The sequence below is a fragment of the Trifolium pratense genome, linkage group LG3 (assembly GCF_020283565.1).
Source record: "Trifolium pratense cultivar HEN17-A07 linkage group LG3, ARS_RC_1.1, whole genome shotgun sequence".
NCBI lineage: Eukaryota > Viridiplantae > Streptophyta > Magnoliopsida > Fabales > Fabaceae > Trifolium > Trifolium pratense.
In genome coordinates this window covers 22,143,225-22,253,173 of record NC_060061.1, presented here as the reverse complement: position 1 = coordinate 22,253,173, position 109,949 = coordinate 22,143,225, and the positions used below count along the sequence as shown (strand labels likewise).

The window sequence follows — 109,949 nt, the reverse complement described above, 5'->3', positions numbered from 1 at the left end:
ATAGGGTGGGAATTTAACATTCCCATGGGAATAAAACTCAACTTCCTATAACTTCTCATAACTTCCCACTACCACTCACATTTATTTGCATTTTTATTTTTTTAATTTTTTATTTTATATAAATTTTAAAAACATTCCCAGGAAATCTAAATTTTAACCAAACACATGAGTAGGAATGTTATTCCTGGAAATAATATTCCTAAGAATATCATTCCAAGGAATGCAATTTCATACCTTGAAACAAACACACCCTAATTTGTTTTCCCTGGTTTCCCCTCCATTTTATCTTGCAATTTTTATTAAAAAATAATATAATTTTGTCTTGACTAGGATTCGAACTCGCAACCCTTCAATGCAAGACAATATTTCCAACCATTATGGCAAGTATACCAATTGTGATTAAAATTATGTGCAATAATTGATAAGCACCATCAATTTTAAAAATATATCATATCAAAATTATTGTAACTATATTATTCATCACGAAATATTTTTATGTCTTTCCTGATCAATGATTTTTTTCCTACCGGATCATAAATTTAGAGAATAATTATCATGTGGGATTTGGAAAGTTATTATCACGTGTAATTTGGAAAGTTATTATCAAACTCAATTCTACTAAATCAATTTTTTTTGCAATACAACCAAACACAACCATAGTCATGTCACTAATCACATTCATTATTTTGTTTTTAATATTGCAGATTTAATATTAACCGATGATCAATTGATATAATATGCACTAGCAGACCAATTGTGATTTAAATTATGTTCACAAAGTGTTAAGCTCCATCAACTTTCATAGGAAAGATTTCATACGACAATTAAGCACCATCAATTTTCATTGCACAATTTAAACAATTAAAAACCGATAATCTCTTATATTATAAGCTTGCTAACATAAGCTAACCCTAAACCAAATTTTTTTCCCCTCATTTTCTCTTTCTTTTTATTGCAGCTTTATATTAAAAATATACAGATTTGTCATCGAACCTGCATCTCTTACTTACAATAAAACCTTTCAACCACTAAAATATGTGCTTCAATTATGAAAGAATTTAGGAATCCTAATACGTTAATCCTGTTTTCAATAAATTTGAACGGCGGAATTAATCACAATTTTTATTTATTTATGGATGTCTACTTAAGTTTATGTTCTTGATTACGTCTTTAATTTTTTTTTTAACCTTTAATTATCATCAATTTTTTAACCTTTAGTTATCAGCAATTTTTTTTAATAAGTAAACAAAACGATGGGGTTCAAAAATTATTTAAAAAATATATAAAATATAAAATAAGCACATAAACAAATATAGAATAATTAGTCCATGAAATTCCCTATACTACTCTTATTGAAAATGCTCTTAGAATTTTTGTATTTTATTTTTTATTGTTACATATTACACCTAATTAGACCCATGCACCACATGGGTCAAAGTTCTAGTATATATATATATATATATATATATAATATCTTTTTATTTTTTTTACATGTGAATTTGTTCTTAATTCATCAGAGCAAAAACAGTTTTATAAAAAAAATACAAATATCAAATAAAATAAAATAAAATTAGATAAAGATCATTATGGGCTTATGTAAGTTATGTTATGAGGTAGCAATCGAGTATATATATATATATATATATATGCTTAGACGTAGGCAAAACATAGTGAATAAATAAAATAAAAAAAATCATCAAATTGGCATTTAGGAGGAGTCGAAGAGAGCACTGCTGTGTTGTTTCTATGAGATAGGTTTAGCTAATTCTATCATGTTGCTAATTCAACTTAAGATAAGGATTAAAATAACAAAGAAGTAATGGGATATGATAAGGAATTGGTTTATTTTATTATTTTTTATTGGTGCACCAAATAAGAAATTTAAGTATGATAGGATAATATTATCATATCATGTCTCTTTATCATGTGCATCAAACGAACCTTATAATTTATTTGCGTTGTTTCGACACTCGGATGTGAATTTTGTATATGTACTTTTTGTTAATCCAAATCGTTAACACTCCTTATGCTAAAATGGAATTATTTACTGTATTATTGTCTTCTATTAATTTAAAATGTTAGAGATAATTCTATTAATTTATCTTATTTAGTGTGGTCAAAAGGAAGAATATACAGAGATCAAGGGATAGTAGAGTTGACCAAATTATTTGGCGCTTCCTAATTGGCTGCTTACTTTTCCTTTTTCCAAAGAAGAAGAAAGAACCAATCTCCCGTCAGTCAACGACCCGTAGGCTGTAGCAGTCCAAATTTTTTTATCAAGGACTTTGTTGACTAAAAATTTCACATTAAAAGTAAATAAGTGAAGTATATATAATTCGAACTCCGACTTCTGCATATATATAATGCGATGTTCCTATCAATTGAGTTAAGCTCACGAGAACTGTAACAGTCCAACTTTGATTGACGATTATTTTTTCCCGATAGGCTATAAGTATCATACTACTTACTCCCTCTCTACTAGTATTATTCATTTTTTACTATATTATACAAATTAAAAAATATCATTAATGTTGTATAGAAAATAGAAATTATAAATTATAGATCGTTTATAAACACCCGATAAAAAGATTTGTCATTAAACAAGTCATTTTCAAATTATGAAATATATTTATTACTTCTTTTGTAAATAAGAGAAATGCTAAATTATTAAAAAAATTAAATAATGTTGCTGAGATATTTATTGATTAAAAAAATAAAAATAAAAGAAATGCTAAACAATACTCTTAAGACACTAGTTCAAGGAAAAGTAAAATAAAAATAGTGTATTTAATATCTCAAAATTTGATAAAGTGATATTCTTAATATAAAATTTACAGTTTTTTTTTCTTAACTAATAGTATCTCATAATCACGAGTTAACAAGTTCACAAATACTGTTGGGTTTTTGTATATTGGCTACATTTTGCAAAAACATATTTTAGCCAAGTGTTGAGACAAATGTGCTGACCCCAAGTGTTGTGACAAATGTTGGGACACTTTGGAACAACACCTGACTCTGTATCGTGCGCGCCAGCTAGCGGGTTTAAATTTCTACTCAATCTTTTGAAGATCTGTTTGAAGAATTGTTTCAAGGTTTCTTACAGAGGAAGGCGCACGTGTTTAATGTGTTTCATGAGGCAGCCAAACCCTAGTTTTATTTTCCAAAGGAATTATATTTTTGGAAAATATATTTTTGCGTTTCAAAAATATAACTATTATTTTCAGAAATATATCACTGCTGCCGCAATTCTAGAAGCCCTAATTTTGTCTTGAAGCCCAAGTCGTTCTACTACTATAAATACGAAGGCAAGTATATGGTTTCAAGCATCTAAAATCGAGTCTTACAAAGCGTGAGTTTTAGGGATTTTAGAGTGTTAATTGTGAGCCTTTCTTGTGTCTCATTGATGCAAGCTTAGGACCTGAGTTTATTGAGTTGTAAGTGTGAACTTCTCCTAAGCTTTGAAGTACGGAGATTGTTCTATTGTGTTGTGTGGTTTACTCGCAAGCTTTTAAGCAAGAGTGAATCCTAGTTTCTTAGGAGTGTGTCTCCACCTGTTGTGATTGTGGAATTGAATAGCAGCGCTGTCTGTGTTGCTAAGGTGGGAATTGGGACGGGGTCTCATATCTAGGAGTTCCTAGGTAGAATGGTCATTGGGTAGTGATTAAGTGAGAAGTTGTAAACGGGTGAGTTTAGCTTCGAAGTAATACTGCTGATAGTGGACTTCATTCCTGGATTGGTATCCCCCAGAGTAGGCTTTAGGCTGAACTGGGTTAACAACTCTCGTGTGTTATTTACTTTACTGTTTGTATTGTTTTATGTTATTTGCTCTGTTTATAGACAAGTGTTGGCGCACCAGTAACAACATCTGTCTACAACAGACAAGTGTTGGTACACCTTGAGCAACACCTGTCCACTGTGTGCCAGGAATTTCAATTGGCATCAGAGCAGGCACCCTGTTCTGAATTTTAGGGTGAGCTCCAGGGAAATCGTTTCTGGCAAGGATGGACAAAGAAGGAGGTTTTGTTACCAGACCACCTCTTTTGGTTGGCGCTTCAAACTATGACTATTGGAAGTCCCGCATGATGGCCTTCCTAAAACAAATTGATAGCAAGACATGGAAGGCAATTCTGAGAGGATGGACTCCACCTGTGAAGATGGATAAAGATGGTAAACCAACTCCTGAGTTGAAATCTGCTGAAGAATGGTCCAAAGAAGAAGATGAGCTTGCTCTTGCGAACTCAAAAGCATTATATGCACTTTATAATGGTGTTGACAAGCACATATTCAGACTCATCAAAAAGTGTGTCTGTGCTAAGGAAGCTTGGACAATTCTTGAGACTGTTCATGAAGGTACCTCTAAAGTGAAGCTGTCTAAGCTACAACTCCTAACAACTAAGTTTGAGAATCTTAGAATGAATGATGATGAAACCATTCAGGATTTTCACATGACCATACTTGATTTTGACAATCAATTTGATGCCTTGGGTGAAAAGATACCTGAAGAAAAACTGGTAAGAAAAATGCTCAGGTCTCTACCTAAGAAGTTTGACATGAAAGTCACAGCTATAGAAGAAGCAAAGGATATCACAGATATGAAGCTAGATGAACTGGTTGGTTCACTACAAACCTATGAGGTAGCTACAAATGAAAAGATGGATAAGAAAAACAAAAGTATTGCGTTTGTTTCAAATGCTGAGGAAGAAGATCAACTGAGTGACACAGAGTCTGAACAAAGCATCTCTGATGCAATGGTTCTTTTGGGAAAACAATTTAATAAGGTGCTAAAGAGAATGGACAAACGCTCTAAGACAGGTGCAGCTGACATTGGTCGCAACACTTATAGGAATTTCAGAAAACCTGTAACAGATGAGAAATCAGCTCCAAATAAAGGTGTTCAATGCCATGAATGTGAGGGGTTTGGTCACATTAGAAGTGAATGTGGAACCTTTCTGAAGAAACAAAAGAAGGGGTTAACTGTAACTTGGTCAGATGAAGATTCTGAAGGAGAAGCCGATACTGCAAAAGCTATACATGTATTGACAAGTGTTTGCACATCTGACACTGAATCATGTGAAGAAGAACTAACCTTTGATGAACTTGCTGAATCATATAAAAAGCTGTGTCTAAAGAGTGCAGAAGTCTGCAGAGTCTCTGAAGAGCAAAAAGAAACAATCACTAAGTTGCAAACTGAGAGAGCTGCTAATCTGTCAAGAATCTCTGAATTTAGTACTAAATGGGAAGATAGTTTAAAGATCATTGAGGAACAGAAGGCAACTATCATCAACTTAGAAGCTGACAAGATCAAACAACTGACTGAGATAGCCCATCTGAATGAAGAGGTAACTGAATTAAACTCTCATCTTGAGAATTTAAAGAAACATGTTCTTAGGCTATTCAAAGGAAGTGATCTAGATGAAATCCTGGAAACTTTGCCTGCTCCTAGTAGATCCAAAACAGGCATTAGGTATGAATACAAAAATGTTAATAGGATTATGGATTACAACAAAGAAGGGAAATATATGCCTGAGATAAGTAAACAACCGTCTCCAAAAATGCATGACAGGATGTCGTCACACCTGTCTCCTAGACAGCAGAGACAAGTGTTGCCACATGTGGCACCACATCAGCAAAGATGGCAGAGACCTAGGTTTATACCTAGACCAAGAAGCAGGTACCACTCATGGAGATGTCATCACTGTGGAAGAAAGGGGCACATAAGGCCTTACTGCTACAAATTGTATAGGTATCCAAGTGAAATTCCACAAGAGTCTGAACCATCCATTACTAAAACAAGGATGGAATGGAAGCAAAAAGATGATACAATCAATACCAAGGAGTATACAGCTGAAAGCAGTGGGAAAAGTCTGATTGCCCATACGTCACTCAGAGCTTCATCAAAAGAAGACTGGTACTTTGATAGTGGTTGTTCCAGACACATGACTGGTGTTGAAAAGTATTTGAAAGAGGTAAAATCCTATGCCACAAGTTTTGTGACATTTGGAGATGGAGCAAAGGGGGAAATCAAAGGTATTGGAAGACTGATTGACCATGGTCTACCAAAACTTGAAAATGTTCTCCTTGTAAAAGGACTAACTGCCAATCTAATCAGTATAAGCCAACTATGTGATCAAGGCATGAAAGTCAACTTTACAAAAAATGAATGTCTGGTCAGCAATAATGAAGGAGACATCCTTATGAGGGGTGTTAGATCAAAAGACAACTGCTACTTGTGGATCCCTCTTGAAGAAGCTAATGTATCTACATGTCTCTTAACTAAAAATGAAGAGGTTAAGCTGTGGCATCAAAAATTAGGACACCTTAACCTGAAGAGCATGAAGAGAGTCATATCAGAAGAAGCTGTCAGAGGACTACCAAGCTTACAGATACAGGAAGGCAATATCTGTGGTGAATGTCAGATTGGGAAGCAAACCAAAGTGTTGCACCAAAAGTTGCAACACTTGTCCACCTCTAGAGTTCTTGAGTTACTACACATGGATCTGATGGGGCCCATACAAGTTGAGAGTCTTGGAGGTAAGAAATATGTTCTTGTTATTGTTGATGACTTCTCTAGATATACTTGGGTAAATTTCATTAGGGAAAAATCTGAGACTTTTGAAGAATTCAAAAACCTTTGTGTACAACTTCAAAAAGAGAAAGACTGTGGTATTGTAAGAATCAGAAGTGACCATGGTAAGGAGTTTGAAAACTCTAAATTTGCTGATTTTTGTGCTGCTGAAGGAATAATTCATGAATTTTCTTCACCAATTACACCTCAACAAAATGGTGTGGTTGAAAGAAAGAATAGAACCTTACAGGAATCTGCTAGAGTAATGTTGCATGCCAAAAATGTTCCTTACAAGTTCTGGGCTGAAGCCATGAATACAGCATGTTACATTCACAATAGAGTAACATTAAGAAAAGGTACTGCTACAACACTGTATGAACTATGGAAGAATAGGAAGCCTACTGTGAAGTATTTCCATGTGTTTGGGTCAAAATGTTATATTTTGGCAGATAGAGAACCTAGGAGAAAATTGGACCCCAAAAGTGATGAGGGGATATTTTTAGGTTACTCAACCAACAGCAGAGCCTACAGGGTTTTTAACTCCAGAACAAGAACTATGATGGAATCAATTAATGTTGTTGTTGATGATAGTGATACAACAAGTGCAGATCCAGCTGAAGAGACAGATGTCATAACACCTGTCCCAACACCTGATGATGATCAAACTGAACCTGAACCTGATCAACATTCTGAATCTACTACAGAGGTTCCTAGACCAAACAAGGGACCATCTACCAGAACACAGAAGAATCATCCTCTGGAACTTGTCATTGGAAATCCAAATCAAGGAATTGCAACAAGAAGATCAAAAGAAGCAATCTCCAATTCATGTTTCATATCAAAGATTGAACCAAAGAATGTTAAAGAAGCTTTGACTGATGAATACTGGATCAATGCTATGCAGGATGAACTAACTCAGTTCAAAAGAAGTGAGGTATGAGATCTAGTACCTAGACCAGATGGTATAAATGTTATTGGTACAAAGTGGGTGTACAAGAACAAAACTGATGAAAATGGTGACATTACTAGAAATAAAGCCAGACTTGTAGCACAAGGATACACCCAGATAGAAGGAGTAGACTTTGATGAAACTTTTGCTCCAGTTGCTCGCTTGGAGTCCATAAGATTACTCTTGGCGGTGGCATGCATTTTAAAATTCAAGCTATATCAAATGGATGTAAAAAGTGCATTCCTAAATGGCTATCTAAATGAAGAGGTATATGTTGAACAACCAAAAGGGTTTGTAGATCCAAGCTTTCCTAACCATGTTTACAAACTAAAGAAAGCACTCTATGGATTGAAACAAGCCCCTAGAGCATGGTATGAAAGACTGACTGAATTCCTTGTCAGCCATGGATACAAGAAGGGTGGTAATGATAAAACCCTGTTTGTAAGAGAAGAGAAAGGGAAGCTAATGATAGCTCAGATATATGTGGATGATATTGTATTTGGTGGAATGTCGCGACAAATGGTGGAACATTTTGTGCATCAAATGCAATCTGAATTTGAAATGAGTCTTGTAGGTGAGCTAACTTATTTTTTAGGTCTTCAGGTCAAACAAATGGAAGACACCATATTTATCTCTCAGGAAAAATATGCAAGAAACATTGTGAAGAAATTTGGAATGGAAGGTGGTAGTCACAAAAGGACACCTGCACCTACACACTTGAAGCTTACCAAAGATGAGAAAGGGATTGATGTGGATCAAAGTCTCTACAGAAGTATGATTGGGAGCTTGCTATATCTCACAGCCAGCAGGCCTGATATCATGTTTGCAGTAGGTGTTTGTGCTAGATACCAATCTGAACCCAAGATGAGTCATCTGACTCAAGTAAAGAGGATCTTCAAATATGTCAATGGAACATGTGGCTATGGAATTTTATACTCTCATGGTAATGATTCTACCTTAATTGGATATTGTGATGCAGATTGGGCTGGAAGTGCTGATGATAGAAAGAGCACCTCTGGTGCATGTTTCTTCCTGGGAAACAATCTAGTATCTTGGTTTAGTAAGAAGCAGAATAGTGTGTCTCTATCAACAGTTGAGGCGGAATATATAGCAGCTGGGAGTAGTTGCTCTCAATTGTTATGGATGAGACAAATGTTGAAGGAGTATAGTGTTGAGCAAGATGTCATGACACTTTACTGTGACAATCTGAGTGCTATAAACATTTCTAAAAATCCTATTCAACATGGTAGGACTAAGCATATTGATATACGCCATCATTTTATAAGGGAGCTTGTAGAAGAAAAAATTGTTACACTTGAGCACATTGCATCTGAAGAACAGTTAGCAGACATTTTTACAAAGGCGTTGGACGCAAGCCAATTTGAAAATTTAAGAGGCAAACTTGGAATTTGCCTTTTTGAAGACAAATAGCAGTTACAGTATGTAATGCGTGTAACTACCTCTCATCACTTAAAGTTACACGCTAATCAAGGAAGTTTTCATTCAACTTCCCACAACCTCCATCAACCACAATCATTACTCTTTCATTCTCTCTCTCACGTTCAAAAACTGTCCATCTTCCGCATCAACATTTCTCTAATCCTTACATTTCTCAGAAAATCTTACTCAATAATCATGTCTGATTCTGGAAAATCCTCACCAACGAAGAATGAAGATGTTCCCTCACCACAAGTGGCTATAAATGCTATTCCTCTCAACACAATACCTGCCACAAGTCCAACGATGAGGAGAAAATCAGTTGCAAAGAAGGATAAAACATCCCAAACAAGTACAAATCCTTCATCTCCCTCCGCTTCAATTAAAGCTTCAAAGCGTAAGAGCAAGAAATCAAAATCTGAATCAAGGAGAAGTTTTACAAGGTCTGAACTGCATGTTGATCCACTTCCATCGAGTGGTGTTGCTACTCCTATCGTAAAAGCTGCAGAGGTTAATGTCGACGCATCTGGTAAGACTTCTGTTAATTTAGGTCTTAAAGATCCAAATCTTGCTGAAACCCTAGGTTTAAAGGACCCTGCTGTGTCTGAAAAATTGGGGAAAACTGCTCCTAACCCCCCTACTGTTGTTGATACTAATATTGGTGCTTCCACTGAGACCAATGAGGCTGTTGCTGCTGAGTCTCTCAAGAAAACTACTCCTGAGACTCATGTTGCGCCAAATGTTGCAACACATGGCGCTGCGCCAAATGTTGTGCCAGATGTTACCACATCTTTGGCACAGGAAAATATTGTTGACTATTCTGAGTCTGATGAGAGTCCCCCACCTAAGGCTACTGATAAAGAAACTGTTCCTGATAAAGTTGTGAATGAAACTCCTGAGGTTATAATTGTTAATGAAAATGAAACTACTGTTAGTGATAAGGCTGCTCCTACAAATTCTGAGGCTAGTGTGGCTAGAAGGACTAGAAGTAGGGCTGGAAAAGGGGTAGAAACTGCTAACACACCTGCCCAAACACCCAAACCTTCTAGGGCTGGAAAAGATACTGGTAAAAAGCCTCTTTATGGACCTCCAAAACCTGTAAGTAAGGTAATACCTAGAACAGAAACTAGGAAAAGGAAAGCTCCACCAACTAATGATTCTGATTTTGAGCCAGAGACATATGTTGCTGCATCTGGCAGCACATCTAGGAAGAGTATAGGAAGGAAGAAGGTTCCTCAAACTGTTCCCTATGCTCCTTTGGATAATATCTCATTTCATCTGGAGAATGGGTCTGCAAGATGGAAGTTTGTGTATCATAGAAGGCTGGCCCTGGAAAGGAATTTGAAAGATGATATTCTTGAATGTCCAAGTGTTGTTGAAGCTCTTGAGTATGCAGGATTAATGAAAACTGTGGTTGGGTTGGACAAGTGCTATGACAGGCTTGTCAAAGAATTTTTGATTAATGTGGCTGCAAACTGTAATGATCCAGCAAGTCCTGAATACAGGCAGGTTTTTGTTCGAGGAAAGTGTGTTCAATTCTCTCCAACTGTGATCAACCAATATTTGCAAAGTAAATAGTGCATATAGTAAAAATGACTCACTCATTTTGGGACGGAGGGAGTAATACAAGATAAGATAAAATTTACTTTTTTAAATTGGGTCATGTTAACTACCTAAAAATAGTAGTATATCATTTAATGATATAAAATATTTAATGTTTAGAGGGTTAAATACACAAATTCCAATAAAATTTTACCTCATTTCTCCTTTTTAAATTTATTGAAATTTTTTGTAAAAAACAATTTATTGAAAATTTAATACATTTTTTTTACTAAATTTAATACAATTTATCAAAAAAAAAAAAAACTAATTGAAAATTTAATACATGTATTCTATCAAAATACATTAAATTTTCAATAAATAAAGACTAGAGAGTATAACTACATTGGTTGACTATGGGGCGAAAATCATAAAACCGATAAAAACCGCAATAATTTAATTTGAACCCAATTCTGACTGTATACATCTTTTGTTTGTTCGGGTGTCGAGTCATTCGGGTGGCGAGTAGAACAAGTCGATTATTACGGGTTAGATTGAAACTTTATTTACATTTAAAACTCCATTATCTAAAAATTTCTAATTTTCAAATAGTTCAATATATTTACATCGGGAATATATTATAATATATTTCACACCTCCTTCATCAACATATTAAAAACAACAAAGTGAATAATATATGAAATTGAAAGAGGGAGAGAAGAAAAAAAATTACTTTGCATCTTTATGGTTGTTCGGTCCATTTCGGTTACGAGAGATAGAATTTTAGAGACCCGCCCCCGTTCGTATGCACCATTCATGTCAAATTTTTCGAAATTGTTGACCCGAGACTCGACTACACCCAACCGAATGCTTCAATGTATTGTCTATTATAAATGCGAGAATATTTACTTCCATAATCTCTATATTTTCTTTCTCTTTAATTTCTAATAAATACTTGGGAATTTAATTCCATAAAATGAGAAATTATATCAGTTTCGAATTGAATCACGGATCTGCTAATACCAAGAGTACATTACATATAACAAGAAGATTAATTACAAATTTATTGCAACGATTAGACGTTACGATGTAAAAAGTGAAGAGTAGTAACAGGTTATAGCAGAGCTTAACAGAGATCAGTGTCGGAATATCAAAACATCCATCCTTTTCTCGTGATTACCCCAACATTCTCTTCTTTTTATTCATTCCTTTCCACCACACGCGCCATTTCTCACGCTCCTTCTTTCCTCCTAGGGTTCTTCCATTTCTCCACAACATTCATCATCATCATCCTCACAATGTCCGCCTCCACCGATCGTTTCGCTCTTCCATGTCAGTTCCCTCTCTCTCTATTTCTATTTCTTCTCTCATTATATTTTGTTATTTTCTTCATCTTTATTTCAATGTCTTGTTGTTTTGGTAGGTTTTGAGGGTTTTTCTGGTAGTAGTGATGAGAAAAGAGAAAGAAGATCTTTGAAAAACAAAGCTATCAATGCATCTTCTAAGATTAAACATTCTCTTAAGAAAAAGAGTGGTAGAACAAGAAAGAGTGATGTCAGAGTTAGTTCTGTTTCAATTGAAGATATTCGTGATGTTGAAGAGCTTCAAGCTGTTGATCAGTTTCGTCAATCGTTAATCGTCGATGAATTGCTTCCTCAAAAGCATGATGATTATCATATCATGTTAAGGTGCCTTAGATTCATTCATTCATATCATGTTAAGGTGCCTTAGTTGGGGTTCGAACCTCGGCTCCTACACTTATAGTGCGATATCCCTACCATCTGAGCCAAGCTCACCGGACGTTAATGTTAATGTCATATTATCGACTTTCATGAACTAATTATAGATGCATTGTTTTAATTTAATTGTTATATATATTTTTGCAGATTTCTTAAAGCAAGAAAGTTTGATATTGAAAAAGCAAAGCATATGTGGGCTGATATGCTACAATGGAGGAAGGAATTTGGTGCTGATACCATTATGGAGGTAAATTATGTAACCAGCGAGATTAACATTTCCGATGATCAATTGATTAATAGATGTCCTTACTCCTTACTTACCATTGTTTTGTTTTCGTTAGGATTTTGAGTTTAATGAATTAGATGAAGTTGTAAAGTATTATCCACAAGGTAATCATGGTGTTGATAAGGAGGGGAGGCCTGTTTACATTGAAAGGCTTGGAAAAGTGGATACAAACAAACTTATGCAAGTTACAACTATGGATAGATATGTGAAGTATCACGTACGGGAGTTTGAGAAATTGTTTGCGATAAAGTTTCCGGCTTGTACAATTGCTTCCAAGAAGCATATAGATTCTAGCACGGCGATCTTAGATGTTCAAGGCGTGGTATGTTGCCATGAATTGTTCCTCATTGCATTGCTTGTGAATTTCTGTAACATGCAAAAATATTTATGTTATAGTTGTGTCTTTAGGGCCTTAAGAACTTTACAAAATCTGCCCGTGAACTCATATTGCGATTACAAAAGATTGACGGTGAAAATTACCCTGAGGTGAGCAATCTCGGTCATGTTCATTGTTCTTCTTTTACTGGTTTAGTTATAGGAAATTTTGAAGATGAACATGTACTAAAGCCTCAATGATTAATGATTTTTGTTAATACAGACTCTTTGCCAAATGTTTATCATAAATGCTGGCCCTGGGTTTAGGATGCTGTGGAACACTATCAAATCTTTTCTGGATCCCAAAACAACTTCAAAGATTCATGTATGTAAAAATGTTATATGTTTTAGCTGTCATTTGTGATTTTTTTTATGGTTTAAGGCTGGTCATTTGGCTTGATGTCTCTTTTCAAATCATTATTTAGGTTCTTGGAAACAAGTACCATAGCAAATTGCTTGAAGTAATCAATGCCAGGTACATAATGAATTTCTTAACACATTTCTATTTCTCGGTATGTTTTAGAATTTGTCTGTGGATGAATAGAAGGAAATCAGATTTGGTTCACTTTGATTTTATTTTATTTCTTTATTCTGTTTTTTTTAGTCATTATGAGACGTTATTTCTATCATTGTAATTCCTTAGTACATTACTTTCTCTTTGATTTCAATGTGGTGTATTGTAATTTCAAAGCATCACTATCAAATACCAATTCTAATTATCCTTTAAAAGGCCTAATATTTTGTTAACTTGATAAAGCGAGTTGCCAGATTTCTTGGGAGGTACCTGCACATGTTTAGATCAGGGAGGTTGCCTCAGATCCGATAAAGGGCCCTGGAATAACCCTGAAATTATGAAGGTTAGGCTATGTGCTGTACTTACTTGCCTTCTAATTGTTCATCTGGAGATCTACTATATCAAACTCGTTACATGCTAACTGTTAATTGTATGTGTTCGGACATTTTGCAGATCATTCTCAGTGGGGAAGCAAGGCGGCCAAGGCAGGTCGTAAAAGTTCTAAACAGTGAAGGAAAGGTTATTGCATATGCCAAGCCACGATGCCCAATGGTAAATTATTGTCTGATTTTCATTATTTGCTTGAATTGAGCGGAGCCTGTTTCGATCCTCGTGCCTCTTCAATGTCCTTTTCATCTTATGTCCTGATAGATTTTGTCACTTCTTTCTTGCAGGTAAAAGGCAGTGATACATCCACAGCTGAATCAGGGTCTGAAGCTGAAGATATAGCTTCTCCAAAAACGGTGAAGAGTTACTCACACCTGAGGTTGACCCCTGTTCGTGAGGAAGTAAGTGTTGACCTTGTCTTTTGTTAACTCGGTGTTTAATTGATTGATTGTAGGTTTTCGCACATTCCTCCCCTTCATAATTTAATGCACAATTTTATCAAATCATTCTGGACCGATTATTCTGTGAGTTTAACGTATATTTAACAGTACAATATTTAAAGGTATCACAAGGATTATCGAAATTTAATTTAATGCGTGAGAAGGAGCTCAGGTCTATCCAAAAATTTATTTACATTCTGTGTTCTCTTTCAGGCAAAGGTAGTTGGAAAGTCAAGCTATGCTGTTAGTGGTAACTTAGCTGGGTATCACGAATACATTCCAATGGTAGACAAAGCTGTTGATGCTGTCTTGAAGAAACAAGCATCACTCCAGAGGTCTCCTAGTACAAAAGGTTAACAACTTTAACTTATTATTTATGTTATACACGCTTTCTAGTGCTCAGTAACCAAAAGTATCAAAATTTTGAGTGCTGTTTGTTGGTTTGTCCTAAATCTCTATAGAAAGCATTACATTTTGAGCTCCTAATCTTTGGACATTTGCTGGGTGTAAATGTATGAATGTCACTATCACAAGATTCAGCCTACTATGACATGTCATAATAGAAGAATCTGTTTGATTAAATAATGAATTCATGACTAATCAATGTTGGATCAAACATAAACTTGTTTGTCTTTAATTCTCATTCTATTGCCAGTACATTGTGTAGCATTCACTATTGCCATGAATATGAATCCACTGCCTTGTCTAATAGACTGATACTTGATTATTATTTTTTTAATTTGAGTTTTATTTTTACCATTTTAAAAAACAAGATATTTGCTATACCGAATTCCTTGTTAAAAACAAGCCATTTCAAGTTCTTAGAACAGTTGATCCTTGACATGAGTTTTGTGCTTTTCAATGCTTTAAGCACAAAATGCTTCTGTCTGAGCTCATAGCTTATTTGGAATATAAACAAGTCCACCTTCTCCTAAAAACTTAAGCTGTTGAGAGAATTGTTGCCTTGCTTGGTTTCATTATTTTAATTATTGAATTTGCACTGGAAATATTTCCGTTACAGGAACACCTCCCCTTTTTGATACTATAAAATCACCAGAAGGTATTCGAGCTCGGATTTGGGTTGCCCTGACTGTTTTCCTTTTAACCATGTTTACTCTCCTCCGTTTACTTGCATATCGTGTGACCAAGAAACTTCCTGTTGTATCTTCTAAAAATTATCATAGTACTTTAGAGCTAACTCTTGATACAACAAACAAGGAAAACTATTGTTCTTCTTCACCAACTCCAGCATATACAGAGACACAAGCCTTTTCATCCATCATGAAAAGGTTAGGTGAACTTGAAGAGAAGGTTAACACACTAAAATCTAAGCCATCTGAGTTGCCTAGACAGAAAACAGAATTACTAAATGCTGCTGTCTACCGTGTGGATGCTTTGGAAGCAGAGCTAATTGCAGCTAAAAAGGTAGGATGCTATAATTTTGCTCTCCGTTATTATTTTATAAGAAACTGCAATCATGATGAATCACTTTCGATTCGATGTGCAAATCTATTACATTAGCTATTCTCATTTTGTATTCAATTTTTGGTGAGAGGTTTGGATAGTATGATGCATGAGGTCTTAGGTTTCAACCTCACTGCCTCCATTGTACACTAAAAAAATTATAAGCTTAGACATGCCTTGCACCAAGTAACAAACTGCTCTATGAGTATAAGCACACATTTGAAATCAATCAATGCTATATATAATTTTTTTTAAATGTCTGATTTATGTTACCGTTAATGTTAAGATAATATTTCAGAAAGCATAGAACTAAGGTGCGATTTTGTTTTGTTTGTGCAAGGTGCAATATTTGTTAGTAAAGTTAAAAGATTAAATCAATGAAGAGAAAAAGAAAAAAAAAATAAATGTTATGCTTGCTTCACTATTTTCAGCACCAAAGCCGGTGCAACTCACGTGTTGGTTAATAGATGAATGTATTTATTTGTGATCATATGCTGATACTCAACTAGTGCTTATTCTGTTCAAGAAATTTTAAATTGTTATATTCATTTCTGATCAGCCATTCGCTTCATGGTGAATTGTTCAAATTGATTGTTGCAGTCGTGCTTATATTCTTTATGTGTGCATAGCTTCTCATTGGTTCATTACCTGAGTGATTCTCTTACATTTACACTTTCTGGATTGTGCAATAGGCTCTCTATGAAGCGTTAATCAGGCAAGAAGAGCTGTTTGCTTACATCAATAGTCAAGAGGAAGCTAAGTTACGGGTATGGTACATTTATTTCAAACACAATTAAAAACCTTATGGACTTTTTTCCTTGTTCAAAATTCTGATATTTCCATTCCTTTATTTTTCTGCATGTTCATTAGAAGAAGTTTTGCTGGTGACTTTTGTTGATCCTTATAGAGAGACTCTGGAGGAGGGTGTTTTTCAATCATACTGTTTCTGTGGTGTGTTGGCCTTCCCTGTGATGTAAACTCTGAAAATTTATTTTAAATTTTGAGTTAACTTAAGGAAGAACTGTTTCAAACTTGTGTATAGTTTGAATGGTTAAAAACAAACCATCTGATGTATACTTGACTTAAAGACAAGCTTATGTTAACAGTGCCCTTAGAGCATTATTTAAGAAATCCACAAAAAGAAATTTTGTTTCGAAAATACAAGTTAAACACTTGTCAAAGTAACAGACACATGAAAGTCTACATATTTATAAGGATATAAAAAAATATTTAACATGGTTTATTTTATGAGACTGTGTATAGTAATGCATTTAGTTATATTCTTTTATACAGTTATGACAATGTATACAATAATTAATGATAAAAACAATATATTAATGCCAAAGTTTTGGAATGGAGTAGTAAGTATCATCTATTCTTTATAGAAGTATATATACCAAAGGACAGTCTCATTAATGTTTGGCATGGAACATACTTTTTATTTTTTTAATAAAAAAACCTGATTTTTAAGATTAAATCTTGGCAATTAAAAACTTTAATTTGTTCCTTAAAAAAAAAAAAACTTTCATTGCCACATGGCAAACATCTAGAAAAGAACCGAGTAAATAGAACACTAGGAAATAGAATTGATCAGAACTCCTAAATGCCACCCTCAGGAGTCAATGAAACCAAACACCCACCTGACTGACCAAACTTGCATCCAGGAAAAGGTGAGCAACTACATGCCTGATGAAATTTCTTACTCAATTCTATCAAAGTTGCCTCTTAAATCTTTGAAGCGATTTGAATGTGTTCAAAAATCATGGTCTATCTTATTTGAAAATCATCACTTCATGAACATGTTCCGTGATAATTTATTATCTTATTCTGACCCAGCGTCTCTCATCCTAAGGGTTTTTAAAAACCGTAAACAACTTTTCTATTCTTTCTCTGGTGAGAGGTTTGAGAATAATAAGGTTAAATTAGATTGGTCAAATCCATGTGAAAACTATATTTTTGGATCTCGTAGTATTAATGGCACATTTTGTCTCCATGGATCTGTGCATTATTCCGAAATTGTATTGTGGACACCAGCTACCCAAACACGCAAGCTTCTTCCAGACAGTGTGGCTGAGTCGTTTAAAATGTTTATCCCAGATGAGGCTGATGTTTCTTTTTTATATCATGTTCAAGGATTTGGTTATGACCGTCTTATAAATGACTATAAGGTCATTCGGTATGTGGGTATTTACGTAGATTCATACCCTGGGGATGAAGACTGGTTGGAAGACCTTGATTCTGATCACTTATGGGAGATATATAGCCTAAGAAGTAACTCGTGGAGGAAACTTCATGTTGACATGCCGTATACATTGCAATGTTATGGCGACACCCAAATCTACATGGATGGAGTGTGTCATTGGTTGTGTGAACATTATAACTTTGAACCGTGTTTGGTATCATTTTACTTGAGCAATGAGGAGTTCTTCGTAACACCAATACCCTCAGATGTAGATGATTGTTTTGATGTTAAAGTATCGTGGATAAACTTGGCCGTGTTAAATGAGTCCATTGCATTGATCTCATATCATACAGAAACGACTACTTTTCACATATCAATTTTGAGTGAATTTGGTATGAAGGAATCATGGACTAAACTCTTTATTGCTGGACCATTGCCTTGCGTTGAGCGTCCTATCATAGTTGGGACAAAAGGAGAAATATTCTTCATAAGAAAAGATGAAGAATTAGTTTGGCTTGATTTAAGTACCCAAATGATTAGGGAGCTTGGTTACAAACGAGAGCCTTATACTATGCTGTGGATAATAATATACAAGGATGGCATTCTTTCAATTGAAGGAGTAAGTATTTAATTGTTTTTCTTGTTTTACTCCATTACAATAATTATTGGGAGATTACCTTGTTTACTTTATTTCTATATGCAAACTAATTTGTTATCTGTATCAATGAAATGATTGACATTTTACCCTTATTGAATGGCCTCTAGTTTTATGTAGAAATAACTTCTACGTGAAGAACTTCATTATCTAATGAGCAACAAATCTCTATTTGAGAACTTTTATTACATTCTGCCAGCAATATGGATTCACTATGTTTAACTTTTTGCTTTATGTTTTCTCCAGCAGTAACCCAAGTAGGGACATCCTGGCGTTCCGAATTGAGGGAGCAGAGATATGTAAGACAGTGATTTATAATCTTGTTGTGATACTGTAAAGTTGGTAGAATGTTATTTGAATCTAAGACGCCATTACTTTAATTTACATGTCATTTATTTCTGATTTGTTCTAACTGCTCTAGATTGTTGTTCACGAAGATAGTCCAAGCACGAGTGCATTTTTGGGGTCTTGGCCCAGATCAGAAGGAATGTTTCTTGGCTCTTCTGTGTGTATAGGGTTATGGAAAATGTAAAAGGGTGAATGTAAAGGAAATAAGAACATACTGATTGTGGAAATATACGGTGGATACGCGTTATATGGTTTTGTTTCTGGAACATATTTGATACTGATACTGAGACGATCAATCAAATATGTTCTTTCATGATTGTGAATTTGTGCTCAAATCTGTAAAAAACATAGGATCTGTTAAAATGTGCTGTGTTTGAATCTATGAATTGTGCTCAAATCTTTAAAAGTAAATAGGATCTTTAAAAATTAAAATGATATCACCAATTCATCATGAAGAATGCGATTGAGCCTGCTATGAAGTATTCCTTTATGACATGCCTGTTTTGCTGCTATACGAGTTCATTTTAAAATCATTGTTATCATGTACAATGCCTTTTTTAATGATTCCAGTCATGTCTTGATAAGAACCTCGTCATCGATCCTATTTTGGAAGAGGAAAACTTTCTTGAAGACTTGGTTTTAAATTTGTGTTGGTTAAGATAAAATTGATCTTGTCAATAAGTTAGAGACCATATATATATTATAAGCTCTATGTATTAATAATCATTAGTTTGGATGCAGATAGAAATATATAATAATACAATGTTTTATTTATAGCTTGTGGAACAAACATATCTCTGAAAAGATTTATTACTACATAATCACACAAACACACTTTCAATTCAAGTAGCCAAAATAGTACAATACCAAAGTCATGGAACTTGATTAATCAAGTTCATGGAATGGGATGTATAACTATTTTCCCAACAGCTCTATTAGTATTAAGATATGAATATGCTTCCACAGTCTCAGAAAATGGAAAAGGACTCTTAGGGTCCAATATTGGCTTCACTTTTCCACTCTCCAAGTAAGGTTTCAATTTCTCTAACACATCTCCATCTGAAGTCAGTAAGAAAGGGATAGCCGGCGGTGTTCCGGGTGGCAGTATTGTCACAACTTTCCCCCCTTCTTTAACAGCCTTCACTGCCCTCTCACTATCACCTGTTTTTCAAATAAAAAAAATATTCAATGAGTTTTCAATTATATTGTATTTATACATGAAAAATTTACATACAATAAAGCATAATAATATATAGATTCATATTGTCGGTAAGACCTAGTTCAATTTGTAATGTCGATATTACTAGGTTGAACACCTTCACTCGAGTTTAAATTCAAAATTTCGCAATTATATGTGAGTTTTCATGTGGTGCATGTTTATCACTTAGTCTATAGACAAAACATATAGATTCAAATTAAGTACAAATGTCTTACCTACTGCATCATACACTACATCAAATTTTTCTGAAAGTTGTTCATAATTCTCCTTAGTATAATCAATTGCCAAATCTGCTCCCAACTTCTTCAAAAATTCAAGTTTTGTAGTACTGGCAGTAGCTGCAATTCTTGATGCCTCAAAAACATGCTTGGCTAGCTATAGTCACAAAAAATAATTTCAGTTCATTAGAGGATAAAATACTGCATTATATGTGCCCAAAACATTGTGGCCTGAGAAATATATAGAGAATTCAACTAGTGATTAATACAAAAGTTCGTGTTCGGTGTCTGATATGTGTTGATGTCTGACTTTGATAAGACACCAACACATTTTGACTACATTCAATTAATTCATATTTAGAAAGAAGAATTCAAACCTGAATAACAAGAGATCCAACTCCGCCGGCACCTCCAAGAACAAGTATAGATTTACCGGAAGAAAACTCAATTCTTTCAAGTCCTTGATAAGCCGTAATTATTGCTAAAGGGAGGCTAGCAGCTTGAACAAAGCTGAAATTTGATGGTTTGTGAGCAAGTACTTTTTCTTCAGCAACAGTATACTCTGCCACAGAACCAACAATTTTTGGATGGTCTAAAGTGATCTCATTGATATCACCATAAACTTCATCTCCAACCTTAAATTTCTTCACTTGATCTCCCACACTAACCACCACTCCAGAAACATCATATCCTGGTACAGTCTTCACAACACCACCACACAAAATATTGAATCAAAATCAAAGTAATCTAACATATGATATAATTCTTGAGGTGAAAATGATATTTAATATTATTGACACCAATGTTTTAAAAATTGAATCGGAAGTCGAATTAGTGAAATTTTCTAGTGGTTTAACCGGTTAAATTGGTTCAATCACGGTTGAATCATATCATATGACAAATAAATAATAAAAAACTGAAAATGATTTGAAGATTAATATAAATAAAAAATCAATTGAACAAATGATGGTTCAACTCCAGTTAAATTGGATTGAACCATACTGCAATGTAATCAGAATTAAATCAATTGGCGAACTAACTGGCTCCCAATTCAACCAGGTGATTCTGTCAGTTCGGCCCAGTTTTTAAAACAAATTATTGAAACTATATAAGTATAAAATCTTACTGGCAAAGGAGAGTCAATGTCCTTGAAATGACCAAGAGCCCTTTTAATATCAACAGGATTAAGGGCAGCAGCCACAACCTTTATAAGAACTTGATCTTCCTTAGGGTGTGGTATAGGTACATTAGTATCAAACTTTAGATTTTCTTCTATGTTACCATATTGAGAATAAACCCAAGCTTTTGTATGAGATGGAATACTAGGTGTGTTTGCCATGATGATCACTTCACTATGATATGATACTTTGAATTTGAAAGTTGAACTTTGTATTGATGATTGTTTGTGTGATGATGCATAAATTGGCTACTATTTTTATAGATAGGAGTTGTACGTTACATGCATGAATCATTCTAATTTATGTTCATTTCGGAATAATGATTAATAATATTGATTCCCTTTTACCACTTGGGTTGGGTTGAACTAGTGGTGTTGGCTTGGGTCCTTGAAGTATGATACCAAACCACTTGACTTCTGACTTATTCTATTTTGGCTTAATTACTTTTTTGGTCCCTTAAAGATATTTTAGGTTTCACAATGGTCCCTTAAAGAAAAAAAAAGGCTCGGATTGGTCCCTTAAAGAAAAAAAGGTCCAGATTGGTCCCTTAAAGACATATATGTTTGTCATATTGGTCCTTTCCGTTAAATTTTAACTCCAAATATAACAAAAAATTCCAATGGTTAAACTTTTAAAAATTAATAAGGTTTTTGGTGGACCACTTACACTTAATGGCATCCACAATCCAGTCAACTAAAACTAACGTTTTTTGTAAAAAATTGACGGAAAGGACCAATTGAGAAACAAATGTGTCTTTAAGGGACCAATCCGGACCTTTTTTTCTTTAAGAGACCATTGTGAAACTTAAAATATCTTTAAGGGACCAAAAGACTAATTAAGCCTTCTATTTTGCACGTGCTTCACGCACTTACACATAGTACATAATCTTATTTTTTGATTTAACAATTTAACATAGTTTTCGAACTCATTCATTCATTCATTTTTCATTGGGTAGTCTACATTCTACAACAACAAGCAACTCATTGACGCAACATAAAGTGTGAAATTCGGGCCATGCATGTCTATGGTGGGACACTGTATAATAGGTGATCCACAAAAGACTATAACTTTAATTGACTCTTAAATTTTAGCGTGTGTTTGGTTCTGCGGCGGAGAGAATTGATTTTGGCAGAATTGATTCTATAAAATTGATTCTGGCCAAAATTGATTTTAAGCTGAAGTGGTTTATGTTTGGATATATTCATGAAAAAGTGAGTTGAACAAAAAATTTGAGTGTAAAAATCAATTCTAGAATCAGAAGCTACGATTTCTAGCTTCAAGTAGAATCAATTCTGGAGGCAGAATCAATTCTACTTTTGAGAAACCAAACAAGTCAGAATCAATTCTAAACGTCCAGAATCAATTCTGGATGCTCCAGAATTGAAACCAAACATACACTTAGTGTACTATCATATCTTATATGGAAAATGCTAAACGGTGCCTCCAGGGCACTAGTTAAGGATATAAATATGAAAATTTCATCTCGTAAATTGTGCATTCAATACTTTAATATGTAAAAAGTTATTCTCTCTCATCATTAACTTTTTCATTTGTTTTCTTTTTTAGTATGCTTAACTAGTGCTCGGGGCACTGTTTAGCATGACCCATCTTATATTATGCCCTACAAGTTTTTGATAATGAACAGCTTAATTAGTTTGAATTATTAAAGATTAAAGAAGTTAAAAGTCTTGTGTTTAAACTCGAGCAAATAAAAAAATACTAACATAAAAAATAGTCACTAACCTGTTTTAAAAAATAAAAACGTTTTGGGTGTGACTTTGAAAACATCCCGGGATATTGAGCCTATTTGTTATAGATTTTTTTAAAATAGATTCTTGTAGTGTTATATAATTTTGGGTAAAAAAATTTACAAAGAAACTTTTTATAAAAATTCAAATGAAAATTTGGTTTGAATAGTTATTCTTAAAATGTGATTTTAAGTATTTGATCATTTTATTGAAACTTTTTTTGGATATCAAAATTTTGAAAAATCACTTAATTTTGAAGCTATTTCAAATAGATTTTCATAAAAATCATTTTTGAAGTACAACTTTTTGAAAAATTGTGATTTTGACTATGTTTTGATCTTCAATAATGTGTGTTTATGTTATATGATGTCAAAATTGGTGTTTCAATTTAGAAAAAACGTATATAAAAAAACTTGTAATATTTTGAAAATCGATTTTAGAAAATTTATTTTAAAAAATACAAAGAAAAAATCCATTTTTTTAAAGCTGAAATAAACAGTCACAATATAATAACATCATGGCAATCTATGCCAGATCTATATTTCTCCCCACAATTGACTTTGTTATATAAGCCTTCCACGACACCACATATAAAAATGGAAGAACAAATAACTTATAATTAAATTACAATGAAATGAACCTATGTTATAATATGTCCATTGACAATAGTAAAAGGTGTGGGATTATTATAGTCTATTTTATTTTATGTAAAATCCGAATTGCAACAATGTTTTGACGCTAATCTAGCTCTACAGAGAGGGTTTTTATACATTTTATTTTTGAGGTAATCAGATATATCCTATGTGCATAATTGTAGAAACTACTCTGTCAAATCATATGGAATTCATACGGGTGAAAAATTCTCCCTAAGTTTCTTTCTCATCCGCTAAAAAGAAAGGTTCTTGCTCCGAGAAAACTTACCAAAAAGAGCCAAAATGTATCCGAAAAACACAAACTGAAGCGGGGATCACAAAAAAATGCAACACAAAGGGGGCGAACCAAGCGCTTGTTATTCAAATGATAAGATAAACAGGTTTAGGGCACGGACAAAATGAATAGCCCGACAGAAGCATCAATGCATTATTAGTTAGAATCAGAAAACAAAGAATATGATGTTAAAATCTTTACCAATAAGAAAAAGAGACTACATTTCCAAGAAGTCAGTTTATTCTTAATTTTTTTTTGAAGTTCAGTTTATTCTTAATCTTGTCAATAATAATAGGTTCTAAATAAATAAATAAAAAAAGGTTCTAAATGGATAAATTTAAGAATTTTGTATAAACCAAAGATTGTAAAAAAAAAAATTATTCATACTAGCGGCTAGATAGGGCGCATTCCGCATTCCGCACCTGTTAATAAAATATTTTTTATACTAAAAAAAATCAAGCTTAGCAAACATATAAAAGTGACACACCTTGGACCATCGCAATTATTTATTTATTTTTTTTGGTGAGTAGACCATCGCAATTATTTAATCCTGACTTACCAATGAAAATTGACATATTTAGTACTATGTTTGATTCTAAAATTTGGAGGGTCAATGAAACATACAAAAACACATATCCTTGTCCCATTGAACCAAGATATAATTTTTTGTTCTCCGCACAAGTAGTCTAAAATACCAAAATAATCCTTTGTGAACCAAACATAGACAAAATTTATTTAATACCTTGTGTGTTTGTCCCTGTTTTGTCTTGTACTGTTATGTTGTTCCTTAGTAAATTTATAGATATCCTTTTGTTACTCGATTGTGTCATTTGAACCGAGACTGCCAACATAATTTTTGCTATAACTTTTTTAGTGCTATCAGGTGTCGAAACTCGTTAACCATCAAAATTATATCATTAACCACAATTTTCAGATGTTCAAATTTATGTGTAGTTGAACACGGCTAATTGTTGTTTAACAACATTTAAACTTGTCGTTAATGAAGTTACGTTGGACTTGTTTAAAAAATATGAAGTTACCAGTTGGAGGTTAATGAGTTCTGTATATGATAAATCCATTAACCATTAAACTAAATGTGATTTACAATTATTTGAATTGTGTTAACTGTTGTGGCAAGTGTGAGGTGAGTTAAGTCTTACATTGCTTACAAAAGTAGAGGTTGAACACTTTATAAGTGAGAGGACCCATAAACTTAATGCCTTTAGAGTGTGTTTGGATGGAGAATTTTTTTGAGGTAAAGTAATGTTTTGAGGGAATTGAAATGATTTGAGGTGAATTTCATTATTTGGATGAAAATTTGAAGAATTTTCAAAATGATGGAAATTTATGAAGTATTTTGTTCAAGTTAAATTTAGAGAATTTCAAAATCACACCTAAAACCAAAGAATTTGAAATTCCTTATTCTCTATAAACTTTAAAAAATTACTAATTGATCGTAAAACCTAAAATTAGCCGAAAAACCTATAATCGACGATAAACGCTAAATCGAACGAAAATCCAAAAAATCGGCAGAAAAACTTAAAATTGGTCAAAAGCCCAAAAGTCGACTATAAACCCTACAATCGGCTGAAAACCCAAAAAATCGGCCGAAAAACCAAAAATCGACCGAAAACCCAAAAAATTGGCCGAAAACCTAAAATCGGCCAAAATCCAAAAAATCGACTATAAATCCTAAAATCGGCCGGCAACCCGAAAAATTGGCAGAAAAACCTAAAATCGGCCAAAATTCCAAAAATCGACTATAAACCCTAAAATCGGCTGAAAACCCAAAAAATCGGCCGATGGCTTTTGGTTTAAGGTCGATTTTTTTTGGGTTTAGGGTCGATTTTTGGGTTTTCGATTAATTTTTTGGGTTTTCAGCCGATTTTAGAGTTTATAGTCGATTTTAGGGCTTTTGGTCGATTTTAGGTTTTTCAGCCGATTTATGGTTTTTGACCGATTTTAGGTTTTTCCGCCGATTTTTTCGGTTTTTCGGCCAATTTTTGGGTTTAGGGTTGATTTTATTAAAATAAATAAAATTAAAGGAATGAAATTCAATTACATTATCCAAACAAAAATTTTTACAATTGATGGAATTTCAACACTTTATCCAAACACAGGAATTTGAAAATCAAGGGAATTCAATTGAATCAATTGAATTGCCTAGTATTTAAAATCCCTTGAATTTCTAGAATCCCTCGTGCAAACACACTTTAGTATGTTCCAAGAATTGACTCAGACTCATCATGGCTTGAACCCATTGGTGACGAGACTTGGCATTAAAGCCAATAACATTAAACATTAAACAACTTAAAACTATCAACTACAACCAGAGCAATAATCAAAGTTTCATTTCTAAAAGTTGTAATTTCAAATCCCTTGTTTTAGGCAAAAATTCTCAACAAACATAGTAATTTAGGAGGCACCACTTCAAATAGGCAAATATATATATATATCAAGTACATAATTGATTTGTTACACATTTCTACTTCCAAAGCATCACTATCAAGTACCTATTTTTTGTATTATCCTTTAAAAGGCCTTATTTTTTGTGAACTTAATAAAGCGAGTTGCCAACATATTTGGGAGGTACCTGCACATGTGCAGATCAGGGAGGTTGCCTTAGATCTGGTAAAGGACCCTGGAATAACCCTGAAATTTTGAAGGTTAGGTTATCTGATGTGCTGTACTTTCCTTCTGATTGTCAAACTTATTACGTGCTAACTGTTAATTGTATGCGGTCGAACATTTTGCAGATGATTCGCAGTGGTGAAGCAAGGCGAATAAGTCAACCGGTAAAAGTTCTAAACAGCGAAGGGAAGGTTGTTGCTCATACTAAGCCACAATGCCAGATGATAATTTGTCGTTTGGTTTTCATTATTTGTTTGAACTGAGTGGAGCCTGTTTTGAATCATGTGCCTCTTCAGTGTCCTTTTCATCTTATAACGATCGATTATGTCATTTCTTTCTTGCAGGTAAATGGCATTGATACATCAACATCTGAATCAAGGTCCGAAGCTGAAGATAATGATATAGCTTCTCCAAAAGTAAGTGTTGATCTTGTCTTTTGTTAACTCATTGTTTCATTGATTGTTAAGAATAGGCTAAATACATCTTGCGCTCCTTTAAATTAGATGTTTGTAACAAGTTAGTCCTTTATGGTTTTTTGTAATAAATTGGTCTTTAAGTCATAAAATATTTGCATCAGTACCCTTTTCCATCCAACTCTGCTAAAAAGAGCCTATGTTATGTAGCCGCCATTTAAGTAACATTTAGGTGGCATGTCCAAAAAGTGCTTATGAGTTATGACACCAAACATGATTACTTATGCTACTGCAAATAAACAGCTAAACTGATCCACATATTCATAATATGCTAAATATATTCTAGATTATTCTAGCATTTTTAGACTGTTTTTAACAATTCCCTTTATGCTTGTGTTGTCCAAAAGAATCCTAACAATTGGTTGGACCCGTCGGATTCGATGATGAGTGCAATGGAGACTAGAACGAGTGTTTTGGAAAAGCTGGTTAGTGAACAAGGGAAGCTACTGACAGAGTTGAAAACAGACATGGGGCAAATCAAAGAATTGCTGTTGGAATTCATGAAGAAAAAACCTCCCTCAGAAGGTACTGAAAATCTTGTCAAGAATGTGAAAACAGAAGACGACGGTGCAGAATTTGTTGTTGTCAATTGGAATTGATTTTGCATTTAAAATCTATTATTCAAGTATTCAACTCTCTTTTACGCGAATGTATCCAAACTTTGACTGGTTTATTGTTTTGCTAGTTTCATTGGTCAGATTTGTAACTTAAGGTTTGATATTTTTTGTAAATGAGAAATTCATGCAAATTGGGAATGTCAATCATTGGACAACTTAGGATGTAAAGTTTTTTTTTTTTTTTTTTGACTAAATGTAAAGTTTATTTTTTAAGGAACTAATTAATGTTACTTTTGTTTTCTTCAGAAATCACAAGATATAACTTGTTAAGCAAAATAAATGTTAAAACTAAACCATACCTAGTTTTATTTAATATATACACAATTGTGCAATTGTGAAGAATGATACATTGATTTATACAAAGAGTATTATACATAAAATATCAGTTGAATAATGGAGACATTATACAAAGCTGAATGTAGTATCATCCATGGAGTTGATATGATTGAGAAACGCCGCTAACTTTACCACTCTTAACTATCGCCTTAATTACCAGTGGAACTGCAATCACAAACCGAAAAATTTGTATAAGAGAAAACAATATATAGAAAAATGCATGGCAAGTAATATATCAGTGTCAAAGTTAAAATGACCTACCAACTTCTTCTTTTTCTTTTTGTCAATTTGTGATTGAAGCTCCACTTGCTTCACAAGGGCGTCGTCAAGTGCCTAAAACCGGTAAATGGGAGCAAATAAAATTACAATTATGTTCCCTAATTATTATAAAATTGTGAAATATCTATCGAGAAAAAGTACCTTTTTAGATGTAGCTAACTCTTGCTCGAGCATTTCGACACGGTTTAGAGCACTGTTGAGCAATTCTTCCACTTCAGGTGGTATGGAAGGTCTCATCACGAGGGTGTTCACCTTCTCTTCAAGATCGGCCATGCGCTTCATCATAGTCATGTGATCATCAAAGGAAATTCCAGGTGCTTTTTTCATCATATTGTCATCATAACATACTGAGTTACCATACATATCTGCAGTCCTTTTCCTTGGCATGTACCGAGTCACGCGGATTAACGTTATGATTGCCAAAATAACAGACATGAGTCCACCGACAAATTGGTTTCTAAATCCATTAGAAGTCCTGCAAACATTGTTATCGTAGCAACCTGCACCTCGATGGAAATAATCTATTTAATATTTAATTAAAATAAAAATGTCTCAAAGCCATTCTTAATTGTGTTGGTAAAATGGCGTATGCAATTTATCATCGAACAATATCAAATACCTTTAGAAAGTTTCTTTTGATCATTTTGTATTGCTTCATTCCAGGAAACTGGTTTGTCTTTGGCCAAGGTTTCAAACTGATATACATTATTACATTGTTTTGCTGCCTGCAATATAGAAAGAGAATACCGAAAAATATGTTAGTTTTGAAGTTAAACATAAGTTGAATGAATATGAAATTATCATTTGTATTACATTTCATCAAGTAATGAAACATGGCTTCTAGTTCATAGTAAATTACTATATGCTTAGAAAAATTAGCAGCATTATGGTAATTTATGCAGTTTCCGTAACTGTTTCGTGCAAGTTATAGAAATAATTGATAAAGCCTGTGAAACTTACTTCTGCTATAGCGTGGCATGCCTCCTCGAGAGCAGCTTCTTTGTTGAAAGAATCACATTCCTTAGTATCATAAGAAAAAGAAAAGATATTAAGTTTCGTAACGAAACAATGCACTTGAAACTATAAAGAAGAAGGAGGCTAACTACCTTTTGACACTTTGTTTCATCTTTGATGTTTGTTTTCTCCGCAACCTCGGATGAAGTTTTCCTTCTGCATTTTACTTCACCGTTTTGAAGCATCTAATTCATACGGAAAAAAAACTTTACTATTCTTTTCCTGATTATATAACTAATTATTGTTTTATCTTTCTACAATGAAACTACCTTCAAGATTTCGGGGTCATTCCATGGTCCCTTGTCAGAAAGCATGCAACCGCCTTTGTCTGCACAAGTACAAGTACCCCCCAAGAACTCTGGAAGTTCACTGGCATCGATGATTTCAAGCAACTTGCTCTGGTATTTGTTACCTAGGACCTGATCAATAAATCGGTAAATTGTTTAATATTACTACTTAACTGATATCAACATAACTTCAAACTGTTGAACATAAAAATAAAAAGCTTACATGGATTTTGGAGGTGGTTTTAGGATCAAGGAAGGACTTAACAGTGTTCCACAACATCCTAAATCCAGAACCAGCATTGATGATGAACATACGGTTCAAGGACTGTATAAAAAGAAGAGTTCAATTAAGGTAATTTCAGAAGATTGCATTTAAACCAGTGTGGATAACCACTATGACAAAGTGTGTAAATTAATACCTCAGGATAGTTGTCACCATCAATCTTCTGAAGCCTCTGGAGGAGATCTCTTGCAGCTTTGTTCATACTTCTGAGACCCTGAACAACCATGTTATAGTCATAACTTGTTTGAAGCTTCTTTTACTTATATAACCAGTTATAATATAGGCTAATTACATGTTTGGTCTCTTACGTTTATTTTAGGTTTCAAGTTGGTCCATTTTTACTGATGTCGGCATAAGTTCGTTCTTTCAATCAAATTTTGAGTTAATTCCGTCGAAACTTCCATGTGGCAACCCCCTAAGTTATCCACGTATGTAACTCTGTTAGCCACGTGAACGATTTAAACGAAAATTTGACTAAAAGGTCCAACTTATTGTAACGTAAGAGACCAACTTGAAACTTTTTAAACATAGGGGACCAGATTGAAATCTAAAATAAACAGAAGGGACCAAACATGCCATTTAACCTATACTATGCTCTCAACAAGTATAACACTAAATGGATTATCATTGAATTAAGATGTTATGATAGTTCTTTTTCTGGTTTTATAAGTAAATAGTTATACCAATCCTTGCACATCCAAGATTGTTGTGCTTTGATCAATGTGTTTCTTTGCAGCAATCGAACAAGCAGGCATCTTAACATTGAATGTCTTCTCGAACTCTCTTACGTGGTACTTAAGATATCGGTCGATAGTTGTTACTTGCATCAGCTTGTTTGAGTCAACCAAACCCAACCTTTCGATATAAACTGGTCTTCCATCCTTATCAACTCCATGTGTTCCTTGAGGGTAGTACTTTAGAACTTCATCTATCTCATTGAATTCAAAATCCTCCATGATAGTGTCAGCACCAAATTCCTTCCTCCATTGGAGCATATCTTCCCACATTTGCTTTGTTTTCTCGATGTCATACTTCCTTGCTCTCAAGAATCTGAATTATCATATAATAAATCAATAGCACATTAAAAACAATCAAATCAAGGCATAAAATGATGTCACATCACATATTATTAATTAAAGTGACGGTAAGGACAATTTTACAATCGCCTCCGAGGAGATTTTAACTTCGTCATTTGAGATTATAAAGTCAGCATTTTATCACTCAACTGACACCTCACGATGTTGCAGCTATTAAGTACTAATAAACAATTGAAGAATAAACTATATGAGTCTCAAGGGCTACCTTAGCATCATATGATGATCATTGTGTTTTGAGGGTAATAGCTCTTCTAGAGTAAGTACTTGGCGAAAAGCTTCAAGTGCCAGCAACTCTTCTGTATCGAGTTCATCCTCGACAATAGACATAACCCTGCCGTGTCTTCGCCCCTTCTTTATGGAATTTTTGAACATAGAAGATGCATTTATTGCTACCTTCTTTAAGGATCCAAGCTTTGTCTTCTTTTCATCCTCCAAATTTTCAGTCTCAAGACCTATTTTTCGCAGAAAGAAAAAAATTACTAACACAAGTTTAAACAAGAATACTAATTGAAATGAAAAAAAAATCATATTAGGATTATCTAATTTCAGTTTCTATTGCTTTACATTTTCCTCATCTTCATGCATAATAAAGAATGTTCAAATTTTAAGGCCTATACCATTTCATATAATCATATTCTAATAAAAACATGATTATTATATTAATATATAAGGAATAATAACAAAATCTAAGAAAATTGATCATGAAATGCAAAAGGGATAATGAAATTGAAATAATAACATAAACTCACTAACCTTTAACAGGTTGATCAATACTAATAGGTGCAGAGATAGTGTCACACATGATTATTTAATTGAATCTCTTGTATGCTTACTCAAATGATCACAATCAACCTTAATGTAGAAGATAATCAATAATTAACATATACAACAAAAGCCCACAATTGAACCTTCACGTGCAACTACACCTATTTGTCATCAACAACAACACATGTAATTAATTAGAAGCTAAAAAAAACTAATTATCTTTTACAAATATAACAATCAATTAAACCTTCTTCAAATTCAACATGCATGAAGAAAAAAAAGAAGACAATATTAAAAAAATTATGTACTTAATAAATAATAATCAAGTGTAGTTGAAGCAGCTGCATTGAGATTAATCTATGGGGGGTTAAAATGTTCATGAATCAACATTACATATAATGAAGGAGATAAATTAATTATTAAGAGAAATAATTAAAATTAGAAGGAAGAAGAAAATCAAGAAAAATTGGTAATGAAAATTATAATTAGATACGTACCTTGAGAAAAAAAACAATGTAGCATTACAATTAGAAGAATAGGTAACACAAATTTATGATCCAAATATATCTATAAGATTGAGGCCATAATTTGATAGCTAAAATTGGAAGACAAGTTGGTGAAACCTCATATTTAGATTTTACCGTTTTTTGTTTGTTGATTTATTTTTTCAATTTCCTTTTTAATACCATAATATAATAATGTCATGTTATTTTAAGTTGTCTTTAACATAATATATTTCTTTTGTTCATTTTTATTTATAGTATTTTAATATATTTAACTCTTTTTTTGGTTTAACTTGTTGGAGTTACGTTTAGTTTAATTACTTTAAAATTAGACTATTTAACATAATGTGGTTGAGTAGTTATTAGTTAATTAATTATGATTGAGTCATAGGGTGAATTGTTGTATCTTGTTTATCCTTAATAGACACTTCCATTCTCACATATCCTTCTAGAATTGTTAATTAACAGATTTTAGTTGTGAGGAAGGTGGCTTTTATTTTTCCCAATTGACATTTGAAGGCGATATAGGCAAAATAATTAGTAACAATTTGGGGAGTAGTTTTTTTTTTTTTTAAACATAATTTTTATTTAACATAAAAAATGAGTATATATATATATATGGACAAATAGTACTATACCCAGAAATCGGGGTTAAGTAAAAGAAGGTACTTGACACAATAAGGTAAAAACTAGGAAAAAACAACAATCCTTTAAAATAGACACAAATTCTTAATTAGCTAATATGATACAATCTATTGGATTATTAATCCATTCATATAAAATACAAGATCCGAATTTTTCTTCCCTATTAACCATTTCCATGATAACCTTATAATTTCATCAAAGTTCATCAATTGTCGACACTTTTGAGTTGAAAATCAAATCATTTCTAACTCTCCAAATGAATTAGATAATCGCATCCACACCGAAAGAAGTCCTTTAAGCCGATTACCATTACCATTCCCAAAACAAAATATTGTAGGAACATAAAAGGTCTCTAGGCACAACCGAACACCATCCAAGCCAATTAAAAACATTGTACCATAAAGTAGAAGCAAATGTGCATGACCAAAGAGATGCCCCTCACTTTCCAATTCTACCGAAAGAGTTTGCCATAGAAAAAACATGTCATCTACATTGATTCCAAAATGTTTACTCTTGAAAAATTGTTTTTAAGTTTGAATATGAGCTCGAACCACCTCAAAATTGCTTTGGTACTCCACAAGTTTTCAACACAAGCTTCACCCGCAAAAAGTGTATCGTCAGCATATTAAAGGTGAGAGACTACCACATCCGACTCGCGGACTTGAACCCCTTAAAAAAAACGAAGTCGACTGCTTTCTTCATTAAAGCACTTAGGGCCTCCACTACAAGAATGAACAAGGTACAAGAGAATCTCCTTGCTTAAAACCCTTGCTAATATCAATTTTTTCTGTTGGACATTCATTAACAAACACTTAGAGACGACCAACAAACACACAAACTTTTATCCAACCCCTTTATTTGGGGGGGTGGGGGGGGGGAGTAGTATTTGGTATATATGTGTACCTTTTCACAATAAGTTTACAGAGTATTCTGACAAACTTTTAGACCATGAGGTTAATTTATGTGAATATGGTAATAACTCTAAATTATTTAGTCATACTCACATGTAGAAAAGAGTATAAAGAGAAAAGTAAAATATTTTAGACTTAAATAGTGACTCAATGCCTTCGCTGCAACGATTACTAATTCAAGTTTTAAAACTATGAATGAGAAACTCACGCAAGTGAAAATTTAAAGGGTAGAAAGGTAAGAAATATAACTAGAAAATTTAAGTGATTTTTATAAAATGTAACATGATGTGATTATATAAAGATTTATTTTTTTTTATAAGAAAAGTTTTTTTTTTCTGCTCTATAAAATTATTAAGTTTTGATTGTTGTTTCTATAAAACAAAAAATTACACTACTTAGATCCCTCAAAATTATTCTACAACCAGTTTTCGTCTTTGTTGTTAAGGTATCATATATTTTTAAATGATATTTTTGACAAAATATTTAGAAAATTATAAAAAATAAGCTCAATAAGTTGATTAGTATATTCACATAAATTAGTGGCTTATATTTATATATTTCATTTTTGGCGTTTAAAAAAACATTTCATTTTCCATTTGTGGATTGGCATATGTTAAAAATTAATTTCAATAATATTTTAAATATATCTCGAAATTTTTAAAAAAAATACTTAACAGTCTAATTTTTTAAAACCGTTTGCAAAATAATTTTTTACAAATTAAATAGTGTAATTTATTTTTGGGGAGATAAAAAGATAAAAATTAGAACTAAAAATGCTTCAAAAATCAAAATTATTAGCAAGTGGGTGGCCAAATGCGGAAGCGGGAAACATGAACAGGTGTCGAAATATAAATGGGTGCTTTCAATTTCCCGCTCTTTTTATTAGTTATTACTTACTAGTCACAAACCTTCCGCATATACCCATACCGTATTTATTGATCAATTTTCATTTTCGCGCCGACCATTTTTAATTTTAGAACCACAACCTCGCAATCCAAATCACAACCTCCCCTATTTTTTTATTTTTTTTAGAAAATGCTAAATAATACTTCCGAGTACTGGTTAAGAATACTACTAAATATAAGAAGGTGAACATAGTTGTTTTCAATATAAAATTTACCTCTTTTAGTTTGTTAATTAGTATCACTGACATTAATTAGCATAAACGAATCTTCACAACTCATACATTAAATTTGTGTAAAATAATCAATTATTATATCATATGAGGTAAAATTCTAACATAGCTCGTCTTCAAATATAAATTCACAAATGTAGAGAAAAAATATTATACGCAAAAATAATGGTCTAACAATGATAATGTCACACAATCAAAACAAATTCACAATGCTTGATGTTGAAAGTAGACTTCAAAAGGGCTTATGATACTGTTAACTGGAATTATTTGGAGTATATGATGCGACGTATGGGTTTTGCACAGGGTTGGCTGAAGTGGATGAGAGCTTGTATCTTTAGTAGTTCAATGTCAGTGTTAGTCAACGATAGTCCTACGGAGGACTTTTCAGTTGGAAAAGGGTTGCGGCAAGGAGATCATTTATCCCCTTTTCTCTTCTTGATCGCGGCGGAAGAACTTACTAGAATGATGCAAAAGGCAGTTGACAATAGTAATTTCCACGGGTACAAAGTTAACAATGAACTTCAGTATCATACTTTGCAATTCGTTGATGAAACAGTTTTAATTGGAGAAGGTAATTGAGGGAACTTATGGTCCATAAAAACAGTGTTGCGCAGTTTTGAGTTGGTGTCGGGTTTGAAAGTTAATTTTTTCAAAAGCAAACTATATGGTATTAATCTTGATAATAATTTTTTGTCGGCTGCATCATCTTTCCTTCACTGTGAGGTAGATTCTATTCCCCTTCGTTTTTTAGGAATTCCGGTTGGAGCCAATCCAAGGCGAAAGATAACTTGGAAACCTATCGTGGATACAGTGCAACACCGTTTGAATGGGTGGAATGGTCGGAATTTATCAATTGGCGGCAGAGTTACTCTTATTAACTCGGTACTTTCTAGCCTACCTCTATATTTTTTTTCTTTCTTTAAGGCACCGTCTTGTGTCTTAAAAGAATTGTTTAGTATTCAACGAAAGTTTTTATGGGGAGGATGCTCGGAAACAAAGAAGATTTGTTGGATTAATTGGGATACCATTTGCTTACCAAAAAATAAAGGTAGTTGGGGTATTAAGAACCTTGAATATTTCAATCTTGCTTTACTTTGTAAATGGAAATGGAGAGCACTTTGCGAGCATAATACGGTGTGGTCCAAACTGTTAGTGCACAGATATGGGAACATGACAGATAATTAATTTTCTTTCCTCTACGAACAGAGAAGTTAAATGGCAGTCATTGTGGTGGCGCGATATCATGAAGATAGGGGGAGTAGAGCATGGAGATTGGTTCAAAATCAAAAGCAATGTGAGTAATGTGTTTAGGTAATGGAAGTGGATTGCGTTTTTGGCATGACATATGGTATGGACCTCATTGCATGAAACATTTGTATCCTCAATTGTTTATTAAAGCTCTTAATCCTGATGCTTTGATAATTAGTATGGGCATGTGGCAAGACCATAAATGGGCGTGGCTGGCAGCTACTATGGGTAGAAGATTTATCACTTCATGAGCAAAGAAGCTTCTACTGAATTGTTGTGTTTGTTAACTGACATTATTCCTTTGTTAGATAGCACAGACCGCATAAGATGGAAGTCAAATCATGCTGGTACTTTTACGGTGAAGTCGGCGTATGAATTTCTTCAAAAGCGTGATGTTTCCTCAACTATTGATGTTAATGTGATGAATGCTATGCAACAATTAGAGAAGAAGAAGAAGAAATATTGATCATCTGTTCTTTAAATGCTCTTTCTCAATACAATTATGGAAGACAATATTTAGTTGGATGAAAGTGGAGTTCATACCCTAGGACTACGGTTGGAAACATTTTACTACTTTTGGTGCTTTGGTGAAAAATAAGAAATATGTAAAAGCCCGACAAGTAATTTGGTTGGCAACTACATGGAGTTTATGGCGCGTCCGTAATAACACCATGTTCGGAGGGGATGTAGCTAATCTGAATTATTTGGTGGATCAAATAATTTATATTTCGTGGTTTTGGTTTATAACGAGAATAGCAAGTATGTCTTCTTTGTTTTTTCAGATGGCGTAAAGATCCATTATCTTGTATTCAAAACATATAATGGTATCTGTTAGAATTGTAAGGGCTGAGTATATCTTACACTCCTTATATTCAATTATTTGCTTATAAAAAAAACATAGTTGGCCTAGAATCGACATCAATGAACTACGGATCATAATTTGCATGTTGTCTCGATATTTGATTTTTAGCGTGATTTGTAAATTTGTAAGAGTGGTTTAAAAGACAACTTAGGTTTCTAATAAATTAATCTTCATATTTATGTTTTTTTTGAAGTAGTTTAGTGGTTAGAAATTTCACCTATAAGATGGATAAGTGGATGACCGAGGTTTAAACTTTGGCCCTATGCATATATATTGCAATGTTTATGTTAAGCTCACGAAACTATTTATGTTATATTTTACTTTATTTATTAAAAGACTTTTTTTATAATATTTAATGAAGACTTTTTTTAAAAAGACTTTTAATATTAAAAGACTTGATTAATTAAAAAATGTTTTAAGCCCCAATAATAATGAAGTAAGGAAGAGTATACTATACGAAGAAACATACGTATACGGTTGTTGGCGGCACATTTTGTCAACCATAGTTTTGGATTTTCTTCTTCGCTCACTCTTTTTTTCAATTGTTTTCTCTGCCACCACTTTTTCCCATTCTCTCACACTTTGAGTTTCTTCTACTTCTCTCTTTCCCGTTTTGATCGATATTCTTCTTCAACCAAAGTAGTAGTTCGTGGAGTTTCTCCGAAGCATTTTTAGGTCAGATCTGCCTGCCACCTTATTCTTCACATATATTATTTTTTTCTCTCAATTTGTTGCATTGTTGTTTATGGAGTATGTTCATTGGTATGTAGTAATAGATAGCTAATAAAAATATTACTTTTTTTGTTGCTGCTCATTTTCATATTATCATTATTTTAGTTGAGGAGGTGGCTAAATTGATTTTCAGTTTCAGAATTTGAAACAATCTTATTTTGTTGTGATGCCAAAACATAGAGTGCTATTTGGAATTACTTAGTTCAATCTGTTTGTTTGAGAGAGCTTATTAAAACAACGGATCCGAACTACATGTAGTGTAGTCACGACAAATCTGGCCGTCCGATCTAGATTTAAATAAAACAGTTTAAATTTGGAACGTCCGATCATGAAAATATATTATAGTTACTATGATATTGAAGTTGTTTGGTGTGCTCGGATTCTTGTTCTTGATCTGTGTTAGGACTTAAGCACACGAGGAGAGCCCAACCCAAAAGACTAGTCCAATAGGTGGGAGAGCTTCATGGCTTAAGTACCACGTTGAGCATTTTGAAATACTCGATGTGGACTCCTAACAATCTGTTGAATGTATAAATGTGTTTGGACACCCTCCCTCATCCTTTGACTTTCAGCTAACTTTTTAGATGAGATCCAAATCCATTTAACATATGAACGCAATTTGATTTATTTTATATTTTGTTATAGAATTAACTTATACATTAACACTTTTATGATAAACGCTTATGTGTTTATCATATAAGCCAATTTTCATTCGTTCTTGTGCATATATTGCTCATTTCTAATTGCATAATGGACATGTGTTTCATCTCACAGTGTTTTAATTTAGCACTACTTTGTTGGGTTCAGATTCCACTGCATTTGCAAAGGAATTGGGTTGTGTAGGCTTTTGAGTTAAATTATGGCTAGTGATTCTTTTGTAACTGTCAATGGAAATGGCAATTACAACTCACAGCCGAATCCGCAGAGGACTTACCAAGCAGTAGTAATTGCAACCCGAGATATGGGCATTTCTATGGATGGAAAATTACCCTGGACATTGCCTACTGATCAAAAGTTTTTTAACGATATCACAACTATAACATCTGATCCCGGGAAGAAGAATGCTGTTGTCATGGGTAGAAAGTCATGGGAGGCTATCCCTCCTGAGAACAGGCCTCTCAGTGGTCGTCTTAACATTATTCTAACTCGCTCGGGTACTTTTGATATTGCCACTGCAGAGAATGTTCTTTTATGTGGAAGTGTGTCTTCTGCTATGGAACTGTTGGCTTCTTCTCCTTACTGTCTGACAATTGAGAAAGTATTTCTTACAGGAGGGGCCGAGATATTTAGGTATATACATATAAATGGTTGTAGCTTACAATTGAGAAAGTATTTCTTAACCTATATCTTAGTTGTAGCTGACAATTTTCATGTACAGAGAGGCTCTTCATGGACCTGGATGTGAAGCCATCCATATTACAGAAATTGAAGCAAGCATTGAGTGTGACACTTTTATGCCTCGGATTGATTTCTCTGTATTTCATCCGTGGTATTCATCTTTCCCTTTGGTGGAAAATGGCCTTCGCTATTCTTTTAACACTTATGTGCGTGTAAGGTATTCAACAGAAGAATCCCAGGGTCTGAATACTGATCCAATTCTTTATGATAATTCAAAACCTCTAAAGTTTGAGGTCAAGAGTTTTTCTTTTCTTCCTAAGATGATTTTTGAGAGACATGAAGAGTACAAGTATCTTAGATTAGTTGAAGAAATCATTTCTGAAGGTACATTTAAGGATGATAGGACGGGGACTGGTACCTTGTCCAAATTTGGTTCCAAGGTAACATTTTAATTGGTTTTGTTGTGGATTTTCTATGATTTATATGCTGACATCCTTCTCTATAATTCCACAGATGAGATTTAATCTGCGTAGAAGCTTTCCACTTTTAACAACTAAGGTATGTCCAGATTTTGATTCAAAATATGTATAATCTACCGTGGAAAGTAATTTGTTTAATGTGTTCTCCTTCTCTTTTTCTATTATTTGATGTAATAATGGAGAAGACTGAAGAGGAATATCTGTTTACATTTTGATAAAAAAAGTTGACATGATTTCTTTGATTGGTTTCTAGAAAGTATTTTGGCGAGGGGTTGTTGAAGAACTTCTTTGGTTTATCAGTGGCTCAACAAATGCCAAGGTAATGATATAATTTTCCATTTTCCAATCTTTCCACATGCATTCACGAACACATAAAGACACACGTGACATTTCGTAGTTAGGTTACAATTCACAAACTAGCTGGCACAAACCAAATATTGGGGAACCTGAGGTTGGTGTACTTGATATTATTTGAACACTTGAGCTTAGCTTTTAATATAGTTAGACTTGTGGGTTGGTAAGCAGCTATTTTTTGCTTTCTGCATTGATACTGTAAAAACTATGCTTCTGGATCAAAGTTCATTTATACGACTGCATTGCATGATGTGTTTCTTCTAGGTTTTCAAAGAATGTCATATCGATTCATATATGACTAATGACTGCAATTAATTGTGTTCTTAAAACATACTATTTTAATAGGTGTTGCAGGAAAAAGGCATTCATATATGGGACGGTAATGCATCGAGAGAATTCCTTGATAGGCAAGCATGACTATTGACTAGTTTATTTATTGCAAATTTTTCTTTTCCATGAGTTATGATTATGAACTGAATTTGCAATTTATTTTTCAGCATTGGTTTGGAAGAAAGGGAGGAGGGTGACTTAGGTCCTGTTTATGGGTTTCAGTGGAGGCACTTTGGTGCCAGGTAGGAATTGCACTTTTCTTTCTGCCCGTCATTACACTGTATTTTGTGGTATTGGTTAGCTCTTTGCTTATTGTCTTGCATTCTGCAGGTATACTAATATGCATGAAGACTACTCCGGCCAAGGGTTTGATCAGCTTTTAGATGTTATTAATAAGATAAAGCATAATCCTGATGACCGACGTATCATCCTCTCAGCATGGAATCCATCTGATCTTAAATTAATGGCACTTCCGCCCTGCCACATGTTTGCGCAGGTCCACAGCTATATTTGGGCTTCTCTTTGGAACTCTTATGTGTGTGTAGTTTTCTCTAATTCCTTTTTTTTTTTTTTGTTATTCAGTTCTATGTGGCAAATGGGGATTTATCATGTCAAATGTATCAACGATCTGCCGACATGGGCCTGGGCGTGCCTTTTAACATTGCATCTTATGCGCTCTTGACATGCATGATCGCTCATGTTTGTGGTATGCAACCTATGCCAGCTTTTGCCAGACAATATGTACTCTGATGTACACGACACCTATTACAAATTTACAATGCACTTTTTAAAAAAATACTATAACTATTTTAGTGGAGTTGGTTTTAAAAATCTACACAGTTTTTTATATTTGAGGAAAATTGGCATCAAGTAGTTGACTAATCAACCTCTATAATGTCCTTTTCTTGTCAGACCTTGTTCCAGGTGATTTTATCCATGTTATTGGGGACGCACATGTTTACCGCAATCATGTGAAGCCTTTGCAGGAACAGCTCCAAAACCTGCCAAAACCTTTTCCGGTAAGCATGAGTGTTTAAGAAAATCATTTTCTTTGATGTAGATGCCTTCAAAAAAATAGTTTTAAGCACTACTATTAATTGTCTTTTCCTTTGTGACTACCTAAACTTATTTCAGATTTTGAAGATAAATCCAAAGAAGAAGGATATAGATTCTTTTGCTGCTACTGATTTCAAGCTCATAGGCTATGAGCCTCACCAGAAGATAGAAATGAAGATGGCTGTTTAGGAATCTATGAGATTCTCAGTCCCTTCTTCAGGCTGTTGTACTTTTTGAAACAATGCAAGTAAGATATGCCTTTTATTTTTGCATGATTCTTAACATAAAAGAGATTTATATCATGTGGTTGAGACCTCTCACTGGGCGATTGGTAAAACCAAAAATAGCTATTTAGGATATATTTTGAATTTCAGTAAAAAAAAACAGGATTTCTTTTTGAATTAGTTTTGACTTTGTTAATGATGTAAGATCTAGCTTTTCAAAATTTGAGTAGTTACCTCAACCTAAAGATTGGTAAACCAATTTCATTATTGAGTTATCTTGTTTTCTGAGTTTTATAAGCATGCGCTTAAAATACATTATTGATTCACCATTTTAACTATTTTATATGAAAATGCATAGGTAATTACGGTGCATTTTTCAAAATATCTATAGGCACTTGTTTTTCTGCTCCATATTCTATTCTTACTGAAGCACGGTATTGTCATTGTTTCAGGCTTAACAAAAGGAGGTATGTACTAAAATTATTGACAAATTAATGGAGACTAGTTGGACACACTTCAACCTTTACTTATTTTACTACTGGGAATCCTTTAGTTCCACGTGTGTCGTGGCTCTAAGGTGATTTAACTTAACCTCATTTTCATTTCTTTTCAATGGAGACGCGCTGGTATAATTTTGAGTGATCAGCAACTTCATGCTTTAAGATTATCGGTGTCTTGTGTTGTGTTCACTATTTGGTTGTAATTTATTACCCCCCTCGGACCCAAATCAAAAAAGGGAGGATTAGAGTTAAATGACTGTTTGATGCTTTAAGATTATTGGTGTCTTTTTTCTTTGTCACATAATTTGATGCTGTTTGTTGTTTCTTAATTCTAATATGATTGTATCTGTTGCACTTACCAATGGTCGAAGGAAAAGAAAATGAGCTCTAAAACATTTAAAATGATTGTTTGTTTTTCGCCCGTCTCCCCTAATTTTATCCCCCCCCCCCCCCCCCCCCCCCCCCACCCCCCGGAGATATTTTCTAGTAGTGCAAATCCTTACGGGAGATATCTCCTAGTACTAGTAGTACAAATCTTACTGAGAGATATCATATCTTCTGGTAGTGTTCTTCTGGTGTGAACAATACAGGGGGCAAAGAGCAATATTCAATATCTAGTGATGCTAGGAAAAGGAACCCCAATAAAACATCAAACCGTACTTTATCAGCTTTTGACCCCATTTTTATCCGTCATTGGCCTGGTATGTCTACAATAAAAATTTCATAGTATACATATAGTAGGTCCAATGCTCCTTTTCCGTAAAATTTAAATTAGTGCATGTTTAATATTACGATGAGTGTGTTAGAATCAATGAAGCCACAAAGTAATGTTTGAAGAAAAAAAAACATGATGGTACCATACAACTTAAAATCATTAATCACTAATCAACTTGATCAAGACACATGTAATTACATTGGTATAGTTTTCTAAACCAAATATGAGTAATTAATCTTATTCTACCCTTCAAACCTTCTGTTCTTGGCAATAAAAGCCTCTACAGTACGACGAAATTCCTCGTTGCTCATCTCATCCTCCGGATACGAAATCCTCACCATTTCATCCTCAGCAGAAGAAACAGGAGCAGGTTCAATGCTTTTCCTTCCGCTGTTCTCACTCTCACACCTTTGCAGCACACGGCGCCGTTTCTTCAAAATCTCAGTCTCACACCTTCTATAACAATAACCTTTCTTCACCCCTGTTTTAGTTTTCATTTTCTCTTCCACATCATCAATTTTCTTTTTCTCTATGCTATCACCTTCTTTTCTGCTATCATCTTTTATTATTCTCTCCTTTTCTTCATACTTTACACTTTTCTGTACTAATTTTTCATAAAAATCATCATGTTCTGTTTCTCTCGGAATGTTCTTTCCAGAACTCTGAGCGAACAGCGTGATGATTATAACGTTTCCAATGAGAAAAACAAAATAATGGCTATTGATAAAGACTGATAAGTCCCTTAAATACTCGCTTGAGTTTCTTACTGCAACTGGTAGTTTCAAAGAAAGCCTTGAAATCAACACTAAAACGACACACACTTCAACTAGTCGTAACAAGGTTGTTACCCTTTGAAGCTTTCGATGTTTTAGGATTGCGTTTGTTTTCTCTGCTTGAAGGTTAAAACTGAACGACTCCATCATAAGAGTTTTCTTGTTTTATTCTGTTCTGATCTTTGTTACACCACAGTAGTATTGTCTGTTTTGGTCTTGTGTAATCCTTTACAGTTTTGTCCTAGGTTAAAAGACGATTTAGTATATTGAGGAGAGGTTGTGTTTAAAATACCACAAGCCTCGATTATACAAAGACTTTTTGGTGTACCAGAACACAGAACAAGCTATGATTTTTACTCGAAGGGAAATGAAAGGTTATCTAGAGGGGCAAGAGAAACTATGTATTTGAATTTGAAAGTAGAGAATAGAGAAGGTGTTGAACTTGATGAAGTGAACACGGAAGCGATTTGTACAATTTGGAGCATGTAAACAAAGTGATTGAATTTTGGAATTGGATGTGAGCATAGAAAAAGAAAGGCAATATTGTATTATTATGAACTCTGCTTTGAAACAAAGTGATTGATATTTTGATTTATCTTCGTTGGTAGGAAGTAATGGTATTCCTCTTAGCATTTATTTATAGTCACGAATCTGATTATTTAAGAGATAATTAAATCTAAAAATGTGGAATATTTTCCATTATCAGATGACTCAGTAAATAGTCACCATTGAGAAGTGAGAACCAGGTCCTCATGCAACTTGCTATAAGTCTAAGCCAGTAATTTGTGTTTTAAATTATCCAGTTTGGAAAAATTAAAATTAAAAAAAATCTTATTGTCGTTAATGGAGATAGATGCTTGTCTCAAATCCATATTCTAGAGAATAAAACAACTCATATGAGTAACATCAGTGTCTCAAGTATAAGCACTAGAAACAAGTGTGTTTGAAAAGACTCTGCAGAATCAGAACGTGTGATCAATTTGTTAAGTATAAAAATCCAAAACTCAACATAGCATATGCAAAGGAATTGTTTAGAGAAAAATAAAAATTATTGCACTTTGGTGGCTTTCTATTTATCTATCCAAAGTTTGGGTATCTTTTCTTTAGAGTTTGAATTAATATTCAACTCTTGTAAACTCTTTGAAATTGAAAGTTCCACTACTGAAGCTTGAGCTTGATTTAGAGCCGGGCAGCGGCGGAGCCACTCATGAGCTGGGCAAGGTCATGGCCCGCCCCAAGTCTCAATTTTATTATTTTTTATCGATATATATACATATTTTTATTTAAATGGTACGTGATATATATTAGTCATTGCGATATTATAGCAATTAGTATGAACTGGCACAACGGCAATGAAGCTCGCTTTCTTTGTAAATGGCGCCAGTTCGATCTCTGGCCCTCCCCAACCAATAGTTCTAGCTCCGCCACTAGAGCCAGGCTTCAACATTTGATTTGTTCTCTAGCAAATAGCATACTCTTCAAAATGTGCACTTGAAGATTTCATCACCTTCATCATCTAACTCTTGAGATTTCACACTATTTTCAAATATTCTTCAAACTATCTTAATTCTTACATATTTGATGCATGGACTTTGAACAAATTCACGCTCTATCTTTGAATCAAGTCTGCATCTACGTTAAATGTATTGAAGCTTACTTTTTAACTTGTTTAAGATTTCATACTAAGAATGCGTTTGATTCGCAAAATAATAAGTACTTGACAGAAAAATATTGGACATTGTGGACAAAACAACATAGTACATCATAAGATAGAACTGTTTTGAAAAGAGATAAAGATATAATATTTTTTATGTTGGAAAATAAAAAAAAAAGTATTTTGGTATTTTTGATAGTTTGGACAGAAAGTTGTCTTGTGCTTCAGTGAGGTACAACAATTTTTGTTTTTGTCAAATCTCTTAGTATCTGTTTAGTCCAATTCCATGATCTATTTCTAAATTACTCAGGGTATAAAAAAAGTTATCCACTCCAAATCAAACAATAGTAAAACTTATACATTTAAACCTAAAAACTAACCACAACATCTACCCTTGCATTTCCACATTTTGTGGCTGAATTGGTTGTTCCAAACATGCCTCTTCTCTTTCATGATCACCCTTCCTTGGAAGTAGTTAACTTTTCCAACTCCTTTTTCTTTTTCTTTTATTAATTTAATTATAGGTCTTGCCCAACTTGTCCCCGTTAAGAAAACAAAAGTAAAATTATTATGTTGAAAAATATAACAATTTAAATTTTGAAAGGTTGAATAAACTTTTGAGTGGAATATTTTTATATTAAATTTTTTATCATGTGTCTTTGAAGTACATATTAACATTTTTATCTACATCATTTCGGTCAACAACCATTTTAACTTACAAGTGAATAAATGGACGACATTATATATACAAGGGTAGAGGTTCGAACCCCGAACATTCCACTATCAATCTTAATGGTGAAATTTCTAACCACTTGACCAAAATATTATACAACAAACTCTAATTTTGTCTGCATCAATCAATTTCTTCATTAAAAAAGTGCAATTTTTGGGCTAAGTTGGACCTGTTGAGCTGTGCTTAAGGGCTGATGGTTGTTTTTTTCCCTCTCTTTAGTGTTCCCGTGAGCTTAACTCAGTTGGTAAAAATATTGCATTATATATGTAGGTTTGAAGTTCGAACTCTAGACATCCACTTATTCACCTTAAAGATGAAATTTCTAACCACCAGACAACTTAAAAAAAAAAAACTTTAATTACATAGGACAAAGATTTAGATATGCCATTTTTAGCTCCCGTTAATTCGGCTCACCTTAAATTTGACTGTAGAATGATTTTGACTAACAATTTGAGATATTTTTTTATCACTTTTGTACCACCTAATTAATATTATTTGAATCACTTTTTGAATTGAGTAATTTCCGTTCGTTCTCGTGACAAGGGAAGGGGTCCTGGGTGATTTCGCGATAATGGACTAAACTCAACTTTGCCTTCCTTGGACTGGTGCGACCTTGTTTCATAAGGAGCTAGCTGGGTGTTAGCTATGTATTGTTGTGCTTCTGCTATGCTTGAATTGCTGGTTCTGTTTTGTGTTATAGAGGAGCAGCTTCATGATTTATTTATTTATTTGTTAGAGTAGGTGGTTGGTTGCATTCTAGTTCTATCGAAAAATCGGCTTCAGTCAATTACAACTCCAACCAATGATTTGGACATCAACGCTGCAGATTCGGAGACATGGATACTCCGGTGACTTTAACTTTATCATATTATTTGTTGTAGGCATTTTGCCGTTGTATGCTATTAACTCGGATATTGTGAGTTTTGTTCGCACATTCATCCTTTACGTTTTTAGCGATATTGATTATGTTATTGTATTTGATGTAATCTATCAATTTGAATGAATGAATGAATACCATTTTATTTTTGTCAAACAAAAAAAACACTCTTTCTAATATTTACTTTCTAATTGATCGAAAACAATGTGGATTATCCCACATAAAGTTGTGAGACATATACGAGCTTCATTCAATTAGAAAGTAAATAGAGTGTTGAAAAGAGATTGTTGCAAACACTCCTCTTATTTTTATATCATGAAAAGCGTACATAATGCCGTATAGAATATATAGTAGAATTGTTTTGAGATTTTTGGTGAACGATGTCGACAAATCAGTGATGCACTTAATCGGATATATTCTCAATAATTTCCACAGTTTAAGTAACAACAAGTTAAGCAGTTTAGAATTGATTCCCCAAACCTCTATATCGTTACAAGCTCCACAAAACTGAACAGACAAATTAATTAGCTAGCTAAGTCTAATTTGCATAAATATCTTATAGAAATATCCTTTAAGTTTTTATCTAATTAAGATGCTCACGACTTTGTGTGTGTTCACAGAAATTCTATGATATATTCCAATTGGCACATTTGTAATGATTCCCATTCTCTCTTTCTGTCCCCAATACAATAGACCCACCAATAATCGAACAGGATCGAATTAATATAAATAAATCTACATATAGTTCAAAGAAAATATACCTGGGTATATATCATTAACAATATTAGTATTTTACATTATTACGAATCAATCGTCATAATCCAATTCAAAGAAATTAGTTCAACGTACGTAAGTAGAATTGACAACAACCAACCAATGCCATATAGATATAGATGATTCATTCATTCATATAGTAATTGTTGAAATATAGGTAGATAGACTCATTTTGTAACCAATTCTTTCATTTTCCATTATTTTCAATATAAATTTCTAATCATAGGTTTTAAATTTGGTATGCATTCGTAATTGCTGTTGTAGTATTGTTGACGTGGTAGTCTCCATAATTGCATGACACCACAATTGCGGTGTGATTTTTACTCATGTGTATGACATTGTTGTTGAAGTTAGTAGATGTTTATTTAATTTTTCAATTATGTTATAATAAGTCCTGTTAATTGGGAAGCAAGGTTGTTTTATTTTCCCTATTAACCGGGAGTAGTGGCTGTGTAGGCAGACTAAGTCTTTTGAATTATTCCTTATTTGTAGGCATGTTTAGTTAGTGTTGCAGTTTAGATTACTATGTGGCAGAACTGATGTAAGGCTTTATAAAGCCAATTCCTTTTCATTCAATAATATCAGAAACATTTTCCTTCAAATTATTTTGCTTTTCTTAATAATTAACATCTGGTACCAGAGCTTCGAAAGGGGCCTGGTTAACTGAAGCGGCAGTCTTCAAAGAACATTAGCAATGACATCTGAAGGGAGCAGTAATGGATTTGTGCAACCAGCAATTCCAAAGCTTGATGGTCACTATGATCATTGGAGCATGTTGATGGAGAATTTTTTGAGATCAAAGGAATATTGGGGATTGATTGAAGAAGGAATTCCTGAAGTAAAAGATGAAGCAGCCTTGAATGAGGCACAATTAAAGGCAAGAAACGACATGAAGCTAAAGGATCTAAAGGCGAAGAATTACTTGTATCAAGCAATTGATCGAGTTGTTCTAGAGACTATTCTCAAGAAAGACACCGCCAAAGACATATGGGACTCCTTAAAGAAGAAGTATCAAGGCACGATTCGAGTCAAGCGGGCTCAATTACAAGCTCTTCGTAAAGAGTTTGAAATTCTGAACATGAAAACCGGAGAATCTGTGAATGAGTATTTTGCAAGGACGCTGACAATTGCAAACCGAATGAGAACTCATGGAGAGAAGATGGAAGATGTTACGATCATAGAGAAGATTCTACGCTCTATGACCTCTAAATTTGACTATGTCGTATGTTCAATAGAAGAGTCTAATGACATTGATACTATGTCAGTAGATGAGTTGCAAAGTTCACTGTTAGTGCATGAGCAACGCATGTCAAATCACATTGAGGAAGAGCAAGTTCTCAAAGTGACTCATGTTGGAAATTCCTATGGAAGAAGCAGAGGCTGAGGAAGCTTTAGAGGAAGAGGAAGGGGTCGTGGTCATGGCATAAGAGAAGGAAATTTTGACAAGTCATACTTTGAATGTTATAATTGTCACAAAACTGGCCACTTTCAATGGGAATGTCCTTATAAAGCAGAACGAACAGCAAACTTTGTTGAAGCAGACGAGGAAGAAATATTATTGATGGCTTACATGGAGAATAAGCAAGCTGAAAATGGGGAGATATGGTATCTTGATTCTGGATGCAGCAATCACATGACAGGTAATAAAAATTTGTTTTGTGATTTAAATGAAAGTTTTCGACAAAACGTCAAGCTTGGCAATGACTCTAGCATGAGTGTTATGGGAAAAGGAAGTGTTAAAGTGCAAATGAATAAGAAAATGCAAACTGTGGATGATGTATATTATGTGCCAGAACTCAAAAGCAATTTGATCAGTCTAGGACAATTGCAAGAAACAGGTTGTGCTATTATAATCCAGAAGGGATCTTGTCAAATCCATGATCCAAAAGAGGGACTAATTATTGCTGTCAAAATGTCTGGAAATCGGATGTTTCAACTAAAAAACGAAACATTTGAAGACCAGACTTGTCTCAAAGTATCTGTTTCCGATCCTTCATGGTTGTGGCACTACAGGTTTAGACATTTAAACTTCAATGGACTCAGAGCTTTGCAGCAAAAAGAAATGGTGAAAGGGCTTCCACAAATTGAAACTCCATCTCATGTATGTGAAGAATGTGTGATTGCAAAGCAACATAGAAAATCATTTCCTCGAGAAAGTAATTGGAGAGCTAGTCATGTCCTTCAACTAGTGCATTCAGACATATGTGGTCCAATGAATCCAACTTCCAACAGTGACAAAAGGTACTTCATAACTTTTACCGATGACTTTAGTAGAAAAACATGGGTATACTTTCTAAAAGAAAAATCTGAAGCAATTGAAATGTTTAGGAAATTTAAAGCACGAGTTGAGAAGGAGACAAAACAACATATTCAATGTCTTCGAACAGATCGTGGGGGAGAATACACATCTAGTGAGTTTGTGAATGTGTGTGAATGTAATGGAATCAAGAGGCAGCTGACTGCAGCATACACACCACATCAAAATGGTGTGTCAGAGAGGAAAAACAGAACCATTATGAATATGGTGAGAAGTTTACTAGCAAATAAAAATGTGCCGAAGATGTTTTGGCCGGAGGCGGTTAATTGGAGTGTTCATGTTCTCAATCGATGTCCAACATTTTCTGTGAAGAATATGACACCGGAAGAAGCTTGATCCGGTCACAAACCAGCTGTTGATCATTTCAGAATATTTGGTTGTGTTGCTTATGTGCATGTTCCTGATCCAAAGAGAAAGAAACTTGATGATAAGGGAGAGAAATGTGTACTGCTTGGTGTTAGTGAAGAATCTAAGGCTTATCGTCTTTACAATCCTCTAACTAAGAAAGTTTGTATTTCTAAAGATGTGGTGTTTGATGAAATCAGTAGCTGGAATTGGGAAAACAATGACAAAGGAAAATCATTGCCTCTTGAACTTGAGGATAATATAAATGTAGAAGTACAAAAGGATGCAGACAATGATTGTGAAGAATTAAATGAATTTTGATCTGATCATGGAAGTGAGGGCGCTGAAACTTTACAACAAAATATGCAACATCCAAGGAGAAGGCCAGGTTGGATGGATGATTACACAAGCGGTGAAGAGCTCTCAGATGAAGACACATTGGCTCACTTTGCCTTATTTGCTGGATGTGACCCCATTTCATTTGATGAGGCAATTAAAAGTTCAAGATGGAGAAAGGCTATGGATGCAGAGATTGAAGCAATTGAAAGAAATAACACATGGGAATTAGTGGAACTGCCAGAAGGAGAAAAAACTGTGGGAGTAAAATGGATTTACAAAACAAAGGTGAATGAAAAAGGAGAAATTGACAAGTTCAAGGCTCGTTTAGTAGCAAAAGGGTACACTCAAAAGTACGGAGTTGATTATTCTGAAGTATTTGCACCAGTGGCAAGGCATGACACGATAAGAATGATTATCTCACTAGCTTCTCTAAATAAGTGGACTATTTATCAACTTGATGTCAAGTCTGCATTTTTACATGGAGAACTTGTGGAACAGGTTTTCGTGGAACAACCTCCAGGGTATTTAAAGAAGGGAAGCAAACACATGGTTTATAAGTTGAAAAGAGCTCTTTATGGATTGAAACAAGCTCCGCGAGCTTGGTATAGTCGAATAGACACGTATTTCACCCAGGCTGGTTTTCACAAATGTCCTTATGAGCATACACTCTACATCAAAACTGGAGAGAAAGGTAATATTTTAATTGTGTGCTTATATGTGGATGATTTGATATTCACTGGAAATGATGAACGCTTATTTAGCGAGTTTAAACAATCCATGATGAATGAGTTTGAGATGACTGATTTGGGAGAGATGAAGTACTTTCTTGGCATAGAGGTGACTCAATCTGCACGTGACATCTTTATTTGTCAAAAGAAATATGCTCAAGAGGTATTAGAAAGATTTAAAATGGATGATTGCAATCCAGTTCAAATCCCTATAGTTCCTGGAACAAAACTTACTCGAGACGTCGAAGGAGTGAAGATTGACAGCACCTACTATAAGCAGATTGTTGGAAGTCTTATGTATATGACGGCAACTCGACCAGATTTAATGTATGCTGTCAGCCTCATTAGCAGGTTTATGGAATCACCAACTGAACTCCATCATCAAGCAGTAAAAAAAATATTACGCTACTTGAAAGGTACTGTTAGCTATGGTTTGTTCTATAAGAAGAGTGAACGAAATGAATTGGTTGGTTTCAGTGACAGTGATTATGCCGGGGATTTGGATGATCGCAAAAGTACATCCGGGTATGTGTTTCTCTTAATTGGAGCTGCAGTCTCATGGTCCTCAAAGAAACAACCTGTTGTCACTTTATCCACCACTGAAGCAGAATTTATAGCTGCCGCATCATGTGCTTGTCAAGGTATTTGGCTTAGAAGAATTTTGGAAGAGGTGAAGTATGCACAGCAAGGTCCAACTATGTTGTTTTGTGATAATAATTCAACAATTAAGTTGTCAAAAAATGCAGTCCTACACGGAAGAAGCAAACACATTGACGTGAGGTTTCACTTTCTTCGCGATCTCACTAAAGAAGGAGTTGTGGAGCTTAGCTACTGCAAAAGTGATGAGCAAATTGCAGACATACTAACAAAACCTTTGAAAGCTGATTCTTTTATGAAGTTGAGGGCATTACTTGGCATGTGTTCCAAAGAGGAAATAAACTGATTGCTTATGATCATTCAGTTTAAGGGAGAGTGTTGAAGTTAGTAGATGTTTATTTAATTTTTCAATTATGTTATAATAAGTCCCGTTAATTGGGAAGCAAGGTTGTTTTATTTTCCCTATTAACTGGGAGTAGTGGCTTTGTAGGCAGACTAAGTCTTTTGAATTATTCCTTATTTGTAGGCATGTTTAGTTAGTGTTGCAGTTTAGATTACTATGTGGCAGAACTGATGTAAGGCTTTATAAAGCCAATTCCTTTTCATTCAATAATATCAGAAACATTTTCCTTCAAATTATTTTGCTTTTCTTAATAATTAACAATTGTAACCACATCAGTAGCCGTATCAGACGATTTCGGCCATGTTCGTTCAACTTTTCTTACCAAAAAAATAAAATTTACAAACCTCAAATCCTAATTTAAGGCAGGATACCAAATTTTTTTTAAAAAATAAATAATGAAAAATCTTAGTTTTAACAATATCTCAACTATTTATTTCAAACACTTTTTCTGAGAATTAAGAGTTGAGTCTAACTCAACACCGCAAAATTGGCTTATAACGTGAAGATTGTCTCTATTTTATCTACATAAATTCAGACTATCTCGTAACCAACACGAGACTTCTAACATACCTCATCGCGCCAAACACTATTGAGTTTGAGGCGCAGATACAAATGGTGGATGATCCGATCAAAAATCTGATAATGAAAAAGAAATTAAGGAATTAAACACACATTTCTAGGCATGCAAGGCCCAAAAAAATCATCAAAGAGGATACTCTGGAGCTCTCTAGGTGGAGTCTCTAAAGATATTACATCAAAAGAACTATGAGTTAAACTATGATTAGCCAACCAATCAACGCTTCTATTGCCTTCTTGCCATGTATGCATTGGATGTGTCAATCTACGTATCAATATGGGGGTGACCCCATTAAGATTGCATCTCATTGTAACCATCTTCTTGTTTTGATAAATAAATAAATAGATAAATAAAAGAATTATTCTCTTATAGGATGATATTTTTGGAGTTTGAATTCTTGTTCTGGATATGGTTCGAGATTATGTATTACATCATATGCGTAGCACACGTCTAGAATTATGTATTACATGCGTAGCACACGTCTAGAATCGCACTCGCTCACTGCATTGTTTGATTTGAAGTGTCCGCTTCAGGAATAACTTGTCTCATTGTGCTGCTAGTAGCTACCAAACAAATTAAAAAAAGTACTAAGGGAATAAATAATTAACTCTTACTCAACCATGGTCCATGGATGGTTGATCAATAAAAAAGTGACAGTGTCAATTTGTGTTCCATCGACATGATCTTTATCAAATTCAAACCTTATATCAGTGATGAGTGGTGACCAAATGGTTTCATGGTATCTTACCTTAAAGTTTTAGATTCGCTATTTCTCTTCTTTTCTTCAAGTTAGTGGTTTATGTTTCAAAATGTTACCACTTTGATCTCAATTACAAAAAAAATAATAATAATAATAAGTAATAACATTTATACTGGTTTGGATCTGAATTGGGTGTTGTTAGCACCTATCATGATTGTATGCAGTCAGAGTGATTGAATTTGTCCAATTAAAATAAGACGGTTCAAATTTTAAAGTTAAATATAGGCTGAGAATAGAAGGTCGTCGGCAAAAAAGGGGTAATAACAACCCCAAAAAGGTGAAAGGATGGCGCAAAGAATAGGCCTCGTCGCACCACCGTCCACCAATGAGAAAGGATAAATTGGATTTGAAGGGAATATGCAGTGGTGTTATTCTCAGAAATAGTTCAGATTTCAAATATTTACATTTTTTAGCGAGAAGCGTTGTATTTTTCATCATCGTTTGAAAGATTTGATTATACCTTTTTGTTTCAAATGTTTTTCTTCCTTTCATTGTGAAGAAACAAAATAACATAGATCCAATTGTAAACAATGGCTATAATTGAAGTCTTTTTGTACTAAGTTGAAGCATCTAAAATTTTGTATTATCAGATTCTTTTTAAACCATTCCATATTTATTACCAGAAAAATGTTCTCAACTGCAATAGTTTACATTTTTAATTATTGAAAAAACATTTTCAACCGTTCTGATTAAAAAAAAAAAAACTACCGAAAAACTTTTTCCAACTGTTTTGGTGTACAAATTTGGCTATCAAAAGACTTTTTCGTACCGAAAATATTTTATAGAAGTGAAGTCAAATTATAAAAGGGTAAAATTGGGAAAAAAAAAGTTAATTTGTAAGAGTAAAAGTATAAATATAGGGGTATGAAGAAATTTGTTCTCAAAAAAGAGTGAAAGACGAAATAATTTCTTTGGGGCCGCAAGACCTTCACCCTATTGGGCCTACGTGAGGCCCAATTAAAAATGAAAACGGGTACCAAACGACGTAGTTTAAAGAAGCCATTATAAAATGCACGATATAAAAACCCTAGGGTTTCTTGACTCGTCTCTCTCTACTACAGATATCAACTCGCGCCTCTGTGTCAATCCAGTTCCTTCACCGCAACCCAAATCATGGTGTGTATATCCAAATTCATCTTCTTCTAGATTTCATCTCTTTCTCAATTCTTCAATATTCATCTCTCTAATCGGTTTTGTGTATTGTTTTTGTAGGCTCCAAAGAAGGATAAGGCTCCTCCACCTTCCTCCAAGCCAGCCAAATCTGGTGGTGGCAAGCAGAAGAAGAAGGTTCGTTTTTCTCTTCAAAGTTTTTATTTTTTTCCAGTTATTGTTGCATCATGTGTAATTTAATAGTGAATAGTGAATTTCAGAGATTAGATTCATTTTTTATGCTATAAGTTTGGTCAAATAATTGATTTTTAAAAGTCCTTAAAAAAGTAATTGATTTTTCATTCAATTAGCTGATATGAACAAGGGAACATGTTTCAGAAAGGTTAATTCTAGTAAAATGATTACTTAGGTTTTTCAAAAAAAGCTCTTTGGAAGCTGATAGTAAATGCTGATTTATAGATGGATGATTTGAATAATGAAATATGAATAATGAGCTGATTGTATATAATGAGGGTTTTCAAATAATTGATTTTTTGTGATTTGAATTATGAGATATGTAAGTGTGATTTTAAGGGTTGTATTTTTGTGGTTAACAGAAGTGGAGCAAAGGAAAGCAAAAGGAGAAGGTGAACAACATGGTGCTGTTTGATCAGGCTACCTATGACAAGCTGTTAACTGAAGCACCCAAATACAAGCTCATTACTCCTTCTGTTCTCTCTGATCGTTTGAGGGTAATTCTTTTGCTAATGAGTTTTCTTAATTTGTGGTGTAGATTAGTGTTAATGGTGATAAAATGTATATGTGTTGTTGTTTTGATGTATGTTCTTGAAAGTCTTGAACCTTCACTGAATTTGAATGCTTAAGTCATATTTTAAGTTAGGCTTGGTCAAATGTCATTTTCTGTTAATGTTGTCTTTCTTCCTGCTTAGCTTATTTATTCTCCAAGATTAATCGTGGAATGCTTGTTACATATTTAAGTGGCTATTATTTTAAATTGAAACGGTTTTCTTGTATTTGTGTTGGCCCTTTGAGGATTTGGATTTTTTGTTTTTTTTACGTGGTAACTGAATGGCTGCATAGGATAAAAAAGCAAAGCGATTAGATTTTGACACCAGTTATAGATATATTCAATTTTTAGTTTTTTTATAAAAGATGCATGATTTGAACCGATGAGTATCATTACTAATTTTCAGCTGCACATTTACATGTTGATGCACAGTCTGCATTTTAGGTTGTTTTATATTGTTTTTTGATCTGCTAACCATATTTTCTTGCTAATTGCTTGGGGATAAAAATCACTGAACAGAGTACACTTCTAGATTTACAGATGTTGTGTATCTGTTAAGATTTCAAGAGATGGCCATGGTCCCAAGTGCAGGGAAACATGTACTTGCAGTTGTTTCTGAGAATTAGATATCTTATTTTTATTGTTGTCATCGTCACTTCTTTTACACCAATATTTGTGCATGACCATGGATGTTTCCTTTGCGCATTCTTAGCAGCTAAATATTCTGTAACTACTAGATTTATGATTTATGCCTGCATATCTTTTGTCTCATTGTAAGTTCTGTATGAGCTTGACAATATGTCTTATTTGGTGTTTGTCAAAAAATTTAGTTGTAACAATGTAATGTTATGATTTATATTCAGTTATTTAAGCTTTTCTTTTGTGATGCACACCCATGCTTGCACATGCACACGACTATATGAGTAATGTTCTATCCCAAAATTAAATGTCAATATTGAAAATATCATTACATGCACTATGCAGATTAATGGATCACTTGCAAGGAGGGCTATTAGAGACTTGATGGCTAAAGGTTTAATCAGGTTGGTGTCTGCCCATGCAAGTCAGCAGATTTACACCAGGGCTACAAACACCTAGGTGTAGTACTGATCAACTTGCAGAGTATCAATAGAAGTTCCTATGTATTGTTGTTTTCAACTTTGAGATGCACATTATGCAAGCTTGTATTAGTTTTGCTGAATCCATAGTTTGAGGTTCTTTTTGTAACCTTGTTTTTTGGCACCTATCTATTGTTTATGGTATTGTGGCAGTTCTTTTATTCTGACCTATTTTATTTAGTTGAATTGCTAATGTGATGGAGATTCATTTTGAAATCTAGACTAGTTGGCAACTGATTTCTGATGGTTTTGCTTTGTGTGCTTGTTAATCATGGTTTGTTTGGTCATGTTGGTTATGTGTGATTACTACTATAGTTAAGATACCTTTCTTATGTGAACACATTTGGTTATGTTGGTTATGTGTGGTTACTACCAGATCTAAGATGCTTTTCTTATGCTAGCACAATTTGGTTAACTTTCCCGTGTGAGCTGAAGGTTCTTAATCATTGCCATATAAACCCCCATAAGTAAACAACAAAATGTATGTTGGCTACTCAAGTTTGAATTGCCAATTATCACTTCATACTCCTTAATTTGAATTTTTGGCTTTCTCATTTTGATCTTGTCTGGGATAGCTAAACTTGTAATACATACATATAATAAGCGAAAATAGAATAGTTGAATGTAATCATGTGTTGGCTTTTGACAACATTTAATCATAGGTACCACCAATGGTTTAGATAGATATTGCACTATACTTAGTTGTATTGTATTTACTTTATTTTTTCAAAAAATATATTTATATTTACTGTTACTCGTCTGCTAGATTATAAAATGCCTGGAAAAAATTATTTATATTTACTAACTTTTTTACATAGAGATGGGAAGTAGTTTTTTATTATTTACTAAAACCTAACCTATAGGAGCATTATTTGTTTTGCAAAAGGTGCATGTAACAAAAATTCTAGACTACTAAGGTTCCTTTTCCTTAGGAATCCTTAGGAACCAGACGGTTATAAACCAAAAAAATAAAATTAAATTACTGTTCACTTTCTTGAAAAAGTTACATGTAACAAGAATAGGAGATCGTTCCTTTTTAAAGTGAACAGTAATTGGTTAACCGAACTAGCAAAATCTTATGATGAAAATCTTATGATGAAAATCTTGAAAGCAAATGAATCTATGCGCGGTGTGTGTAACCATCCCAAATAGTAGTGGAATGACTATAAACACTATGGGCATAGTTGTTCTTTCCTGGAGTTCAGGTAGAAAGGAAACAAATATTTGTTATGCAATGCCAATTATAACCATCTGATACTTTTTTTTTGTGTGTTAACCTTCTTATTACCAATGAAGAGGTCCTCGTAATCCAGAATTTGGTCGTGAGGTAAATAAGGTTTGACCGAAAATTGTTTCTCTAGGATTATTAGTGATCTTGGGTATAGAACAAGCATCAGTTGATACGTTACAGTTCTAGAATATCACCAACTGTTTTGTTCTAAATGAAAAATATTGGCAACCTTTTATAGTTAAAGATAACATTTTCTAGTTAAAGATGTTTGTCCGAACTAAGTGCCTAGGAACAGCATAATAATTAATAAACAAATAAGAATGAATTCTTTTGCTCTGGATAAGTTATCCAAATTCAATGCTAGCTCCATATTCTAGTGTTTGAGGTTGATTTTTCATATCTAACACTGTTTGTGGTTGGATTCATGAGTTGAAAATTGGTAATGAGCTGGTAAGCATGGTTTGCGGGAAGCATTTAGCAGACAGTGCCAAGATGTCCTAAAGAACCATATCAGTGTGATTATATTCTATGCCATTTTGTGTCACTAGGAATATATTCCTCTAGTCTCCAACAGCAACAGTTCTATTATATATTATAATGTAGAGAATATAGTAGCAGAAGTTTAAATAAGGAACACTATACATGATCTAGCCTCTCATTTTACTTATCTAAGAATGAAATTTGGCTATACCTCACCCTTTCATATTACAATATGTGAGCATCTGCACAGGTCGAAGGCTTCTGAAACCATCACCTCTTCATCATCATTAAGCTGGAAACTCAATGATTTGTCTGCTTTGCATGAATGCAATGATAAGATATCCATGAGCCTCAGAGAGTCAGAGACCCTTCCCGTAATTCGGATGAATCCTGCACACGAATCCTGCAAGCGAAGCATTGATGGATGAATTACAGGAAGGGTCTCTGACTCTCTGAGGCTCATGGATATCTTTAGTTTAGCCAAAGATGTCTTTCTACAATCAAAATAAAGCGTAAACATCGAGCTTCGATTAACAGTTCAAATTTTGAAGGAAGAAGACAAATCAGAAGGTTTAGAAAATTTCAAGGGATTTTAGGAGGGAGAGTTGATTTAAATGTCATTCTGATTTGTGAAAGTAGGATAGCTGTCAATTCATGACTATGAGTCCTTTTCTATAACCAGCAACTTCAAGGAAGCTGAAAGCTACTATTCTGATTAATCTATAATCACTAAGTTCATTTTAACCCTATCAGCATTGAAGTAAATACAAGTGTAACATATTTGTACATGAATGTAATTATCTGAGGTTTTGCTAATGATTACATATAATCAAATACTAGAAGCCATAGTATCATTTAGAGATATTCATTCAAGTCTTGTTTAGAAACAAATAGAAAGACTACAAAATTAAGCTTTTAACAAGTTTGAGAAATTAATGTCCAAGACAAATGTTTAATTTGGCTAATCATCCTAGCTGTTTTCTTTTGGTCTAATTCTAGTCTTTGTTTTCTTAGGAATGCAGATTATTTATATTGACCCTACTTAGTTATTGTGATTAATATTATAGCTGATTATTATCAAGTTGGTTGTTGAGCAATGATCAAAATATATATATTATTGCCTTCAATTATATGTGATGGGCTCAATTTCATTTAATATGAACAATGCGATGCTTTGTCTTCTTATAATTATGAGGCCAAATCAAATTAATAAGCACTTTCTTCATGATATCTCTCTGACAGCAGAGCAAAATTTATAGTACACTGTCACCGTCTGAACTTAAACTTATGCTAGAGAAAATTATTTAGCAATAATGTTTCAGTACCTTCCTCAATCAGGGACAAAAAATCTATCACTTTCATTGTACCTGATCCCTAAATTTTGTCTGTGGAACTGTTTTTTTTCTCCTCTGTGAGAATTGAGGAGGGAGAGAAACTGGTAAAAGAAAGTTATTTTGATTTAAGATAAATTTTACGGTGAACCACTTTAATAGGTATCTACGCCCTACAGTGGACTAGTACTTGAAAATCGTTCCAAACTTCAACTACAACATATATAACTTTCTAGAATAAGAAGCTCACATTTCTCCTCGTCTTTATAGCTGATATGGTGACTTGATCACCGTTGGTTCAACAAAAATAAGAGAAACAAATATGCTTATCTCAAAACTTAACTCATTCATTTTTTTAATTGTTTTTGTCATTCTGACACCAATCAGGTTACCGTCTCACTCTCAGCCATAAGGACGACTTTGGACGAGTAGGACCGTGAGCTTCTACAGAAAACTATTCAGCAATAATGTTTCAGTACCTTCCACATAACTCCATTCAATCAGAGACAAAAATCTACCACTTTCTTTGTACCTGATCTCTAAATTTTTTGTCTGTGAAACTTTTTTCGCTCTTTGTGATGAGGAAAGAGAAAAACTGGTGAAAGAAAGTTATTTTTATTTAATATAAATTCTACGGTGAATCACTTTGATAGGTAGTCTACGCTCTACGGTAGACTAGTACATGGAAATCATTCGAAACTTCAACTACGACAAACATTGCTTTTTGGCATAAGAAGCTCACATTTCTCTTCGTTTTGATGATTGATATGGTGACTTGATCACCGTGTTAGTTCAACAAAACTAAGAGAAATGAATATGCGAGTCTCAAACTTAATTCATTCATTATTTTAATTGTTTTTATCATTCTGACACCAATCAAGTCATTATCTCAGTCATAAGAATGAGTAGGACCACAGACTTCTACTATCGAGAAGAGTCCTCAATAGTCATTTCCACTAGCAACTAGGCAAAATTTATAGTATAATCATTGGAGAGTAGTCAAAATTGATTAGCAATAGGTGCATGCCTGTTAAGCTGGAGTTTTTTGTTAACTAGCTAGTATCTGCATGCATCTATCAACAATTGTTGATAAAATAATTTTTCATAAAAGACAAGATATATTTAATGTTAATAACAACCACCATAGAAAATGTCAATGTCCCTCGTGTGATGTATAATAAAGATACAATGAACCATTAAAAAAATGGGCCATACATAATTTAAAAATCATAGAAAATAAACAAGTAATAAAAAATAATATTAGTATGAGTTGTAAGGATATGGTGGGGGACATTATAACTAACATATCTGATAAATGTCAAGATCAATCTTTATAATTTAGCATTTATTTATTATTTTTAATATAAGATTCCTATAGTGTCTCCTATCCCTTATATATTGATCAATACCTTAGGAGAGATAGCAAATTAACAACTCAAACAATTTTCTTTTCTTGTAAAAAAAAAAATGGAAAATTTCTCTTCTTTGAATACCAAAACTCATAACCATGCTCGTTCTAATAGTTTACCTTCTAAGCCACACCCTATAATTCTACAATGCAATGAACACTTAGCTAGATTAGGGTGTGCTAATAGTAATTATGATTCCACTTCCTCCTCTTTAGTCCTTAGCCACAAACTAAACATCCTTCAAGATTTGCATATATGCATTGAAAAATTGGTTCAATTACCTCTAACACAAGAAACACTTGTCAAACAAAGCCAAGAGAAATGGGTTGATGAGCTTTTAGAAGGTTCCTTAAGTCTTCTAGATACATGCACAGCAACGAAAGACGCGCTACTTCACACGAAAGAGTGTGCGCGCGAGCTACAATCGATTATAAGAAGAAGGAGAGGAGGTGAAGGAGAGATTGCAATAGAGGTTAAGAAATTCTTAACCTCAAGGAAAGTAGTGAGAAAGGCTATTTTCAAAGCATTGGAAAATTTGAAAGGTAATGCAAATAAAAGTTATGCTTCTATTAACAATAACAAAGACTATCAAACTGTGGCAACAGTTAGTTTGTTGAAAGAAGTTGAAATGATTACTTTCTCTATATTTGAGACATTGTTGAATTTTATGTGTGGAACACAATCAAAGAAAAATAGTTGGTCTTTGGTTTCAAAGATAATGAATAGCAAAAGGGTGTCAAATTCATCATCACAAGGTGAAGATGAGAATGAGTTTGCAAAAGTGGATAATGCTTTGGAATTTTTTGCATTAAACTTGGGAAGCAAGTTAAGTGACATTGAAAATTTGCAAAATAAGTTGGTGAATTTAGGATCATGCATACAAGACCTTGAAGAAGGACTTGAATCATTGTTTAGGCGTTTGATTAAAATCAGAGTTGCACTTCTCAATATCCTTAATCACTAGTTGAATATTGAAAAAGATGCATCGGAATATTTTGCAACATATTGCATCTTGTTTTGTATGATACAATTGTAGATAATGTGTTATTTATCTGTTATTTTGATGGTAAAAGTTCATCAAATGGCATGAATATAATGTGTAAATTTTTTATTCCAAAGTCTTGACCATTTTCTAAGCATAGTACATTTTCAATTTTATTTCTCTTGTTATATTTATGGTATGGGTGGATTTGTATTGTTTTACATTTAAATGGGCTGAACTTAATAATGAATTACATCCCCACTTTACCTTGTGATATTGCACCCTTAACTTTGGATCCCAACCAAATAATTAGGTTAAAGTGGTTAATAAGATTTTTTTAAGACGAATTGTTTGAAAGAATCTGAGTTCGATTTTTGGTGGAAGTGATTTTTGGTTAGGTTTTACTTACCCTGCGATCTAATTCTTAATTATCAGAATCTCATTCTCTTGAGTACTAGTTTGATGAATCCGAAAAACCAAACAAAACAAAAAATTATTATATCTTTTTTTGTTTGGTTCAAAAGTCAAACCAAACCAAAGTTAACCTAGCTTAATTGGTTGAATTCTCGATTTTCAATTATAAATCCAATAAATCGATGAGCTGAACCGACAAATTTACGAAGCTTACTAAATCAATTTTGACTTAATTAACTCGATCCAACATTTTTTTTGGCTTTCACCACCAGTTTAATGGTTCAGTTCTGACATCAAGTAATTCTAGCACCATCTCGACCGCAATTACGGGGATTGAACTGTGGTCCTCCCTACTAAGTTCAGCGCCAACTACCACTGAAACAACTAACGATTGATACTCGATCAAAATAACCAATAACATGAGTCATTGCTCACATAGTACGATACATATATTTCTCACACTCAAATAGGAAAATTGAAGAAAGAAATAACTAAAAATAACAAATGACAAGTTTATTCTTTGTCACTAAAATTAAAATATTTTACTTTTAGTATTTAAATATGGTGAGACATAGGTTGTCCCTTAAATAATTGAGTTTAATTGTTGTGCACTGTCAGTGTAAAGAATTTTTACACATACATCCAATAATGTGTTGCCACATCATTTAATGAATGTGACACATCATGTGTTTTTAAATACCATACATGATGTGTCGGTATATTATTGGACGCATGTGTAAAATAACTTTACACTGACGGTGCATATAAATTAAATTCATCGATAATATATGGTTAACACTTGCTAATTTACTTATTTAGCTAATTTTTATTGGTTATTGGATAATTTTTTTCTGAATAAGTTACCCATAATTATTTAGAGTTTAATTGATATGCACCGACGGTGTAAATTAGTTTTGCACAATCGTCCAATAAACAAACATTATTTTGCTGTCATATCAAGAAAGTGGGGTGGAGTGGGGTGATGGGGCGGAAAACATGGTTGGTATTGATTGACAGTGTAAAATTATTTTACACCGTCAGTGCATATCAATTAAATCCTAAACTTAATGGGTTTGAACATTTTTTTTTAAGAATTTAATTTATATGCACCGTCAGTCTAAAGTTATTTTGCACATGCGTCCAATAATATACCGACACATTATGTATGGTAATTAAAAACACATGATGTGTCACATTTATTAAATGATTTGGCAACGCGTCATTGGATGTACGTGTAAAAAATATTTACACTGACGGTGCATAACAATTAAACTCTTTTTTTAATTGAAAACCGAACTAAATTGAACACACCCTTCTAATTAGATGAATTTTCCATATACAGTACATTTTATTTCAATTGGATATGTACCAATATATCGTTAAGGTGGATAATTCTGATTGCTTTATTATTCGATCAACCGTGTGTGTACCATATCCGTCCTTCACCTTCAGGCCAAAAAAACCAACACCACCGGAGATACCAACTGAACAACCGTCACCAGACAGACGCGAAACTCAAGTGCCTGTGATGCGTGAGAAGGTTGATCTGTTAGCACAAAAACTTGTGCGGATTAAACATGAACAAGATAACAGGCTTTTTCCTATGCTACATGTTGATAAAGATTTCATTGATGAATTAAGTGTACCTTGGAAAGATGCACTGATAGTTAAACTATCAGGCAACGAGTGTGGATTCGACGGTATGAAAAGAAATCTGGATGGACAATGGGGACTTGCAGGTGAATTTGATTTGCTTGATATTGGAAATGGTTTCTTCGTCGTCAAGTTTAATAGTGAAGAGGATAAAACAAAGGTGATCAAAGGAATTCCTTGGGACATATATGGTCACCATCTCTTGATTCGTCAATGGACGCAGACATTTAATGCAAAGACGGAAACCATCGAAAAAACCATGAGTTGGGTGAGAATTGTAAGCCTAAACCTTGTCTATCATGATGAGAGTTTTCTGTGGGCTATTGCATCGGCCATAGGAATCCCGATTGAGGTTATTCTTGATGCTTTGCGGGTTGAACGTGGAAGATTTGCTAGAGTGTGTGTTGAAATTGATATGAATAAGCCTGTGGTAAGAAGTGTTGGAATCAACGGAGAATGGTATGAAGTTCAATACGAAGGATTGTGTGTATGCCAGCATTGTTCGTGCTATGGCCATTGTCTCAGGGACTGCACTTATAGACCTAGCTAGCATAAACTGTATCCCAGCCGCACAATGAGAAGGTGGCCAGGCCAAAGGAATGTGGTAGCGCACCGCAAATCATGAAGACTTGCTGCAAAACTTAATTAGTTTGTTGTTATTATTTCTAAAATACCTTTTAAGTTTAAATTTATTCAGATTTTATTTGTCCAATAACACTTATTCTCATTCCATGCATACTTACCTCATGGTATTGGTATTTTAAAATTTCCTTTTCATAAGAAACTGTATAGATGGTGTATATGTGGTGCCAGCATCCTGTTTCTGATGTGTATACCTGTTACCTGTATACCTGTATACCTGAATTAAGGCTTACACCTTTTAGTAATTTCATACTATTTCATATCTGAAGTTTAATTTGGAGATGCATCTTGTCCTTAATTCAGCAGACAAGTTTGCATACTGAATGCTGTTTGAATTTTTTATATAAGAACCTGAAAAGATGCCATTTAATTGGTGAACACTCCGGTACATATCTTATTTAATTTGGATGTACTAGTATACCGTTGATGTGGATAATTCTGATAGGTCTAAATATTAAACTTTAGAACAAGTATATGGAGCACTAGTATAAGAACCTGAAAAGATGCCATTTAATTGGTGAACACTCCGGTACATATCTTATTTAATTTGGATGTACTAGTATATGGAGCATATTCCAACTACAAAAAATTCAAACTTTAGAACAAGTTGTGCATATTTTCTACTACTTCAATTCATCTATTGTGTTATCAGACAAAAAACAAATGGAAGCAAACACAAATAACTCTATGCACATTATGTGCAATAGTTTACCTTCTGTGTGTGCCTCACCCTCTTGTACTACAATTCCATGAGCATTTGCAATTGTTTTACAGCACTTTAACTAATTTGTTTACATTTTTCTTCTCAAAATCATTATGTATTCCCACATAAAGCACTTTAACTATCAGCAGTTAAATCCCACAAATTTTGGAATATGGCTTTATGTATTCTCATGAATACTCCACCAAAGTAATGAGGACATCACTTACAAGAAAACTTATGTTTCCCCAAAAGAAAATTAATGACAACCGTTATAGGGAAGAAAGGAGGTAACAGAAACTATCACTATTATTAGTTCTAGACTATAAGTGCTAGTGTTTTTTATTTCATAGCTCACCTCACAATGGCATTCACTTTTCCGACCTCAAGTCGGAAACCAACATCACTGGTGCGAGATAAGGAAACCAAGAGGCACGCCTTGATGTTGTTTAGAGATAAAGTCTTCGATGACGCTAAGGTGCCTGTGATTCGTGAAAAGGTTGATCTGTTAGCGCAAAAACTTTTGCGGATTGAAAATGTTTATGACCATCATGGTGATGGAGGCAAACCTTTTCCTATGTTATATGTTGACACAAAAGTCATTGATGAGTTGAGTGTACCTTGGAAAGATGTACTTGTTGTCAAATTACTTGACAAAGAGCTAAGTTTCGATATCATGAAAAACCAATTGGAGACTGTATGGAATTTAGCAGGTAAATTTGATCTAATGGATATCGACAATGGTTTTTATATGGTCAAGTTTGATAGAGAAGATGGTAAAACAAAGGTGATCAATGGAGTCCCTTGGGAGATATTTGATCATTATCTCTCAGTTTGTCGATTTACCTCTGCCATTAATACAACAGGGTCAGGGATATCAGTCATCCCCAATACCATGGTTTGGGTGAGAATTTCAGGCCTACACGTTGTCTATTATGATGAGAATTTTCTGTTGGCTGTTGCATCGGCCATAGGAAACCCTTTCCAGGTTGATCTCCATGCTTTGCAGGTTGAATTTGGAAGATTTGCTAGAGTGTGTGTTGAAATTGATTTGGATACGCCTATGGTAAGTAAAGTTGGAATCAATGGAGAATGGTATCAAATCTATTACGAAGACTTGCATATCAATGTCATATGCACAGAATGTGCCTCTGGCTACTGCCATGTTCACCAGGAGTGCCCTTCTCTATACGAAGAATAGACAATACCCAGTCGCATAGAGAGAAGGATGCGAAATGAGTGTGGTAACCACTCAAATTCAGGAGACCAGGCAATGAATCATAGAGAATCAACATTTCTAAAATATATGCTACATGTTTTTTGTTCTCAGTGTGTGTTTGACTAGATAAGAGTTAATGTTCAATTTTTATTTTATGTTGCATACTTACCTCATGGAATTGGTACTACTTGCAAATTTCCCTACCAAGCAATTTACTTTATGGTGCTACTGCAAGCCAGCATATCTTGTTTGTGATGTGTATACCTTTACCTTACACCTTTTAATTTCATGTTTTGTGTCCGAAGCCGAAGATTTATCTTTCCTTAATTCAGCAGACAATTTTGCAGACTGAATGCTGTTTGAGATTAATATAAATGGCTTCCAACACAATGCATGATCCAATTTTTTTGAATTTCTTTTATATCAGCAACCTGCAAAAGATTCCAATTTTCAAACAACCGTGTGATTCAATAGTTAAACGACATCAAAGAAATAAATTTTTTTCACTTGTCTCCTTTAATTCTTATGCTACATACTACTGTATAAAGCATATGCCAACCACAAAAATTCAAACTTTAGAATAAAATGTGCATATTTTCTCCTACTTCCTCTATTGTGTTATCTCACAAAAAAAAACAAATGGAAGCAAACACAAAGAACTCTATGCACATCATGTGCAATTGTTTACCTACTGCACCTCACCTTATTTGTACCACGAATCCATGAGCATTTGCAAAGATGAGAATGAAGAATTTGATTTGATGCTTTATGATAATGATACCTACCTCTCCATCAAATGTAATTGCATCAGCCTGTTCTGTGAACCTTGATCTGTTCATCAGATTATCAACATAATCAAGTGTCTCCAGTCCCTCAACACGCACTTCACTGCACATTCATTCAAACTCTCTTAAAAATAGGAAAACATATAGGGTCCAAAAAAGAAGTGCAAAATCAGTGAAAGAAGGTAAAGTGTATACCTTATATCTGACACAGATAAATAATTGCATAGTGAAAATGCAAAAGAAAATGGTAAAGATGGAAGGATTCTGAATCCACCACAACCTCTCTGTCATCATTTTCAATTAGTCAAAAACTAAGTGATTTGCATGATTGTGCTGATAAGTTGCTACAAATTTCAACTACTCAACAAAATTGAAAATAAGTTGATTGATGAGTTATTAGAAGGCTCTTTGAAGCTTCTTTATATTTGTGGCATCGCTCAAGATTTTCTTTTGAGATCTAAAGAAAACATGTGTGTGGTTTAATCAGTTTTTAGAAGGAAAGGTGGAGGAGTTGAATTCAATGTTGAAGGTGAAAAGTACTTAGCATCTAGCTAAGAAGAATATGAAGAAGGCAATTCAAAAACTTAAAGAAATTTTAAAGGAGTTAAAAATGAGTTGGTAGCTTCTTCTTCAAGCAAAGACAATGACACTTGTTCCATCTTTGTTATCTTAAGAAAGAATAGCAGAAGCTGTTACTGCAATATCCTTATAAACATTTCCTTTTTCGAATCACTAACATGTGCCCTTTTTCCCTAAAATTAAAATTAATTTTTTTGTTATATCAAGGAAACGGAGGGGAGGAGTAGTGTTGTTAAATGGTGGCTATAGCTTAGCCAAATTCGAACAAATCGTTATTGTTTTGCGATGCGCTATTTAGTACAAAATATTGCTAAATAGTGGCTATAGCAATGTTAAGTAGCTGTATTTGAACAAAACGTTGTTTTACGTGATCCGCGATTGACAATAATAATGTTAGTTGAGTTAAGATTGTATATGAATTCTGAAATGGGGATGGTAATCTGATATTGCAGTGATACAGGAGAACCACTGTGGAGACCTTTACTTTACAATGAAAGTTGTCCTGATGCACTACCTGCTGTAAAATCCATTGCCCCTCCAAACCATACAGTATGCACTGCATCGTCCACTCTGTGTAAGCTCGTCTCATGGTGGAATCAGGAGGGTTCAAACCAAAAATCTGCTCTGTTGTTGCACCAAGCAGATTGGCTTTTGTGGCTTCTTCATGGAAAGCTTGGAGTTTCAGATTATAATAATGCTTTGAAGGCATCATTTAAGAAGCTCTAACATATTATCTGTTTTTCTAGCATGAATAATTATGTATGTCTCTGTTGCAATATCAGAGTTGGAAAGTTTATCCATTGTTTTTGTGTTTTGCAGGTTGGATATGATCCTGAAGTTGACTCATATCCATCATGGCTAGTCTGTCAACCATATTCTCATCTTTTACCTTCAGTTGTTGCACCAGGAACCCCAATTGCTTGTTTGAAGAAGGAACTTAGAAATAAATTTGGTATGATTTCTTTAATTGTATGAGAATCTGTACCATGCAACACTTAGTAGAAAAACATTCTATCAAAGAGTGCCTTCCAGAGAACCATATTAAATTTAAATTGTTAAGTTCCAACACCAGTTTTTAGGGCAAATTTGTAAGGTTGATACACAAGTAAAACAACTTTTTTGTCTTATTTATTGCTGTGTTGTAATGGAATCAGATTTTCCTTTACTTCCCCTTAAAATCTTTGTTGCTGTGAAATTGAAAATCATATACATATTGCATATCCTTTCAGGTTTCCAAAAGGAGTGTGTTGTATGCGCCGGAACAACTGACAGTATAGCTGCATTTCTTGTGGCTCGTGCAACTCAACCTGGAAAAGCTGTAAATTCTTATTAAACCTATCCTTCTTTAGTTATTTATTCGTGATCTGTTAGGTATCGTGATAATAGACAAATTAAGATTTTCAGAAAGATAACTTAGTGTAACATGTATGTGTTTACGGCCTTATGTGGTATGGGGACCTCGTGTATAAGATCACAATAAATACATTGAAAAGTCTAATAGATATGATTTGCTAATTTTAATCCTTAATTAGCACTAATCAGAGATTTTAACATATATCAACATTTGCAACATGCATAGAAAAATAAAATCAACAATTTTTTTATTCTTGACCCTTTCTAAGAAAATCTACAATTCTACTTGAGATACAATAAGTTGTTGACTGAATAGTAATCATAGGATTAACACCAATAGCAGTAGGAAGAACACTAGCATCACAAACAAACAATCCGTACACAACCTCAACAATGGATGACACTCCCTTCTCATATTTCTTTCTCTTTGTGCTGTGTGATCACTTATAATAGTTAATAAAGATGTGAGAATAATTAATATATGGTACATAAACATAATTATTTTTCCTACGAGCTGAATCTTCATCTCTTAATCATCCTATGATTTATAACAGGTAAAGCCTATGAGGGAGGTATAATCACGTCTATTCATAAAGTACTATCATCATCAACATGTGATGATTTAAAATCAGACACAAGAGCTATAACTAAAACACTATTACTAGGACCAGCATCATTTGCATCACTATGTCCATGGGAATCAGGACTAGACTTCAAAGAAAGAATGCTAAACTTTCTAAGAACATCACATTTAATCACAATAATAAGGGACAAATCAAGTGGACAAGTAACAAAGAAAGGAAGAATAAGCTATAAATTGGATTCAACTGACAAAGAGAATATGAGAGTTGGTTTACAACATGCAGTGAGGATTCTAATAGCAACAGGAGCAGTGGAAGTAGGGACACATAGAAGTGATGGTCAAAGAATTAAGATTAATGAGAATATCAGTGAAAATGAAATTGAAGAGTTTATAGATAGTGTGTGTCCTATGGATGGAGTATTGTGGCCAGGTGAGAGCTGGAATTTGTATAGTTCTGCACATCAAATAGGGAGTTGTAGAATGGGTGTGAATCAAAATGAGGGTGTTGTTGATGAAAATGGTGAGAGTTGGGAAGCTGAAGGATTGTTTGTTTGTGATGCTAGTGTTCTTCCTACTTGCTTTTGGTGTTAATCCTATGATTACTATTCAGTCAACAACTTATTGTATCACAAGTAGAATTGTAGATTTTCTTAGAAAGGATCAACAATCAAAAGATTGTTGATTTTACTTTTCTATGCATGTATGAATTCACAATGAATTTGGTAAAATCACAATAAACTATACTATATTTGTAAACACTTATAGGACATGAGATGAAGCATTGGGATCAGTGGGAGCTATAATGGATGTGAATTAAAAGAAATGTGTTGTTGATGAAAATGGGGAACGCAGCCCTTCATTATATCGTAGTTATAACTTATGGCACATGGTGTAGTAATATAGGTGACATGGACAAGTGGTAAATTTGTCGACCATGGGTCAGTTGATATTTTACTAATAAATTAATATTAATTAATTAGGAACATTGCAAGTGGTAATGTGTACCAATAATACTCTTTATTGATTTATAGTACGCTTTTTTCTTAAACAAGATTTATACTCTCTCTTATAAGTAAAAACATTATTTTTTAGATTTGTTCAAAAAAATAATATATCTAATCAATAATATAAACTAAGGCACCGTTTGATCGAACTTATTTTTGACTTTTTATTCCAAAAAAATAGAAGTTGAGGCAAACAGTTTTCTTTAAAGTACTTATAAAAAAATTTGCTTAATTTTTATGTGTAAAATACATCAATAATGAGCTTTTGGTAAAATTAATATATGCAATTTTTTTTTTGTGGAAAATGAACTTTTCGGCTGCTCCCCTCTTCGAATCCTCACAAACGCAAAACCATATATCCTATAATTAACTGATATGCTTTGTTTTTTTGCACTATTATTTATTCACCTTCATGTCATGTGCAATATTATTATTAAAAAGTGCACTATTATTTTTTTATCTAAAAAATGCACTATTATTTAATTTTTTTTATAATAAAAAAGGCATTATTATTAGTTTTCATTGTACTATTAATTAAAAAAATAAGAACCCTGTAGTATTTTTCTTCTTCAAAATATGAAATTAATCATTTCAATAATTATACATGTATTTGGATTAAATTACACCTATAGTTCACAAGTCCCAGCGCAACTGACAGAAAAATGTTAAAATTGTTAAGCTGAACGCTATGATCGGGGTTTGAACTCCGGCTCCCTCACACCGATAATGTTACGCCGTGTAATAATATTTTAAAAAATATAAATTTTATAAAATATTATTTACAATGAATTTAAAGTATATGTCATTTAAATTATTTATATAAAATTTTACACAAATTTAAAATTATTTGATTTGTTATTGAGACCTACTAAAATTTAAAATTTATGCACTTTATTGAAACAAATATAAATTAGAGTTTACTTTAAGTTTTTTAAAAATGAAATCACCACCAAACAACTTTAACTTTTTTTCTAAAGCACTTATTTTAAACTTTATTTTAAAGTAGTTTTTAAACCGTAAAAAAGTCGGGTCAAACGGTATCTAAATACATTACTTTTTCAATGAACTTAAAAAGTAATTTTTTTTTTATTTATAATAGTGACCGGAGAAAGTACTATTTATCAAAGTTTATGAATTTTCATGGAATTATATAGCAGTTTTTGTTTTTTATTTTTTATAATGAATTATATAGCAGCTCTGATATTTTTAATTGTATACTATGAGCAGCGGACCTAGGGGTGGGCTGAGGTGGGCCGCGGCCCACCCCCACCCCCAAAAAATAATTTTTTTTATATGTAGGGTATTAATTTAAATGTATTATTAATGATTTTAAGTCACCCGGTATATATATATGTACAAATATTAATATAAATATTAATTTAGAGTATATTATTGATGACTATAAGTAATTCGGTACACATATTAGTTCAAGTATTAGTGTAAATGTTAGTTCATAATTAATTGAATTTATAATAATAGATAAAATTAGCAGTTGAACTAGCGTATATAAATATGAAATGACATAAAAAATATGTTTAATTAATATTAAATTTTTAAAGTCCCATATTTTCACATTTGTTGCAATTTTAGTCCTATCTCAATATTTTTTTATTACTTTTTTGCTGTAAAATTAGCGAATTTTAATGGGAAAAAATTGTGAATTTTGGTCTCAAATTTGATATTTCATCTTTAGATTCAATGTTTGGAGACAATAAATCATCTTTATAGCCAAAAATCACAATTTTTAGAGTAAAAATATAGTTTGTTGGAACCAAAATAGTAACATGTGAAAATAGAAGAGCAAAAAATTCAATTTGAAAATAGATTGACTATTTTTTGGCCCACCCACGATATTTTTTCTAGTTCCGCCACTGACTATGTAATTATTATTTTTTTATTGACTTTTGAAATTGTTTTAGAAAGGAAATTATTGGTGGTAATGAGACATTAATTCTTGCTGGTTTGGGAAATTAACAGTTTTAGAAATATATTAATTTTTTAAGATACAGATTTGAGTAACCTTGAAAATTAACAGTTTTTTTTTATTTGACTGAGAAAAAAACAGTTTTGGAAACTAATAGTAATACACTATATTATACTTTACTTTTTTTTTTTTGACGCATTTACTTTCTTTTTATTATAATATTTATACTATACTTTTTTTTGACGTAAGATTTATACTGTACTTAAAAGAAACAGTTTTGGAAATTAATAATACACTTTATTGATAAGTGAAAGAAAAATTGATTTTTTTTTGTTCATAACGTACTATCCAAATTTCTCACCACTAGACCAAACCTAGTGGCTTAAAAAAATTGACTTTAGCTGTTAGTAAAAAATAAAATTTGTTAAGTTTGGTAAAAAAAAAAAAACTGATACTTTATTTTATTTTTTGATAAGATGATACTTTATATTATTTTCTTTTTTATTTTTACGCAAAGGAAAAACTGATACTTTTTCTTTTTTATTTTTGACAAGACGCAAAACTTTGCACCGTAAAGTTAAGGATATGCTTTTTTTTTTGGTAGAGTTTTCAGGATTTTCTAATAATACACTATATTTTTTTGACGAATCTAATAATACACTATATCGAAAAAATCAATAATTTTTTAGATATACTATAGTTTAATGGACACTTTTCTGTCAGTATTTTCTTAATTTTTTTTCCAGCACTGCTATATGTTACGAACGGCAGTTCAACGAAAAGCAAGAATCCGTGCATCTCACGTGCTAATTATCCCTTGAGACTTTTTTTTTTTTTTTGCAACTAGTGACATGGGTTTTTCTAAAATAAAATAAATTTCAAACAACTTCATTGCTTTCATCTATGCCGTGAGATCTGAAACTAATTAATCTTTTCTTCACCACAAACCTATTATAACTCTTTTGTGAATTCTGACATGTTTATCCCAAAACATTCATCTTTCTCAACAATTGTTAAGAAACACAACAAATTCAGAGGTAAATTATAAGCTTCAATTTAATGGAGAATGAGTTGTGCTGGTTTCGACATGTTAATAAGGAACAAGATGTTGTAAGGACAATGGGTTATAGTATTTCTTGTTATAGTTGTTATTGGAGAAGGGATTGAACAGAGTTGTTGTGACGTGTGTGTATATGTATATCACATCCTCAATTTGTTCAATTTTCCTTTTTTAATTAATACAATGAAAGAAAAAGGAAGATGAAAGGTAAAGAGGCCAGGACCCACCAAAATGGTTTGCCAAGTCATTCTTGTGTTTCGTCTGTGGAAGTTTAGTAAGATTAAGCATTATTGTTTTTTTTCTGTCAAATTAATACATAAATAACACTATATTAAAAATAGGAGAATGTTAACATGTACGTATGATGAATCAAAAATAGAAATTATAACTTTAAAAATAAACAATATATTCTACCAAAAATAAATAAATAAAATAAAAAATATATTTATTAAAAAAACGAAAAAGTTACAAACAAAAAAGATAAAACTATATATTTATCAAAATATATAAGGAATCAAAAATAGAAATTATACTTTAAAAATAAACAATATTCTATCAAAAATAAATAAATAAAATAAAAATATATTTATTAAAAAAACGAAAAAAATTACAAACAAAAAAGATAAAACTATATATTTATTAAAATATATTTATGCTGTTTTCAGGCTCTTGTGTAATTTTTTATGTTTCTTCTGGCTAGTTGTGGCTTAACTTTTGTATAATGACTACCTTTTAGTTTCTCATCTTGTGCTTGAGGGGTTGCGTTTTGTTTTAATATAATTTTCTCTTAGTTTCTTAAAAAAAAAAAAAAAAACTATATCCTGAAAAGCAAACAATATTATATCCTAAAAAAATATAACAAACAAAAATAAGTTAAAAATCATTTTTTTAATAAAAAATTTACAAAACAAACACATTATTATTATGCTGAAGAAATATAAAAAATACTAACTTCTTAGGTATGTTGAGACAACAAGAAATAGATCTATCCTTCAAAAAAAAAAACAAGAAATAGATCTAGTACAATGAAAAGTTTATAAAGAGCTGAATTAGAGCTGATTTAGATCTGGTGCAATAATGCAAAAACAAATATTCAGATTATATAACAAATAAATTGAAAACATTAAAAATGTTTAGATTATATTCTTATGGTGACTCACATATTTAGAGAAGGTAATGTTTGTGCTGATAAATTAGAAACACAGGGTTATCTCTTGCTCATATGTTTGTGCCGATAAAATAGCCAACATAGGGTTATTGAAAATAATAGAGAAGGTAATGTTTGTACTGATAGACTTAAAAACACAGGTTTATCTCTTGCTTATACGTTTGTGCTGATAAACTAGCCAAAATGGGGTTATTGAAAATAATAGAGAAGGTAATGTTTGTGCTGATAGACTAACAACACAGGGTTATCTCTTGCTTATACGTCAGCACAAACTAGCCAACATAGGGTTATTGAAAATAATAGAGAAGGTAATGTCTTGTTCAAAAAAAAATAGAGAAGGTAATGTTATTGAAAATAATAGAGAAGGTAATGTTTGTGCTGATAGACTAGAAACTCAGGGTTATCTCTTGTTTATATGTTTATGGTGTTGTCTGTATTCTCACTGGTGAAATAGATATATACAGGTTAGAGTGTGAAGTCAATCATAGAAAATTAATATAATTACACATAATGAAAAATAATTACAAACATAATTATAAAGAATATTCTTTCTTTCTATATCACCTTATTTTAGATTTGTATTATGTACCAAAAATAAATAAAAATTGTATCGGTTTTGGTCTAGTCACTTTTTTTTTTTTTACTGATCTTTCCTTATTAAATTTTTTTTTTGTACTGATCTTTTTTTTTTCTTACATAAGTGTACTGATCTTTCTTATTTATATATATTTGGCTTAAATGTGTAAAAGGTTCATGCACATATGGGTCATTTGAATTTTAATTTCTGCATTTTTAAAAAAAATTATTTTGCTATTGTACTTTCATTTTATTTTAAAAATGGTCCCTGAACCCATTTTTTGCTGAAATGACACATTTTTGCTGATGTGTCACTGTTGACTGGACTTTAGAGTTGATGACTCATTTAATTTTGCAGTGAATGGACCAAAATACCCTTAAATAAATAATTTTTTAAAAGTAAAATGAAAGTGACACATCATAAAAAATGGGTCTAGGGACCATTTTTAAAGTAAAATGAAAGTGCAGTGGCAAAATGAAAATTTTAGGACCTTATTAGAATTGCTTATTTTTTGAATTTATGCAAAATCGTTTATGTAACTAAATCTATATTATTTATAAATTTTTACAAACAAAAATTGTATTTTTATAAACTATATTTTTTCATAAATGTAATTTTGCCAAAATTTTAATATGTACTCTGCTCACATCTCTTTTTTGTTACACCACCGTAAGAGTCTGTTTGGTATGAAGGAAAAAAAGTGGGAGGAAAAAAAATTACGCAAATCAATGAATGAATATGGACTAAAGTTAGTCTAGGTTCATTCATTGGTTTGCGTAATTATTTTTTCTCCCACTTTCCCTCCCTCAAACAAAACGGACCCTAAATATTTCATCATCACCATTAATTTATTAAAATAGTAATTGGTGGGATAAATATATTTTTGGACCATACAAAATTATTAAATTTTATTTTTGGTTCTTATATAAAAAAAAAGTGACAAGTTTTAATTCTTAAACAATTTTTATGCATGTAGTTTTAATTCCCACTATTTCTCAAAATTTTGAAAATTGATTTATCTATATTATAATCTATGGACAAAACTTATATCAAGTTTCATACATCCTGTTTTTGTTGTTATCCAACCAAATTAAAACACGTGGATTAACCTTTAATGAGTTCACGGTTTCCGTCTTCCCTAACCTACCTTCACTATGACATTTTTTTTGTAACAAAAAAAAAAAAAACTTAACCAGATCTTTCCAACCCATACTACCTAGAACACCAACCGAGTTAGAAGAGTTAGTCACTATGTTGTCGAATTCGGAAACCAACAAGTCAACAACAATATTCTGATTCATTTTTCTGAAATTGATTTTTGGTGTGATATAGTTTTGCTTATACAGATGAATTGAAACTTATGTTCTCATGAATCCTGATGATCTGTGTGATTAGAACTTCACGGAGAGGATGTGAGCGTCGGTGGAAAGTTGATGACAACCAATTATGTGATGTTTTTAGTAGTAAATTAGGATAGTTTTAATAGTAATTGAAGCCCAAAAGCAAGCAAATACCAAGAAAAGTGAAGTTACAAGACCCAGAAGCAAGAAAAGTGAAAAAAGCAACTAAAAAGGGTAAAAATGTAATAAAGCAACGCAACCATCGTATTCGTACCCACGATGAGTCTCAGCGTGGCGCGATGAGAATGCGGTGAAAATTGAAGAAAATTTGCAGAAAATCTTTTCCATCGTGGCACGATGATGACTTGAAGAATACGCAGAAAATCCTAAGAAGATCTTACATCGCACCACGATAGGATCCATCGTGGCCACGATGAGGCAAAAATACACGCCATCGTGGCCACGATGGGTGTGATTAATGCGCAGAAAAAGCTCAAGCCCAACTGAAAACTATAAATAGAACCTCCTTCCTCCACTATTATTCATTCCAAAATATTCCAACACATTCCAGAGTTAGGAGAACTCTAAGGAGGAGGCAAGGAGGTCAGGGAACTCCAAGGCCAACAAGATTCTTTTCTTTCTGTTTTTTGTAATTTAATTTTTCTAGGTGGAGTCGAGAAACTCTCTTACGAATGCTTGGTTGTATAATTTATATTATTTGGGTATATATTCAGTTATTTCTATTATAAACTCTTTTATTGTCCGGTTTTATTTTTATTTTAATATTGATGACATTAGAATTAAATATTTTTTTTGGTACATAAAATACTAATTTTTTTTGTACATAATATATTAAATTTATTGGAAAGAGAAAGTGTGTGCAAAAAAAATTATTGGTAAATTAAAATAAGGATATAATGGGAAAATAAAGTGCAAAAATAATCTTTCTTAATTTCTTATTTTTTTTCTACAAACAAAAAATAAAATATCATGCATGCACCCTCTGTACATGTCAATTCTCTCTCTCTCCTCTCCATCACTCATCTCTTCTCTCATAGCATGCACCCTCTCCAGATGTCAATTCTCTCTCACAAATAATGAGCAAGGAACAACATGCAAACATGCAAGTGTCTTACTAATCCTGATCACGTCTAAAAACCAATCACCTAATAAGCTTTTACCAATATATAATTCTAGAAAAACAAACACCTAGTTGTAATTTCAAAATAAAAACCACCTAAAACTAATGGCTTTTGCTAATATAGAAGATTTACCATAAATTGTTATTATTAATGGGTCTCAATAACATATCAAATAATTTTTGATTTTTTTAAAAAAAATATGATTAAAAAAAAATGAATAATCATATGATATAAACATTCAATCCAATGATGAATTTTATAAAATTTAGGGTTAAATATATTTTTGGTCCCTATAGTTTCTCAGAATTTTCGTTTTAGTCCTTGAAGATTTTTTTTTCACACTTTTTAGTCACTACTTTTCATTTAACTCGTGCATTTCATTCGGACTTTAATTTTTTTTCTGCGGTCATGTTTAGTATAATATATGAATCTCTCTAACAAAAGTTACATTTTTTTTAACAAGAGATGAATTAAATCTGAAATATTTAGATTTTTGTACATAAAAATTCATAAATAATTCATCTTACGTTAAAACATTCTAAATTTTTATCAGAGATGTTCTTGTAATATTATAAACATTAATATAAAAGAGAATTAAAAAATGTGAGAATTTACAATAGTTTGATTAAAAGTATGGACGAAAAATCTTGACAGAAAAAACTTCAGGATCAAGAAGTGTGAAAAAATCTTCAAAGACTAAAACAAAAAATCTCGAAAACTATAAGAACCAAAAACATATTTAACCTTAAAATTTATATTCGTTATAATAATATTCGTAAACAAGAACAAGACACAACAAGCTCTTGCACCGTGGAACTCGCAAAAACTAAAAATCTTTATGAATTGAAACTCAAGTTCTACAAAATTAAAATTGAAAATGTCACCGAAAGACTGATTACATAAATTTCTCTCGACTTGTATTTTTCCTTTAAGATTAAGTTTTCAAGCAGCTCAATTTTAATTCACTACAACAAATTTATACTACTTTTTGCGATAATTATTATAGTCGTTTGAAATAACTTCCTGAATTTATGCAAAATAATTTATTACAAATAAATTAAGAATTTAATAATAATTAAATAATTTTTAAAATTAATAGGTCTAAAACTACATATTTAAAATTTTTGTACTACTAAAATATGTCAATTTTTTTATATAAGGACTAAAATTATATTTAACTTTTTCTATAATATATATTATATATAGTTTAATGGACACTATTCTGTCAATATTTTCTTTATTTTATTTTTTCTTTCAAATTAATACAAAAATAACACACTATATTTATTAAAAATAAACAATATGTATTTATTAAAAAACGAAAAATTACAAACAAAAAATAAAATTGCATGCATGAATGCATGCATCCTCTCCACATGTCAATTCTCTCTTCTCTCATAGCATGCACCGTCTCCACATGTCTACCATGCAAGCCTTGTCTGTTTAATGATACTGATGCAGCTATGTTTGGTCATGATTTTCTTACATACTATTAAGTGCCTTTAGTGCAAACCCTGCTATCTGGAGCAGGTGTTAGGTAGTGGAGCAGAGCAGGTGTTACATACTTGCTTAATATTGTTTTTTATTTTGACTTGTGTCATTGCATTAATTGTAGCTCATAGGAATGCACAATAAACGGAAATGGATCAAATTGATACTTTTTAAATGTAAGAGACCAAATTGAAACCTAAAATAAATGTAAGGGATTAAATATGTAGTTAAATGTGTAGTATCCTAGATAGTTGTCTAATCACCTTTCTAAACCCTAATCCACTTAAAACAATGAAAACCTTTCATTTAGTCACATCACCCACTTACATCCATTTAATGTGTAATAATAATTAATTATTATTATTATTATTAGATTATTATTATTATTATTATTATTATTATTATTATATTATTGTTGTTGTTGTGTTGGGTTATTTTTTTGTGGTTGTTTTATGTTACTATTCATTTTAATTTATTTTTTTCATTTTATTATTTGTGTATTTTATTATTTTTTGTTCGAAATAATTAATGATTTTGCTAATAATCTTTTGTCCAATCTTTGTGTGTATAAGAAATTGGTCGATTGTCAGCACTACTTACTTATGATTTTGGTACGCAAATTCATCGTCACGCTCTTTTAGTTGATCCAAATTAAAATCAATTTGAAGTGTTAGTAAAAAAATAAATAAATTAAAATTTAATAATGGTTGGTATGCTCCAATATTTTTCAAATTAATATAAATGACATATTCGATAATGAAGTAGTTTATTCAATTCAGAATCCTCCATTGAGATTTATAATACAAAAAAAACTTATTTTTCAACATCAATTTATTTTTTGTGGTCAATCATATGTTGTCATTTCCAGAGTTATTTTAAAGAATGAATTAAAGATATTGCTAACCAATGTTAATGAAGAAGATACCAAGGTAACTCCAAATGTGATGTATAAATAAGTTTTTTTTAAATGTATAAACACATATTTATCTATATCACATTTACATAACTTCTATTGTTACTATTATTTTGATAATACCTATTGTTTCAATTTTAAATTTATCACCTATACAAATAATTTTTTGACGTTATGGAATAAAATAACGCATAAGACTCGTGCATCGCACGGGTAAGCGTCTAGTTCCGGAACATCTGATTAAGCATGATAAAAATAGAAGAAAAAACTTCAAATTAATATTGCTGGTAACATAGACTAGTTATTTATTTGTGATCTGTTAGGTATCGTGATAATAGACAAATTAAGATTTTCAGAAAGATAACTTAGTGTAACATGTATGTGTTTACGGCCTTATATGGTATGGGGACCTCGTGTATAAGATCACAATAAATACATTGAAAAGTCTAATAGATATGATTTGCTAATTTTAATCCTTAATTAGCACTAATCAGAGATTTTAACATATATCAACATTTGCCACATGCGTAGAAAAATAAAATCAACAATTTTTTTATTCTTGACCCTTTCTAAGAAAATCTACAATTCTACTTGAGATACAATAAGCTGTTGACTGAATAGTAATCATAGGATTAACACCAATAGCAGTAGGAAGAACACTAGCATCACAAACAAACAATCTTTCAGCTTCCCAACTCTCACCATTTTCATCAACAACACCCTCATTTTGATTCACACCCATTCTACAACTCCCTATTTGATGTGCAGAACTATACAAATTCCAGCTCTCACCTGGCCACAATACTCTATCCATAGGACACACACTATCTATAAACTCTTCAATTTCATCTTCACTGATATTCTCATTAATTCTAATTCTTTGACCATCACTTCTATGTGTCCCTACTTCAACTGCTCCTGCTGCTATAAGAATTCTCACTGCTTGTTGTAAACCAGCTCTCATATTCTCTTTATCAGTTGAATCCAATTTATAGCTTACTCTTCCTTCCTTTGTTACTTGTCCACTTGATTTGTCCCTTATTATTGTGATTAAATGTGATGTTCTTGGAAAGTTTAGCATTCTTTGTTTGAAGTCTAGTCCTGATTCCCGTGGACATAGTGATGCAAATGATGCTGGTCCTAGTAATGGTGTTTCAATTATGGCTCTTATGTCTGATTTTAAATATGATAGTACTTTATGAACAGATGTGATTATACCTCCCTCATAGACTTTACCTGTTATAAATCATAGGATGAAAGAGATGAAGATTACTTCGTGCCAATAACATGGTTAATTACCAAAAAAACTAACTAAACTCTTAACAAAAAAATTTATTTTAAATATTACATTTGAAATCTGATTTTGATTCTGGAAAGTATCCCCATGTCATTAACACAGGGTGGAGATGAAGGTTTCTACCAATGTTTTTATTCTTTAAACCACTAGATATCATCAATGGAGGTGTCAGAAGTGCACCACCTGCAAAAATTGTTACTTTGGCCTCAATTTGTAGCTTCATTGTGACTCTACTCTTTAAAGTCTTTGCCAAAACACCCAAACATTTCTTCTTTCTTGTATTTCCACTCCTGTAATTACTTCCAAACAAAAACCTCTCAGCTTTGCATCCTGTTATTATCACAGCACCTTTTTCAACAGCATCTACAAGCCATGTAACTTGAGTCCCTTGTTTCTCTCCTTTTGGACAACCATAACCACATGAACCACAATAATGATTGTTCCCCGATGAATTTCTTGGAACATAATCAACTTTTAAGCCAAGATTTTGACACCCTTTTCTCAGTACTTGATTTTGTAACCCTTCTTGTGTACAATTTTCATTGACACCAATTCTCTCACACACAGTTTCCATAGCAGATAGATACTCTAAGCTTGAAAATATGGAAAGTTTGTGTTCCTCTGACCATTCTTTTAACACTTTTTTTGGTGTTCTTATGCAAGCTGACCAATTAACAGCTGAGCCGCCACCAACTGTTGAACCTGCCAAAACAAGTATTCTTGAATCAACAGAAGCTAACATTCCTCCACATTCATATTGTTGATCCATCGAAGGACCTTCTAGTGATGAATAATCCTCTGGAACAAAATAGTTTCCTTTCTCTAGAACAAGCACTTTGTGTCCTGCATTTGAAAGGACAGAAGCTGCTACACCTCCTCCAGAGCCAGAACCAACAACTACTGCATCACATTTTATTTTGAGTGTGTTGTTTTTGGAGTCTAGTGTAACATTGAGGCCTTTGTTAATTAGAGATTGTTGAAGAGTTGAGTCATTTTCGTGCATGGTTTCTATAATCCCTTTTTCAAGGGGTCACATTTGTTGAGGTCTCTTTTTATATATATAGGGGTTTTCTAACTTAGACCCTAGTTAGGTCTAAGTTAGCAAGGTGCACCTTTTGAGTTGGACAAAAATACCCATTTTTTTTTTTTGAAACAATAGAGCAACTGGGGCATGTATGTAATTTGCATCATAAAAATACCCTTTTTTTTTTTTGAAACAATAGAACAACTATTACATTTTTTAAATTTCTTCCAAATTTCGACCTCATTTTACGTGCGAATCGAACGCCGATTTCAAAAACTAATACCGGAAACCTTTGTAAAATTTAAAAACGATCAAAATCCATATAAGGAACGTCGAGTTTCGTTGAGTATTGAGGGAGATCGAACCGGGTCAAAAACCGGGTCGCACGACCCGTTTCTGCATAAAACGGGTGGGAGGGACGATGAACAGTGCGCGTCGCCCACGCCCACTCTCACCGGCGGCGCGTGGGGGCGCGTGCGGCCTCAGGGAGGCTCTATTTGTTTTTTATTTTTTCATAATAAAATAGTAGATAATATTCTGGAAATTTTGGTATATTGTATGAAATTTTTGGAGACCCGAAACTATTTTTAGTTAATTAAATGAGTAAAAAGGTAATTAAAAATATTATAATTCCATAAAAAATTTCCAAAATTTTATGTAAAGTACTATGAATTATTTAGAACTCTCTTGTGTACCTCACTCTCCCTAGTTCAAGTCATGAAATTATTTTCACAAATTCCGCTGATTATTTAAAACCATTTAACAAATAATAATAATAATTTCATAGATTTGTACTCTGAAACCAATTGTTTTTTTATTTGTTTCTAATAAAATATTAGATAATATTCTGGAACTTTTGGTATATTTTATGAAATTTTTTGAGACCTGAAACTATTTTTCGTTAATTAAATGAGATAAAACGGTAATTAAAAACTATTGTTTGCTTCTGAAACCATTTAGCTGGAAGAATGGTTTCAGAGAGTTATACTGTGAAACCATTCTAGCAGTAAAATGGTTTCAGAAGCAAACAATTAAAAATCAACTCCCCTGAAACCATTCTATCAGTGAAATGGTTTCAAAGTACAACGCTCTGAAACCATTGTACCAGCTAAATAGTTTCAGAATGGTTTCAGAAGCAAACAATTAAGAAATTACTCACTGAAACCATTCTACCAGTAAAATGGTTTCAGAGAGTTATACTGTGAAACCATTCTACCAGCTAAATGGTTTCACAGTATTATATAAAGATAATTAAAGGTATTGAAAAATTGAGTTTTTTTTTTTGTGTACAAATCAAACGAACCAAGTCTTTGTAGACAAAAAAAAATTATGAATTTTGGTATAAAAATAAAAAAATAAAAAATTAATTTACAACGAAATAATTGAGTTTAAAGTATTAAATGAAAAAAAAAACACGCCAACCACCCAGCAGTTGACACGTGTCCTGCTTTTTTAAAATGAAATTTTCTCTCTCCAGGCGTAGATCTAGTGTGGTGCACGCGCTGGCTTATCATGGAGATGGATGCTCTGGACTGTCTGATTGTTCCGACAGTCATGATGAGATCATCTCTTGGCCGTCTGATGGAAATCAACGGTCTGTAACGGTGGTCCTGCGGTAGGCGCGCGACACTGGATCAACGCCAATATGTTTTTTTTTTTTTTTTTAAAAAAGAAAAGGGTATTTTTGTCCAACTCAAAAGGTGCACCTTGCTAATTTAGACCCAACTGGGTCTAAATTAGCAGCCCCTATATATATATATATAAGCACTGCATGCATAAATTAAAACATGCTACTTATTTTATAAGAATCAAAAACAAAATTTAATGATTTTATAGATACCAAAAACATATTTGGATCAAAGACAAAAGATCATAGAGAGGAGTAAAAGAACATAGACAAGAAAACACCGATGAATACATATAATATATACCTCATGGGGGATTGGATATTGTGAAGTAGAGATTTTGAAGAAAGACATCTTGATTGAAATATCATCATCAACGTCATGTTGGTCTTCTTTTTTAAGCTTCTTCATAGCATCGATATCCATTGGCAATGAAGGCAACACAACCTCACATATACTTGTGAGTGAATCCATCTCATATGAAGAAATTCCATGTTTGTATTGGCTATTCTCTCTCACACCCCTCAACAATGGATGACACTCCCTTCTCATATTTCTTTCTCTTTGTGCTGTGTGATCACTTATAATAGTTAATAAAGATGTGAGAATAATTAATATATGGTACATAAACATAATTATTTTTCCTACGAGCTGAATCTTCATCTCTTAATCATCCTATGATTTATAACAGGTAAAGCCTATGAGGGAGGTATAATCACGTCTATTCATAAAGTACTATCATCATCAACATGTGATGATTTAAAATCAGACACAAGAGCTATAACTGAAACACTATTACTAGGACCAGCATCATTTGCATCAATATGTCCATGGGAATCAGGACTAGACTTCAAAGAAAGAATGCGAAACTTTCTAAGGACATCACATTTAATCACAATAATAAGGGACAAATCAAGTGGACAAGTAACAAAGAAAGGAAGAATAAGCTATAAATTGGATTCAACTGACAAAGAGAATATGAGAGTTGGTTTACAACATGCAGTGAGGATTCTAATAGCAACAGGAGCAGTGGAAGTAGGGATACATAGAAGTGATGGTCAAAGAATTAAGATTAATGAGAATATCAGTGAAAATGAAATTGAAGAGTTTATAGTTCTGCACATCAAATGTGAAGTTGTAGAATGGTTATGAATAAAAAAGGTGTTGTTGATGAAAATGGTGAGAGTTGAGAAGATGAATGATTGTTTGTTTGTGATGCTAGTGTTCTTCCTACTGCTATTGGTGTCAATCCTATGATTACTATTCAGTCAACTACTTATTGTATCACAAGTAGAATTGTAGATTTTCTTAGAAAGGATCAACAATCAAAAGATTGTTGATTTTACTTTTCTATGCATGTATGAATTCACAATGAATTTGGTAAAATCACAATAAACTATACTATATTTGTAAACACTTATAGGACATGAGATGAAGCATTGGGATCACGTGAGAGTTATAATGGATGTGAATTAAAAGAAATGTGTTGTTGATGAAAATGGGGAACGTAGCCCTTCATTATATAGTAGTTATAACTTATGGCACATGGTGTAGTAATATAGGTGACATGGACAAGTGGTAAATTTGTCGACCATGGGTCAGTTGATATTTTACTAATAAATTAATATTAATTAATTAGGAACATTGCAAGTGGTAATGTGTACCAGTAATACTCTTTATTGATTTATAGTACGCTTTTTTCTTAAACAAGATTTATACTCTCTCTTATAAGTAAAAACATTATTTTTTAGATTCGTTCAAAAAAATAATATATCTAGTCAATAATATAAATTAAGGCATCGTTTGATCGAACTTATTTTTGACTTTTTATTCCAAAAAAATAGAAGTTGAGGCAAACAGTTTTCTTTAAAGTACTTATAAAAAAATTTGCTTAATTTTTATGTGTAAAATACATCAATAATGAGCTTTTGGTAAAATTAATATATGCAAATTTTTTTGTGGAAAATGAACTTTTCGGCTGCTCCCCTCTTCAAATCCTCACAAACGCAAAACCATATATCCTATAATTAACTGATATGCTTTGTTTTTTTGCACTATTATTTACTCACCTTCATGTCATATGCAATATTATTTGTGTAAAATTTTACATAGATGATCCAAATAATATATACTTCTAATCAAATGGTAGATTTTATAATATATTATTAGTTAAAATGTTATATTTAGATAAAATATTACATAGATGATCTATAATTAAAAATAAAAAAATAAAAAACAAAAAACAAAAACTGCCATTTAGTATACAATTAAAAATATCAAGAGCTGCTATATAATTCATTATAAAAAATAAAAAACAAAAACTGCTATATAATTCCATGAAAATTCATAAACTTCGATAAATAGTACTTTCTCCGGTCACTATTATAAGTAAAAAAAATCACTTTCTCCGGTCACATGACATGAAGGTGATTAAATAATAGTGCAAAAAACAAAGCATATCAGTTAATTATAGGATATATGGTTTTGCGTTTGTGAGAATTCGAAGAGGGGAGCAGCCGAAAAGTTCATTTTCCACAAAAAAAAATTGCATATATTAATTTTACCAAAAGCTCATTATTGATGTATTTTACACATAAAAATTAAGCAAATTTTTTTATAAGTACTTTAAAGAAAACTGTTTGCCTCAACTTCTATTTTTTTGGAATAAAAAGTCAAAAATAAGTTCGATCAAACGGTGCCTTAGTTTATATTATTGACTAGATATATTATTTTTTTGAACAAATCTAAAAAATAATGTTTTTACTTATAAGAGAGAGTATAAATCTTGTTTAAGAAAAAAGCGTACTATAAATCAATAAAGAGTATTATTGGTACACATTACCACTTGCAATGTTCCTAATTAATTAATATTAATTTATTAGTAAAATATCAACTGACCCATGGTCGACAAATTTACCACTTGTCCATGTCACCTATATTACTACACCATGTGCCATAAGTTATAACTACTATATAATGAAGGGCTGCGTTCCCCATTTTCATCAACAGCACATTTCTTTTAATTCACACCCATTATAGCTCCCACGTGATCCCAATGCTTCATCTCATGTCCTATAATAAGTGTTTACAAATATAGTATAGTTTATTGTGATTTTACCAAATTCATTGTGAATTCATACATGCATAGAAAAGTAAAATCAACAATCTTTTGATTGTTGATCCTTTCTAAGAAAATCTACAATTCTACTTGTGATACAATAAGTGGTTGACTGAATAGTAATCATAGGATTGACACCAATAGCAGTAGAAAGAACACTAGCATCACAAACAAACAATCATTCATCTTCTCAACTCTCACCATTTTCATCAACAACACCTTTTTTATTCATAACCATTCTACAACTTCCCATTTGATGTGCAGAACTATAAACATTTCATCTCTCACCCGGCCACAATGCTCCATCTATAGGACAAAAACTATCTATAAACTCTTCAATTTCATTTTCACTGATATTCTCATTAATCTTAATTCTTTGACCATCACTTCTATGTGTCCCTACTTCCACTGCTCCTGTTGCTATTAGAATCCTCACTGCATGTTGTAAACCAACTCTCATATTCTCTTTGTCAGTTGAATCCAATTTATAGCTTATTCTTCCTTTCTTTGTTACTTGTCCACTTGATTTGTCCCATATTATTGTGATTAAATGTGATGTTCTTAGAAAGTTTAGCATTCTTTCTTTGAAGTCTAGTCCTGATTCCCATGGACATAGTGATGCAAATGATGCTGGTCCTAGTAATAGTGTTTCAGTTATAGCTCTTGTGTCTGATTTTAAATCATCACATGTTGATGATGATAGTACTTTATGAATAGACGTGATTATACCTCCCTCATAGGCTTTACTTGTTATAAATCATAGGATGATTAAGAGATGAAGATTCAGCTCGTAGGAAAAATAATTATGTTTATGTACCATATATTAATTATTCTCACATCTTTATTAACTATTATAAGTGATCACACAGCACAAAGAGAAAGAAATATGAGAAGGGAGTGTCATCCATTGTTGAGGGGTGTGAGAGAGAATAGCCAATACAAACATGGATTTTCTGCATATGAGATGGATTCACTCACAAGTATATGTGAGGTTGTGTTGCCTTCATTGCCAATGGATATCGATGCTATGAAGAAGCTTAAAAAAGAAGACCAACATGACGTTGATGATGATATTTCAATCAAGATGTCTTTCTTCAAAATCTCTGCTTCACAATATCCAATCCCCCATGAGGTATATATTATATGTATTCATCGGTGTTTTCTTGTCTATGTTCTTTTACCCCTCTCTATGATCTTTTGTCTTTGATCCAAATATGTTTTTGGTATCTATAAAATCATTAAATTTTGTTTTTGATTCTTATAAAATAAGTAGCATGTTTTAATTTATGCATGCAGTGCTTATATATATATATATATATATATATATATATATATATATATATATGGGGGCTGCTAATTTAGACCCAGTTGGGTCTAAATTAGCAAGGTGCACCTTTTGAGTTGGACAAAAATACCCTTTCTTTTTTTTAAAAAAAAAAAACATATTGGCGCTGATCCAGTGTCGCGCGCCTACCGCAGGACCACCGTTACAGACCGTTGATTTCCATCAGACGGCCAAGAGATGATCACATCATGGCTGTCGGATCAATCAGACAGTCCAGATCATCCATCTCCATGATAAGCCAGCGCGTGCACCACACTAGATCTACGCCTGGAGAGAGAAAATTTCATTTTAAAAAAGCAGGACACGTGTCAACTGCTGGGTGGTTGGCGTGTTTTTTTTTTCATTTAATACTTTAAACTCAATTATTTCGTTGTAAATTAATTTTTTATTTTTTTATTTTTATACCAAAATTCATAATTTTTTTTGTCTACAAATAGAGACTTGGTTCGTTTGATTTGGACACAAAAAAAAAAACTCAATTTTTCACTACCTTTAATTATCTTTATATAATACTGTGAAACCATTTAGCTGGTAGAATGGTTTCACAGTATAACTCTCTGAAACCATTTTACTGGTAGAATGATTTCAGTGAGTAATTTCTTAATTGTTTGCTTCTGAAACCATTCTGAAACTATTTAGCTGGTACAATGGTTTCAGAGCGTTGTACTTTGAAACCATTTCACTGATAGAATGGTTTCAGGGGAGTTGATTTTTAATTGTTTGCTTCTGAAACCATTTTACTGCTAGAATGGTTTCACAGTATAACTCTCTGAAACCATTCTTCCAGCTAAATGGTTTCAGAAGCAAACAATAGTTTTTAATTACCGTTTTATCTCATTTAATTAACGAAAAATAGTTTCAGGTCTCAAAAAATTTCATAAAATATACCAAAAGTTCCAGAATATTATCTAATATTTTATTAGAAACAAATAAAAAAACAATTGGTTTCAGAGTACAAATCTATGAAATTATTATTATTATTTGTTAAATGGTTTTAAATAATCAGCGGAATTTGTGAAAATAATTTCATGACTTGAACTAGGGAGAGTGAGGTACACAAGAGGGTTCTAAATAATTCATAGTACTTTACATAAAATTTTGGAAATTTTTTATGGAATTATAATATTTTTAATTACCTTTTTACTCATTTAATTAACTAAAAATAGTTTTGGGTCTCCAAAAATTTCATACAATATACCAAAATTTCCAGAATATTATCTACTATTTTATTATGAAACAATAAAAAAAAATAGAGCCTCCCTGAGGTCGCACGCGCCCCCACGCGCCGCCGGTGAGAGTGGGCGTGGGCGACGCGCACTGTTCATCGTCCCTCCACCCGTTTTATGCAGAAACGGGTCGTGCGACCCGGTTTTTGACCCGGTTCGATCTCCCTCAATACTCAACGAAACTCGACGTTCCTTATATGGATTTTGATCGTTTTTCAATTTTACAAAGGTTTCCGGTATTAGTTTTTGAAATCGGCGTTCGATTCGCACGTAAAATGAGGTCGAAATTTGGAAGAAATTTAAAAAATGTAATAGTTGTTCTATTGTTTCAAAAAAAAAAAAGGGTATTTTTATGATGCAAATTACATACATGCCCCAGTTGCTCTATTGTTTCAAAAAAAAAAAATGAGTATTTTTGTCCAACTCAAAAGGTGCACCTTGCTAACTTAGACCTAACTAGGGCCTAAGTTAGAAAACCCCATATATATATATATATATATATATATATATATATATATATATATATATATATTGCATGCAGTTTTTAAAATTTTTCAATTTTTTTTAATTATCCTTAAACTTTTAAACTTTTGAATAATTTTTTTTTCATTTGTTTTAGATTACACTTATTTTCCAACCTTTTTTAAAGAATTGAATCACACACACACTTCTTAAACGTATCATTTGTTCTTTTGAACAAATTGTTGCCTACATAATTAAATTCATATACTATTTAATAATACTATTATATACCATGATGTCACGTTCTAAATTTTGAATGGCAACAGGTAGTTGAGACAATATTGAAGAGGGCAGTAACAGAAGCAGTGATATTGATTAGAGTGATTCTATGGCTTCTAGCAACAAGGTTAGGCACTTTGTTGATTTGTGGTTTGCTCTGTCTTAGTAAGGAATGGCCCTTTATCAACAACTTCTCAAGTATGCCTTTGGATAAAAGAGAGAAGATTGTGCAGAGGGGTCTCAATCATAAGTTCCTCACTCCTTTTAGACTCACATTTGCTTATATCAAAGTCTTATGCCTCTTTGTTTTCTTCTCTCGGGTATGTCTTAATTCTTCAATCTTGCTACATAATACTTCTCTTATTTATCAATTAATTAACCATCTTATTTTTCAGGTTGATGAAAATGGTGATAATCCAGCATGGAAAGCCATTGGATATGTGGTATCATCAGGTGATGAGAAAACAACAAATGTGACCAAAAAGAGACCCCTTGAAAAAGGGATTATAGAAACCATGCACGAAAATGACTCAACTCTTCAACAATTCCTACACCTGGTCCTGTTAGTAAAGTTCCTTCAATAAGAATACAGAAGAACCATCCCAAGGATCTCATCATAGGAAATCCTAACCAGGGAATTGCTACAAGAAGGACAAATAAAGTGGTTACTAATTCATGTTTTGTTTCAAAGGTTGAGCCTAAAAATGTAAAAGAGGCTCTTACTGATGAGTTTTGGATAGAAGCCATGCAAGATGAACTAACTCAGTTTAGAAGAAGTGATGTGTGGGATCTTGTTCCTAGACCCAATGGTGTTAATGTCATAGGCACAAAATGGGTGTTCAAGAACAAATCAGATGAAAATGGTGTTGTAACAAGAAACAAGGCAAGATTAGTGGCTCAAGGGTATACTCAGGTTGAAGGACTTGACTTTGAAGAAACATTTGCGCCAGTAGCAAGACTGGAATCTATTAGGCTACTTCTTGGTATAGCATGCATCTTTAAATTTAAGCTGTACCAAATGGATGTCAAGAGTGCCTTTCTTAATGGGTACTTACATGAAGAAGTTTATGTGGAGCAGCCAAAAGGTTTTGTAGATCCTGCTAATCCTGATCATGTGTACAAACTGAAGAAGGCTCTTTATGGACTGAAACAGGCTCCAAGGGCCTGGTATGAGAGGCTGACAAATTTTCTTGTTAGTCAAGGATACAGAAAAGGAGGCCATGACAAAACCTTGTTTGTTAAAGAACAGGAAGAGAAGCTGATGATTGCCCAAATTTATGTTGATGACATAGTATTTGGAGGAATGTCTGAAAAGATGGTGCAACATTTTGTACAACAAATGCAGTCAGAGTTTGAAATGAGTTTGGTAGGTGAGCTAACATACTTCCTTGGTCTGCAAGTCAAACAGATGGAAGACACCATATTTGTTTCTCAAAGCAAGTATGCGAAGAATATGATCAAGAAGTTTGGAATGGACACTGTAGCACACAAGAGAACTCCAGCTGCTACTCATCTGAAGCTAACCAAAGATGAAAATGGCATTGATGTTGATCAAAGCCTATACAAGAGCATGATTGGCAGTCTCTTGTATCTTACAGCTAGTAGACCTGACATCACATTTGATGTTGGTGTATGTGCAAGATATCAAGCCAAGCCAAAGATGAGCCATCTTGTACAAGTCAAAAGAATTCTGAAGTATATAAAGGGCACCAGTGATTATGGGATTCTGTACTCCCAGACAAAGAACTCTACTTTGGTAGGGTATTGTGATGCAGATTGGGCTGGAAGTGCTGATGATAGAAAAAGCACTTCAGGAGGTTGTTTCTTTTTGGGTGATAATTTAATCTCATGGTTCAGCAAGAAGCAGAATTGTGTGTCTCTATCTACTGCAGAGGCTGAATACATAGCTGCAGGTAGCAGTTGTTCCCAGCTAATGTGGATGACACAGATGCTGAAAGAATATAATGTTGACCAAGATGTCATGACATTATATTGTGACAACTTGAGTGCAATCAATATATCAAAGAATCCAGTTCAACACTCAAGAACCAAACATATAGACATCAGGCATCATTTCATTAGAGACCTTGTGGAAGAAAATTGTGTGGAACTTAAGCATATTGGTACAAGTAAACAGCTAGCTGACATTTTTACAAAGGCACTTGACGCAAATCAGTTTGAGTTTTTAAGGGGCAAATTAGGAATTTGCCTGCATGAAGAAGCATAGCAGTTACAGCAATTAAGGCGTGCAAAAGGAAACCGCTTTCTCTTCCATCCATTAATGCACGCTAATTTAGGGAAATTATTACAAACTTCCCTTAAATGTGTCATCACACGTAATCAATTTCTTTTCTCCCAAAATCTAGCTTTTGTTCGTGAACCCTATTCTCACACTCCTCTCGTCAAACTCCATCTATTCATCTTCTCAAACCTCATAAAACTTCAACTAAACATGTCTGAATCATCGCAAACAACAAAGTCTGCACGTTCTACTCGATCAAAGGCAAATATCGAATCTGCTCTAATCATCAAGGATGATGTACCTGTTACAACTGTTCGTGCTTCCAAACCCAAAGTTCAATCAAGTGTTGAGAAGAAAGGGAAGGGAAAATCAGTTGAAAAGAAGAAAACTCCAAAAGTAAGTGATGTTATCTCTCCATCTGGTAATAAATCTGAAAAAGGAACTTCTAAAAGGAATAGAAGGGATTATAAATCTAAGTTTTCTCTTTCTATGTCTGATTTGGTTTTTGAATCAAATGTTAACACATCTGAGAAAGCAACTGAAGTAGAACCTCTAAACCCTAAACCTGTGTCTAAAGTTGTTGAAACAATTATTTCAACTGCTGGTAACCCTAGTCAAGAAAATTTAGGATCTGACGCTGAAAAGAGAGATCTTAATTCTATGCCTGTTGAAACTGAGATGGAAGACACTCCTACAGAGGTTGAAACAGAAACTGCTAATAAATCACCAACAATTGCTGAGATGGTGGCTGAAAAATCAACCCCTGTCGTTACTGAAGAAGTTGTCATGACAGATGTTGAAACATCTCTGAATGAGCAAGAGGAAGTTGAAACTGCTGAGGAAGAACCTGTGAAGGAAGTTGCTGCTGAAAAAGATGTTGAGACAATTGACACAACATCTGAGTCCTCAGATGAAGAAACTGGAACTGCTAATGAGGGTACTTCTGATGATGAAGGGGACACTCAGTCTGAAGAAAGCAACCAGTCCATCCCCACAGATGAGCAAAAGGTTGAAGCTGACAAGCCAGTAGAAGCTGAGAAAGAGAAAGAAAAAGATGTAGTGGATGTTGATAATTATGTCACCACCAAGACTGCTGAAAAATCAACTAGTGGTATAACAAAAAGATTGAGAAGCTGTACAAGGAAGGCTGTTCCCACTGCAAGCAAGACTCCAGCACCAAGAATCAAAACAAAAGGTGTTGGACCTATAAAAAATTGGAGTAAGGTTCTCTCCCCTCCTGGCAAGAAGAAGGATACACTGAAGAGAAAGAAGGAGTCATCCAGTGACTCAGATTATGATGCTGCTGAAGATGTTGCTAACATCTCATCTCCCAATCCTAAGAAGGCTACTGCAAAGAAGGCTCCTCAAGGTATTGAAGAAGCCCCCTGTGACAACATCTCTTTCCATCGTGCTGCCTTTGCACTGAGATGAGACTATATCTACCAAAGGAGATTGGCTGTTGAAAGGGAATTGACCAAAGATGCTCTAAAATGTCAAGACATCTTTGACTACATCAAGGAAGCCGGTTTGCTGAAGACAGTCTGTGACTTCAGTCCCTGCTATGAGCTGCTGGTGAAAGAATTTCTTGTGAACATCCCTGAAGAATGTGATAACCCACTGAGCAAGGACTATCACAAAGTTTTTGTCAGAGGTAAATGCATCAATTTTTCTCCTGTTGTCATCAATAATTACTTAGGTAGGTCTGTAGAACCTAAGGGTGAATTAGAGGTTGCCAATGACGTTGTAAGTGCTGAAATAACTGCTGGTAAGGTTAAGGTCTGGCCCAAGAAGAAGCTGATACCCACTAGTAAATTGAATGTCAAGTATGCCATCCTCAATAGGGTAGGGTCAACAAATTGGGTGCCAACTAAGCATGCAACCAAACTGGGTAGATTTATATATGATGTAGGAACCAAGGTTGACTATGACTATGGGACCTTTATTTTTGATCAAAACATTAAGCATATTAGATCAACTGTTGTGAAGATGCCAATAGCATTTCCATCTTTGCTATGTGGAATCATCTTGGCCCAATATCCAGACATCAAGGTTGTCACTGATACACCTAAGAAGAGGGAATCTGGTTTTACTTTCCATCACAAGCTTTTTGGTAATCATAATGTTGCTGATCATGTTGGGACATCTGCTGTTGGAGCTGGTGTTATGACCAAAAAAGAGATTATTGCTGGTTTAAAGGTTCAATGTCAGGACATTGATAAACAGCAAGCTGAGCTTGAGGAAAGAAAGAAAGTGTTCTTGAAGATGATTGAAGGCTTGAAAGCTGATGAGGTACCTGTCAAAGCTAGTGCAAATGTGGCTGCTACAGGTGATCAAAACAATGCTGATGAGGATGAAGGATATGATACTGCTACAGATGAGGATGAAGACTCTGATAGCAGTGATGATGAATGATTTTGTAATCTTTTTACTATTTTTACTGCACTTTGTTATTTGGTTTGTGGATTTTGTGCCCTGGATTTTAGCACCTTATGAGTGCATGATCTGTACTTTGTTTAATTCTGCACTTTGGATACTTTATTACTTTCCTATTTTGGCACATTTTGTGGCTAAAAAGGGGGAGTAGCATTTGATTTGTTTGTTTCTGCTACATGTTGTTGTGTCTTTTGTTATGACATGTTTTAAGTAGCAGTAAGCAAGTATTCAGGGGGAGTAAAATTTTTTACCCTGAGATGATGCACAAGCTGATGAAGTCAGGGGGAGTTTGCTGCTGAATGGATGCTGCCCTGATTGGACGAACATGTGCTAGAAGATGTGCTCCCATATGTTACAACAACTTTGATGACATATGACATATGATATGATTAATCATTTGCTCTGATACCACGCTAAGATAAACATGTTCTATTTTGCTCGAGGCTATTTGATGATAACTCCGCTGCTGCTGCCTCTGATGCATATATTTTTGATCATTCTGAAATTTTGTTTAAAAGATGCTCTAACATTCCTTCTTTTGTGTAATCATGGTGATTTGAAGGATTGCGCTTTTTATATCTCTCAAAGGTAATGGCCTAAAATTGTTTTAGCCAAAAATTGCCAAAGGGGGAGATTGTTGGATATTTGAAATTGGCTTAATTTTGCTAAAACAAATATTCTAACAAGATGTTGGAAAACATGTTACAACATCATATTTATTAAAGGAAATCTCGCGCATTTATGAGAGCATCTGCTATATATGGAAATCCACTGATAAACACGCTTATTGAAGATTTGATCTGATCAGGAGCTTTAAGGATAAGACAAACTTAATGGAATAGCTGGATGACTTATCCTATCTTCTAAAGTCCCTTAAACACTTTTGGAAAGTCTTGATATATCCTTAATGAAGATTGAAAAAGTATCAGATCACCTTTTATGATTGACAAGGAGCGTCCTATCTTTTCTGAAGCAAGAGGAGCGTGCTATTGTGCTATATATACGAAGACCAAGCTCAAGACTAAGTATCTCATTGAAAAGTATTAGTTACACATATTGAGTCTTTGTTGAGTCTTTTATTATTTCATTGTAATTCTTGCTTGTGGATTCTATAACACGAGTCAAGAAGTGAGTTTATTGTTTAAGGTTACTCCTAAGCTTTGAAGTACGGAGTTTACCGTGTGTGATTCACTTGAAGCTTTTAAGCAAAAGTGAAGTATTGTTTTGGTAAGTTGTTGCCACATCATTCCCAACATTGTATAATCAACACAGGTTGTGTTGTGTGAGTGGAAGTGAGATGGGATCTCATGTCTAGGAGTTCCTAGGCAGAAGTTGCATGAGTAGTGTCGAGGTTATAAGGCGTAAACCAGGGGTTTGCTGGAGGTCTTAGTTTAAGGCGTAAATCCTAGGGTTTGCTGGAGGTCTTAGTAACTAGAGCTATTAGTGGATTTCCTTCCTGGATTGGTATCCCCCAGAGTAGGCAGTTGGCTGAACTGGGTTAACAATTACTTGTGTCATTTATTTATTTTCTGTCAGTTTTTATATGTTATATAAGATGTGCCAACAATAGAAACAACATTATTCATAAAGTAGTTGTTGGGACATCTTAGGCAACATAATTCTAGTGTTACCAGAATTTCAATTGGCATCAGAGCAGGCACCCTGTTCTGTTATTTTGGGTGAGCTCCAGGGAGAATACTTTCTGGTACAATGGATAAAGAAGGAGGGTCAGTGTCTAAACCCCCTTTACTGACAGGTCCTGAGAACTATGATTATTGGAAATCTCGTATGGAGGCTTTCATAAAATCAATTGACAGCAGGACATGGAAGGCTGTGTTACGTGGATGGGAACCACCAATGGTTCTTGACAAAGATGGCAATAAAACTGATGTTAAGAAGCCATATGATGAATGGACAAAAGATGAGGATGATCTGGCACTTGGCAACTCCAAAGCCTTGTATGCAATCTTCAATGGTGTGGATGCTAACATGTTCAGGCTTGTCAAAAGATGTATTACTGCTAAGCACGCCTGGGAAATTCTGAGAAAAGCTCATGAAGGAACGTCAAAAGTGAAGCTATCTAAGCTTCAGATGCTCAAAACAAATTTTGAGAATCTCAGAATGAAGGAGGAAGAAACCATTCATGACTTTCAAATGAATGTGTTTGACTTTGCAAATTCGTTTGATGCACTTGGAAAACCTATCTCAGATGAGGAGCTAGTTGGAAAAATACTCAGATCTCTGCCTAAAAGATTTGATATGAAGGTGACAGCCATTGAAGAAGCTCATGACCTCTCACGTCTAAATTTAGATGAACTCATAGGATCACTTCAGACCTATGAAATTGGCTTAAACAGGAGGAATGAAAAGAAAAAGATAAGAATCTAGTCTTTGCTTCAAAGAGTGTTGCTGATGACTTACAAATTGAATCTGACGGTGAAGAAAGCTTAGCTGAGTCTATGGCTATGCTCGGGAGACAGTTCAACAAGTTGATGAAGAAAGTGGACCAAAGGCCCAAGCCAAATGGTAGATTCAACAACAACAAACAGTCCAGCTTTCAGAAAAAGACAAATGAAGATGAAAGAGGAGTAAGATGTCATGAATGTGAAGGTTTTGGCCATATCAGAACAGAATGTCCAACCTTTCTAAAAAGACAAAAGAAAAGTCTTGTGGTTTCATGGTCTGATACAGATTCAGAGGAGGAAGAATCTGCTAAATTTGTTATACTATTCGTCAAAAAAAAAGGTGGCTTCTAACACGAGGGAGCTATCAAATCCCTCACCGGTGAGGCACTTAAAAAATACCTTTATATTAAATGGATGGTTATGATCTTTTGAAAAAAAGAAGAGAACACCTATAGATATTTACATTCAATTTTACCCTTAATATTATTCCTGATTTCCTATAACATGTTTCGTATAAGTTTTCTTTCATCACAACAAAAACAATTCTTCATCAAATCAAATCACATAAAGCATCTGCAATCATAGCCATCTCCCTTAACAAAACCCTAATTTCAACACTCTAACCCTCTTCTTCATCTTCCACCAATTCGGCAGTAATAATAGTTTTATTTACGGTAAAGCCAGCGATAGATTGTTGCTTCAGAGTTGAGATTATATTTCGAATACTTGATTTCGTGCCGTACACACACAAGCGAAGTGTGGAGTGAAGCGTAGTGTAAGTAATGAATGCCAGCGAACCTTGAATTTCCACCTCTGTTACAAGAAGAAGAAGAGCAGGCAGTACCAATTCAACCAACAGCAGTCAGTCACCGAACGAGAAAGATCTGTCTGTAAAAAGAGCAGAAATCCCAATCCCAAGGAAGGAAGGGAAGAAGAAGAAAGAGAGTAAAAAGGCGCTTTCACGATCTGTGACTGACTGACCCTCAGTAATGATAATGCTTGCTTGCTTATGTTCAAATTAATCTATCAGCGTGGGAGTGGGAAGGGAAGGGAAGGTTCAAAATATATAAAGTAGCCAATATAAATAAAAAACGGATTTGTAAACATGAAAGCTACTGTTACCATATCAGTATTATTATTTCATTTTACATTATCTATTACTAATATATTAAAATCGATTTTTCTTACTTCATGTATGAATATGATGATTTAAATTCCTTGTCAGTTTATAATAATGGATTGTGTGAATATTTTCAGTGATGGTATACGCCTTCTTATGGGTTTGTTAGTAAGGGCATAGATATGAAATTTGTTGATGATGAGGCATAGAATATGGGCGGTGTAGCTATGAGATGATGATGTGTTGGTTGGTTAGGCTTAATATGGGTGTAGCTATATGAAGTTTATACTATGTTTTATGGTTTATCTAGACTCTCAAGTTCTTCTGAGTAGTCAAGATGCAAGTAGCAATTGTACTTTTCAATGTTTAGAATTAGCTTCAAGAGCAGATGCAAAGAGCTATAAGTAATATTGGGAATGGAAGTCAGAAAGGGATGAAGAAAAGTTGAAAGACAGAACCAGATTGAGTATATGAGTGGTTTGTATGATCCTTCATTTTTCTGGAATGATCAAGGTAATCCTTTATTTTTATATAGGTTCATACAGTATTTCTTAAGGTCATGCTCACTGACTATAATGGTATTCAGCCGGATTCAACCGAGAAAAAGTGAATACATAATTTTACTTTGGAGCAAGTTCTTGCTCATAAAGATAAGTGTAGCAAATTTACTAATTATTTGTGTCATTACTTGCAGCCTCCAAAATTTCAATTCTATGATTCAAAGACACCTTTCTTCACTTCCCCGAGATTCTTACCACCCACCAGAGTAGAAAAATGCAAGGTATTCCCCGAGATTCTTACCACCCACCAAAGTAGAAAAATGCAAGGTATTGAATCTTTTTCATCTTCTATTTGGTATACGCCTTCTTATGGATTTTGCTATCTAGGATACCATGATGATGGGTGCTGATTAGTGATTACTATCAAACTGAGACTGAAATTGCATCTCTGCTGGCAGAAGCAAATGTCCTAGTTGGTGTTGGATTAGTGCTGCTTTGTTTCAATAGGAGCTAGCTGGGTGTCGATTGTTGAATTCATTAGTGAAGCTGTCTGTGTATTGTTGTGCTTCTGCTATGCTGGTTCTGTTTTGTGTTATAGAGGTCCAGCTTCATGATTTATATTTTGTTAGAGTAGGTGGTTGCATTATGGTTGTATTGATTTAGTACAGGGGCTGTACCAGTATTTTTGTTCCATTGTTGAAAGGGAGGAGTGTATTGTATCATACCGTTGTTTTGTGAACCAGCACTTTTTGTGCTTAGTTCACTTATTAATCTATTTTTGCTTTTCCAAAAAAAAAAATCATCCTAAATCCAACTATCCAAGTGACTATTTTTTGTTTTGTTATAAATCATTAAATGTAATGATGATGAAGTTAATTTAGTAGGAGATTTGGGAGCATAATTCAGTACTTCTAACACTGTTTCAGAGGTAGTTTTTGGCTTCATTTCCTTTTTATAATATTTGTTTGGTTTGTATTTCAAATCTGAACCAGCTTGTTTGATACAAAAACTGGATTTCTTATAGTGAATTGGTTTTGAACTGATTTTGATTTGAACCAGTCTCAAATTTGGTTTTTGTTTTGCCACCGTAAACATCAAAATGAGACATTAATATCAGATCTGGAATTCTCTTATCATCCTCTTCCTACGTATCCGAATGAAATCACAAATCGATTGCGATGCTTTAAATGCGACGGCGTCTGGTGGTCACGGTAGCAAATGGGTCTCGGAGAAGAACCTTAGTGGTGAAAGTTTACCGGTGAAGTTATTAAGGTCATATTTTTCTGTTGTTTCTTTCTTTCTCTCCTCTTTTATGTTGTTTCTGATTATTTCGTTCTTTTTTCAAATTGCAATAACTGGAACCCAAATTAAAAGCTTCACTTTCAGGTATCAACATAAGGATATCATATTTTTTGTATTTTCTGTCTACAAAAATTATTCTGATACTTGGATCTGTCATGAATGTTGAAATTTATATTTGTGCATCCTTAGTTTTCATCTATCTATACGAACTGTTGAAAATTGTTAGAATATGATCAATGATTTGTCTCTGTTTGATATGATGTATTATTCTTATACTTGGATCTGTCATGAATCTTTGATATCTAAAGTTAGAAAGAGATATATTGAGTTACTTGTTAAGATAATCTAGAGTAGATGTATAATTTGTCTCTGTTTGATATGATTTTAAATAACTGAAAAGTTATATGGGTGAAAAGAGAAAAGTGGAGATAAAATGTTAGAGATGCCATACTAATACTTTCAGCTCTTCCTGGTTCAAGAATAGATTCAAGTGATTTTTAGAAGATGCTAACAGAACTATGAGATGTGCAAAGGCTACTTCAACAAAGCTTTGATTCAGATGAGGAAGAGAAACAAGTTTAAATGAGACACTTGCATTTTATCATAGGTAAATGTATTTTAGTGACATTATTTATTGATGTATGTTTTAGTGAAGAATGTTGCTTTGAATTGGATTTTCTTGTTGATCCCTTTGTTGCTGTTATATGGTGGTTTTTGGTAAGTTATGCAGGCTAGTTTTGAGCATGCTAGTAGTGTTCTGGAGTATCTTTAAATACTTCAATTAATACATAATATATATTATGGCTTTGTTTAAATATCATGTCTTTACCACTTTCGTCAAGTGCAACTTAGATGCAGCACTCTCCTCGACAGAAAACAAGGCTGGACTGGGAGCGTGCATAAGGGTCGATAAAGGACAGTTTGTAGCAGCTATGACAGCAAGCATCAACGCAAAGTTTTCGGCAGCGGAAGCAGAAGCATGATGTTTGCAGCAAAGTCTTCAATGGATATCAACACTTGGCTACACTAAGGTGTTGTTTGAAATGGATTGCAAGATGGTTGTTGATGATGTGCACAATAATCCTAATAACTCTATGGTTTACTCATCAATAAGTGTACATGCAGGGTTGAAAGATGATTTATAAACAATGACCAAGTTGGTTTTTGAAAAAATTTAGAGAATTTTATAGAAATTCAACAAGTTGTTAGTTTTGGTTTCTTCTATTGGATTTAATTATGAGACATTTCTGTCAAATTCTTAAGGTATAGCTAAAAACATAATAGAAACTTTCTAACTATTTTGATGATTTGCCAATCAGTTAGCTGAATAAAGAAACATCGACATAGGGAAATTGGATTGAAGAATAACCTCTAAGTTTTGCTCTTGGATTGTTCTAAATTTTTGTATCATGTTTCAGTCTCTCTGTCTGCAAATGATATACAGAGGATCACATTAAATCTGTTTGTTTAAAATTTTCAGGTCTGGAAGAATTATGTATGTGAGGTATCTGAATCGGGTATTTGCACTACAGTTGGAAGGGTGACCCCAGAAATTTACGCGCAATTCGCAGCCGCAGCTAAGGAAAGCTATGCATTGGAACATTATGCTCCACTCTTACTTAGCCTTCAGAATTGCAATTTTGTCAGGGATGCATTCACTGGAATAACTTCAAGTCACTGTCCTCCATTAAAGCATTAGTGAAGTGTCTGTGAAGCTATCCTTAAAAGAAAAAATAAAGAGCAGATTTAACAAGAACCAGAATAGCACAAATTTAGTATTGCCAAATGCAATTAGTGAAGTATAGATTGTAAAATAGAATATTTGTTGATAAAGAAGCAAGCTACTATTGTTTTTACTGTACTCTATATACTAAAGGAATAAGCAAAGGTGGAGCGAAGCTGCCGCCTGAGTTAGAAGTTAATAGAAAACCTAGTGTACTACTTAGTTTGTTCATATACATATATATAATACTTGTCATTTTCTTGTTTACATTTCCAGCAAAAATAGATAAATGAATAATGTGTTCTCCACATTTTTTACACCAAGGTATAAGAAACAAAAACTATGGGGGAAGAGATGAGTACAAGAGCGAATGCTGTGAAAAAATAATGCCAAAACAAGGGAGTATAACAATATACAGATTCATGTTCACAACTGTAAGCCTTAATTGCTCTGTGGAAAAAGTGGGTTGCATTTCCATCTTGCTTTACACCTAAAATTTCATCGAAGCTTATCAGATTGATTGAAAATTCATCATCAATTCAAATCTGAGTAAAGCACAAACAAACCACCAACCAGGTAAGTTTTGAGGATGAGTTATGAGTGTAACAAATTCCATCATCCACTTCAAGAGTAATAATAAACTCATCTACGAAAGGATGAGGTTGTAAATTTCCTACACCAACTTTTGCAAGCAAGTGCCAAATTATCTCCTTATCAGATGGATCAAATTTAACACCTTTTGGTAAGCCCGGCCACTCTTTTGCAAGCTTACAACATAAAAACAAAATTAAATGTCAAATTTTTTTTATAACAATTAACTGCTATGCATACATAGGATATATAGATAAAAAAGAATGAAGTTTCAATATTTGTAACAGACGACATTGTTGCTTTTAAAACCCCAGCAATGTACCATGACAGGTCCAACAAATTGTGCAGATATTGTAGTTAGTAACTACAACCCACGAGTTCATGTTACAAGTATCTAATTTGGTCTACAAATACCATCAGGCACAATATGAGAATGACAAAGTATGAAAGAGATTGCATATGTAATTAATTCATGGGTTCCTCTTCACCAGAAGTTTAGTAACATTATTATATCGGTTACTCAACAGGTGTGAAACATTGAAAGTACCAATATACCCACAACAAATAAAAAATAATTTAGACAATTAGATTTTTTGAGAGTTTTCCCCCAAAATTGCAATAGCGGCCATCAAACCGCTGTGATACCGGGATTGCGCCACTTTTCAGCCGCTATTGCCTCAACCCTCAATGGCACTTCGCGGGACTATAGCACGATTTTGACTAGATAGCTTAACCCCATGTAATGAACCCACCATATTGGGTAGGTCCAAATAGGAGTTAGTCAACTTCAGCCCAAATAATGGGACTATGTGGAGAAATGAGTTACTATTAATAGTGTAATAGGAGTATTTTGTGAGTTATGTGATTGGTGAAGTTGTTATTCTTCTCTCCCAAACTCTCTTTTCACATCTCAAATTCCTTTTGTATTGCAACTATTTGATCTAAGTTCAATAAGAATGATTCCTATCTTAGCTTTATTTCCTATTCAATTTTAGTATCATTTCACCCCATTCCTGTCTAAAGACAATGTGCCTTATTTCTGTTGACAAACTCCCTAAATAACCCATTAACTATCAAGTACAAAACTAGAGACAAGGAATGTTGAGAGTGAATATAATGTACAATATGAATTAACCTAATATAAGACGCAACTTCCATCGCATAACAATGTATCTAAAATATTATCAGGAAAAGTAGCAATTTTCCTTTTAGAAAATACACATACATTACTATTGTCAACCAACCATGATGGCCTGCATATACACAAGAGCAGGCTGCTGCTGATAAAACACCTAAACTAACAACTTGCACAAAAACACAAACATTCAAACATATAACATGAAACATCGCAAAGACAAACTAATCCAACTTAGAAATCTAACATGATCACAAAAAAGCTATCAATTTTCACAAGATACTAGGTAACCTCAATATTGTAACAAAACAGTTTCATCTTGTACTATGATGTTTGAAATGGAAAATCAACTGAAAACTGAGCATGATAATCAAATCAAAGATATTGTAAGTAAACGAAGGTTACATACCCAGCCATAGATGAAGTCAAAAGATTCAAAAACCTATTTTTTAGGTTTTTGTTTCGTTCTGTCTGTCTTTCTCAGAAACCTGCTAAATAGTGCAAGTAAGAAATAAACAAAGCACTTTTGTTTATTTTTGAATTAACACAGAAAAGAGAATATAATAATTTCATATTTTGGAATTGGCGGGTAATGATCTATGGAGACAAGACGAGTCAATTTTGGAATGGGTGGAAGATGAAGAAGAGGGCCAGAGTATTGAAATTAGGGTTTTGTTAAGGAAGATGGCTATGATTGCAGATGCTTTTGTGATTTGATGAAGACTTGTTTTTGTTGTGGTTCTGCACATGGATGAAAAAGAAACTTATACGAAACATGTTATACGAAATTAAGAATAATATTGAGGATAAAATTGAATGTAGATATCTATAGGTGTTTTCCTTTTTTTTTAAAAGATCTTAACCATCCATTTAATCTAACGGTATTTTTTAAGTGCCTCACCGGTGAGGGATTTGATAGCTCCCTCATGTTAGAAGCCACCCAAAAAAAAATTAGACAAAACTTACATGCATTTCCATACATGCATTTCTTACTTTTCCTCTCACAAAAAGGTAGTTTTTTTTATTAAAAAATAATTTTCTTTTATTTTTTCAAAATAAAAAAACACAAATAACCACCTCTTTGTGAGTGGAAAAGTAAGAAATGCATGTATAGAAATGCATGTAAGTTTTGTCCAAAAAAAATTATACTTTACTTTTTTTTTTTTGACGCATTTTACTTTCTTTTTATTATAATATTTATACTATACTTTTTTTTGACGTAAGATTTATACTGTACTTAAAAGAAACAGTTTTGGAAATTAATAATACACTTTATTGATAAGTGAAAGAAAAATTGATTTTTTTTTGTTTATAATAAGTTGTGGATCGAACCCGGGATCTATAACGTACTATGCAAATTTCTCACCACTAGACCAAACCTAGTGGCTTAAAAAAATTGACTTTAGGTGTTAGTAAAAAATAAAATTTGTTAAGTTTGGTAAAAAAAAAAAAAAACTGATACTTTATTTTATTTTTTGATAAGATGATACTTTAATTTATTTGCTTTTTTATTTTTACGCAAAGGAAAAACTGATACTTTTTTTTTTTTTTTTCTTTTGACAAGACGCAAAACTTTGCACCGTAAAGTTAAGGATATGCTTTTTTTTTTTTGTTAGAGTTTTCAGAGTCAAGATCCTCTCCATTTCCACCAGAAATGGGGATCTCCATTTCCCTTATCATGTAACAGACACGTGGTAAAACAAACATCAACGGTGATGATTTGCTCATTAATCTTTTATTTCATTTTTAATTAATTATTGATAACAAAACAAAGAACAACCGATGTTGCTCATTCAGTTCAATTTTTGCAGAACCCATAAAATCAAAAGAACCGCTTTCTTATAAGATCACCGCCCTGCTCCGCCGTGCCTTCCATGGCCGACCACACCCATCATTCCGTCACTGCACTATCTCATGTCGTTGGCTTCCTTCTTTGCAGCTTGCTCTTTATTTTCTCCAGAAATTTGAACTGCTTTTCTCAAATTGAATAAAAAAAACACCAGACAAACATATCTAAATTTTAAATAACCCCTTTTAATGAATTTTAAATCTGTACTAACAATTGTAAAAAAAAACAACGCTTACTTAGTTCCAATGAAGAAAATACAACGGAAAGATTGAAGCTTTAAACAAAGCAGCCAGAGATAGACTAAAACAATAGAAGAACCGACGGATGGCGTAACAGACCATAACCAGCAGTGCTTGACGGCGATCGACATGGAAATCTTTTCATTACAATTTTCGAAAAGCTGATAGAAAATTACTTCTGTGAAGGGGATGTATTAGTCGATACAAAATGAGCACCAAATCTACCATCTCTCAAAACGACAAAAACCGATTTATTTTGGAAAAGCTTCATGAAAATAAAAAAAAGTAAATTAAGTCTTATTCGAATTGGGAAATGCTTAATGAAACTACCAAAACAGATCAATTCAATATCAGAAAGGAATCGTCGGGGAAAAGAGGGAGAAGTGATTGGCAACGGTGGTGAGATTTCGGAGAAGCGGAGGTGGCAGCAGGATGGACACGATCCGAAGAAGAAGAAGAAGGGATGGACACCACTTTGCTCCAAAACTAAACACAATTCATTTTTTATTATTTTTATAAAAGGAATAAATCTCAACCGTGTATATACCTTAATACCACGTGTCTGTTACATAAGAAGGGAAATGGAGATCCTGTTGGAACAAAATTGATTTAAAAATGTTTGCCCCTAAATCTATAAAGGTTTTGATGATAACAAAGTATTAATTAACAATTGGAAGGACTAAAAATTTATTTTAAGTGTGCAGATATAAGCATCATATAAGCTCTGAGTGAAGTTCAGAGGATGTGAATTCAGAAGTTCACAAGCGCTCAGAAGATGTTAGACTTCAGAAGTTACAACATTCAGAGGATGAAGACTTCAGAACTTCTTGTCTGTCTACAAGCTTCATCAACCTCTGAAGATCTCTTTGAAAGCTGTAAAGATTCCCTTTGCTAGTCAACTCTTCTACCAATGGAGAAAAGGACCTTTCAAGCCTGATCAGTTCAGCTACCTCTGTTTTGTCTGTCCTAACCTGAGAACGTGGGTCTTCAGTTTTGTTAGCTGAATAAGGAAAGTCTTCTCTGCAGTAGTCAAAGTAACTGAAACTCTTTCTTAGTTTTGGATACAACCAAACTGCATCAAGACAGACTGCTTGAAGACAAAAGGTTATCAACTCCAACGGCTCCTTTTGCAACGACTCTTTTCTAGTGGTATATATACTAGAAGGATCAGCTGCAACTTATAGACAATTATCAAGAATTGAACGTGCGCTGAACAAACTCTGAACTCTGTGATATACAAGCTCTGAACCTTTCTCAAGTGTTTTTGCACTTTAGCCAAATACTCTGTAATATTTGTATTTGCTCTCTTTAGGTTCATCTAAGAGCACTTGTATATTTTTATATACTTTACTATTTACTTGAGGAAACTTAAGCTTGTGTGCTTAAGTGTGTAACTTAAGCTTGTGTGCTTAAGTGTGAAGTCTCTTGCTTGTGTGCTTGAGCATTGTTGAGAAGTCTCTTGCTTGTGTGCTTGAGCATTGTTGAGAAGTCTCTTGCTTGTGTGCTTGAGCAGGTGTAATCTTGTGTGATTATAGTGAACTCCCTTGGAAGTGCAAGGGGACTGGACTACTCTCGTTTTGTGAGAGGAACCAGTATAAACTGCTTGTGTGTTTTTCTCTCTCTCTCTTGTTATTATTTGTGTTATTTATCCGCTGCGAACGTAGCTGAGTTAAGAACTTGAAAAAGTTTTAACTTAGCTAAAACACAATTCAACCCCCCCCTTCTTGTGTTTTCACACCTTCAATTGGCATCAGAGCGCCTGGTCTGTTACTTTCACTTAACAGTGAGACAGTAAAGATCTTGTGAGAACACTATGTCTGGAGGAGATGATAGTAGTACTAGAACTACTGGTGAAGGTGAGGCCAGTGGTGCTGGTGGTGGTCCTAGAAATGCTTTTGGTTTTGACTACTTAAGTAATGAATCACATGAACATAGTGGCAATAGAAAAGCCCCTATATTCAATGGTGATGCATCATTATTTGAGTGGTGGAAGGAAAGATTGTATAGCAATATTACTGCTATTGATCATGAGTTGTGGGATTTGGTTGAGCTGGGAGTAACTTTTGAAAACTTAAATGAACATGGAAGGTTGTCCATTGAGCATAGAAAGTTACTCACACCAGCTAACTTAAAAACCTACACTAAGCATCATAGAGTAAAGGACATTGTTGTTGGTGCTATTAGACATGAAGATTATGTCAGAATAGAGGACAAGTCTACTGCTAAATCTATTTTTGATTCTATGTGTGCTACCTATGATGGTAATGAAAAGGTTCAAGAGGCTAAAGCTAGTCTTTTGATAAGGCAATACGAACTATTCACTATGCAACAAGATGAAAACATTGAGACTATGTTTACAAGGTTTCAAATCCTTGTATCTGGTCTTAAAGCTCTTAAGAGAAGTTATTCCACCTATGACCATGTTCAGAAGATTCTGAGAAGTCTTCCTATTGCTTGGAGACCCAAGGTCACTGCAATAGAGGAAGCTCAAAATCTCAAGACTCTGAGTCTTGAAGCTCTGATAAGCAATCTCAGAAGCCATGAGATGGTTCTGGATGCTGATTCAGAAACTAAGAAGAAGTCTAAGTCAGTGGCTTTACAGTCAACTAAGACTACTTCTAAGGCTCTTAAGACTCAGCTTCTTGATATTGAAGAAGAATCTTCTGCTGATGGTCAAGAGGATGAAATGAATGAGGATGAGTTTGCTTTATTCACCAAGTTTCAGCAATGGAACAGATTTAACAAAAGAAATTTCAGAGGTAACAGCTCCAGAAATTTTGTCAGCAAAAAGGATGATCAGAAGAACTGCTTCAACTGTAAGAAGCCAGGACACTTTATTGTTGATTGTCCAGAAATGTCTGCTAAAGACAAAAGCAAAAGATACAGCTCAAAGAAGCAACAATTCAAGAGTAAATTGAGAAAGAGTCTGATGGCTACTTTTGAAGAGCTATCATCTGAGGAAGAAGTTGAGGAAGAAGAAGAGGCAAATCTAGCCCTGATGGCTTCAGCTGACTCAGATGTAGACTCAGACGATGAATCAGAATCAGATTCAGAAGTAACTGATGAGGTATTTTCTGACTGCTCTAAATCTCAACTTATAATTGCACTTAACAAGGTCATTGAGAAACATCTCAGAGTGTTAAGTAAACAAAAAGTTTTACAAGAAAAGCTTAACACT

The 109,949-nt window shown here is 33.3% G+C and overlaps 15 protein-coding genes and 1 long non-coding RNA gene across 30 annotated transcripts; 12 read left to right on the top strand and 4 right to left on the bottom strand.

Moving 5' to 3' along the window:
- The first annotated feature begins 9,149 nt into the window (after positions 1–9,149).
- On the top strand, positions 9,150–10,303 carry LOC123914778. The gene is made up of 3 exons (XM_045965951.1): positions 9,150–9,649; positions 9,887–10,058; positions 10,271–10,303. The coding sequence occupies exons 1-3, from the start codon at positions 9,150–9,152 to the stop codon at positions 10,301–10,303; spliced, it is 705 nt and encodes a 234-aa protein (XP_045821907.1).
- Positions 10,304–11,555: 1,252 nt separating this feature from the next.
- Positions 11,556–16,912, top strand: LOC123914439 (phosphatidylinositol/phosphatidylcholine transfer protein SFH8-like). 2 transcript variants are annotated; one of them, XM_045965596.1, is made up of 14 exons: positions 11,556–11,822; positions 11,914–12,178; positions 12,377–12,476; positions 12,571–12,837; positions 12,924–13,001; positions 13,114–13,215; positions 13,316–13,365; positions 13,648–13,747; positions 13,858–13,956; positions 14,079–14,192; positions 14,445–14,583; positions 15,253–15,656; positions 16,388–16,462; positions 16,566–16,912. In XM_045965596.1, the coding sequence occupies exons 1-14, from the start codon at positions 11,789–11,791 to the stop codon at positions 16,581–16,583; spliced, it is 1,845 nt and encodes a 614-aa protein (XP_045821552.1). In that variant the 5' UTR covers positions 11,556–11,788; the 3' UTR covers positions 16,584–16,912. The 2 variants fall into 2 exon arrangements, with proteins under 2 accessions (XP_045821552.1, XP_045821553.1); XM_045965597.1 differs by having other exon boundaries at positions 11,587–11,822; positions 16,569–16,912.
- Positions 16,913–17,207: 295 nt separating this feature from the next.
- On the top strand, positions 17,208–19,262 carry LOC123914441 (F-box protein At1g11270-like). 4 transcript variants are annotated; one of them, XM_045965600.1, is made up of 3 exons: positions 17,208–18,496; positions 18,779–18,831; positions 18,974–19,262. In XM_045965600.1, the coding sequence occupies exons 1-2, from the start codon at positions 17,318–17,320 to the stop codon at positions 18,782–18,784; spliced, it is 1,185 nt and encodes a 394-aa protein (XP_045821556.1). In that variant the 5' UTR covers positions 17,208–17,317; the 3' UTR covers positions 18,785–18,831; positions 18,974–19,262. The 4 variants fall into 4 exon arrangements, with proteins under 4 accessions (XP_045821556.1, XP_045821555.1, XP_045821554.1 ...); XM_045965599.1 differs by having other exon boundaries at positions 18,954–19,262; XM_045965598.1 differs by having other exon boundaries at positions 18,779–19,262.
- Positions 19,263–19,594: 332 nt separating this feature from the next.
- On the bottom strand, positions 19,595–21,800 carry LOC123914442 (2-methylene-furan-3-one reductase-like). The gene is made up of 4 exons (XM_045965603.1): positions 21,444–21,800; positions 20,695–21,018; positions 20,315–20,474; positions 19,595–20,041 (listed from the first exon to the last, which is right to left on the bottom strand). The coding sequence occupies exons 1-4, from the start codon at positions 21,654–21,656 to the stop codon at positions 19,776–19,778; spliced, it is 963 nt and encodes a 320-aa protein (XP_045821559.1). The 5' UTR covers positions 21,657–21,800; the 3' UTR covers positions 19,595–19,775.
- Positions 21,801–26,723: 4,923 nt separating this feature from the next.
- On the top strand, positions 26,724–27,904 carry LOC123914443. Its single transcript, XM_045965604.1, has 4 exons — positions 26,724–26,836; positions 26,927–26,992; positions 27,146–27,217; positions 27,622–27,904. Exons 2-4 carry the CDS (start codon positions 26,927–26,929, stop codon positions 27,871–27,873), a joined length of 390 nt encoding a protein of 129 aa, XP_045821560.1. The 5' UTR covers positions 26,724–26,836; the 3' UTR covers positions 27,874–27,904.
- A 476-nt stretch (positions 27,905–28,380) lies between these two features.
- LOC123914777 (phosphatidylinositol/phosphatidylcholine transfer protein SFH3-like) lies at positions 28,381–32,306 on the bottom strand. The gene is made up of 12 exons (XM_045965950.1): positions 31,941–32,306; positions 31,393–31,639; positions 30,774–31,140; positions 30,227–30,304; positions 30,031–30,132; positions 29,790–29,939; positions 29,613–29,705; positions 29,467–29,526; positions 29,126–29,231; positions 28,648–29,006; positions 28,489–28,560; positions 28,381–28,392 (listed from the first exon to the last, which is right to left on the bottom strand). The coding sequence occupies exons 1-12, from the start codon at positions 31,987–31,989 to the stop codon at positions 28,381–28,383; spliced, it is 1,695 nt and encodes a 564-aa protein (XP_045821906.1). The 5' UTR covers positions 31,990–32,306.
- Positions 32,307–37,704: 5,398 nt separating this feature from the next.
- On the top strand, positions 37,705–42,573 carry LOC123916149 (bifunctional dihydrofolate reductase-thymidylate synthase-like). 2 transcript variants are annotated; one of them, XM_045967529.1, is made up of 12 exons: positions 37,705–37,931; positions 38,796–39,278; positions 39,367–39,766; positions 39,840–39,884; positions 40,059–40,124; positions 40,505–40,566; positions 40,657–40,731; positions 40,820–40,985; positions 41,072–41,195; positions 41,402–41,508; positions 41,624–41,792; positions 42,222–42,573. In XM_045967529.1, exons 2-11 carry the CDS (start codon positions 38,848–38,850, stop codon positions 41,732–41,734), a joined length of 1,587 nt encoding a protein of 528 aa, XP_045823485.1. In that variant the 5' UTR covers positions 37,705–37,931; positions 38,796–38,847; the 3' UTR covers positions 41,735–41,792; positions 42,222–42,573. The 2 variants fall into 2 exon arrangements, with proteins under 2 accessions (XP_045823485.1, XP_045823486.1); XM_045967530.1 differs by having other exon boundaries at positions 37,767–37,931; positions 39,167–39,278.
- Positions 42,574–43,128: 555 nt separating this feature from the next.
- LOC123916150 lies at positions 43,129–44,377 on the bottom strand. Its single transcript, XM_045967531.1, has one exon. The coding sequence runs from the start codon at positions 43,905–43,907 to the stop codon at positions 43,227–43,229; it is 681 nt and encodes a 226-aa protein (XP_045823487.1). The 5' UTR covers positions 43,908–44,377; the 3' UTR covers positions 43,129–43,226.
- A 4,112-nt stretch (positions 44,378–48,489) lies between these two features.
- On the top strand, positions 48,490–49,179 carry LOC123914776. Its single transcript, XM_045965948.1, has one exon. It carries the CDS (start codon positions 48,490–48,492, stop codon positions 49,177–49,179), a length of 690 nt encoding a protein of 229 aa, XP_045821904.1.
- A 5,677-nt stretch (positions 49,180–54,856) lies between these two features.
- Positions 54,857–57,113, top strand: LOC123917455 (40S ribosomal protein S25-2). The gene is made up of 4 exons (XM_045969180.1): positions 54,857–54,977; positions 55,074–55,148; positions 55,568–55,702; positions 56,743–57,113. The coding sequence occupies exons 1-4, from the start codon at positions 54,975–54,977 to the stop codon at positions 56,854–56,856; spliced, it is 327 nt and encodes a 108-aa protein (XP_045825136.1). The 5' UTR covers positions 54,857–54,974; the 3' UTR covers positions 56,857–57,113.
- Positions 57,114–61,348: 4,235 nt separating this feature from the next.
- On the top strand, positions 61,349–62,583 carry LOC123916435. The gene has a single exon (XM_045967895.1). It carries the CDS (start codon positions 61,386–61,388, stop codon positions 62,289–62,291), a length of 906 nt encoding a protein of 301 aa, XP_045823851.1. The 5' UTR covers positions 61,349–61,385; the 3' UTR covers positions 62,292–62,583.
- A 1,503-nt stretch (positions 62,584–64,086) lies between these two features.
- Positions 64,087–64,926, top strand: LOC123914775. Its single transcript, XM_045965947.1, has one exon. The coding sequence runs from the start codon at positions 64,087–64,089 to the stop codon at positions 64,924–64,926; it is 840 nt and encodes a 279-aa protein (XP_045821903.1).
- Positions 64,927–66,082: 1,156 nt separating this feature from the next.
- On the top strand, positions 66,083–66,919 carry LOC123914774. Its single transcript, XM_045965945.1, has one exon. It carries the CDS (start codon positions 66,083–66,085, stop codon positions 66,917–66,919), a length of 837 nt encoding a protein of 278 aa, XP_045821901.1.
- Positions 66,920–68,332: 1,413 nt separating this feature from the next.
- On the top strand, positions 68,333–69,634 carry LOC123914773 (D-ribulose kinase-like). Its single transcript, XM_045965944.1, has 4 exons — positions 68,333–68,340; positions 68,754–69,006; positions 69,121–69,253; positions 69,531–69,634. The coding sequence occupies exons 1-4, from the start codon at positions 68,333–68,335 to the stop codon at positions 69,632–69,634; spliced, it is 498 nt and encodes a 165-aa protein (XP_045821900.1).
- Positions 69,635–81,409: 11,775 nt separating this feature from the next.
- LOC123914772 (long-chain-alcohol oxidase FAO1-like) lies at positions 81,410–85,276 on the bottom strand. Its single transcript, XM_045965943.1, has 3 exons — positions 85,109–85,276; positions 82,205–83,183; positions 81,410–82,092 (listed from the first exon to the last, which is right to left on the bottom strand). Exons 1-3 carry the CDS (start codon positions 85,274–85,276, stop codon positions 81,410–81,412), a joined length of 1,830 nt encoding a protein of 609 aa, XP_045821899.1.
- A 13,600-nt stretch (positions 85,277–98,876) lies between these two features.
- Positions 98,877–103,192, top strand: LOC123916410. Of its 10 annotated transcripts, none has more exons than XR_006812129.1 (5): positions 98,888–99,945; positions 100,127–100,213; positions 100,320–101,841; positions 102,108–102,265; positions 102,715–103,192. It is a non-coding gene; the product is annotated as an uncharacterized LOC123916410 (long non-coding RNA). The 10 variants fall into 10 exon arrangements; XR_006812128.1 differs by having other exon boundaries at positions 100,127–101,318; positions 101,714–101,841; XR_006812132.1 differs by having other exon boundaries at positions 98,877–99,945; positions 100,320–102,265.
- Positions 103,193–109,949: the final 6,757 nt, after the last annotated feature.

Coding starts and splice junctions, on each gene's coding strand:
- LOC123914778 (XM_045965951.1), top strand. CDS start 9,150: ATGTCTGATTCTGGAAAATCCTCACCAACGAAGAATGAAGATGTTCCC. Junction 9,650..9,886: donor AATGAGGCTGTTGCTGCTGA/GTCTCTCAAGAA, acceptor AACTACTGTTAG/TGATAAGGCTGCTCCTACAA. Junction 10,059..10,270: donor CTCCAAAACCTGTAAGTAAG/GTAATACCTAGA, acceptor TGTGTATCATAG/AAGGCTGGCCCTGGAAAGGA.
- LOC123914439 (XM_045965596.1), top strand. CDS start 11,789: ATGTCCGCCTCCACCGATCGTTTCGCTCTTCCAT. Junction 12,477..12,570: donor GTGCTGATACCATTATGGAG/GTAAATTATGTA, acceptor TGTTTTCGTTAG/GATTTTGAGTTTAATGAATT. Junction 13,957..14,078: donor CCAAGCCACGATGCCCAATG/GTAAATTATTGT, acceptor TCTTTCTTGCAG/GTAAAAGGCAGTGATACATC.
- LOC123914441 (XM_045965600.1), top strand. CDS start 17,318: ATGAAACCAAACACCCACCTGACTGACCAAACTTGCATCCAGGAAAAG.
- LOC123914442 (XM_045965603.1), bottom strand. CDS start 21,656: ATGGCAAACACACCTAGTATTCCATCTCATACAAAAGCTTGGGTTTAT. Junction 21,019..21,443: donor ACATTGACTCTCCTTTGCCA/GTAAGATTTTAT, acceptor GGTGTTGTGAAG/ACTGTACCAGGATATGATGT. Junction 20,475..20,694: donor TTGGATCTCTTGTTATTCAG/GTTTGAATTCTT, acceptor TTGTGACTATAG/CTAGCCAAGCATGTTTTTGA.
- LOC123914443 (XM_045965604.1), top strand. CDS start 26,927: ATGATTCGCAGTGGTGAAGCAAGGCGAATAAGTCAACCGGTAAAAGTT. Junction 26,993..27,145: donor TTCTAAACAGCGAAGGGAAG/GTTGTTGCTCAT, acceptor TCTTTCTTGCAG/GTAAATGGCATTGATACATC. Junction 27,218..27,621: donor ATGATATAGCTTCTCCAAAA/GTAAGTGTTGAT, acceptor GTTGTCCAAAAG/AATCCTAACAATTGGTTGGA.
- LOC123914777 (XM_045965950.1), bottom strand. CDS start 31,989: ATGTGTGACACTATCTCTGCACCTATTAGTATTGATCAACCTGTTAAA. Junction 31,141..31,392: donor GATCATCATATGATGCTAAG/GTAGCCCTTGAG, acceptor ATGATAATTCAG/ATTCTTGAGAGCAAGGAAGT. Junction 30,133..30,226: donor ATGGTGACAACTATCCTGAG/GTATTAATTTAC, acceptor CTTTTTATACAG/TCCTTGAACCGTATGTTCAT.
- LOC123916149 (XM_045967529.1), top strand. CDS start 38,848: ATGGCTAGTGATTCTTTTGTAACTGTCAATGGAAATGGCAATTACAAC. Junction 40,125..40,504: donor GTGGCTCAACAAATGCCAAG/GTAATGATATAA, acceptor CTATTTTAATAG/GTGTTGCAGGAAAAAGGCAT. Junction 41,196..41,401: donor CATGATCGCTCATGTTTGTG/GTATGCAACCTA, acceptor TTTTCTTGTCAG/ACCTTGTTCCAGGTGATTTT.
- LOC123916150 (XM_045967531.1), bottom strand. CDS start 43,907: ATGATGGAGTCGTTCAGTTTTAACCTTCAAGCAGAGAAAACAAACGCA.
- LOC123914776 (XM_045965948.1), top strand. CDS start 48,490: ATGACATCTGAAGGGAGCAGTAATGGATTTGTGCAACCAGCAATTCCA.
- LOC123917455 (XM_045969180.1), top strand. Junction 55,149..55,567: donor GTGGCAAGCAGAAGAAGAAG/GTTCGTTTTTCT, acceptor TGTGGTTAACAG/AAGTGGAGCAAAGGAAAGCA. Junction 55,703..56,742: donor TTCTCTCTGATCGTTTGAGG/GTAATTCTTTTG, acceptor TGCACTATGCAG/ATTAATGGATCACTTGCAAG.
- LOC123916435 (XM_045967895.1), top strand. CDS start 61,386: ATGGAAAATTTCTCTTCTTTGAATACCAAAACTCATAACCATGCTCGT.
- LOC123914775 (XM_045965947.1), top strand. CDS start 64,087: ATGTACCAATATATCGTTAAGGTGGATAATTCTGATTGCTTTATTATT.
- LOC123914774 (XM_045965945.1), top strand. CDS start 66,083: ATGGCATTCACTTTTCCGACCTCAAGTCGGAAACCAACATCACTGGTG.
- LOC123914773 (XM_045965944.1), top strand. Junction 69,007..69,120: donor ATTATAATAATGCTTTGAAG/GCATCATTTAAG, acceptor TGTGTTTTGCAG/GTTGGATATGATCCTGAAGT. Junction 69,254..69,530: donor GGAACTTAGAAATAAATTTG/GTATGATTTCTT, acceptor ATATCCTTTCAG/GTTTCCAAAAGGAGTGTGTT.
- LOC123914772 (XM_045965943.1), bottom strand. CDS start 85,276: ATGGATTCACTCACAAGTATATGTGAGGTTGTGTTGCCTTCATTGCCA. Junction 83,184..85,108: donor AATATCCAATCCCCCATGAG/GTATATATTATA, acceptor CAACAAATGTGA/CCCCTTGAAAAAGGGATTAT. Junction 82,093..82,204: donor ATCAAAATCAGATTTCAAAT/GTAATATTTAAA, acceptor GATTTATAACAG/GTAAAGTCTATGAGGGAGGT.